At 40.7% G+C, this 142,903-nt stretch overlaps 8 protein-coding genes across 17 annotated transcripts; 3 read left to right on the top strand and 5 right to left on the bottom strand.

Annotated features, from left to right (window-relative positions):
- Positions 1-1,431: 1,431 nt before the first annotated feature.
- Positions 1,432-9,008, top strand: LOC146655454 (uncharacterized). Its single transcript, XM_085427734.1, has 4 exons — positions 1,432-1,681; positions 2,564-2,762; positions 7,414-7,714; positions 7,799-9,008. Exons 1-4 carry the CDS (start codon positions 1,602-1,604, stop codon positions 8,203-8,205), a joined length of 987 nt encoding a protein of 328 aa, XP_085283860.1. The 5' UTR covers positions 1,432-1,601; the 3' UTR covers positions 8,206-9,008.
- Positions 9,009-9,139: 131 nt separating this feature from the next.
- Positions 9,140-14,898, bottom strand: ecd (ecdysoneless homolog (Drosophila)). 2 transcript variants are annotated; one of them, XM_085427732.1, is made up of 14 exons: positions 14,628-14,898; positions 14,219-14,461; positions 13,993-14,110; positions 13,742-13,829; positions 12,484-12,662; positions 11,999-12,191; positions 11,697-11,825; positions 11,469-11,594; positions 11,293-11,378; positions 11,092-11,195; positions 10,423-10,681; positions 10,144-10,211; positions 9,839-10,044; positions 9,140-9,735 (listed from the first exon to the last, which is right to left on the bottom strand). In XM_085427732.1, the coding sequence occupies exons 2-14, from the start codon at positions 14,421-14,423 to the stop codon at positions 9,499-9,501; spliced, it is 1,998 nt and encodes a 665-aa protein (XP_085283858.1). In that variant the 5' UTR covers positions 14,424-14,461; positions 14,628-14,898; the 3' UTR covers positions 9,140-9,498. The 2 variants fall into 2 exon arrangements, with proteins under 2 accessions (XP_085283858.1, XP_085283859.1); XM_085427733.1 differs by having other exon boundaries at positions 14,219-14,442.
- A 189-nt stretch (positions 14,899-15,087) lies between these two features.
- On the top strand, positions 15,088-26,170 carry fam149b1 (family with sequence similarity 149 member B1). Of its 4 annotated transcripts, none has more exons than XM_085427728.1 (16): positions 15,088-15,592; positions 17,629-17,745; positions 18,446-18,590; positions 19,194-19,342; positions 19,520-19,663; positions 20,541-20,702; positions 20,773-20,957; positions 21,054-21,196; positions 21,837-21,905; positions 22,423-22,535; positions 22,864-23,088; positions 23,769-23,844; positions 23,981-24,106; positions 24,307-24,388; positions 24,921-25,058; positions 25,209-26,170. In XM_085427728.1, the coding sequence occupies exons 1-16, from the start codon at positions 15,546-15,548 to the stop codon at positions 25,289-25,291; spliced, it is 2,004 nt and encodes a 667-aa protein (XP_085283854.1). In that variant the 5' UTR covers positions 15,088-15,545; the 3' UTR covers positions 25,292-26,170. The 4 variants fall into 4 exon arrangements, with proteins under 4 accessions (XP_085283854.1, XP_085283853.1, XP_085283855.1 ...); XM_085427727.1 differs by having other exon boundaries at positions 23,721-23,844; XM_085427729.1 differs by lacking the exon at positions 21,837-21,905 and having other exon boundaries at positions 23,721-23,844.
- Positions 26,171-26,173: 3 nt separating this feature from the next.
- dnajc9 (DnaJ (Hsp40) homolog, subfamily C, member 9) lies at positions 26,174-30,734 on the bottom strand. The gene is made up of 5 exons (XM_085427735.1): positions 30,389-30,734; positions 27,429-27,569; positions 26,898-27,152; positions 26,626-26,712; positions 26,174-26,530 (listed from the first exon to the last, which is right to left on the bottom strand). The coding sequence occupies exons 1-5, from the start codon at positions 30,560-30,562 to the stop codon at positions 26,417-26,419; spliced, it is 771 nt and encodes a 256-aa protein (XP_085283861.1). The 5' UTR covers positions 30,563-30,734; the 3' UTR covers positions 26,174-26,416.
- Positions 30,735-34,690: 3,956 nt separating this feature from the next.
- Positions 34,691-46,568, bottom strand: ndnfl (neuron-derived neurotrophic factor, like). The gene is made up of 4 exons (XM_085428428.1): positions 45,991-46,568; positions 43,150-43,383; positions 41,373-41,497; positions 34,691-36,808 (listed from the first exon to the last, which is right to left on the bottom strand). Exons 2-4 carry the CDS (start codon positions 43,317-43,319, stop codon positions 35,355-35,357), a joined length of 1,749 nt encoding a protein of 582 aa, XP_085284554.1. The 5' UTR covers positions 43,320-43,383; positions 45,991-46,568; the 3' UTR covers positions 34,691-35,354.
- Positions 46,569-51,665: 5,097 nt separating this feature from the next.
- Positions 51,666-60,303, bottom strand: sparcl2 (SPARC-like 2). Its single transcript, XM_085427255.1, has 10 exons — positions 60,283-60,303; positions 60,094-60,172; positions 59,622-59,698; positions 58,979-59,051; positions 58,519-58,630; positions 58,204-58,322; positions 57,968-58,122; positions 53,602-53,714; positions 52,459-52,553; positions 51,666-51,721 (listed from the first exon to the last, which is right to left on the bottom strand). Exons 1-10 carry the CDS (start codon positions 60,301-60,303, stop codon positions 51,666-51,668), a joined length of 900 nt encoding a protein of 299 aa, XP_085283381.1.
- Positions 60,304-73,515: 13,212 nt separating this feature from the next.
- On the top strand, positions 73,516-124,836 carry ccser2a (coiled-coil serine-rich protein 2a). 6 transcript variants are annotated; one of them, XM_085427717.1, is made up of 12 exons: positions 73,516-73,770; positions 73,933-74,124; positions 84,332-84,423; positions 85,761-87,220; positions 87,310-87,521; positions 101,821-101,908; positions 104,975-105,083; positions 105,240-105,411; positions 107,043-107,108; positions 107,259-107,381; positions 110,377-110,523; positions 122,712-124,836. In XM_085427717.1, exons 3-12 carry the CDS (start codon positions 84,407-84,409, stop codon positions 123,435-123,437), a joined length of 3,120 nt encoding a protein of 1,039 aa, XP_085283843.1. In that variant the 5' UTR covers positions 73,516-73,770; positions 73,933-74,124; positions 84,332-84,406; the 3' UTR covers positions 123,438-124,836. The 6 variants fall into 6 exon arrangements, with proteins under 6 accessions (XP_085283843.1, XP_085283847.1, XP_085283842.1 ...); XM_085427721.1 differs by adding an exon at positions 116,823-116,907 and having other exon boundaries at positions 73,516-74,124; positions 122,712-122,948; XM_085427716.1 differs by having other exon boundaries at positions 73,516-74,124.
- LOC146655448 (uncharacterized) lies at positions 98,308-100,031 on the bottom strand. Its single transcript, XM_085428794.1, has 2 exons — positions 98,476-100,031; positions 98,308-98,321 (listed from the first exon to the last, which is right to left on the bottom strand). The coding sequence occupies exons 1-2, from the start codon at positions 99,443-99,445 to the stop codon at positions 98,308-98,310; spliced, it is 984 nt and encodes a 327-aa protein (XP_085284920.1). The 5' UTR covers positions 99,446-100,031.
- Positions 124,837-142,903: the final 18,067 nt, after the last annotated feature.

Raw genomic sequence — 142,903 nt, 5'->3', positions numbered from 1 at the left:
TATTTCATTTAAAGTTTTCCCTGATGGCTTCTTTTTTCCCACATGCAGTGTATTGTACCCGTTTGCAGAGCAATGATTATTATAAGAACTACAGCTAGAACACAAACTTTAACTGAAAGAGACCATTTTCTGTCATGTGTCAATACCACAGTCTGTCAGCTGTGGTACTGCAGCATTTTTGTTTCCATTACTATGTATAAGAGGATTAGTAAGGAGGAAGTGAGGGTTTGCTTTGCGAGTGCTGGTAGAGAAGTACAGACAAAGTCAGACGGAGGTGCACTGTGTCTTTGTGGATCATAATATGGTGATGAGAGAAACTTGGTTGCTGAATGAGGAAGTCAGGAGTGTCAGAGAAATACGTAGTATGCATAAGGACAGAGAGAAAGTGGTGAGGTGTGCAGCAGGAGCGATGGATGGGTTCACGGTGGAGGTGGAATCACACCAGGGATCTGCTCTGAGCCCCCTTGTTTGTGGTGGTGGTGATGGACGGACTGACAGATGAGGTCCTCCACGAGTCTCCGTGGACTCTTCATAGATGTCATTGGGATATGTAGTAAGAGTAGAGAATAGACAGAAGAGAACCAGGACAGTTGGAAGAAAGAAAAGAGGAAATGAAGGAATGTGTATGAATGAGAGAAAACATGTGTGACAGCTGCGAGGAGTAGAGTAGACTTATAGTCAAGACCGCCTAAACCAAGACCGGTCTTGAGACCACTTTTAGGAGACCAGCATGGCGTGGGTGAAGACAAGTATTAGAGACAGAATGATGGCAGCAAGCGTAAAAGAGAAGGTTCAGATGGTAGTGAGGCCTGCTATCATGTATAGTTTGGTGAAGGTGACAATAAGACAGGAGGCTGATCTGGAGGTGACAGAGCTGAAGATGTTTGCATGGTGTGACCAGGACAGATAAGGAAACGAGTACATGAGAGGCACAGCTCACTTTGAGCACTTTAGAGCCAAAGTTAGAGAGGGAAGGTTGGGATGCTGGGCATGTGAAGAGGAGGGATAATGGATATGTTTTATGTAATGTTTTCATTTCAAAAGTAACAAATTACCCAGCTATTATATTACTTTAATGAAAGAAACAGTGGACTGAGAAAAGGTGGTGTGTTTGACTTCCCCCTGGTGTACTCTTGAGTCATTTAGCACCAACAGGATGACTTTGCTGAAAGTCATTGAAGAATATGTGAGCAGTTTTCACACATTTAAACCATAAAACATTTATGGTTTAAGACATATTAGTGTTTATAGCAATACAGTTATAAGAACCCCAGAGCGCACAGTGCAGCAGGTAGACTCTGAGAAGCAGGGTACAGAGCGGCATCCTCCCAGTTTAATGAATCTGTTTATTCAAATTCACCCTTGCACAGGCGGTCATGTGGTCGTTAGCCAACGAAAAGCCGGAGAGGAATGTCACAAACAGTTGCCAAAGCAGGAGGTGCAAAGGGTACTACTTCACCTCAAGCAAACTGCATGAATGAAGTTACAAGTCTATATTTATTTAAATACCAAAATAAAAGGCGGACGGGATACGTGTCCGTTACGAGGATGAATTATTATTATTGATATAATCGCATTATTACTGGCTGTTGTAGGAATGAATGGAAGTGACAGCAACACAGACGGAATGGCTGGTTTGGAGGTTGAAGATGAACTATGACTTTATGACGACAACAAAATGGTGAGTAGATGTCGTTTCTCGCTTTTTTTCCTCCCCCGAAAAGAAAATGAGTTGCGCTCCTTTTAAATTTGTTTTGCTATAGTTTGTCTATACGTCTTTCTTTTCTTTTTAAGTTTTAAAGCAGCACTTTTTATGATCGGGCTTCAGTTCTGCTGATAGGCTGTTAAAGCTAAACGCGCCTACTAGTCCTCTGAGGTCTTATTACATTTAATACATATTTATTCTGCGCTTTATGTTATCATTTATTTGACTTTTACTATTATGCCGTATATTTACAGACTCATAATTGACACGAGTTTTATTGAAAAAGAATATTCTGGTCTAAAAGGGACGCACTGTTAACAAGGAAACTACAATAGCAGACACCGATTTTCGGACATGCCACACGGAACATAAACAACTGAAAAGGAACAACAAAACAATCAGACAGTGTATGTAATTGTGATGTGATTGTCCCGACTACAATACATGTTTAGAACACTGTTTGAGATCATCCGTAAATAGCAAAGTTAGGTTGTTGTGAGAGGAAATAACGTTTGCTCTCACTACATGGACTTCAGGTGGGAAATCCTGCAATAAAATACAAAAATAAATAAATTTAAAAAACACACATCTTTTGGATAAAAGATAATGCTGTTTTTGTTGTTGTTGTTGCTGTTTTGTTTTTTTTTTTAAATTTAATCTAATATATTGGATCTTGGGAACCATATAAAAGAGTCAGGAGTTGCATTTAAAATGCAAACTTGCATTGCAAACGAAAGGTTATATATCCTCCAATGTAAGTTTTTTAAAACATTAAACTCAGAACAAAAAGAAAAAAAAAACATTTTATAAGTTCATTGTTATCAGTGTGACTTTATGGTTTATGTCTCTTGTGCACAGTTCAGGGAGATGGAGGACGAGATATGCCTCGGCTGTAAGGTGTCTTTCAGCGCATCATGCGCTGAAGCCCCTGGTTGCCAGTCTGGTCCTGCTGGTTGTGGTGATATATGGTCTGGGCGACAAACTCAGAAACTTTGTGGCTTCCATTTTTATCCCTCAGTATCGCTACCCGTATCCTGTGGCCCTCAGCTTTGCCCAGGTTGGTGTCTGCAACTTTTGGATTTTCTTCTTTTGGACACAACCAAACTCTGATTAGAAAGGATAAGGTCAAAAATACCTTTTTACAAATTAGTATAAATAGTAATTTATATAAGTGAGAAAAAAGGTCATGTGAGGCCACTCAAATGCTTTTTAGTTTACACAAAGCTCTGTTTCTTGACCGCAGGGTATTTGCTTTTGCTTCAATTACAGGTGCATTTATAATAGCTTTGCCAACATCAAGGCAAATAATGAAGTTACATATTGCAAAAGAAAAACGTAGGAAGTTATAACAAACATTCAAATGGTCTTTCAAAATGTAAGCTTAATCATTGGATTGTTGTTAATCATTTGTGCCGTCAGCTGTGGTGGTCAGTGAAATTCTATCAGTAATTGCTGTTTGTGCTAGTTTAAAGGTGAAAGCAGACGTAGAGGGAAGTGACAGAAGGACGTTATTGCTGATAACACGTGTGCAGGATAGATGTTTAACCAAATTATTGCCCAATGAACTCAGATGCAAGTGTGACGCTGTACAAAGGTGGAATTAACTTTTGGGTGTCCAGCTTTGACCTCAACTGCTGATATATAGGAGAGGTGCTATACTGACTAAATGGTCAGTATAGCACAGTATAGTATGGTCCACAAGCTAACATTGCCCGTAACAACTGAAAATGAGTCACAGGACCGGTTGAGTTTAGTCCACGTCTTATCCATATGACCCGCTTTATATGCATTTTGTTTATGAGGTCCTTCAGAAGAATAGTAAATGTGTAGGTATGTTGCAGCATATTTATCATAAATTCAAGAATGCAGAAATCAGGATGTGTTAGTGAAAAGTCAACAGCATATGCTCACACTTCATTAGGTACACCTTGCTAGTACCAGGCTAGACTACCCTTTGCATTCCAGACTTCATTGTTTGTTGGACGGATTCAACAAGGTGCTGGAAACAGTCCTCTGAGATTTTGTTTCATATTGACATGATCACATCGCACATCAATCCTGTTTCACCACATCCTAAAGCTGCTCCGTTGGACTGAGCTCTTATTAACCACCAGCTGAACTAATGAAGTGCCCCCGAGTGTAAAATATTATTGTGCAAAGAATGGCTAATTGTAATGTATTACCCACCCAATAAACTACAGCTGCTTGAGCATGAAATGACATAAGCATTTATTTCACTATTAGTTCATAGTGTAATAGTGTTTAATATCTCTACAGTTAACTCATTTACTTGCTAACATGTTCGATAGAAATCCATCACAATATTTACAGGCTCTAAAGTGGCAACATTGAAATGATTAAGTGTGCTGTCAAAAACAGAAATGATGATGATGTTGTACAATATTAATTAAAATATTGATTTTTTTTTATTACTTTTTCATTGTTTGACTTTTGCTTAAAATATTATTATTATTTTTTTAAGTAGATGTGAACTCTGTTCCCTTTTGTCAGGACTAGTTCGAAATTATGACCCAAATTGACCCTGCAGGCAATTGCTGATGAAGAGGCACTCACTCAGTCTCAGCTGTAAACGTTACTACCTTTCACACATTCCGGTTTGTGTTAACATGCCTTAGCCACATGAATTGAAGTAAATGTTCAAGTTCAAGTTCAAAATTTATTCGCCACATGCAGTGGCAGGTTACCCTGCAGTGGAATGAACCCGCCCCCCGACCTTACACATACAACACAGACATCACATGGGGATACAAGTCAGAGAACGGTTGCATTACAGAAAAAACACTGAAATGACTGTCATGATATTGATATGGTAACGGTAAAGAGAGTAATTGATGGTATTGTAAAACCACTACAATATATTTTTAATTTGTCTTTCCAGGAAGGGGTTTTTCCACAAAAAATGAAAGTTGCAAAAGTTATTCCTATTTATAAATCAGGTGAAAAGCATTGTTTTACAAATTATAGACCAGTGTCGGTACTCTCCCAGTTTTCTAAGATACTGGAAAAACTATTTCTAAAAAGATTTGATAGCTTTGTGGATAAACATGATTTGTTGGCAAATTGCCAGTATGGGTTTAGAAATAATAGATCAACAGTTTTGGCATTGATGGATTTAATGGAAGAAATAACAGAATGTATGGATAACAAGAAGTATGCACTTGGAGTCTTTCTAGATCTAAAAAAAAGCATTTGATACTGTTGACCACGAAATTCTAAAAATCAAACTGGAAAAATATGGGTTCAGGGGTGTGGTACTGGATTGAATAAACAGCTATGTGATGAATCGACAGCAATATGTACAAATAAATGAGTTTAAATCTAAAATGATGGATATTGAATGTGGTGTACCTCAAGGATCGGTATTAGGTTCGAAAATGTTTATTATGTATATAAATGATATTTGTAAAGTATCGAAGATACTAAAGTTTGTAATTTTTGCAGATGATACCAATATACTTTGTTCAGGTGCGGAATTTCAACAGGTTTTGGAGGTGATCACACAGGAGTTAAAGATATTAAAGAAGTGGTTTGATAGAAACAAATTGTCCTTAAATTTAAATAAAACAAAATTTATGTTATTCGGAAACTATAAGAAAAACATTAACATTGAAATTTGTGTCGATAATATATATCTAGAAAGGGTTAATGCCATAAAATTTCTTGGTGTGATCATTGATCAAAAGGCCTGTTGGAAATCACACATCACTTATGTGAGGGGAAAGTTAGCACGGGGCATTGCTGTCTTGGGGAAAGTAAAACAGTTTCTGGATAGGAAAACATTGTATATGTTATATTGTGCTTTGCTATTACCATACATGAGTTATTGTGTAGAGGTTTGGGGAAATACATATAAAAGTAATATTCAGACTATAATCATAATGCAGAAAAGGGCCATTAGACTAATAAATCAGGAGGGGTATAGGGCTCACACAAATGCACTCTTTATTAGGACGCAAGCTATAAAATTCCAGGATCTGGTGAAGTTTAAAACAGTGCAAATAATATATAAGGTAAGGAAAGGGATGCTCCCAATCAAAATAAGTAAATGGTTCTTAGAAAGAGAAGGGAGGTATAATTTTAGAGGGAAGTGGAATTTAAAATTACAAAGAGTAAGAACAACATTGAAAAGGAGTTAAATTCTGGAATGAGTTAAAAGAAGAAATAAAGGTCAGTAGTGATATAAACCAGTTTAAAATAAAACTCAAAAAAGAAATATTAAATAAGTATAAGAATGAAGAAAATGCAATTAACCTAAGACAGCAGTCAAACTCATGTTTATTTTCTTCTGCAAATTAGCAAATCTAAATATAGTTTTAGTTGAACATGTGAAAATATTTTTTTGAGATGTTATGTTCTAAGCTGAAGGCATTGTATACGTTTTTGTTGTTCAAATTTAGATGATGAGGATGTAAACCTGAGGGGGTAGGGCTAAATAAGTATATACTTCTGCCTACTCCTTTTCAAACAACTGTATGGAATGATTTTATGAAATGTTGGTGAATGTATATGTTTGAAATAAAAAAGAACTGAACTGAACTGAACTGAAACGTACACTACAATGGGAAAGGTACAAGAGGAAAAAAAGAGACCTCTACTCATGCCGGGCTACAGGAGGACAGCATGAGAACAGGAAACAAAAAAAAACTCCTCTGCACAGAAAAGCACATAAATGTCCACAGTACAACATTATAGAGCACGTGACCAGCAACAGGGTTGGGTAGGGGATAAGGAGTAATCCCAGGCAACACAGCAGACATCCTGCCACTGCGCCGACTCTCCAGCGCGGGCCCAGACCCGCCTCGTGTTCCCAGGAGGCAACAAGCATTGAAGGCATTGGAAGGGGAAGGGAAATGTGTGAGTGCTTACCAGTGTAAGTGTATGTGTGTGCGTGTCCATAGTTCAGCTGAGACAGTGTCCTTCGCCCTATCAGGCTACGTAAACAGTCTGCTAGCCAATCCAGGTGGCCTTGCATGGGATGGGAAGAATAGTCATCACACAGTCGTTATCAGGGAGTTTTTGTTCGGTTCCAGCCCCAGCTGGCGCTGTGGTGTCCGCATGTTGATGTTGTCAATTTTCTTTTTATGCGAGCAGCTAAGAAGAGAAGAATTTCAAGCTGTTCTTAACACTCCGACACTGGTCTCTCAATCTCCCGTTGGAGAGCCGCAAGCCTCCCCATGATGGTATCAAACTTCTGTTCCATGGTGTTATCATTCTTTTGATTCTGAGACCCCACAACTGCAGTGAGCCGTTCTGCAATGTGATCCAGCTCAAGGGTCTCATTTTGAGCAGGCCTCTCTTTGATGTATCCCAACATACGCTCAATGGTGTTGTTTTGAGTCTTCACGGCAGCTGTAAGCGTCTCCAAGGTGTTAACCACACTGCGTTCGTTGTGAGAGGTCGCGCCTCGTCCCGTCGCTTCGATTCCAGCGGGCAGCTTTGGGGGGGTTTGAACAGCCGGTTCCGCTCTCTTATTTCTCCGATAAGTCAGGGCCAAGCCAGCTCCAATCAGCAAGAACCCTGTTATCATGGTTCCGAATAGGTAGATATCTTCAGCGTCCTCGATCGACAGTCCCGCCAGGCACATGACCCTCCAGTTCCTATCATTAAAAATGAGTGATTCACATAACCACATGTGGGCTTTTTTAAAGTTAGATAATTGTTTATTTTTTTATATTCTGTCTTTTCAGGTTCTGGTGTCTCTCTTATTCTTAAATCTCCTGCATGCCCTGGATCTGGTGCATCTAAGGAGTTATTCAAGGTCCCTGGGTGAGAGGATGCTGCCGTCTGCTATCTGTAGCAGCATTCAAGCAGTGCTGACCATGTGGGCCAGAGCCAGCAGCTCATCTTCCAACCTCTTCGTCCTCATGGTGCTTCTGCTGCCCCTGGTGACTGTGGCCTTTAGTTTTGCCTTGAAGCTGGCATCCCCACCAGCAAGCCACATCACTGCTCTGACTTTCATCATCAGTGGGACCTCTGTGATCATCACAGGTAAAAGTTTGGATATCAGATGAGGGTTTCACATATTAGAGTAAATGAATCTCTAATTAGTTTTCTCTTTCTGTCTGTCTGCAGCATCTGAGGGTCTCTTAAGTATTGTGCCTCTGGAGTATATATATGGACCTCTGGCTTTAATCCTGCACAGCCTGTCTCTGACTTGGCTTGCTAAAGTGTCTGAGATGGAGCGCAGCCACCCTCCAGATTCCCAAGCCTCTGTTTTTGACATCTACTATACACAGCTGGTGAACCAGAGCTGGGTGTTGGGCCTCCTGTGGTGTCTGCACCCAGAGCGTCCCTGGCATGTGTTGAGTCAGGCCAACTGGCGCAGCCTGCTCTTCCATGGATACCTGCTTGCTATTCTCCTGCTGGGAATGGTGCTGAGCTTCCTGGTCGGTGTAGTGGCTCTTTGTGTCTCACCCCTTGCTGCTGCACTGCTCCACTCAGTGAGGTACATAGTTCAGCCATTTTTTCAGCTTCTGTAAAGGACTAAAAGATTTAGTAGGTCGTCTTGCACTCCACTGACCCTAACCAAAGTGTTATACCTGTAGATACTAGCTTTATTCATCCCTTATCAGTCAATATCCACTCACATTACAAAGTTATAAAAGACAAAATGCAGGCTATGGTGGCACACTAACGATATACGGTTAGTAATTATGTGTCATCACAAGTTTTTATCTTATTCTTTTAATATGTTATTAAGACAATACATGCCCTAGCTACTTGTGACTTTCTGCAGCGTGAGCAACATGAGTGCTGTTGCTCGCACTTTCTAAATCAGTGGCACTAATGGAAAATAGTTTACAAGCTAGGTATTTATTAATGAAACAGTTAAGCGTCAGGGGTCAAACATTACAATTTTTCTTTCAGACATGAAGCTGAAGTATTAAGCAACTATCAACAAGCTGAATTTCTCTTATGTACAAATAAACAAACAGAATAAATGTGAATCGTTTCCTATTTTATGACAGTAATTTCTGAGAGCTCTTATCAGCGGATGTGCTGAACATCCCTAGAAGTAGTCCTCGTATGACCCTGATAGCTTTCAGAGGAAAAGGGATGACAATGACAGAATGTTGACACAGATAGTTAACATCATAAAACAAGTTAGCAATTTAAATTCGCTTAGTTAACTGAATTAATACTTAACCAGAGACAGACAAAAGTTGCCCTTGAATGAATCTGACTGCAGAGATGCCAGATGAGAAGGGGGTTCACATGTGGAAAGAGCTGAACACTCACTCTAGTGCTGCTGTTCTTTTTGTTGTAATTGAGTATTTCACATTTTTATTAGAAGCCAAATTGCTTCCTAGTCATTCTTGAGCTTTTTGTAAAATGTTTATATGCATCATTTTTTAAAATTACACTTGAATATGCTAAGAAAATGTGAATTATGCTGACAATTTGAATAAAAAATAAGAATGAAAAATGGCTTTATTTAGAAAAATATTTTTTGTAGTAGAACAAAAACCACCATAAGTGCATGCAACAATGACACAAAGCAACAGGTATTAAAAATTTACAGTTAACCTGATAAAAATGCTCATTTGCTGCAAAATCTCACTTTCAGTTAACTGTAATTTCAAACAGATGAATTTAAGTTTTTTTTTTAAATATTAACTTCATCTGTGTTACAAGTAATTTCAGTGCTTCCCTCAAGCACACTGTGTCTGGTGTTTATTTATTTAGCTGCTGGTCTTTCCTGTGCTGTTAACTTCCCACATCTCATTAGGTCAAATGACACATATAAATTATTTGATTCTACTTCCTGCCCTTTATGCGGGATCAGAGTTGGGTGGTAGATGTATGCCCAAGCTCTGCAGCAGATTGGAAGCTGGTCCTGCCAGCCCAGCCTGGGAGCTGAGGGACTCCAGCAAGTTTGTGACCAAATTGACATCCACATCTAAGGGCTCGATCTCCTCCTCTTTCTCCTCCAGTTTGTTATCCCTTGGGAGATCATCTCTGGCAGAAGGGTGAGAGGAGTCGCCGCTTGCTCCTGCCTTGTTGTAATTCTGCAGATACGATAAAGATAGGTTTAGGGTGACACCTGTGTCCTGCGCATATCTTTTGAATAGTTTTTATCTTAGCAAAGGAAGGCGTGTTACGAGAGTTTACCGTTCGCTTGAAGCTTTGTCCTACATTAGTCTTCATCAATTCCTCATCCATTTGGTCCATATATCTTTTGAGACTGTCCAGAGTTTCTGTTCCTTTCATCTCTGCTTGACCACAGAAGCCATCTTCTTTCTCTTCTACCTCCTCCTCATCATCATCATTATCAGAATCATCAAGATCATCTGAATCCAGCTCTTCGTCTTTGCCTCCTAGAAAGAAAGAAAAAAAAAGACAAATTCATTAATGATTTTAAAAACAAAATTGTATCAAGTTCATACCACATATTTCACTGTTGGCAAATTACATACCAAGTAGTCTTCCCAGTGCATTGGCCATTGAGTCTGGATCAATATTAAAAGGCTGGGTTGCACTGCTCCTGGAATAGAAATGGAAAAAGACTGTCAGTATGACAATGTAGGCCTAAATAAATTAGGCTTGCAAGAATATACACATACCAATTTACAGCTCAGGGAGACCATTAAGGGAAAACTATGCTCATACTACATCCATATGGATATTAAAATCTGATATATTTTTGGCTAAATATGAACAAAAATCAACAAGATTACAAAGTCACATAGTCTCACCAGGGCAGTTCTGCACCTTCATGCGAAGACATGGCCTTGAGAAAGTTCTTCATCCCTTGACTGATAGCTACCAGGCTGTAACCAGCTTCCTCTTCCTCTAAGTTGTCCTCCTTCTCCTTTCCCCTCTCCTCTGCATCCCCGGCATGCTGTTTCTGTTTGGTGGAACTCAAGTTTTGGCTGCCAACATCAGCTCTACCCCCACTTCTCTCCTGCAACAGCTGCTCCAAACCCTGATCTGTGATATCCAGCCAGCTATCACCTGGAGGTTGACAAAGAGAAAAACTAATTATGGGAAATGTCTGTAAGAAAAAAATGGAGAAAATGAGGGAAGCATAACAAAAGGACAGACACTGAAAGAAACTGGCACAAGGCAAAGAATCTTAGGTGGCTGAGATAGACAAAGGCAATGCTCACTTTCTAGCAAGGTCATATAAAAGTTACAATGCTTAACAACTAACATACAAATCTTCCAGAGACAGACAGGTGTTCTTACCCTAGCTAGGAAAATTACACTTAACTGAGGTCTAAATTAAGTATCCCCACATTGTGCCTTCATGGATCACTTGGCAAATGTGACTAATGTCTTTCAGTATTAAGAAAGACAATTATTTACACTCACACATTATTTAAATAAGATTTTGCCAGTTTCTAGACATGATTTTCACTCACTGTCCTCTTGGGGGAGCTGTGACTCATTTTTCTTCATCTCCTCCAAGTTGAATGGTTCGCAGCTGTGCAGCAGCTGGAGAACCTCCTCACCTGGGGACAAAGCACTGAGGCAACACACACACACACAAAAGGTTCATTCAAATAGATATCTTAGATGACATTGGCATACATATTCACACTGTGAACAGCTTAAGTCTTTACCTTGATTTTGAGGCAACCGACTGTTTGAAGAAGTTTTCTGCTGATCTTGTAAGTTCTCTGTAACGTGCTGAACCTTCCAGTTCTCCCTGCATTTGACAACAGTGCAAACACATTTTTTAAAAATGCGCTCCAAAGATAAATGCATGAAAGTGCATGCATGAAAAAAAGTGACATACATGGAAGTAGCCATTCCTACTCAAACTCTCCATAAAGCCTTTCCACTGTGGGTTACAACTGACTGGGGCATTAGGCTCTGATGAAGGCAGTCTGCACCTAGAGCACAGGATCTCAAAGCCGTGGGCCTGGGAGTACAGCATGAGCACAAGATTATGACTTTTACATAATAAAACAACCCTGTTATCTGCAGTACAAAGTACGAAGTACAAAGATAGATAATGAATCACCAGCTTCAAGCCAAGCTCATGAGCCTTGTATTGGGAATGAGAACGAGGAGGTAAGGTGAAACCACTCCTCCGGTCTGGGGTGAACTGTTGCTGCTGGAGCTGGGCATACAGGCACCGGGTGAACGTCACCTGAAAATATTTATTCAAGGTTAGGGGAAACAGACGCCCTCCCAAAAAATAAATAAATACAAATCACTAATTACAGTCCTGTACATAAAATAAGCATTTATAAAACAACACAGAACAGTTCTGAACAAAGATATTACCTTTTAAAAAGTACAGATATACATGGATGTATTTACCAAAGTGAGGACTCGTGTATCAGGAGGAAACGTCTTGAAGGTTCGACACGCCTGCAAATCTACTGGATCCCGCAGGTAGAATGCTGAAACTGCAGGTGCAATGAGGTCTGGTCGCTGTGCCAACACAGTGGCAATACCTGCAGGTATGAAGCAGTGGGCACGGTGGAGGCCAGATTTAATCTTCCCTGGATACCTGAGGGGAAAGAAAAAGAATATGTTACAAAACTGTATTCCTCTAGTACACAACAGTGATTCAGCACCCTGTATTCTGATGTTTTAAATAGCCAATATCATGTAGCCAGTGCTCTCCCTGTCTATGCAGCTGGAAACCACAGAATCAGAATGCTCTATTTATCCCTAAGGAAACTATGTAACTGAAATAGGCTGAGTGCCAGTTGACGCATGCAGAGTTACTTTGTCAGTAGTATTTATCATGATGTTGCTTTTGAATACTGAATATTGATTATATGTGGAATCCCTCTTACCCCTCTAGTCTCTTCTTCAGTGCTAAAGAAATCTTGGAGCTTGCCCGACAGACTTCTGGGTGGGTGTAAAGTAGCTCCAGAGCTTGTGCCACACTGGGTACCACATCTTTTGAAAAGCCCACTGAAGTGGATTTAGATGGGCAGGGAAGGATATGCAACTCTCCCTTGTATAGGAAGACCTGAGAAAGAAAAGGAGTGGTTCAAAAAAGCCTACACTTAGCAAAAAATTGGCAGTGTCAAGTAAACAAAATTTAAAAGGGCTGTGCATGTAAGTCTTTACATGTTTTCTTTCAAGCTTGTTCATTCCAGGCTTGGTTTATTCCACTTAAGCATTAACTTTAATCAGGAAAAGTCAAATTGAAAACAAACAAAAATGAGCATGATGATAAGTAATTCTATCCAATTGGGTGCATTGTAAGTTGAGCTTAACACGGAGTCAACATTACAATGAAATGTGCTTAACAAGATGAGGGAAAAAAGTCACCAAGCATCTAAAAATTTAACAAGATTTAAAAAAAAAATAAACAACACTAAATCAATTTAAATTTAAAATTAAAATACTATTAGAGTCAGAAATAGAATTTTTAAAAGTCATAAATGGATACACATTCTTAAAATTATAGGCGTGCAGTATGCAGCGTTACTACACATGAGAAATTGCGCAGTGACAAGTGTACGCAGTAGTGCCAGTGGGATTATTTAACCTGGCATGCACATTGCATTGCAGTAAAGTGTCAGATCATTTCTGTCCAAACTTGAAGATGACAATGAGATTAACACTTGACCAAACACTTGGTTGATAAGAAAGACTGTTCTTTAATGGGAAACAAGCAGATTAGTTGGTGTGCCAGATGGCTGTGATTCTCGATGATGTCGTGGGCCGTATGCAGGTACAGTTGGAGGTAGATGCCCTTAATAGCTGGAGGGCTCTTGCCAGTCATTCATTACGGAATAAGCCTTTTTCTTTAAGCTCTGAGAGTTGACCGATGAGAAAGTCTTTACAGACAACCATTTTAAGCACTAATTAAAGTTAACATTCCTGTTTTTTTATTTAAAATGAAAATTATTTTGACATACAACCCTTGTGTTGTGAATTGCATTTCAACGTATCAGTAGGGAGGTCTAAAATGAAACTAAAGCTTGCCTGGGGATCAGTTTATAACTGTGTAGTATCCTGTGGGAGGCAGTGAATTATTTGGGCTTAAACATACAGTGCTTCCAGTAGTGTCAACTCTGCCATGTCATGTGGAAAACTCACCCTGTTTTCACTTGTGTCTGGATTCAGCCACTTAGGAAGGTAATCTGCTGCTTCAATCAGAAGAAACTCCCCATCATTATCCTCAACTCTGCACATATAAACAATTATTTTGGAAACAAAGACATAAATGACTGGTGAGAATTTTAATAGGGTGTGTTTATTTATTTATTGATACTTTTGTTTTATTATTTTGTGCAAACTCTGCTCTGAGTTTATAAATATTTAGAAACTATGATCAGGATCACCCTTACCTTGCTGCAAGCTCAGGGAAAGCCTCCGTGATTTGCAGCAGGAGATAAACGATAAACCACTCGTCCTCAACATTGTCTCCAAACTGAGTGCTTCCACCAATGTGAGCAGGAATGCCTCCTGTGAATGAGATCCATACACGCCAGCCGTTAGTGTGTGTACCGAGTGTTAACCACGTAAAGACATACAGCATGCTGCTTCCTTTCTGGGGTGCTGAAAAAGCTCTACCTTTCTCAGGGTGATACTTGAGGTTGATTGGCTGATGCTGCCAGATGTACTGTATCAGAAGAGGGGCAACCTTTGCCAAAATCTCCTCTACTAGATGTGTCAGACGTTCCTCAGTCTGCTGTGAAGAAGAGCTGCCTGGCTGGATCAAAAAGAGCTTGTACTGGACCATGTCCTCCTCAATCATTCTCCTCTGCAGAGCTTCCATAGTAGCAGTTTTAAAAGACCTAATGAAAAGATACGACGCTAAAGCGATGTGGAAAGACATATGAAAGGTCGGAAATGTCTGCTTTTATATTATGACTTTAAATTTAGATGGAAATAAAGAGAGGAAATCGTAGGCTTCTAGATAAACTCAACGTTTTACTAGTGATTGTCACGACAACCTCTTGAAAGCTTCATTCGGCCTTACCTTGTCTTGTCTTCCTTTTAAATTGGTTATGTTGTGTTAGTATATTCTGGAGCGGCTCTTATTACGGTTATTCCTAAATACGTTTCTTTCACGCCATCTGTAACTGTTTAGGTCCTACGACGAATTCCAGTCGTCCTCGCCAAACAGATAATAAACAGAGTTCCTACCTTCTGTTTCTGTAGCGGTTTTACCGATTCAAAAAATACTTTACATTACTTTACATAAATGCAAATTACATAATAAGTCTAATTTTCCACTAAATGTGATGAATACACATCTTGCGTTTAGTTAAAATTACAGGACCGGCGAATACATTTTATAAACGCAACTTGCTATTGCAATGAATGCTGGGAATTGAAGTATGCAGCCTTTGGCTTTCTAGAAACATTTAGTTGGCCTGACATACATTTCCCGCGATCCCTCGGGGCAACAAAGCTGCGTATCCATGACACCCGCGTTATTTTTGTTGTTGGTGGTGATGCTAGCTTTAGCAAAGAATATCCTATGAGCTGGCGATAGCTTGCTCCAATAACGTTAAACACTCATTAAAAAAAAATATGTATGTATATATATACATATATATATAGCAAGAGAAACGTAATTAATAGTGAACTTCTGGGCTACCTAATATGCTCATTTAGTAAACCAAGTATTATTTTATGAGGGAATGTGGAAATTGTATGATGCTATTTGTGCCTTTTTTAATAATCTGGCCACCCTCGTACCAGTAGCTAGCTTAGTTTTTTTGGACGTAGCTTAGCTGCAGCCGTTAAGAAACAGCGTCTCTATCCAGAGTATCTGCGGGCTAATATTAGAGGAAATGTCAGAGCTCCATCTGAACCGTTCCCTGAGCGTCCTGGAAGTGGAGGCGAGGAGGAGAGGAGAGGGTTTGAGCATATAAAACGGAGGCAAAGGAGAATGATTTCACGATACAGCCGGAGACCTGTATCGCACAAACTCGAGATGTGAGTAGCTGACATAATTTCTTTATTTTTTTCCTTCCCTAACGGTTATTGAATGCTGCTATTATTCAGTGGAGGGGGGTTTGATGATTGACTGTTAACCTACACTAGTGACAGAAAGAGTAAAAATGATTATTTGTGTTGATCGATGTGGCGATATTCCAGCTTGCCCGTGGTCTATTTTAGACAGATGCAATGTGAACATGGCAATCAGCTCAGTTGATTGTCACATTTTTATTTCATACCACCCACTCTATTTATTTTCTCTCCAGAGAAAGCTGTCAAGCCATAAGAATGAAATGTAGACATTTATTTAATGAGATTGAGTCAATAAGAGATACAAAACCAACACTATGGGCAGATACAATGGAATCAAGTGTAATCACAGTGTAATGTTTAAAAAACACATAATCTCCAGCTGTTTTCACTGGTGTCTGTTTTCTTCATGTCATCTTGTCATATTACAGTGCAGCAAAAAAACAGACAAATATGAGTAAATATTAAACAAAGATTTAGATTTCAACTAAACGTGAAATACAGTTTTTAAATGATTTCATTTATTTGGGGGGGGGGAAGCTATCCAAACCTACCTGCCCCTGTGTGAAAAAGTCTTTGCCCTCCTTTGTTATGCCATAAATTAACCACATTGTTTGGAAAGCTGTGTTCAATTTCACTAGCCACACCCAGTCTTGATTACTGCCAGACCTGTTGAATTAAGAAATAATTTAAGTAAGTGGGTGAAAAGATCTCAAAAGATCTCAAAAAGCAACACACTGAGCCACAATCTACATAAACTCAAAAACAGCTGAGAAACAAATTCACTGGATTTTTTTTTATTCTGGAAATGGTGATAATGCCATTTCTAAGGCTTTTGGAAAACTGCAGGCCTCGTATGTCTCAATTAAGATCAGTGATCATCATTCAGCAACAACAACAAAAAAAGAAAATGGGCAAAAATGGCATGCAGGGGAGAGTTCAATGGCAAAACCCACTGCTGACCAGAAAGAAACAAAGCCTCATCTCGTTTGCCAGAAAACATCTTGGTGATCCCTTCATGAAGACTTTTGAGAAAAGAATCTTTGGACTGATGAGACAAAAGTTGAATGTTGTACAAGGTTTATGTCCTGTTTTATCTGGTGTAAAACTAACTCAGCATTTCATAAAAAGAACTGCCAGCAACATTCAAACATGGTGGTGGTAGTATGATGGTCCGGGGCTGCTTTACTGCCCCAGGACCTAGATGAAGCATAATTGATGGAAATATGAATTCTGCAGCAGAACAATAATTCGAAACACACCAGCAAATGCATTCTGAATGGAGGTGACAAATTAAGGTTTTACAGTGCCCTAGTCAAAGTCTGAACTTAAATCTGATTGAGATGCTTTGGCATGACCTTTCATGCTCAAAAAACCACCAGTGTGGCTGAGTTATGACAATTCTACACAGATGAGTGGGCCAAAATTCTTCCCTAGTGAATTTTAAGCATTGCCTGTTATCGCAAACACAAACTCTAAATTGCAGTTCTTGCTGCCAAGGGTGGCAAAGCCAGTTATTAGGTTTAGGAGCAATTATTTTTTTTACCCATACATCCATTTAAAAACTCAATGTTGTATTTACCAGAGTTATTTTTGTCGAATCTTAACATTTGACTGATGATCTGAATCAGCCATTAGGAAGGATGGCAAATAGTTTTCACAGCACTGTATATGTGCCATAAGTTCATCAGTGACTATAATAGGGACTCTACATCTGATTCCTTTAGATCCATCGTAATCTGCTTTGACCTTATCATTCCCTTTTATAAAGGCCGTGTTTCTCATTGCAAAAATAATTTTAATAAGACTCATGGTAATGGAGCTTTTGCACACCTTAGTTGCATGCATGCTTTTTTCTATTGTATTTCAACACAGTGTTCAGATTCAGACTTGGTAGTTGGAGCTGACATATTAATATCCTTCCCTAGCATCCCAAAATGCAATTGCACACTCTTTTGTTGATTGCTTTTTCACTGAATGCTCTAAATCTGTCTTTATTGCAGTCGTGGGTTGTCTCGAAGCAGCCTTGACCACCATCCTCTTCCAGAAGAAGCAGACAACAACCAAACCCCTCCGTGCTACCTCCATGACCTGCAGGAAGCTGCTTCTGCGCACAACAGGTAACTGAGTCCTGGTCATTCTGCAGAAGGACTCACACGCCAGGCTTGTTACAGTATTGTATTGAAATCTGTGTGAGAACAAAGACAGTGGTACTTAAGAAACTCTGTGCTCAAATAAGTGCCTAGAGTATGTTACAAAATGACTGCAGAGTAGTCAAGCCTTGCTTCTTGGCTGTTATGTAAGCAGACAAACCTAAGCAACACCAGAATAAGGCTGAAATAAAACAGCCTGCAACCAGTCACACATACACACATTCTCATGCTTGTGTATTTTGTAATGTTACACCATCTTGAGCAGACAACTGATTCTCAGGGCTCTTGCTATGTGACACCCAGAAGCAGTGGATTAATTCATATCACATTGCCTCCTTCAGATGCGCAGTTAAAAGAATAAAATATGAGGCAGCCTGTTAGAATATTCAATTGCCTTGACATTTGGCCTACACTTTCCACCTTGATAATATCAGCAGCTGACACCAGTTCGATTCCCTCAGCGGAGTAACAGAGGCTTATTTTTCAGATTATACAAGTTGTTGGTTTCTTCCGTTTCTTCTGGTACAAGAAAAACTGATGAAAAGAGAAATCGCGTGTTGAAAAGGAAGAACGAGTGCTAGAAACACAGGACACTTCATATAGGGCATTTGGTTCTTCACATTGATTTTACAGCCAGGCTACATAACGGTTTTGTCTTTGTGCTTAGCTCAGAGACATCTGCTGCTTCAGGCCACTCTCAGTGCCCCACTGTCATCTCAGTAGACTCCAGCCAGTCCTGGTTAGGTATTCACAGCTCCACGGGTACTGGCATCTCCACCGAGAGGAGCTCTGTTTTCTCCTGGGGCTACGATGTAAGTCTGCTCACGAGAAAACTGTTGATGCCAGCCTGACTCTGTCTGTAAAACAAAGGATGTACACACTGTGCACACTAAAACACTAGATATGTTGATTTTCTTCTTTTTTTTCTGTTGTCTTATTATAGACACAAACACATTGCTGCAGTCCTGTGTTAGATTTTCATTTAATCACTAACATTTGCCTCTTTTTCACAAATTTGTGGAAACATTTAGAAGAAGACAGATGAACACAGTATTTATATAGTATAGTGGATGTTTGTTTGTACACACAAAGTCTGATTCTGCTTGACCAAGCTGTTTCTACAAAACTTTTTTAGGACTCAATGATTTATTTAGTTTCTTTGTCCTCAAGTTGCTTCTGAGAAGCAAAAACTCTCAGTTAAGAGACATCTTTTAAATATACATCGTTCTCCGCCCTGACCTTTTTTTATGATATGAACAACTTGACACTTGAATGCACCTCAAGAGAGTAGGAGCTAATTATCATGCACGTTGTTGCTTGCATTGAATAGCGATATGTTGCCAGTAAGTAAAATGTGGGGAGTTTTAGTCGTGAAGAATAACTCTCTTTCCTGTGTTCCTGTTTCCGTCCCATAGGAGTTTGACAAGGCGGCATCACGGCAGGTGCAGCAAATGTTTGAGGAGATCGACAAAGATCTTTATGAGGGAAGAGGCAGTGGGGGAGGGATACTCCAGGGGCTCCAGGATGAATGTCAGCAGTGGGCCACACGTTTCCCTCATCTTCGGTATTTAATCCGCCGTCTCCTATCATCTGCCAGCCCTTTTTTTAAATTCCCAATGAAATGGGGCAGCAGTGGGATCAAAGACTAATTCTGATTGTGGAGAAAAACCTGTGAAGGTGTTCCATTCTTCTACAGAATCACACTTGTTTTACATATTCATTGTGTGTGTGTGTCACTCAGTATCCTGGGGACTCAGCTGCTGTGTCCCAGTGATGAAGGCTTCCAATGGTATACTACCTCAGGGAAAGGCAGCGCTTCCAGCAGGCTGTCAGCAGGCAAAGAAAGCAGCGTTAAACCCCAGGAGAAAGACAGGGAAGGAACAGAGTAAGTCTCAAAGTCTCAACTCTGCACTGAGTCGATACATAAGGTTAGAGATCACCTGTTGCATCTCTCTCAGATATACGGAGATATCTCTGCGTGTGTGAGTGGTATCTCACCATCTGATCTAGCGTTATCTTGGAGGGTGGAGTTTAGATAGTATCTTAGGCTGTTATGTTTGATTTGTGTCCACATAATTATGGCTGATATGTTATCGCTTTTATCATTCTTGGCTGAAGGAATGTCAGACGTTACTCAGAACAGCCTGTCACTGCCGCTTAAAATGGACATTATACTTTGTTTTATCAGTCAGTCTTCAGCTTATACTCTGAAACAGCAGAGACAAGAATTATCAGCCATTACTGTCAATAAACTCTGTTAACACTAACTAACTATGGAACAGTTTACAGCAGTTATGTATGTTCAAAGCCCAAAAGAGCCATATCTTGCTTTATTATTTAAAGAAAAACTGCAATGCCTCTGTCTGTCTGTCTTGAGTGGATGTTGGCTGTCCAGATTACTCCTGTTTTTGCATCAATTATAGAGGAGTCCTGGCTGACTCTGGTTTTGTGACCTAGATCCTCTGGCTTTTTAATTAATAATCTGAGCCAAAGTCATGGTGGGTATCATGGTTCTGAGAAAATGATGCTTTGACTCACACTTTTAACTGATAGACTAGTAGGAATTAGGCTGCTCTGCTATCTAACTAGTTTTTCCGTAAATCGAGTTGATATAAAAGAGATTAGATTAAGCCTGTTTGTACATATTAAAATTATGTTAATTCTACTTTTCAAGATGTGGTTGTCTGCTGAATTTGAGGGATTTAGTTTTTATGGAAATGACCTTGTTTAACTAAGTCTCGTCTTCTCTTGGTGGGGGTAAGGTTGAATGTGCAGGGCCGGAGAGCACATCTGATCAGATCCAATTCACCAGACTTGGACGCTCAGCCTGGTACCTCCAGCGGCATTGGCAGCCATAACAAGAATAGAGTGACTGAACTAGAGGGTCAGATGGAGGAATATCTTGCTTTTGATAGCACAGACTTGTAAGTTACTCTGTTTTCAGAATTGCTGTTTATGTGTTGTTCATTTTCTTATAAGATCCTATTTCTGCAGGGAGGATGACCAGTGGGAACAGGATTGCTCCGAGTCGAGTCGGAGGCATAAATGTCTGCCCCCAGTCTCACCATACCGGTGTCGCCGCCACGCTGTTCTCGATCTGCTGTTTGATGATGTGTGGCGGCAGCTCATTGGCTGCATGAAAGAGCTGGTTCAACACCACTGGGAATGCTGCACTTCACGTAGGCTGAATTTGACTGGTTTGCATGCGTTAGGCTGAACTCTAATTAACAAATCGACATTCTTATGCACAACAGTTTTAAATTTGTCATTGGCAGATGATGAAAATATTTCTGGGAACTTGAGCCCCGTGCAGCAAGATTTCCAGAATCCCTTTATGCTGCTCTCCACGCTGCCCACGATGCTGCCCAAACTTGGCCAGAGCCGGGTGCCCCCACTCACAGCTGGCATGCAGTTCCAGGTCAGTGGTCTGAGGAGTAATGGGAGGAACCGGGGTGCGTCTAAGGGAGTTCAGACTGTGGGCCTCGTTTCACTTTCATGACTATCAGGAGGGTCAAAATTTAATTTTTTTTTCCTTTTAGTAGATGCCATCAAACTAAGTGACTATGTTATAATAGAAGAACATAAATAGTTATAGATTTCCTTTGTATATTTAAAAAAGTGTCGCTATTATGTGGCGCCTTTTTCACTTTAATAATGACAATGTAGTAATTGAAAAGAAGTCATTTGAATTGGCAAGTTTAGTCTTATAGAGTTAATGAATACATTTTTTGTATGGATTGAGGTAAGACTCATTTTACCTAGAGTCATATGTGTCTCCTCCAGAGTTCACACTTAATTATTACCTCTGCCTGTTGCTCTTCACTCTTTCAGCGCTTCCAGTTCATTAACTGTTTTCTTTTCTTCCCTCTTCACTTTCCACTCTTCACCATGCCAATGTATTTTGTCTTATTTCATCTCTTTTGGTCATTCTTTTTTATTTTTTTATCCATTTTTCTTCTGTTCTTATTACCCTCTTTCTCACTTACACTTCTTCCTTCCTTTCCTTTCTATCCACTGTCTCTTTCTTTGGACATGTCCTCTTCTACTCTCACTTAAAGAACACAAAGTCAAGGGGCTCAAAGCACAAGTCCAGGCGGAAATCCAAAAAGCAGAAAAGGCCTTCCAGTGTATGTAACTCCCTCACTTAGAGCCAAAATGGTGGCGTGCTGTGTGCATGCCGTCCACAGCGGCTCATTATCTTCACCTCTAGATTAAACGTGTTTGTGACTGTTGATTAACACTGAAGCGTCGCCATCTGTTTATCTTTTTCATTACCTGCAACTTACTTTAAACGTGTACAAGTTTAACTGTAGTTAGAGCCTTCCTTTTTTAGGAGAGTGCTGGAATGTATTATTTTGCTACTTATTGTTTTTGTTGCATTTTTAGTGTTATGACTGTTGTCTTTTTGGTGCCATAGCAAATATGGGGCCCTCCTTACATCACTGCATGACGAATAACCATTTCTTGGCAATTTTTCTGCACTATACATATGGAAATAACTAGCCCTATTAGCCTCTTCTTATATTATGTGTTTTGTCCCCTCCTATCTCCCTCCCCTCCTTGACCCCTTAATCATTTCCATCTTTTACTTTTCATCCCATCTGTCTCATTACTATCTGTCACTCATCTCACACCAAACCCCAGGCTGGAAGAGTCCCTGTAGGAGCAGCCGCGACTCAGCACAACCTGAACGACCTCATCGTGATCCACAGCATCCCCCTTCAGCAGAGGAACCTGGGTGTGCCGGATAGAAGCCAGTATGATCACATATTACTGTCTTAACCTGTGAGCAGTGGCTTTAAAAAAAACGAAAAAACTAAAAACAAACAGGGAAATTAATTTTAGCACAATTCTGAATTCTAATATGTGATTTAAATCTTTAACTCAGAGAAAAGAGACAAAGATATCTTGCAGTTTTCCATTTACTGAAAAACACATTTTGCAGAACAAGAGGTACAGAGCATCATTCATGCAGTGTTTTTGTCCCTGGTCCTAACACCTTGTTTGGCAGAGTCCTCAGCCAGTTGGCTGGTTGCAAACAGACTATTCATCGAACGTGTTTTGCTCTCTTTCCTTCCCACTCAGGGAGCCAGAAGAGCGTGCGTCTCACAGACCGGGATCTAGCGCGGTCCCCTCCAACAAACCTCGCCCTCGCCGACCCCTGGAGCAGAGCTCTTCCTCGCTGTCCCGCCCAGCACAATCGGCCCGACGCAGGAACCCTCCTCCCCGAACCCTCCTGCCTCTTGTTCCCAATCCGAGTCAGTCGAGCGCAGTGGGATCCATGGATGAGTTCATCCGCGGGACACGTCTGTGAGTTTTAACATCACGAGAACCCACCCCAGTTCCTACATTGCTCCCTTTTTCTCTCCTCATTCCCTCCTACACCCTGTGAAGTTTTGCAGATGTAGAGAGAACTTGCCTTTAGAACAGACTCCATTTCAGCTTATGGCTGTGGCAGTGCCACATGCAGGACTCAGCCTGTTGTCAGATGTTGTCGGGTAGTGAGCTTCCACACTGATTGACTAGTGCTTGATTGTTCATGTATAACTATTGTGCAGCATATGAAGAAGCACCCAGTATGTTGGAAAATCAGAGTGTAAACTGCTCTCTGGGATGTCAGACTGATTTCAGTTTAGTTCTGTCTGACACATATTTGTGGCTGCTTTCAACAAACTTGATTTTAGAATAGAATAGAATAGAATTCAACTTTATTGTGATTGCACATGTCACAAGTCCAAGGCAACGAAATGCAGTCTATGTGCATCTAGACAATAAATAGCCGTGCACATAGGGCCCAGAAAAGGTAAATTAAACTTTAGGCCTTTATCCTCTCTTCTATTATGGGTTTAACAGTAACCCCTCTGAAATCTCTTTAAAAAAAGGGGAGCTATTAATGAAGCATGGATAAAATGACAAAACTGTCTTCATCCACACATCCACAGACCCACAGCCAGTGACCAACTGAACTCTCCACCATTGCCTCTAAGCAGAAACACACTCCTTCCGCCCATTAGCACCGGAGACCCAGACTCATCTTACTCAGGGCAGCCATCTAAAACTGCACAGGTACAGGCACTCTCACCAAGTAGATAATTAAGTAATGTGCCAGTAAACCTAGAGAGAGTGTTTTATGAATGTAGATAAAGCCAGACAGTCAACTTTGTGCCCTTTTCTCTTTTTCTTTTTTAAAATATCCCTCCAGCGCCAGAAGGGCCCATCTAGCCGTGCCCACAGTGCTATAAATGACAAAGCTGGCAGCTCAGTTCCGAGGGATCGCCACCACCTACTGGACGTTTTCTCTCGCCCCAACACAACCCACACTTACAGGGTGAGATGCTGGTTAATCATCAGAGAAAATACAGTCATTTCATTTCTGACTCCATAGAGAAGCTGTCCTGTAATGTTTTTTTATTTTCCAGTAATTAGATTGTAGATCGGGTCACAATGGCATCAGTAACTCTATATTATTCGCTGGTATGGTTAACATTCTGAATTGTAAGCATGCTTGACACCTCACTTTGCTTTCAGTCAGATACTCCATACCGTCGATCCTTCACAGTATTGGACAACATTGGGCAGGGGCGGCCAGGCAGAGCCTCTGTGGGCACAGGTCAGAAATTCAGCCTGAATATTTGAAAAGAAACCATTAAAAATTTTGATGTGATGCACTGCCCTGGTTACCGAACGCCACTCTGTAAGACTATATCTGCCTCTTCGACTACTCATGTTCAAAATATGTTCATTTAAAGTTAAATAAAAGTTGATTTTATTGTTTAAAAAAGGCTAATACACTTCTGTATGTATGCAATCCCATTCATTTCACTGCTACTTTTAGCTCTGTTCTATTCATTCGTCCTTTACTGTTCTTCTAGTTAAGTTTTAGCTAAGCAGTATTGTTATCATACTGCTTGTTATAGCGGACTCAGTGTGTGGATATACTTCAATAAAACAATCATTTTTATTTGCTCTCATAGTTCATAACCTTCAACAGTTCATCCTGGGGTAAAGTGAATCACTGATACTGTGAGCTAACACTCCTGCTTTTCTCGGCCCGTTTCCTGTTTTGAACATGCACTTTAAGGCGTGTTTCGTAGCACATCGCCTAATAACTTATGCATTCATTTATTCCTTCATTGCACCAGACTCCCTTGGAATCGGTGTGACGGGCATCAGTCTTGGCATCAGCAGCTCGTCTTTTTTGGACTCATTTTCCCACCACCCCTTGGGGCACTCGCCCATCAAAGACGAAGAGGAGCCAGACCCGCAAGCCCCTGTCCCAGGTCAGTAGATTAAAGTGGCTGATGAAACTCTTTCATACTCGGGCCTCAGAACTGAACTATAAATGCGGGAGATTGAAGCAGCAAGTACGGTTTTAAGGTTGTTTATTAACTTAAAATTATTATAATTTTTTTTTAAATTCTTCCTCTCAGCTCCACTGGTGCCTGCGTCAGTCCCGTCTCGGTCTCACACCCGAGGAGGCATCTCATCCAGAGCCAGCAGACCTGGCTTGTAGTTTGCCTCTAAACTCCAGACTTTTGAGCCACTCATCTTTATTAAAGTGCAACAAAGTGCAATGCTCTGCAGCATCCGTGCCCACTGAACTGTTTTGTTTTACAGAAGTAGCAGGTTCTTTTTTTCATATTATGCTGCTTTTGTAATATTTTTGTTAAACCCCTATTTTTGTACTTCAAAAATCAGCTTATGAGGCTGCCAAACAGAAATAATTATTAACAATAACTCCATCTTCATGTACAGTATGAGCTGCATATTTAGACCTTAGTTCATGTATGATGTAAATATGTATATATCTATTTATATGTGAACGTACTGTATATTATCCTCTGTGCTGCGTTGTTGTACCAGGAACCCACTATGCAGGGAATAACACATTCATCCCGACAGGATTACAGAGGATAAAAAGCACTTTTTTTTTCCTCTCTGAAGCTAAATCAGAGAGTTTGGTACTGTATCTTTTATAGGGACACGACAAGCATTTATCCATAGCCTCTTTGCATATCATCGTACACAGGAAGGAAAACAAAAAGACGAGCTTATTTTAAATCACGAGAGGGGCTGTGGGTTTTAAACTGCATGACACGACAGCAAAAGGAACATAAGAGGCAGTGATATAAAACTTTATTTGTAAATAGCTTGTCACGTATGTACAAAACATTTTACGGGATGTAACGTTTTTAAATCTAAGCTAAGCCAAGTGGGGGTGCTTTGACAGGTAACATCAGGGTTACTGCAAAAAGGTAAATTTATATGTATTCAGGATCATTTATCAGACAGCCATGCCACAAAGCTTGAAAAAAAGTCAACAATTTTCTGCAATGCATTTTCTTTTAACCTGTTTTGTAAAAATAAATAAATAAACAACGCTGTGAAGCAATGATGTGTTACATAACTGGATTTATTTGGTTTTTTTGGGTCTTTTTTTTATTTTTTAAGATTAACAGAAAAAACAAATGAGACAAAATACAGCGTCACATAAAAGCTACTGAGGCTGATCATTTCAATGATTACAGAATGCAGCTGTACAACTGTGTATATGAATGTTCTTCCAAAGTTGTTTGTTTTGTGAATGTGGTTATCTTCCAGAACTTACATACATTGTATCTACTAATATTAGAACATTTTACTTTTTTGCTTTTTTTCCTTTTTGGGGTTTTGGGGCACTTTTCTTGGAGTATTTTGCTTCCAGGTCAGACAGGAAACTGTTAAAATTTTGCTCTCTGGACTGCTGTCGTTGCTGCAGAGAAGGAAACAAGAAGAAAGCAAAGTTAGTCAGAGGATAAACAAGCTATACCCCTGAAACTTTCTAACATCTGCACATGCATTTGTCACCTTAAGCATCATCACAAGACTGTCATCCTGGTCGTCCAGCCCCATCTTTTTCTGCATTTCCTCTGCTTCTTGGCGCTCTCTATCAGCCTGCAAGGTTAGGTGCAATCATTAAGCTCAAAGACGCTGGAGCCTTATCTTTTGTACTCATTTCTTACAAATTATTAGCAATGATTAAAGTTTTACAAGTACTTTTGGCCATCTAACAATCATGGCAAAAAAACAAAACAAAACCCTGCACATAAGTTGTGATTCAACACCAACACATCTCTCACCCTCTTCCTCCGGGCCCTTTTCTTCTTCTCGGTCTCATGAGTAAAAGCTGGGAAGGCTGTTACTTCGCCACTATCGATGGCATCTTGGATCATGCTGCACAGCCTGGGCTCATCTTCTTGGGAGCAGCACAGAGCTGAGGCGGTGATGGCGTCCATATCTCCCTCGTGCTGTAAGTAAAGCTTGATCACATCCTGTCGCTCCTCGTCAGAGCCCTTGTACGTCTTCTCAAACTCAAGTATGTCCTGGACTGTGATCTATGAGGTGGGTGGAAAGACAGCATGTTGTAATGTTGTAATATGAACATTAATGAATTAATAATAAAACAAACAAATTGAAATATATTATGCTTGCATCAATTTACTATTATGCATAGGTGTAGTCTGACCATATATTTGCTGTAACCTCCTCCTCTAAGTGACTCGCTTCAGGTGTCACATCATCCCAGGACACAGACAGACAAACAACATTCACTGTGACTCATTAGTGAGTCATGTTAGTGAAAAAACAAAAATCACTCTGTGCTCTGGTACCTTTGGGAAAAGCAGTCTCCAATAGTCTTCCCAACAGCGGTCTTGCTTCAGGACGTCAGACTCTTCATCCACCACTCCCTGCTCATCGTAAATAGCCTTCTGCTCCTTATCGCTCAGCACCGCGTACAGCTTTCCCAACACCTGTAGGGACATTTCACACCAAAATACAACTCTTACTGAAAACTATGGTATTACACACTGATTTAGAGGTGCATTGAAACACTGATGAACTGAGGCCATTACTTGATATTAGTCTGTAAAATGCCGCACCTATATATACATATACGAACTAGACAAGAGACATTTGTGAGATGCTGCCACAGCCTTTATATTATAGGCATTTTCATATACCAAAATAAATCAGAGCTTCTTTTGGCAGGCTCTAAATCATAGGTGTCAAACTCTGGCCCGCGGGCCAAATTTAGCCCGCAGCCTAATTACATGTGGCCTGCGAAGCCATACCAAATTACTATTAGAGCTGGCCTACTGGTATTATACAGCTAATATATACATTGTTTAGTATTAAGCTTTGCTTGTTCCACATTCAGTTTTTCAGCAAAACTTGTTTGAGTCCATAAGAAGAGATTAATTCTTAAATCTGGAGGAAGATATTTTTCAATAAATATTAATGTTAGCCCGCGACCTTGTTCTAGTTTTGAATTTTGGCCCACTGTGTATTTGAGTTTGACACCCCTGCTCTAAATCAACATTATCCAGAACTAATAACTTCTCTGTTACTATCAATAACTCACCGGTCTCTGTTTCTCCATATGTGAAAAGTTTGGGTGTCATCCTCGACAGGACTTTATCTTTTAATTCACACATCAATAATGTTATTCGGTCTGCATATTTCCAATTGCGCAACATTAATCTTGTCCATCCTTTTCTCACTCCACATGCCACTGCTATTCTTGTTCATAGCTTTGTTACTTCTCGGATTGATTACTGCAATTCACTTCTTTTTGGTCTCACCCAAAAGTCCATACATAAGCTTCAACGTGTCCAGAACTCTGCTATTATCACAAGGACCCCATCTATTTACCACATCACCCCTGTCCTGCAACAGCTTAATTGGCTGCCGGTCAAATATCGCATCAATTTTAAAATACTTTTGTATACATGTAAGGCTATTCATCTTCTCTTCCCTCCATATCTCGCTGATTTGGTTCAGATCACCATTCCAGCTTGGCGTCTTAAATCATCTTCTTCTCTTTCTCTCTCTGCCCCCTCCCCCCGCCTCGCCACTATGGGGAGCAGGGCTTTCAGCTGCTCTGCTCCTCGACTTTGGAATTGCCTACCTCCTGATATAAGAAATATTACTTCCTTTTCTCTTTTTAAGTCTAGATTCAAAACTCACCTGTTCAAAATAGCTTATCCCACATAACCTTTTCCATTCTGCTATTTTAAATCTGTTTTATGTTTTGCATTATATGATTTTGTAAATTGTCTGCTTTTATGCTTGTTTTTATTATTCTGCTGTGTGCAGTGTCCTTGAGTGTTCTGAAAGGTGCTTTAAAATAAAATTTATTATTATTATTTAAAGTCATTCATTAATTCATTATGGTCAATAACTTCCAATACCTTAGCAAGTGCCTTTACCTGACAACACTAGATTAACAGTTTTGTTGCAAGAAGTATTTGCCTCCCCTGTTTTCTGCCCCCCCCCCCATATCACTGACATTTTTTAGATCACTAAACACATTTTGATATTAGACAAAACCCAGATAAATACAAAGTGCTATTTTAAATACTTTTATTTTTGGAATTCAAGCCGATCCAAACCTATATGGCCCTATGTGAAAAGGTAATTACCCCTAAACCTAATAACTGGTTTAACCACCACTGGCAGCAAGAATGGCAATCAAGTGTTTGTGATAACTGGCAATGAGGCTTTCACATCACTGTGGAGGCAATCTGGCCCGCTCTTCTTTACAACAGAAGTGTTTTAATTCAGCCACATTGGAAGGTTTTTGACCATGATCGGCCTTTTTAATGTCATGCCAAAACATCTGGATCTGATTTAAGTTTGGACTTAAACTAGGCCACTGCATAATCTTTGTTTTTTTTTTTCTTTTTTTTTCTTTTTGTCTCTGCTTGACACATTCCCCTTCAGGACTTTCTGCATTTTCAGAATTCATGGTTCCATCCATAACAGCAAGTCATTCAGGTCCTAAACCAGCAGCGGCCATCACAATAACGTCATATCATACTTATGAAATTATGTCTTCGTTTTACACCCTGATGTAACTCAAACCAAAAGTTCAACTTTGCCTAGCGAGTCCACAGAATATTTTCCCAAAAGGCATGGGGATCATTACAATGTTTTTTGTTTGTTTTTTTTGCAAATGTGACATGAGCCTTTGTGGTCTTTTTAATCAGTAGTGGTTTTCGCCTTTGAACTCTTCAGTGGATGTCATTTTTGCCCAGTCTCTTTCTTATCATTGAATCATGAACACTTACTTTAACAGAGACAAGTGAGGTTCGTTAGATGTTGTTTGGGGTTATTTTTTACCTCCTGGATGAGTCTTTGATGGGAAGGTTCTGTTCCACGTTTTTTCCATTTGTGGATAATGGCTCTCACCATAGATGTGAGACTTAGTTTCTCAACTGTTTCGTTTAGCCTGCTTGACTTTCTAATACAGGTTCTATTTGAGGTAGTAAGCAAAGTGTTGAATTCAGTTTACAGGGGGGGGGGATATAAATTACCTAACGAGTCTGTTTTGCACCTGAATTACTGTGAAAATTCAGTATCACTGGGGGATGCTCAAAACATCTCTGTAATCATGTAGATACCACAAACGCATGTCCAAATCCCGCGACTGGATGCTACTGGGGTGAAGTCTGTGATGGCACAGTGCGAGATTATTCACGGCAACTACAGTTAGCTGCGTTAGCTAGCTCGCAAGCCTAGCTTAATCTCTGCGTGTATGTGTGTTGTCACAACAACAACGAGCGTTCACCTGAAATTTCTCTGTGGCCAGCGGGTCGTCAGGAGCCCGGTCTGGATGGACTTTCAGCGACACTTTGTAGTAGCTCCTCCGGATCTCAGCCTCTGTCGCCTCTTTGTTGATTCCCAGAACCTCATACAAGTTTGAGGTCTTAAAAAGCTCCTGGCAACGCTCGAGCAGACCCATCCTGACAGCGGACCAGGTGCCTCAGTCTGAGCTTTGACAGGAAAACAATTTCGTCCTAAGACTCTCCGCGACGTGTACTGGGTAGTTTTGTGGCTAGCTAAGCATTAATTTGTTTTCTGTTGTCGGTAACATCAATTTGGCGCGCTAGCCTGTCACAGAGACCACTGCGTGCATCGACGCGCTTGCGTAACGTACAGAAACGTCTTCTGATTGGATCTCGTGACCGACATTATCAGAATGTGTAATGAGGCCTTTCATGACTTCTTTTTCACACAAAACTTGCGCACTTTTACACAAGAGATAACACAAGATTTATCCTTTGGGGAAAGATAGTTTTGAACAACTTTTTAAAACTTTTTTTCTTTACTTATTTTCCAAACGTCTTTCAGATAGTATTTATAGTGTGTATACATGTACTTAACATCTTCAATGTGTTGCCAGTATGTTATAAACTATAAATGTTAATACATTTTTACACGATACATGTTTGGTGTTAAAACAGTACAACTAAAGTACCCATAATCTTGCAGTCCCCAACTCAGTTAAATGAATACATAGATAGGACCAGTTGGAATGTAACTCAAATCAAATCAAATCAAATCACTTTTATTGTCACATCACATGTGCAGGCACACTGGCACAGCACAAGCGAGTGAAATTCTTGTGTGCGAGCCCCACAAGCAACAGAGATGTGCAAACACAACAACACAAACAAGCAAAATACAAGAATGGCCAACCTGAAACTAATAAATATATGTACAATATATAATAGTATATGCATTTCTGGATGTGTATACTAAATATTTTCCTACGTGTGTGTGTGTGTGTGTGTGTGTGTGTGTGTGTGTGTGTGTATACACATTTTTACAAATTAAATAGTAAAAAAATAAATAAAAATAAATAAATAAATAATAATAATAATAATAATAAAATATATAAAATATACAGAGTTGAATATGTGCAAAACAAGTGGCATTTATATACAGTGTGGAGTGCATAATGTTGAAGTTCCAGTAGTGAAGCTGAGGTGTCTATGACGTGTTCAGCAGTCTGATGGCCTGATGGAAAAAGCTGTCTCTCAGTCTGCTGGTACGGGACCGGATGCTGCAGAACCTCCTTCCTGATGGAAGCAGTCTGAACAGTTTATGGCTGGGGTGACTGGAGTCCTTGATGATCCTCCCCGCTTTCCTCAGGCAGCGCTTCCTGTAGATGTCTTGGAGGGAGGGAAGCTCACCTCCAATTATCCGTTCAGAGCACCGCACTACTCGCTGGAGAGCTTTGCAGTTGTAGGCGGTGCTGTTGCCATACCAGGTGGTGATGCATCCAGTGAGGATGCTCTCAATGGCACAGTGATAGAAGGTCCTGAGGATGCGGGGGCTCATGCCGAATCTTTTCAGTCTCCTGAGAAAGAAGAGGCGCTGCTGCGCCTTCTTCACTGTTTTGTTTGTGTGTACTGACCACGTAAGATCCTCAGCCAGATGTACTCCAAGGAACCGGAAGCTGCTCACTCTCTCCACAGCAGCGCTGTTGATGGTGATGGGGGTGTGTACTTCTCTGCACCTCCGGAAGTCCACTATCAACTCCTTTGTCTTTGCGACGTTGAGGGTGAGATGGTTGTCTTGACACCAGTGGGTCAGGGCGCTGACCTCCTCCCTGTAAGCCGTCTCATCACCATTGGTGATAAGACCCACCACTGTAGTGTCGTCCGCAAACTTCACAATGATGTTGGAGTTGTTAGTGGCTGTGCAGTCGTAGGTGTAGAGTGAGTACAGGAGAGGGCTCAGTACACACCCCTGTGGAGCACCAGTGTTCAGTGTGATGGGGGATGAGGTGATGCTGCCTAGTCTGACCACCTGGCGTCTGTCAGACAGGAAGCTAAGGATCCAGCTGCAGAGGGAGCTGCTCAGTCCTAGATCCTGCAGTTTCCTGTCCAGCTTCGAGGGAACGATGGTATTGAATGCTGAGCTGTAATCTACAAACAGCATCCTCACATACGTGTCTCTCTTCTCCAGGTGTGACAGGGCAGTGTGTAGTGTCAGGGCTATGGCATCATCAGTGGACCTGTTGTGGCGGTATGCAAACTGTAGAGGGTCCAGTGAGTCGGGTAGTGCAGAGCAGATGAAGTCCCTGACCAGCTTCTCGAAGCATTTGCTTACGATGGGGGTCAGGGCTACAGGTCGCCAGTCGTTCAATGAGGAGATGGTGGAGGATTTGGGTACAGGGACGATGGTGGCCATTTTGAAGCAGGCTGGGACTACAGACAGAGAGAGGGAAAGGTTGAAGATGTGCGGTTGAAGAAGGTTGAAGAATACTTTACTCAAGTTTAATGTATTTTATCTGTTACTTTTAACTATTATTGCACTCTGTACTCCACACATTAAAGCTTTCATTATTTATTATTTTTTAGATTAAATGCATATAAGGCTTCTTCTTCCTTCAGCTGTGGTGACCTTCATTTCCTAGCACCAACCCTTTCCATGTTCTCCTTCACTACATCCATAAATCTCTGCTGTCTTCTTCTTTTCTTTTTGCATGGCAGATGCATATTCAAGATCCTTTACTTAATAATATAATAATATAAGTGATTAAAATCATTAACAATACAATGTTTAAGAGATATACACATCAATAAATCACTAATTATGATTCAGTAATATCATGTTTATGATTATGCAAAGTGTTAAATACTTTAAACTTTAAAGTAAGTATTTTTTAGTTTATTTATTAGATAGAAAGCAATGCTGTTCTCATAGTTACTATGTAACTACGTCTTTCATCAAACTGATTCTGTAAACATGCTCAGTGTATTTATGTGTGCATTTCACTGGTACTACCACAAACCAGCAAGGCTTTGTGTTTTCTCTTGAATAAACCCTTATTGTCTTACCACAGCTGCTTAGCATTTCTCCATTTCCCACCAATCAAAGCTAAATCAGCATCAGTCTCTTGTATTCCTTTGCAAGTGCTGCATCTGTTGTAAAAACTTGAAATGCCATTTGTGTTTTATGTGGAGACCACCCTACATGCAGGACGCCTTATAAGTTACTTTTGATTTAAAGATCACAAATAGCTCTTTCCTAGCTATAGATGAATATTTAATAAATGAAACTTTTATATTGTCATCATCTCTTCCTCACTATGTCTTTCTCCTTCTCCAACTCATCTTTCATTTTTCTCTCTTCTTTCTCATTTCCACACCATTCTCTTCCTCCCCACCTTAAGCCTCATCTCCTAAATGAAGTCAGGGCTCCGACACATGCAAATGTGCATAAACATGCTTATTTATTCCCCCAAATTGTCACAATTACTTATTTTTAGTGGATTAGACATGCAACCCATCTGGTCAACTGAAAATGCCAGCTATGCAACAACAGCTGGTTATAAGCTAACGCTATGTCAGCTAATGTTAGGTTTGAGTGTCCTAAAAGTCACGCTTTTCCTCTTATTAAAGGTTTGATTTTACTCTCACATTGTGTTTGATCTGTTTCAAAGAAATTTTCACTAACACCGGCTAATAGCAGCTAACAAGAGCCAACAGCAGCTAACAGCAGCTCAGTGGCAAAAATGCAACAGTGTTTACCTACAGAAAAGTTGATATTCTCAACAACTCACCTCAGTATCGCTGTCATCTTTATTTAGCAGGTGTTGAACCTGTACAGCTTATGGGTGGAGCTTGATTACCAAGCTTGCTAGCCTTATTGCTAGCTAATAATTTAAATCCATCCTCTCATTCAAATATGATCACAGCATGATCAAATGCTAAGATTGAGGTTAACGGGTGATGCTGCAGACAAATTATTGTGTAATGATGTTAAAGCTGCTGTGTCTGAAGTGATAATGCCATATATAAATGACCCCTTTTAACATTGTTTTTTTATATTATTTTCTCCTGAAAAAAATCTATCAGCAGATTAATGTCTATGTAAAGTAAATTTTTTTATATTTCAACCTTACTTTGAATCTATTAACCAAAATAAATCATAAATCTCCCCTTAATTAAATGCCACAGATTAGTGTGGCCTTGAGCAACCCAACAGACTTAATTTCTCATGATAAAAGCTGAAGCGTTAAATTTAGAATTTCACAAAATAGTGCAAATACATGCATCAGTCAGGCAGAACCATATGGATACCCAAGTATTTATTAATGAGTTTGAAGCAGCACAAGAATACATCAAAGACAATGAGGCAAGTCACTAAGTATTTTCACTGCTTCATGCGAAAGCAGAACACAAAGATACACACTGACTTTGAACTTAGCATCTGTAGATTGCACCCATCTGTGTTTATAAGCCTGTACAATATGCAGCACTGGAGATATATACTACAACCCCCGCGTCTCAGATGTGATCTAATTATTGCCCCATCTGCTTCTGTTGCATATTTGGCACAGTCTCTGTTGTTGTTTTTGTCTTGACTTTTGTCATCACAAACCTCATCCGTTCTTTGTATTCTGACACAAAATAAGCACTTGGACAACTGACACATTATTATTATGATCAACAATGGAAAAAATGACAAAAGCACAGGAACTGTATTGTAAATGTTATGAACTTTTGCTGGTGTGCAGATCCTTCTCATATGCTTTCTATCCACTTGCACAGATCTTGTAAGTGGAGATCTTGAATGTAACCATTGCTCCTCCAGAGGGAATATTTCCTTGTTATGGTAACAGTCTCTCTACAACAGTCAAATGGCTTCGTTCTCTTGGACAGTCTTTATAGCATGCCCATGGCTGATGCATTTGTCCCTTAACTGGGACAGTTTAAAAACCTCCTGTAGGGGGCAGCAGCTCAGCATTCCTTTCTAGTCTTCACAATCTTGCTGGTGTACTTGATAGGGATCCCCCAGCGTCTCATTAGATAGACATCAAACACATAGGCCATTCCTGGCTCCAGGCCCCCAATCACAGCTGTAGTGACGGCCCGCCGAGGATTCAGCTCCTGGAAATACTTGCAGAGAACTCTCTCGGTGTCAGAGCGGGACTCTGGCCCCAGACAGGGTGCAGTTAGAGCTGATGCTCCGCCAGCTTCTGCTTCATGGCTTCCAAGCTTTCTGCGGTACACACAGTAAAGGCTTCTTTCTTCTGTTCCCATCCATGCTAGGGTGACACTACTGCAACCACGCAATCGGTTGAAGGATTTTATCTGTAAGGTGGAGGGCAGAGATGGGACTCCTCTGCGGTGGTAAGCTGATGAGGTCTGCATTTTGACTGAAGCTGTCAGACCTTCTGGTAGCGATGGGTCTGTAACAGCAGAGGTGTGGTCCATGGCGGTTCCTTCTCTCTCCAGGTGGATGAGATAGGAAGTACTTCCCTGGAGCCATATGTGCGCTAATTCTCGCCCAGCAGCCTGAGAGGTCAAGACCTGACCTTTACTAGATACAGTCACCTTGACCTTTTCACCTTCCCCACAGCTCTGCAAGGTGAGGAGGCCACTCTGTTGCCAACCCCGAGGACGGAAACTGAAGAACTGCTCCGAGCTGAAGCCTCTGTCTTGGAAAGTCACCCACCTCAGCTCTCCTTCTCTAAGGGCGGTAATAGCAGGTCGAGCCTCCTCATGTGTCCGAGCAAGTGTCCCCTTGTATGCCATGCTGGTCCCATTCAGCCTGTCGACCACAAAGACATCAAAGTAATACTGGGTCTCAGGCAGGAGCTCTGAGACAGTGCAAACACTTTCTGTCCCCTGACACACACATTGGAGGTCTTCATACTCATCAGTGAGGGAAGCTGGTGGACTTTGAGGACTTTCAGGATAAGTGTCCCACTGCTGCCACCACCACTCTTTCAAAATGGGCCAGACCGTCACCCTGCTCCGTCTGTCCTTCTTTTCTTGTTTTTGGTCTTTCTCTTTCCTCATACTCTTCTGTGCAGCACAAAGGCTGGGGTAGTTTTCCTGTGAGTTGACAAGGACACAGTATTCATAACTGGTCTGTGTATGTGGGAGGCTCGTTATGGAGGCACTGGGTGCCCAGCTGAGGGTGACGCTGGTCATGCCTACACCTAATGTGTGAACTTGCGGGTCAGCTGGGAGCAGAGGGAAGATGCCTGAAGGCCCCAGGCCTTCATGAAGATACACTGTTGCTCTGGTGTTCTGCTGTTTGGAGCGTAGCCTTAGGATGTAGATGGAAGCGCTTGGATAGGTTGGACCACTGTAGCTTTCCACTGTATTGCCAGTATTGCTGTGTATTTTCTCCTCCGTCCCAGGACCTCGCCACCACACCTCAGGCATGCTTTTTTTAGTACTCCCTGTGAGCAAAGAAGAAAAAAGAAAGCTAGCCACAATAGATCACAATGACACACTTGAATATGTTTTGCTTATTCTTACTTCACTTGTGCATTTGACCATCACTTTGGACAATGACAAAGTTGGATACTAGAAGATTGTTTTCACATTCATTCAGTGAAGGATAAATGTTTTGCTGCACACAGTTGGAGTTAGTTAGAGTGAAGCAGGACTTGAATTGCATCTGGTAGTTTTTGCACATCTGGTAGTATTTGTACATTCTCAGATTTGGGATTTTTAAATCAGGAAGAATAATTAGACATGATTTTCAGACAAACATTATTATCTAAAGTAGCATAATTCTTATATGCGTAACCCTGGTGTCTTGTTTCAGTACTGTTCTCCAGTTTCCCTGAGCTATAGATGAATGGTGGGTTATAGGTTTTCTTAAAAGTATTCTCCATAATAAACAGTGTGAACTTTATATCCTGACATACACACCAGCAGATAGGAGCTAACGTTTTTTCAAGGGGTGATAATAAATAACTTAAATGTTACACATAAAATTATAAAGTGCCCTAAATGAAGCAATTAATGTTATAATAAACTTTATCCTGCAAAGTCATAAAATAATATTGCACAACTTAATATGCAATATAAATCAATGTTAGAATCTGCACAAATTAAATGTGGCCAACAATAAATACAAGTGCAATAACTCAGATTATATATCAAAACATGCCTGAAGGAGACCTTATAAAGTTTGGATTATCTCATATTAGGTTCTTTACAGTGTTAAAGAAATAAAGCTGTCATTGCGTAAGAAATGCTTATTACTTTCATGCTCTGAATTGGATAAGATGCATGCCACACTCTGTATGGAGTTTGCTTAATGTAGCCTCCTTGAAGTCAGTGCACTCATACAATTAGTGCAATTACATAATTAATTACACAAAAACACCACGTTATTAGAAGTCTGTTTTTGTACAGATTAGATAAACAGCATATAATATGGGGGGCAGCTGTGGCTCAGGAGATAGAACCGGTTGTCTACCAACTGGACGGTCAGTGGTTTGTTTTCAGCTCCACCAGTCTGTGTGCCTGACTTTGGGCCCTCAAAAAAGCACCCTAATGATCCCAGTGCATTCATTAGAGTGTGAGTGTGAGACATGTTGCTTAGGTATAGATTAATGTCTATGTAAATGGATAAATGAGGACTGGACTAAAAAGCCCTTTGAGTGCTCAGTTAGAGTAGAAAAGAACTATATAAGTCCATTTACCATTTACCACATGGTCATAGGGGTAGACTCTTACTACAAATGAATGAAACACATGCAGGCTTTCTTTGTGTTAGCCAACTTGATAAAACATAACACAACAGTGCTTTTCACCTTTCTTCTTGCAAATAAGACAAGCGATTAATACTGCAGAAAATTAATTACTCTTAGATTTAATGCACAGAGCACTAAAAATAAACATTTTAAGTCAATTTAATTATTTTAATATTGCTGTTTACAACGTCACAGCTGCACATTAGATATCTGAAACTTTAAATGTGATACATTAGAGGTTACTGTCCCGTAACGGAAAAAAAAGAGGCATGGAAATCGCTTTAATCTGTTGCCAAATCAAATTGAATCCGTTTTATTAATTGTGTGGGTATTCTGGGTAATACACATGTTAATTAATTTTCTAATCTATCCTGTAGTAATTGCAATTCCAGCAGTGTAAAACAGAAATAGTAGCATATTAAGAGAAAGTTGGCAATAAAAAAAAGAACAACAACATTCTGTATCACCACCTAATGACTTGGTTTTTAGTAAGGTATCCGGTTGTTCAGTCTGACGTCACTAGCCGTGTCTGGGTCTAAACTCCGCTGCAGGTCCACATATCAAACGATCACTATGGCATTACTGAGAGTTGAAAAACTGTCTAAAGTCTTTCATCTTTAATAAAATGATCAGCGTTCTGCTCTACCAGGTGTAACAATTGAGTTTAACATCCAGGCATCCATGAAAATGGAATTTATGACATTTAACGGAGTTAGAAGTTAGCAGGGAGTTAGCTCGCTAGCTTCTATCTAAATACAATATAGCATGTCCTGACTGCGGGGTTTTGGAAACAAATTAAAACGTACAGCTCTGCTATCACTTCCAGCATAAATGAAGACAGAAAACTAAACAGCAGTGACGTTTGTAGGGTTACTGAAGTTGGGCTAGCTGGTATATAATGATGTGCTACGTGACCGCTAGCGACACAGCTATGTTAGCATAATATAAACAAGCTAACTTTTTTTCCACTCGATAAAAGTTACCGTGAGTGTTCTCGGTGGTCAGAAACAAATGTAATCGCATGGCAGGATGCTGTAAAAGGACCAAACTTCAGCCAGGAGAACAACTGAGATAATCCATCCACAATACGAGGTTAGTCATTCATATACTGCTGCATAGGCTGGGCTGTAGTTACATCCTAAGGTTTTAAAGACTGAGCTTAAATAAATGATTAGTGGTAATAAAAGCCGAGGGAGGTCAACAGGGATCACTGACTGTTTTAGGAGCTTTTTGAGATCAAATAGAAGAAAATACATAACATTAAACATGTTAACAACACAAAAGCCATATTAAACGCAGACTACTTTAGACCCGGAAGTAGGATTCGTCGCGTCATCACTGAACAACCGGATAGCTTAACAAAATGCATACATAAAATGTATTCCTGCTGCAGATAATCTATATTGCACTTAAAAATATGCTTTGAATAAAAGAATCAATGAAAACATGGCGCTTCCAGCTGACTTCAAACAGAAAATCTGAACATAACCTGCTCAAAACCAAAGGTATTCAGCTTAAGTTACCATGGTGATTTGGTAAGTTACCATAGTGACACAGAAAGCTTTGACTTTTAGCTCAACGTAGCTTGCTAACCCAATGACTGTAGAAAACAGTCATTGCGCTAACCCGTTAATTTCAATTCATAGCAGGTCCCCCTGGCTAGCTCCTATGCTAAGCTAATCACCACTGGTTTCATATTATCTTCCTCTTTTACTGCTGGCAGTATGTAAATAAGTATGTTTACCAAAATTAAATTCTTTATTTGGTGTTTTTGAGTTGCTTTCCCATAAAGTAGTAATGTAATGTGTTTTTAGCAATGCCACAAGAGTTGAAATTTAAGAAATTAGCTATAGCGATTTACTGAGAAGTAGGCTAATGCTAAATTAGAACTTTAATTTACTGGTTAATAAATCATGTTATGTTTCACCAAAGTGTAAGCAGTGGACACAATTTTTATACTATTTAGGTGTCGCTGTTTTAAAAAAAATATAGTACATGTTATTAAACCAAAAGCGTTATGTTTGTACATTATAACAATTGATCACACTGAACCTCGCTGACAGAGAAAATCCTAAGCCCCTTGTAAATGAACAAACAAATATATATCTAAAATGTCAATTGCCACTTCAAAAATGGTTGGCAGTATTTTCATTCAGCACCTAAAGTGTTTTCATTCTGAAGTACAGACTCTTCACTTAAATGACACTACTGCCAGATAAACACAGACAAAAAATAAATAAATCACCAATTGTTTTCACTGTTCATGTCTCCTAGAGATGAAAAATGAGACCAAATGTTACCGAATCAAAGTGAATTATTCAGGCTGGCAATGGGGACCCATGAGCTCAGGGTCTGAATGATTCATGTGTCATTTTATAACATAATGTTATTTTAGCATGTGGAGAAGCTTGTTTAAGTAACCTGGAAAAATACTCTTGGAAAACACTGAGGCCTGTTTCCTTTCCCAGAAATCTCTACCTTTTTAGGACTGAAATGCGATTACTTCTGTTTCCTCTGAGCACTGATTGCCTGTCTTTAATTCTAAGCCTTTGTGCCAGAATATATTTAATCCTTTGAGTTTATTTAATTGCTTTGGTTTGCAAGAAACAGATTGTTACAGAGTGCAGTTTTAGTTTGTTGTTTTATTCAATATTTGAACAGGGAGTTGGCAGAGCTTTTTGGTGTGTGTGTTTTATGAAATGAAAAGCCTCAGATAAAATTTATCACCAGGTGACACACAGATATGATCACACTCGCTGTCTCTGTCCTTGTCAAAGACATTGGGTGGCATTTAGAAAAAAATATATGCGTTTTACAGTGCTTTGAACTTCAACAAATGGGTACAATGTGCTGATAAGATGTAGGACTGTTAAATTTGTGGACTTTTCATAACACGGAAACACACTCAGGCTTCAACAGTGAAATTATTGTTTGACAGAAATCAGTTTGTTGGCCTATAAATTTGTGTAACAGTTGCAGTAAAAGCATGACCTTGAAGTTACAAATAATGAAAACACAAAGCAAGAATGTACCTTTTTACCTTATGCTACTAATTCTGGTCACATATCTGGTTTAAAAGTCTCATCTACACATTGAAGCTTAAGTAAGATTAGACTGTTTGCCCTTCACTAAATCCCTACATATTATATGGCAATGATAATCTCTAATCAATGTCCTTGGCTAAGCCAGATGTAGTGAGGTCTTCAGGTTAAGTGGGTATCAAAAGGTGCAGCTTGTGGTCTTACTGTCCACTCACATTGCAGGTTTTTGAGGGGTTTGTCCTTCAGGGTGCGAGCAGCCAAGGTCCATTCAATGGGAAGGTCACAAGGGCTGACTGTCACCGACATCCCCGGAGCTTTCTTTTTCAGCGTGAAGTATAACCTGTGGAGAAACACCAAAGAGAACCAACTTGCTTTTTCACCGGGGATGACAGAAAGATAGCATCCTGCTTCTGTTCAGCTGCAAGGTGATGGACGAGAAGACAAGATATTGTTCGGTGCCCATTCTTTCATTTTGTTGGATGATTTTTAGATAAGGTGGGGCGGTTATAATTTCATTTACTAAAGTTTGACGAGTTACAGCCGTTTCAGACATTTGCCAGTTGCTGTGTTTCCATTTGCCTACACGCTGATCAGTCATTTGATAGCAGATCAGGAGAGGTGACCTCAGAATCAGATGATAAGGCTGCACTGACGGCTTCAGATGGATATCTGTCTGCTTGATGTAACCATTTCAGCTCGTGCTTAGCATAGAAACTATAAGGACATGGTTGTGCTGTTGCATGTTGGATGTTAGATTTGCATATTATATGGCAGTTGAATTGCTGTTGAAGGGCATTTTAACGCTTATTCTGTGGTGGCCTATTAAAATTCAATTCAACTCTTTATTGCTTAGCAAAGACGACTGAATAGAAGAAGTCTTTAACATTTCTTTACATTTAGTCGTGCTATGTGAAAATGTATTAACAGCATAATTATTTCCTGCCACACAAACACGTTTATTCATTATTCTGCACAGATGGTGATTGTTTCCAAACAGATGTGCAGCACTCTTTCTCAAGGGCACTTTGTGGATTATTTAATAGAGTGATTAATTTCTGAATCAGTGTTTTCTCTCCATTATTTGCCGTGTGGTCCTGCTTGACTGCACTGGTGGACAGACTGCAGCTCACGGGGAGATGCATGTCGCAATTTTCTGCTCCCGCTTTCAGAAAGCAACTGGCACTGTTGTGTAGGGTTCAAGCCAAATGGGCTCCACTTCCTCTTGCTCTCTCTACAGCGCTGCTGGAATCAGCCTCTGTCTTTACGAAAGGTGGATAGGGAATGGGTGGTGATATGTTACTGTTTCCGACCTCACTGAGCAGACCTCCATTTTTAATCGTGGGTCTTAAATGAAATGCAAATGAGGAAAAACGTCAAGCAGGGACAGCATCTAGTTTCACGTGAATTCAGCTGTTACACAAGTGCTGAGATTATCATGGACTTGTTTGGATTAGAAACACATGAATTACCTGACTGTTTAAAATGGTACTTTAAGTTCATTTCAAGTCTAATCATTAGACAAAAATATTAAGTGTATGCATTAAGGAAATGATATAGTTTGACAAGGAATTCATTATGTGGCGCTTGCTGATTTATTTCAGCTTCATGTCATCATGGGGTGAATATATTTTTAATCTTTTGAATAGATTTTAATTTTAATCCTAATCTCAATTTATCTTAATCGTGATTGGTGCCTTTTTTTTTGTTTGGTGATTCACTCACCTGTCACTTCTTAGCAATTACCTAGTCTGCTCTGCTTAGTTCGAAACTGCTTTCAACCCACTTCATTCATTAGGCACAGTTTATTTGGTACACATATTAATGTACTGATAATTCAGAATAAAGTATGCTGAAAAATGGATATTTTTTTAAAAGATAGGAGCACCTTTTTCACCTCTTATGACACCACATCATTAAATATAATGAAAACAATCTTGCTATGCTCTCAGTGGAAACAAGCTATCAACCACATGGATGCTTTCCATCTGTTACCTGCGAGTTCGTCCTTTAGGTAGGGTTACAGAGGTGATCTTTCCTTCTGGTAACCACGTAGTTGGGCGAAGTGGCACCTCATTCTCAGGTGCCACACCTGAGTGCACCTGGGGCCACAAAGATCCACATACCAGTGCCAAAGCTGCACCAAGACACCAAGACAGCGCCATAGTGGATTCACACTCTCTTATGCCTTTTAGTCTTCGTCCCTACGTCCTGGATGGCTCCCGGGCTCTGAAAATGCACAGTGGAAAGGTCAAGACCATCAATCAGAGCCCATCAGCAACGCACACACAAACACACACACGCAGACTTAGTTAAATTTCTACTGTACCATTCAGGCAGACACTAAAGAGCTGTAGCGGCTGATGATTCATTGATATGAAGAAACATCCTATCCTATTCAGACAGAATTATTCATACCAGGGAAAAGAAATTGCCATGCTATATTACTCTGGGATGTGTGTGTAGCACAGCTTGACACTCACTGTAAAAAATCACCCATCGCACCACTTTTCAAAGTGTGAAGTGGGTTGCTAATATCACTCTGAAGTCGCTGCCTTTATATCTACATTTCTATTTTTAGTTTGAGGGTTTGAATGGGTCTGTTCTCGAAATATCTTTGATTATGATTATTAGGGGACTTATCTTGAGAAAACGATGCCGTGCTGATGCAGAGACGAGTGTGCAAACAACACCTGGAGGTGCTCTGATGCAGTCAAATCCATTCAGCATAGATTAATGCAATGCCTAAACCAGAAGAACTGGTATCAGATTTTTCAGGCTTTCTTTCTGTCTTTTTCCCCCGTTTTTTTTTTATTTTTATTTCTCTCGCACTCTGTTAGTGTTTCACAGTCCTTTTATCTGTACATTTATATGTGGGCGTGCTCCTGTGTGCATGCGGTTGTGATTTAGTGATAGTAGATGATTACAGGTCTCACTGTTTTCTTTCTCTCCTGAGAAAACACATTTGTTCAAAGTCACACAGCCTTCGCCAACACACTCCCCGCCTTCCCCTAACAAGGTGTATTATGTCAGTGCTGTGCCCCATAGATCAGATGACAGCAGCAGTGGAACCACGGAGGCAGCTACAGAAGGTACATCTGAGTCTTTTGGGCCCCGGGACGCTCCGAGATTCAAACTCACAGATCGTCGCGCAGCTACAAAGTCACACAGAGGCGCCTGCTCATTATCCTTGCAAAGAAAGAGGGGAGTGAACGACCCATAAAGCTTTAACTGAGAGACATGCAGAGGGAGAAAAACTGATTGAAATGAGAGGGAAGAGAGGAAGGGAGGGCTGTGGAAATGGAGAGCGAGAAGAGGAGGATGTTGGATCCTAGAGTAATTAGAGGGAAGAAGATGGAGAGAGGAGAAAGTGAAACTAGAAAAAAGATGGTTAGAATCAAAAGAGAAAAACATTCTAGTCAGGCAACAAGGTCGCAATGGATTTCTCTCTGTGCTTCATTCAGACATATGAAGCTGATTGATGTTTACTTTAGCTCCCATGTCAAATGCCCAGTGTGGCACATATTAGCAGATGGCTGCACAACCTCACAGCCCCTCTCACACGTCCCCTCATTCAATCTTGATAAAGATGAAGACACAAAAAAGCTTGGCGGGCTTGTTTCTTCAAAACGCACCCGCTGATAAAATATGCATACGGCTCCTCAGCAAATTATGGCCAATTGAATTTTCATAAGGCGAAAAGGCTGGGTCTTAGAGCGAGAGGGAGCTTAGTGAACTTAACTACCACCCTCAATAAATAAATACACAGGAGCTCATGACTTTGATGGTCCTGCTCACTCTCTGCTCTTTTTTTGTGGTTATTTTTGTTTAAACGAGTTTCCTCTTTCCATTATGTTTATCCCAAACTGTCAACTGACTGCATTTATTCTGGATACTGCTTGAGTTTTAATTAAAGATACTTGAGCTCGGCTCTGTTTATCTTTTTCTTCCTCTTTATGCTTTTCTTTTTCTGTCTGTTTTTCCACTTCATTTGTTCCCCTTATTTAGAAGTTGATGCAGGCTCAGTTTCAGGGGGACAGGTTGAGTTTTGTGTGCTATCTGTCTGCACATTGTATTAGCTATCTTCTGTCTCCCTGGGCTCTGGCAGGACCATCTGCCTTCTGTTATCTGTGGGCAGGGACAGATTAAATGGCATGGGGTGGTCCCTGCAGGATCCGTTGTCCCCCCCAAACTACTACGAGCAAAGAACTGGCCTGTGATTCATGGTGGGGGTTGATGAAATGATGGAAGGGTAACATGCAATTACCATGGAACTTGATAGGATTTTACGGTTCACTTTCTAACTCGATGCACGTACTTTTGAATATATAAACCTTCCCTCGTTTTCCTCACTTTCACTCTCCTTTTGCGCCTGCACCTCTCACGCCGCTTGTCGTTCACACACTTTTATATAGTATCACACTCTTTCTTTAGTTTATGGCTCTTCATTCGCTGTGTTCACTGCCCCACTTCATAGTCACACTAGTGTATTTGTAAATAATTTAAAAAACTACTAGTTGTCAAAAAGAAAAGAGAGATGACCCCAACCTTCAAACGTGCAAAAGCAGTCATAAGACGTACTAAAAGTGCTTTACATCTGTCTCAGCTTTATTAACAACCCTCCAGAGACCACACACACACACACACACACACACACACACACACACACACACACACACACACACACACACACACACACACACACACACAAACAACAACTGATTCAAAGAAGCAAGTTGCTGACTTACACAACCAGTTGAAATCTGAAACGCTGACGCACTCACACACACACACACATGCTCTGCAAGGACAACATGCATGCATGCATCCCCTTACCTTCTCTCTGTGCACGCTCTCCCTCTCTGGTGCAGGGAGTGAGGGATGGGATCAAATGAGAGAGGGAGAGAGGATGGAGGAGGAGGAGGAGGAAGGGGGGTGAGAGTCGGTTGCGAGGAGAGGAGGAGCGACAGCAGGTTGTTGTTGGGTGTTCCACTGATTCCGTCTCCCATGAGGTGCTGCTCACCCCTTACTTCAAGAGATGTCTCTTCAGAGCTCAGGTGTTCCTTCAGGGCTGTCCCACCTCCAGTGTGCCTTGGTGTGGTGCAAGGCTCCCAAGGCACTCTCCACACTCTTTTCCTCCGTCTCTCTGAGACCTTCACACGTGGAGGCTTGTCCTGCTAAATACTCTGTGAATGTCATCTGGTCAGTGAAGCCTGTATGCTTTCTTCGCTTCTTGTTTACCCACTGTCACTCTTTTTTCTCCCCCTTCCTCCCGTTCTTTTCACTTCTTCCTTCTGTTTACCTGCTCCTGGTAGTGAACAGAGCTCACTTGCAATTCAAATAGGCTCATGTGTGACTGAGTGTGTTTGTATATCTGTATGTGCAATCTGAGAGTGAGGGAGCGAGTGGGTGAGTGTGAGGGGGATGACGGTGAGGTCGCTGAATGGGGGTGGTGATGAGAAGAGAGAGAGAGAGAGAGAGAGAGAGAGAGAGAGAGAGAGAGAGAGAGAGAGAATGTGTTGTCAAGAGCAGCGTCAGGGAATAGGGAGGTGATGTAAAAGTTAAGTGCATTCACAATACATGCCAGTCTCTGGCTGGTCTGATAACATCTGCATTAGGAGATGATTTCAGACAGCATGTTAGAGGTTACACTGTCTTTGTGCCCTTATCGCTTGTTCAGTCAGGTGGTTAGTCTGCCTCTAAATGAACATATTTAAACAGGAGAGCAGCTTATCAGTCCCTTAATAGATTTATGCAAATATTTAGTGTGCATGTTTATATCAAATGTTAAATAAAAAAGTGAAAAGGGACTTTGGATTGCAAATAAAATCATTTCAGCACTTTCTGCCATATTTTCATTATTTAAAGAGCTGCAGTAGCTCTTGGTTCATTGGTTGAATTACTTTACGATATCCTTTGTTATGCTGTACTACTCAGAGATAAGGTTTTAAACTTTATTTTCATATTTATTTTGTGGAGTTTCATTAAATTTTAGAATTCTAATAGGCTTCAGATTCCAAAAACTGATTTTAATGTGACATTTTCTTATAATTAAAGGAAATGATCAGATTAAAGGACACATCAAACCACAGAATATATACCAAAAAATGCCTAATTTGGTTGCTAATTGTTATTATATACCTATCTGAAACGATTCAACCTCCAAGTTTGAAAAATGAAGGTGAGGCTGGCTCCAGCAGTTAGCAAATCGCAGTGAAATTTCATGTTAAAATGGTCAATTTTATCGATATTTCTCTCTGTAGCTATTTTTTCCCTAACAAGCAACTACACTGTCAGCGATTTGTTTTTAACCTGGCCGGTTTAAACTTTATGGAACTTAAGATTGTTATTGCTATTATTCTTGTTGCTAGTTTAAATGGCAGGTAGCTGCAGCCAGTTTCTGTCTGCTGGTAACTTAAATGGACGTCTAAATCAAGCTTGTGTTTTTAGTGCCTTGCAAAACTATTAATGTAATTATCTGATGCTATTGCATGTCTGCATGAACATGAAAATGGGAAGCAGGCAAACTGCTGGCCTGATTCTCCTTGAAAAATTGCTCACCGGCACACAAATGAACAAATAAACACACCCTTTCTTGTTGTCTTTTCTTTTAAACTGCAAATTGATGCATTACTAATGAAGAAATATTTTATAGGCAGTAACTTGTCCATCCTTTTGCCCCATTTGGTACTCTTCCTGCTTAGCTTCTGGCATCATATTTTCCCAGAAAGAAGAGGTGGATTGATACCAACTGAAACATTAATCAGTAAAAAGAAAGAAAGAAAAATGTTCCCATCAGTTCCCAGCTTTAAATAGCTGACATCAGTCATCTATTTGTACTTGTATTTTGACTGTTGGTCTCAGCACTTTCTTAGTTTGTTAGTTTCACAGTTGGTTTAACAGGTTCATCACTTTGCAATGGGTACATGCAGTAAACTCAAAGCCCATACAGAGACATATTTATTCTGTAGGCTGTACGAGACAACCATATTGGAGGCTTCTTGTCCTCCACCCACAGGTCAAGTGCAGGTCTCAGTAGACTCAGTGGCTCTCCAACCCCACCCAGATTTCTTATCTCCACACAATGGCACCCTGGTCTCTCTGAGCTCTTTAATCAATATCATCAGAAAATAGAGAGAGCTGTGTGTTAACTCCCCTTTTTCCATTTTCTGATGGGGCCTTTTCTCACTCACTCACTATAGGTACTTCAGTGTAGGGCTATTGAGGTCGCTCTGAATGGGACCCACTCCACCCAGAGGGAATATTGTGTGACCACAGGCTAGAATCCGAGAGACCCGCTCTCTCCCTTCCTCCCTGTCTCCTTCTGCCTCTTTTTGCCTCCAACATCACTTCAAAGTGGAATAAAAAATGTGGCACATGAACACTATTAATAAATGTATCACTTCAGTGCCCACAACTGGTCTTCCTTTTTTTTTTTTTTTTAAGTAAGGACCCTTTGAGTGACTGGACTCTCTTTCAAAGGCACCAGTCTTTCTCTCTGTATCGTTCTCTATAAGCTGGCCCACTTTGCAGTTTTGAAAGTCGGCAATCTGGCAGAGCACGATATGGCGGCTTCTTTTGAAGGTTGGATGGTGATTAACCTTAGAGAGATTAATGAATGCATACCCTCCAACATTGTGTATGAGCTGTGTTCTAACAACTTTTATGCTGTTTTGGTGAAGAATTTGATTTAAGAATCATGCTGTAGTCTGTTTTCCTCAGACTATGGACATCTGTAGGACATCTGTCAGACCTGGAATGGATGAACAGGCTTGGGTGACACAAGCTCTCCCACACACACACACACACACACACACACACACACACACACACACACACACACACACACACACACACACACACACACACACACACATCCTCTCTCTGTTTCACTGCCATCATGACCGGCCTGAATTTTTCTTTTGATCCCTCCCACCCCCTTGTGTTGCCTTTTAATAATTTATCATGAAATCGTCACAGGACAAACTCCACTCGCAGAAAAAGAAACAGAAAGTGAGAATAAAAATTTCATTTGGCATAATTGCATGAAAAGAAACTGCAAAACTGGCCTTTTCATCTATTATTGATGTGTGCTTACAAGTCATGCATAATGCAGGGGGGACGTCTTTATGGCAGCCATGTATTAAATATCATGTTCTGGGGGTCGGGGGGTCTTGAGCTGCATGCTTTCAGTGCCAAAGTTAGTTGGTTTTGTAGCATTTGAATCCCATCCTGTTTGTTACAAGCTAAACTAAAAGGAAGAATTAGGGATTCAGAGTGTGAAAAGCGATAGAGAGAGATTGACAGGAGAGATGAGATGAAATGGGGGGACATGAGGGAGGGACAGAGGGTGTGCAAGCCGACAACGGGTTAACAGGAATCTTTATTTTTAACAACATGTCATCACCAGCCGCCCATCTGCTCCTATGCTGTCAGAGTCCCATGGGAGTGTGTGTAAATGTGTGTGTGAAAGACAAAAAGCAAAAGAGATGCAAGCAAGCCATCACAGATCAAATCACTGATCAGCATCCAAAGGAGGAGGAGGAGGAGAAGGATGAGGGTGAGAGGACATGGTTAGAGAGGTGGGTGGCTCACGGATATCTCTAATATCCAAATGAAGTGAGACAGGAGGGGCAAGGACAGTAGGAGTGGAGGTGGATGGTGTGTGTGTACCGCTGCGGTGGCTGGTGTGAGAAGAAGGTAAAGTAGGATTATGTGGGTCAATCTGCAACTGCCCTTTCTGTGTTTGGATGGGGGATGGAGGTGGAGATGGTGGTCCAGAGGTAATGAGAGGGAATCTATTAGCAGAGGAGGGGGTATGAAGACAAAGAAAGAACATTGGCGAGGAGGTGGAGGAGGTGTGCAGGCTATGCTGGACCTTCAGGGGTGGCCCCAGCAGCTCATATTATATGTTTCGTTTGGATAAAGAGACTCGTCCCTGGGGAAGAAGGGCGAGAATGAAGAGATGTTTACTGGTGGAAGCTGGGAACTATACTCATTTTTTTTGTTTCCACAAAGTGAACAGCCTGGACCAACAACTCACCGTTCCGCAGGTCACTCACAATTAGCAGATAGTTTCTCTTCTATTCAGCGCAGTTAATCTCTTTGCTTTTGTTCTTTCTTCATGCTTCTTCTCCTCCCAGTTCAGACTTGTTTTTCCGTCTATATGCCAAGGAAAACTGCATCCCTCCAGTGGTCCACTTCATTTAATCAAAAGTTTTGAGTGAAAAATCAGATGGAATGAAAACATCTTGTTTTGATATTTATGATGATACACTGTTACTTTTTGGAAAACATCTACTGCAAGCAGTCTTTAGTCCTCGTTTGCCCCATGTCTGCACTGAATCTGCATCTCATATTGGGTAGCGAAATCTCTCCGCCTTTCTTCATCTCCTTTTCAGTGTCTGTCTTTCTCCTCTTCATCCTTCAGGCATGGTAAATTTAAAGGCTAATTAGTCTAGAGAATCCAGTCATGTCAAAGAGCCCACCCTAGGCCACACATACACACGCACGCACGCACACACGCCCTCCTATTGATCTAGAAGCACCAACACATACATGTGCAACTTCTCACAGATTTGCACATAAAATAGTGACAAACAAACAAGATGCAACAAGAGTTTTAGAAGCAGCATGTATTATAAATGGTACACAGGCACAAAAAGTAAGCAAGCTTGCATTATGCAAGTTTTTTTGACCTTAGCAGAGGTCAAGTATTTCAAACATTCCGCATCATGCTCCAAGATGCTATTTACAGGGCTGGCTCCGAAGAAAATGTTTTGCATTTCCCCGTCTCCTCAGTTCCTCCTGCCTTCTCAGCCATCCCTCCCCCTCCCCCTCCCCTCACTCCCCGTTCTCAGTCTTTCCCTCATTTCTGATCCATTTTTTATGCATTACTCCATTACTCTCAACTCCCATTTACAGTGCATTACCTCCTCCCGTCTTTCGCAAACACACTTTGCGCTGCTCTCTCCTTTCTTCAGTCACTTTGCCTTCGCTCTCCTCCATTGAATTATGACACTTTTCGCTACTTCTACCTTTCACTCTTTTATTAACTCTTTGTCTCTTTTCTGGTCACGTCTTCCCCCACTAAGTGTTTCTTCTCCCCATGTTTTTTTCGCCATCTACTTTGACATTCTCTGCATATCACACTGTCTGTCTGTGACATCTTCCTTTTAATTGGTTATCCAAAGCATCCTGTGTAATTTGTCTCCGATACGTGTGTGTGTTTTTTAACAGTTTTACAGATGTCAGCAAATGTAATTAACAACAATATGATTAGCATTCAGCCTGTCTAGACCTTTAATTGTCCCCTTTGCGCACACATAAAAACCCACGGGCACCCAGCAGACCATCAGATTTCACGACACCATAAATCACATGTCAGAAGAGGTAAAATCAATGACTAAGTCAGCGTGTGTAGCGATGTCATCCTTTAATATCAGCTTTAAAATCAAGTAACTGTCATGATATGACCTGCAAGTTCCTAACAGCACAAAGAAGTAGACGTGTCAGAGGTAGTTCCTTTTGATTGTAGGACACAACTTCAGAGAACCCATTCTCATTGCTGTGGGTAAAACAAAAATTAAGAATTTAGGTTTTGAAATAGCAGTGATGCAGACAAATAAACCCCCTGCAGACAACTGGCTGTTTTGACAGAAAAAAAGGATAACATATTTAAAAGAAAATAGCTCTGAAATAATCTGTGGTTTATAGAAAATGTGAGAACTGCAGCTGGTAAAGAATGAACCTAAAACTGCCATGCTAGCATTTAAATACTTTAAACTATATCCACAGATTTATTGTGATCTGACTCTTCTAAAAAAATCTGCACACTGTATACTATTTTTCCTAATCAAAATTCTTCAAATTCAGACATTTAAATTCAAGAAAAAAAAAGTCTCATCTTAACATTTCAGATACAAAGAAGACACAATTAAACCTCAAACATTTAATCAGTCTTATTACTACTCTTGTCCCTCCTCCAGCTGTGGTGGGAGTGATATTTCTCTCCTGTGCATGTATTTTGACCATGTTTCAGGCAGTCCACCAGCTTTATGGAAAGGCTTCATGAAAAGCACAATAGTCATAATTTAGATGTAATTTTAGATAAAAACTGGAAGCAGGCTGTCTAGAATAATTATGGAGCATCTTTGCTCTTCATCAACAGCATAAAATAGAGTTTGCAGATTTTAACTTGGACTTTTGATTACAGATATAGAAATTTAATCTGTAGTCTAATTAAACCGCTGTGTGTGACTATGAAGAATTACAGCAAAATGTAGGTAAGAACTTGTTACTGACACATTAATTGATAGAACCAGGCCTCAGAACGATCCACCAAACATGCTGTCCACTCATTGAGGGTCACCTTCCTGTTCCTGTTACGATCACATGACCTGCAAACATAGCGCAGAAGAAAACAGATGATTTACAGAAACACATCCTATATTCAGTCACATCCACAAGGATAGAGAGATGTAGTTTATAGTTTAAATATCTATAGGTGTACAAAGGAACTGCACTGGGGCTCTTCAGCAGCCATTGTCTTTCAGTTCACAGTGCAGCGTTATCTCTGAAGGGTACTCCTTCAATTTGTGTTAATCCATGGGCAGCGGGAGGCACAGTTGGTAATAAACATTATCATTGCTGGGAATGGCTTGACATTGACACAGCCAGCCCTGCTCCCACAAAACTTGTCATTGCAGACTGGCAGAGAAAAGGGGGGTTGGGTGGGAGTACGGATGGGAGAAGAAAAAGGAGATGGAAGGAAGTAAGAATGAGGGAAGAGTGAAAATGAATAACTGGCTGACAGAAAGGGAGGCTGAGGATAAACGCATTTGTATCAGAGATGAGAGAAAAACAGGAAGCACAGATAAGAAGAGGAAATACTTCGGCATGGAGGAGGAGTATGATAATGGAGAGATGGTGTGGTCATGAGATCGAAAGGGAGGAGGATACAGGATTGGCATGGAAATGAATGGATAGATGGCACGCAGAGAGAACAGCATGGTGGGAGGTGCAGCTTGGTCAGAGCGGGGGCGAATTGCATCTCGGTGTAACATTTTTAACCCTCTGTATTTCTGTAATTAGCCAAACAATAGCATATTGCAAAAGACAGATGATTTCAATTAGGACAACAAACCTCTTGTGTCACATGAGGTGATGAAATATGGACATAGGAAATAGCAATGGTCTTGAGTAAGATTTCATCAACTCATTAAAATGGCCATATTTAAAATTGTGATACTTATCAAATTGGCCAGATGTTTCACTATCATCTGCTCGCTTCTAGTACATGCATGTAACACACAACTTGTGAGATTGCTATAGTGGGATGTTAACCCCCCCCCCCAAATAAACTGCCCAATATTTAATTTATTTAAATATCAGACAAGAAAGTTAATCATTATGTGATGCAGCAAGGCCGTTGAAGGCAGGACTGACTGAAAAAATGGTGTAGCACAGTGCTCCAAAGGCATCCTCTTATAATGCAGCTTCTTCAGGTCCCTGCGGCTCAACTTGCCATCTTTATTCCTGTCCAACAGGGTAAATCTTTTCTAAAGAGGGAGAGAGAGAAAGCACACTACTCAACTCAATACTTGTGTTTTCTGTTTCTTTATGTCATATCACATAAATACAATAAATGTGTGATGTTAACTAGGAGATTCAGCCGACCACAATGGTGGTTTTGGTCAAGGACTGTATAAAAAGATGGACAGAGTCATTGTGACATCACACACTAGTTAGTGAAGGTAGTTCGAAAGTTAGAAAGAAGGTACTTTTACATTGCCTTTTACTTTTCAAACCCTAACGTCCCACGCATCTATGATTCATGCTCCGAAAACATAAAAGAAACAAAAAGAAACAAATTAATCAATCAATAAACCCATGAAACTCTGTAATTTAACAGAATTTTCCTGTTATTTTAAATACATGAAATGACATGAAAATTCTAGTGAAATAAAATAAAATAAAATGAAAGGTGATTTAACATGCTGAACAAAAATAACATGAAAAATGTGTAAAAATCGTAAAAATTTTAATTAAAAAAAAATGTGTAAGGGCATAAAAAGACTGCAAAAATACAGCCCAAAATTTAAAATAATTTCACAGTGTTTATTTAATAGATTAAACTTTTAAACTTTTAAAACCTAGTTTAATAGTGTAACATATCTAAATATGAGATAACAGAAGTGATACTAAATGGCAGTAACAAAACTATAGTTTCTTTAATTTTACATAGATTTGTTTATTAAATAACATGTTTGTTGTGGATTTACTGCAGTTTTCACCACAGAAATTCTCATTAAAGTCTCATAAAAATACGGAAATTTTTCTAATTTTAATTACAGAAATTATATATATATATATATATATATATATATATATATATATATATATATATATATATATATATAGGGGCAGTACCCTCCATGGAGAAGGAGGCTAGAGGGCAAGATCAAAGTAGCACGGAGGGAGGTTAGCCAACTAACGGAGTTGCAGAAAGGTGCGACAAATAAGGTGCCTAAGAAATACAGCAAGCTGTCCATACCTGAGGCCTTGGAAACTGCCAAGCAAAGACTCACAGCCTTGGCCAGCCGCTTGAGGAGGTACACCAGAGAGATAGAAGGCAGGAGAATAAACCAGCTGTTCTCCACAGAACCAGCAAAGGTGTACTCTCAGTGGCAAGGGAACAATAAGAGAACAGCACCACCAAGGCTGGAGACGGAGCAATACTGGAAGAGCATATGGGAGAAGGATGCAACCCATAACGGCAATGCTCAGTGGCTAGAGGATCTGAGGGCTGACCACAGCGACCTCCCTGAACAGGGTCCAGTAACCATCACAGTGGCAGATATCCAAGAAAGGGTCTCCAGTATGAAGAGTTGGACAGCACCAGGGCCCGACATGGTTCACGCCTACTGGCTGAAGAAGCTGACTGCACTCCACGAGCGTCTGGCAGCACAAATGAACCAGCTGCTAGTTAACGAGAGACACCCGGAGTGGCTAACTGAAGGCCGGACGGTCCTGATCCCCAAGGACCCCAAGAAGGGACCGGTCCCCTCCAACTACCGACCAATAACCTGCCTCAGTACTACATGGAAGCTCCTGTCAGGCATCATATCGGCTAAGATGAACAGGCACATGGGTCAATACATGAGCGGGACACAGAAAGGAATTGGCAAGAATACCAGAGGCGCAAAACACCAGCTACTGGTAGACAGAACAATCAGCCGAGACTGCAAGACCAGACTGACCAACCTGTGCACTGCCTGGATTGATTACAAGAAGGCCTATGACTCAATGCCCCACAGCTGGATACTGGAATGCCTAGAATTGTACAAGATCAATGGGACCCTAAGAGCCTTCATCAGGAACTCAATGGGGATGTGGCGTACAACACTAGAGGCCAACTCCAAGCCCATAGCACAAGTCACCATCAAGTGTGGGATCTACCAAGGAGATGCTCTGTCCCCACTGCTGTTCTGCATAGGCCTGAACCCCCTCAGTGAGATCATTAACAAGACTGGCTATGGATACCGACTACGGAACGGAGCAGTTGTCAGCCACCTCCTGTACATGGATGACATCAAGCTGTATGCCAAGAGTGAATGAGACATCGATTCACTGATCCACACTACCAGGCTATACAGCAATGACATTGGAATGTCGTTCGGACTGGAGAAGTGTAGCCGGATGGTAACAAAGAGAGGGAAGGTAGTCAGAACTGAGGGAATTGAACTACCAGAAGGCAACATTGCAGACATAGAGGACAGTTACAAGTACCTGGGGATCCCGCAGGCAAATGGGAACCATGAAGAGGCCGCTAGAAAGGCTGCAACCACCAAGTACCTGCAGAGGGTCAGGCAAGTCCTGAGGAGTCAGCTGAATGGTAAGAACAAGATCCGGGCCATCAACACGTACGCCCTGCCCGTGATCAGGTACCCTGCTGGGGTAATAGGCTGGCCAAAGGAGGAGATAGAAGCCACTGACATAAAGACAAGAAAGCTCCTTACCATGCATGGAGGGTTTCACCCCAAGTCCAGCACCCTGAGGCTGTACGCTAAGCGGAAGGAGGGGGGCCGGGGACTGGTGAGTGTCAGCACCACAGTCCAGGATGAGACAACGAACATCCAAGAATACATTGGGAAGATGGCCCCAACTGACCGAGTGCTCAGTGAATACCTCAGGCAGCAGAAACCCAAGAAAGAGGAGGGAGACGAGGAACCATCATGGAAGGACAGGCCCCTGCACGGTATGTACCACCGGCAGATAGAGGAGGTGGCTGATATCCAGAAATCCTACCAGTGGCTGGACAAAGCTGGACTGAAAGACAGCACAGAGGCACTAATCATGGCAGCACAAGAACAAGCTCTGAGCACAAGATCCATAGAGGCTGGGGTCTATCACACCAGGCAAGACCCCAGGTGCAGGCTGTGTAAAGATGCCCCAGAGACAATCCAGCACATAACAGCAGGGTGCAAGATGCTAGCAGGCAAGGCATACATGGAACGCCATAACCAAGTGGCCGGCATAGTGTACAGGAACATCTGTGCCGAGTACAACCTGGAAGTCCCGAGGTCAAAATGGGAGATGCCCCCAAGGGTGGTGGAGAATGACCGAGCTAAGATCCTGTGGGACTTCCAGATACAGACGGACAAAATGGTGGTGGCTAACCAACCAGACATAGTGGTGGTAGACAAACAGAAGAAGACGGCCGTAGTGATCGATGTAGCGGTTCCGAATGACAGCAATATCAGGAAGAAGGAACACGAGAAGCTGGAGAAATACCAAGGGCTCAGAGAAGAGCTCGAGAGGATGTGGAGGGTGAAGGTAACGGTGGTCCCCGTGGTAATCGGAGCACTAGGTGCGGTGACTCCCAAGCTAGGCGAGTGGCTCCAGCAGATCCCGGGAATAACATTGGAGATCTCTGTCCAGAAGAGCGCAGTCCTGGGAACAGCTAAGATACTGCGCAGGACCCTCAAGCTCCCAGGCCTCTGGTAGAGGACCCGAGCTTGAAGGATAAACCGCCCGCAGGGGCGTGCTGGGTGTTTATATATATATATATATACATTTCCTGTTGTCTTTCTCCCATCAGACTGTTAGCATGCTACCAAGCTAAACAGGAAATGGAAACACGGTAAATGCTTCACCTGTTCACTCGCACTGTTGCTATTACAGTATTACAGTAGGCTGCAGTTCTATTTCTCTCATGCTAGAATCAGCATCCATAATGCTGGAATTTTATGATGTAACACTATCCCAAAACACTCTACATCTGTTTTTGTATCATAGAAATAATGCAGTGAGCTTTCACTTAATTCATTTGAGGCCAGGAGGTCAAGAGAATGCACAGAGGATATTAAGTTATCCCCCTATTCACCATGTTATTGAATAATTTAGTGAATATTGACCAAATACTGTTTATACGTGGTGTCTTAAGAGCCCCTGTCCCAGTCTGTGGACAACCACACCACAAGCAACATAAGAACTTACCACTTACGGTAGGTTGTTAACATCGATCAGTCACTAGACCCATGGAGGGCAGTTTGTATCTAGCACAAAGATGGTGTCTATCATGAAAAACAGCTTTATGTTCAGTGTTTGGTTACAGTGAAAGGGAAAATGATGCCTTTGAGTATTTGCCTTCTGGCTATAGTTTCTTTTCACTTTATGGAAATGATTTTATTTCCATCATCACTGGCTGAGGTCATCATAGATCATGAATTACGTTTACTACTTCACAGTTATCTTCTTATCCCTGTTAACCTGCTGAACAGGCTCACTTTAAGTGCGAAGTATGAGTTACTTGTGCCAGCTGTGTCCTCTGGGTGTGGCTCAGGCAGCTCTGGGGCGGGGCAGCAGGTGCGTAGGATTCCCCCATACGACTCAAGAGCAGAAACCAGTCCAGGAGACGATATGGAAACTGGCCTAACTCCTCCTCGGTGCATTTACCCTTGGGGACTGATCATAAGGCACATCAGAGCCAATTTGGAAGACTGTGATACACAGTGGAAACAGTCTGTAATGTCTAATGCTATTTACCCAGACAGGGTCCTGTGTGCGCGAGTCCGGTGCGGCGCCTCTTTCTGCAGGCATCTTTATGAAGCCAACACTCATTCTCATAGGTCTTTCCCACAACACTGCACACTGGTGCCCTCTGCCTGATTCCATGAGCGAGTGCCCACAGACAAAATTCACATGTGAGAATGTAGTGTACAATGTGCCAGATTACTGCTTTACCTTAACATGTCTTTCCAAAAGTTACATATATGTGTGAATCCCATATAAGTATAAACTTCCTGTAAGGACAAAATATTTTAAAGCCTGAAAATGATTAAAGAACCAAATGTTGTTTACCGAGGACAGGACTGAGGACAAACACACTTGGGGATGAGAATTCCGTTTTCTTGAACTACCTGGCACCAAGACCCCACTGGAGTACGGCATTTCAGCAGCTCACAAAGCTTTTCTGAAGCAGAAATAGAAAAACAACCTTGTGTCAGCTTAGTTTTTACTTTTACATCGACACTCACCAGCCATTTTATTAGTTTCAACTTGATATTACTAGGTTAGGACCCTATTTTGTCTTCAGAATTTCTGGCTATAGTTTCTTTATGTTAATATATGCTTAAGAGCGTTCATCGTGTTTATGTGTATCATGCATCCATGACAGTTCCTGCCAGTTCTGGATGGTGACTCGAATACTGACCAGGTATGTGAAAATTTTAATGTATTTTGATCACTTTCTAGTTCTGCACATTTAGAAAAAGAGGAATGTGCATGGGACTTGCATGCAGTCATGTGGCATTCCTCTTACCTGGTTTAACTCTGCCAATGTATGGTCTCAGGCTCTCTTCAGCTTGTCTCTGTTTGCGCTGGGCTCTGCCTCCCTGAAACACACACACAGTTTTCTAATAGACAAAAAAAAAGCGGGCATTTATGTTTTATCTGCGGCCAAAATCATTAGTGGCAGCACCGAACTCTGGCATAAATTTCCCTTTCATTAAAACCCCCGGGCTCATTTTAAACTAATATTCTGTACCATTAGAAAAGTCAGCTTCTTGGCATCATTGTACTGTAAAGAGCACACATCATAAACCCAAAATAAAAATGGGCAACCGTTCAACATCAATCTGCTCTCACAGTGCACCTCAATTCCATACTGATATTTCCAAACTTTGTAGTCTCAGCCAGGTCCACATCTGCCCCTAAATTCTTCCCAGATCAAATGTGAAACAGGTGACCAAAATACTGGAGCCACATTCCATAACTCGGAAATTTTCTTTTTAACACCTGTGACAAAACAGACTTGATGAGTGGAACAGAAAAAAAAGTCAGGAGAACATAATTTCAAATATTTTTACTTTTCACTCATTAGTAATATTTACATTGACCCTTGACCCTTTTTTACGATTTTTTTTTGTGGAAAGCCGAAATTAGGCAGATTAAGTTAAACATACCTTTACTGTTTGAACACCCAGGAGCAGAAACAAGCTACAAATGATGTTCAACTTCATGGTTGAGCCACCCAGTGGGGCTGTAAGAGGAAAATGACGAATCGACATATTTTATGTTTCCAGTATCTTCCTTTACATTTCCTCATATTGAGTTAAAATCGAATAAAGATAAATGTTGCAGAAAATGATCAGTTTACCCAGAACCCAGAACAGCTAATCAGTGCATTTGAATCTAATTGTTCTTTCTGCTGTGCTGTAATTTACTGACTTTTACCCTGTTTCCAGTCATTCTCATAATGTAGCGGGAAACAATGCAGCTCATTGAGTTTTAAGCACCAAAGAAAATGATTTTCCATCAGAGAGGAAGCAGAGGGTTGAATTACACTGAGAGAACATTCAGCTTTCAGTTGAGGAAGTTATTGCAGAATAGCAAGTCATTTTCTATCCCCTGACTGCTTGAGGAAAAACATCTTACCAGGGCCTCTGTCACTCCTTCCTTCTGTTGTTATTCCCTTGTTAGCGTTCTCCTTCGTTTCCTTGTTCTGTCTCCTCCGCTGAGGGTGAATATTTTTGCAGCTGGCTTTAACAGACTTTATGTTTTCTTTTATTTGATTGAATATCTTTTCTTTGCATTCGCCCCTTTTTCAGCTCCCCTTCTCCTTACCTCTCTGAGTCTCTTTCGCATCAGCCCGCTTTTGATTGCAGTGAAGTGAACAGGTATCTGAAGTCAGTATTAGTTTAAGACCATGTGCACTTGAATGTTTTCGTAAAGAAGATCTGAGAGAGAGAGAATTTAGGAAGGTGGAGTAGTTTTCATGGAAGCTGGCACTGGACCACATGATGATTTACAAGCCAGGGAGACCATATGGTCACACTATTGTCTCAAGCTGAAATTTCCCTTTGTGTTTCAGACACACACGCTCACACACACCCAAAGAGAAAAGAGAGAGAGAGTATATGCAGAAGAAGAATACCTTTAAAAATATGACCGGTCAAACGCAATAACATAGCAAAGGCTGCTCTCTAGTGGTTAGAAAGGAAAACAACAATTTCATTATGTGACTACCACTAAAAATATACAAGGCTAATGTATGATGATTTATAAGCATTTTTGACACAAGTGTCCATAGTCTGGTAAATTTGACGAGGGCACAGGGGTTTATTCCTTTCTGCAGCCACCTTTCTTGGAAAGCCACTCCTTACCAATACTTCACCAAAATGATTTTAAACAGGTTGTTCATTCGGGTTGAGAGCTAACTGTTGCAGTCCAACAAAATATATATGCCGCGACTTCTGCTTTTACTAAGCTTGTAAACTAGCCGCTTTGTCGACAATGTCAGAAACTTTACTTACTGTTTACTGTTGAGCTGTCAGTGAGTGCTGGTTGTTTACTGGACTGCCTTTTATTTAAAAAAGGTATGCAGATGACAGCATTATCTGCTGGATAATAAACAGTGAGTTAGTTCATAGAGGGAGGAACTCAACAATCGGCAGTATGGTGCACAGAGAAGAACTGAGTGGTCAAGATCAAGAGAACTAGGTGCTGATATCTGGTTTAAGAAAAGCTGATAGAAGACACACAGGTCTGTTTACACCAGTAAAGAAAAAGCTTGAAGTCAATGACTGGAAAGCGAATTAAACCCACCCAGCAGACAACTGGCACCAATTACCAAGCCTGAAGTTAAGTCTCTGTTCACAGCCCATAAAATGTAAGTTAAGTTAATGAGATTTTTTTTTTGTTCTTGTTTTTTAAATTAACTGGCCACTTTAGCAGGTTAACTGCTTGTTAACAAAATATCTTATAACCCAATCATATGACATCCTGTTGAAATTCAAAATGAGCATCAGAATGAGGAGGCAAGTTAATTTAAGTGACTTTGAATGTGAAACTGCTGATCTGGTCGGGCCACTCTGAAGGGTCTCAATTTCTGCTGCAACATTTTGATAGTAGTGTCCAGGATGTTGTTCAGGCTGCTGTTGGTGGTGTAATGATGTATGGCATTTTTTTCTTGGCACGCTTTAAGCCCCTTATACACCACCACTACCTCAGTATTGTTGCTGACCACAGCACTGTGTTATGACCACAGTGCACTCATCTTTTGATGGCTGCTTCCAGCAGCTTACTGCGCCATGTCACAGAGCTCAAATCATCTCAAAGTGATTTCTTGAACACGAACATGTATTCACTGCACTCAAACGGCCTCCACAGTCTCCAGATCTCAATCCAAAAGAGCACATTTGAGATGCGATGAAACAGCAGATTCAGTTCATGTGCAGCCGACAAATCTGCAGGAAGTTTGTGATGCCGTCAGTACTAGCAAGGTGGACAAAGAGAGCCATTTTAACTTGCAGCAGCATTTTTTATTCAGATGAGGCTCTTTACATAAGTAAGACAGTGTTTTAATTGAACCAATAATTAATAAAGGTGTACACTGTTCTACTCTTGCACCCCAGAAAGATAGAACAAGTTAAAGATTTAAAACATATATCTGATGACTGATGTGTATATTATTATTGTGTTATTGCTGTTATTGTGTATATATTTATTTATATTTCTTCATACATTCTTATATAGTTCTATATTGTGTATTTTGTTGTACAGTTATTTTATTTTCAACTTTAATTTATATATTTTATCTTATTCTCCCAGTTAAATTTACCCTTCATTCTAATTTGTGTTGTACAGTTATTTCATTTTTAACCTTAATTTATATTTTATTCCTTCCTAGTTAAATTTACCCTTTTTAATTTTTCATATTTATTTCCTATCTTATTCATAGCCTTTTCCTTTTTTGTTTTCTTTAGGTCACGAGCAGTTGTCCAAGCATTTCACTACATATCGTACTGTGTATGACTGTGTACGTGACAAATAAAATTTGAATTTGAATTTGAATTTTATATCTACTTTTTAAAATAATCTTTGTAAATATCTCCAAAAATCACAGATCTTTTTTTTTTTTTTTAAGCAAACAAATAAAACAACTACAAGCCATCTTTGCTAGTTGCTGTGCAACCGTTGATTTAAGGAGCAGATTCTTGAAATCTTTTAACATTCTTTTTTTTTTAAACTTCCCTTATCTTTGGGGTTGGAATGAAAAAGAGGCATAACTCATAAGATGTAAAACAAGCAATTTAATAACACATACTTTATTGTTCCTTGTGGGGAAATTACTCTTTGCATTTAACCCATTCACTCAGTGAAGCAGTGGGCAGCCACCAATCCAGCGCCTGGGGAGCAGGGACTGTAGGGACTGTACCTTGCTCAGGGGTACCTTAGAGTAGTCAGTGGATTCAAACCCCCAACCTTCCAATCATGGGGTGACCACTCTACCTACTGAGCTATCGCTGCCTACTAATGCTGGATTTCATTCACTTTCATGCTCATGTTACATAAAATCCTTCCTTTGTTTCTATTCACTTCATCTGGATTTGTAAACCTGATGTATCCTTTAATCTGTTTTAGAGCCATTGTTTTTCATTGTTTTTGCCACTTGACAGAATATTACTTTAAGAATTATTCATATACATATTTTTAATGGCTGACATGAATAAAGCAAAAACTATAAAACAAAATAATAATCTTTTTGTTTTGAATGCTTTTAATGGATAAGTGATATGAAAAATACAGAACTGCGGTGAAATGGGGGTGTTTCAATTCAATTCAATTCAGTTTTGTTTATACAGGGCCAAATCACAACATCAGTTGCCTCAAGGTGCTTTATATTGTAAGGTAGACCCTACGATAATACATACAGAGAAAAACCCAACGATCATATGGCCTCCTATGAGCAAGCACTTTGGCGACAGTGGGAAGGAAAAAATCCCTCTTAACAGGAAGAAATCTCTGGCAGAACCAGGCTCAGGGAGGGAGACAGAAAGACAGAATAAAAGACATGCGGTGGAAAATAGCCAGAGATGAATAACAAGTATGATTTTTCTGCCTTTGATGTCTGACGTATTAATGCAAACTGTATCTTGGTGCTTATTATGCTATTTTTCTTCACACAGTTTGTGAATTTTAGATCGCCAGCAGCTAAACTTTTCCAAGTAGAATTACTGGTCAGCTGAAATGACAATGGGACATACAGACAGTTGCTTGGAAAAATCAGGAAATGCCATGTTCTTAAAGAAAAAAATCTGGCCCTGTTTTATCTGACATTGCAGGGAAATTGTTGTTCCTGTTATTCAAAGGAGTTTAAGAAAAATACATGACTTTCGCCACGCTGGCTTGCTGTGTCGAAACTTTCAGCTACAGTTTCTTCTTTTGCAGGTTTTATGAAATTGATCCACCCACATTTGTGTCCAGGTCAATAATTTAGAACAGCGAAAAGGGGGTAAAGTTTGATTAACTGCTAAATCATACTACTATACTACATATTATGTGAGATCTGGTTAAAGTTAAGAAGCACTTCACAGTGAATCTGAACAGAAGGCTATTTTAGCTCAGGTACCAAGGCAATGATGCGCAAAACAACCCATAACAGACAAATAGTAGAAGTGATAAGCTATTAAGAAATGGTGCTTTCTGTGATTGCTGCCAGTGTTAAACTGCCAGTTGTTCAAGAAAATAGCACGACTATAAAAACTCGTGTTCTACTCTTGCTGAAAACATCAGCTACTTCTAGCCTGCTTGAATGCTGGCAGTCTGTTTCCTTCCCTTGTTGCTGATAAGGGAACCGATTATTTCACATTACAGTGAGGATATGGGAGAAGCTGTTGCCCAGTTGAACAGTAAGCTAGACATGAGGCAGAATTGAAAGGGACTGCATACAACAAAACATGTTTCTTATGCTTTATAAATGTGACGAGGGAACTGTATTTGGAGAAATCCAAGCGATGGACTTATCATCAGAGAGATGCTGTACAAGTTATCTTAGAGAGCTTTATTTTTTAATGCTGGCTGATCAGGGCCTTCGTTTCCTTTCTGAGGCACATGCAAAAAGGTACAAGCTGTGTGGCTTGTCAGTACTTGGTCTTCATCCCTTTTTTCTTACCTAAAAGGATGTCCTAAACTTTGGAGGAGGAGGTACAGATGGCTATTTCCAGAGTGCTGCCTGGTATTCTTTCTATCTTGGGTTGTGGAATGCACAGACGATCTTAAGTATGTGGAAGAAGCTCCTGGTGTGGACCCTTCAGATATACTCCTGTCCAATCAGATTTGTTAGCTCCTAGGCTGCTTTAAGACAGCTTACTGTGGTATTCTGTGGATTTTATGAAGGTAGAAATGTCCTAAAATATTACATTTTTATTACTGTAATGTCTGTAGTATCTTTGTTGGTGCGTTTTATTTCGGTTTTTTTTTTTTTATTAATTACAGAACAAATGCATCTGGTGATGTTCGTGCAAAATTGCCATCTTCCTCCTCCTCCACTGTCACCTCGGACAACATGAGCTCACCAACCTTTTGTTCAGCCACTGCCATTATGTGGGCTGACTCATTTCGGGTTCCCTGGGGCCAAATACCAAGTGAATTATGCCGTGCAGTAGCAAATGGGAGTAGACTTCTCAACCCCGATCACTGCAAAATGATTTGCGTCCTTGTCGATGAAATGAGGTAGCAAAGCAAAGCACAGTGTTGTGCTGTTGCTCACAAAATAGTCAAACAGTATTCAAAGAGCTTTTCTGAGTATGCCAGTTTATGCTTGATTGAGGAAATTTCCCGCCACTCCCTCCAAAAAGAAATAAAAACTCATGTTGAGCATCTTAATAGAGACAACACTGCATATGTGCAGAGAGCAACAGCATGTGGACGTACATAATGACAGTCTGATTTCCCACTTGGTGAGAGCGATGCTGTACTAGAGAAAGAAAGACAAGCTTTAGAGAATTGAGACAAGGTATGCAAAACAAGTGGCACTGATATGAGTTAGGTTTGTACCTTGGTGAAAATCCAACCAGAGAGCAAAAGCAAATGACTACACTGCACTACAAAATGTTATTCAAGTAACTTCGGGGTTAACCTTGAGTTTTCTGTACTGCAAAAGTGGATGTGATCACTATAGTAACTCATATTACGAGGTTCCAAATTGTAGATCAACAGGTATGAAGTCACTGCTTACTGAACAATCAATTCTCTGGAAAACAGTGTCAGCCAGTCCCAGTGTTGCTCACAGATTGAGCAGGAGTCCACATGCCACAAGGCTAAACAGTTTAGCCTGGGTTTGACTGAGTCCTGAGGCCCTTTTCTGTGTTCCCTCCCCACTCTTTCCCTACCTCCCTGTCTTCTCTACACTATGCTATCTGAAAAAGGCAGAAAATAGCAAAAAAAAAGAAAAAGAAAATACTCGTAAAATTCGAAGTAATGAATCAACTTCTTTACTCAATCAAAAGCAAAAAAAGTAGAGGCTCTGAAATGTACTTGGAGTAAGAAAGTAAAAACTAGCTCATTGAAGGACAATTCTACCATCCATTTTTATGAAAAGGAAACTGAGTCTTCTGCCATTTTAATATAATAATAAAATAATATTAGTAGATAAGAATACAAATGTCATCCAAATCTAATTTCTAATTCTAATGAATGTGCTCTGCTTGAATCTGTTACACAAGCAGTGAAAGAGAATTTTAAATAATTAAATAAATATATAAATGTTTTCAATTTTATCTGATCTTTGGTTGATTTCATAACAAAGGATTCAAATTAAGTTTTTCTGGATTTTGGCCAGCATAGGTTTAACTGAGGGGTACTTGGTGGAATTAGAATGGATGTATTTTATTCGGGCCGTCCTATCTGTGGTGTTTTATGTCTCGGTACACACTCACATATTAGATTTGCAGGGACAAGGATGGATCACGCCCAGGTCTCTTGTCTTTCCTTGATTTCTATATTTATTTCATTGACTTCATCTGTGACTAGCATGTATCCACTCTGTGTGGCATTTCTAGCTATTTAATAGGTGTTAGCTCACTAGACTGAGACCAAGCTAGAAGTTTCCTTAGCAGTTAAACTAATGAAAAACCTAAATTAATTTAACAATAAAGAGTTAAAGTCCACTGAGTGCAACAGTTCATGTTTAGCTTAGAGTTTTATGAGGAAAAACCTCAAAGTGATTCCCAGCCAAAACAAGTCCAGCCACTGATATCTCCGTCTTGGCTTGCAGCTCCTGTAAGCGGGAAACCTTGCCTTCATTTTTGTGAGAAGGTGGAGCCAGATCATCCATCTCTTCGACAGTCATTGGTTTAAGACTGTCTTGCTGTCAGTCTGAGTAAGTGCAGTTGACAGCATAAGGCAGAGGCAGTACACCTAAAGTTATTACTTATATTTGAATTGGTGCTTGTATTTATTGCTTGTAAAGCAGCAACTTGTTATTAAGTTAGATTTCAGCTGCCAGGCGGTTCCCTCAGCTATAATGGCAAAGGAAGATACTGATAATTGGCCTGAAAATCCAGATGATGTCATGTTCTTTAAAAGATCTAACCCTCTTTTGTCTGAAGCTGCAGGAAAAATGACTGCTTCTGTCATTCAAACTGAAGAATGTCAGGAAATGTGGAGCCAGGTCGTCTACTTTTATACAGTGATTAGTTTAAAACTCTCCAGCTGTCAGCTGGAGTTAGTGTAGTTGACAGCATAAGGCAGAGGCCGTACACCTAAAGATATTTTGTATTTGTATTTCTTGTTTCTAGCAGTGACTGGTTCTAGCTGATTTTAGCTAGTAGGTTGTGTTAGGAGGTTTTTGCATTTTCTTGTTGATTCGATCAAAGGCCAGTTAGAATTTAAAAAAATATGTTGGTGTTTTATTGAAAAGATAAGCCATATATAGAGAGAACTGACTTGATTTGTTTTACCTGTTTAACTTCCACTTTTTAAGAATAATACCCTTTGTTCTTTTTTTTGTATCTTTATTGTGCCCTCTGTTCCTTCTCAGGTCATTTTGTGTGAATTTCAGATCCTCAGCAACTTTAAATAGATAGACACAAAAGCCATAATCTTGAAGAGAGCAACAAGAATGTGATGTTTGTTTGTTTTTTTTGGGGGGGGGGGGTGTCCTTGACATAGGTGTGTCACAGCAGCATGTTGTACTGATGCACACAACTGGGAGCCCCTAACTCATTACACTTGGGAAGTATAAACCAAGACAGTGTACGCACTCATGAGTTAACAGGACCAAAACCTTTGTATAGAATATTTACCTATTTTTCAGTCTGTCTGTTTATCATGTTTGTACATTTTCCTGATACATAAAATCAAAAATCATTAAGGAACATATGTTTGACATATACTGAAGGGATGCCAGTGAAGTAAACTTAATTAGACCAAATTCTATTAAATTTAACATTTTAATATTTTATATTATCCTTATATAATAAAGTTATATACAATTATAACTTGTACAGGAGCACCTTTGCACTTTATTAATAACACTTTAACTAACACTTTATTTAGCATCAAGAAGTGTGGTGGTTTTCTGTGAGGAGGAAAGAATTATTACTGGGAGCAAATAAGGTCTAGTATTAAGGAAAAGTTAGGCAAATGTGTGTGCAAAGTCTAGAGGTAAAGGTTGGTGCAAAAAGTTGCTGTCAACATGTGATTACTCACCTGTTTTTTCTGTGTCCTCTCCAGGGTGCTTGGGAAAATGTTTCTCTGGGGGTCCAGACAACATTTAAAGGTTCTGGGAGAGGCCATGGGTTAAGGGAGTGTGGGGAATCTCTGTGCACTAGGTTTTTGGTGTTTTTGGCAAAGTGTAAAATATTTAATCATATGAAAATGGTACAATGTATGTATATATTTATTTATTAGAATTGTGTATTGTAGAATGTTTGTGGAAGGTTGGAATTTGGAAAAACTCACCTGACAGTAAAATAATGGTTTAGTCCTTAACAGCGGAGAAGGCTGATAATTGTCGTTAAATATGAGAGTGAATGTTTGTGCTGTGAGAAGGCTTGACATGCCAGTGACTGTCATGGCCTTAGAGCTATATGTGGGCAAATAAATGCCTCTTGCTTCTGCCATACTGTGTCTTGGTCTTCCTCACTGTAAATCCAGCTGCAAACAGCTGCCCTATTACATTACCTAATGCCAGCATTTTGAGCCTGCATATTTTGAGTGTAGCCTAATTTTAAAAGAATCAGTTCAGTTCAGAATTCTACAATATATAGTTTTAATTTCAAAAAACATGTTTAAAAGGTATTGGCATTGTGTTTTCAGCAGAAACAGGTGCTGGATGCTCAGCACTAAAGGTGAGGCCATGCATTTTTGCAGGCTTGTACGTATTTAACTTCAAATACCAGGAGGAGATGGCATCCACCTTTGAGTTCATTCAAAGGTGAAGTTTGGATTTTAACACCCTCAAAACCTCCCATTTAGATTCTGACTAAAGTAAAAAAATATGTTCTGTTAGGAAAAGTGTTTCTTTTTCTAGGCACTTTGTAGGCAGTAATCCAGAGAGAAGATTGAAGGCCTCAAAGGAAAAAGGACCTTTAAACATGCTAGCTGACTTTGCCAGTAAATCCACGTGTCCATTCTACTGTGTAAACTAATGGATAAACAAATTTTTTGAAAAGAAAAAGCAGTCATGTACTTTAGTTTCATTTTCCTTTGAAGATATTTAACAGTGAACGCTTACTGTGTCACGAAACAACATTAAAAGCAAAACCTAAAAACACCAAATGCATTTACCAGCTCATTATCAAGTTAGTAGGAAGTAATTATTTAATTGTATCCATAGGCCTTTAAATGTACGTAGCATCCTTATATCTAACGTCCAGCTTCTTTCTCTAAATTCATTTTCACAGTCTAGAACATTTGTTCACCCAACAGACAGATATGTACACTTGCAAATGTCTGACAAAAAATCAAATATAAAATGGATTCTGCTTCAGCTTCTGAGTGCAAAGATTGCAAAAAGTGCGAATGGTGCAGCTGGAGCTAAAGTTGGTTGGTGTCATGTGTTCTGCCTCATGCATTCTTGAAGCTCCCTTAACTAAACCAGACAGCATTTCCAGTAGTGGGAGAATGTCTGAAGCAGACACACGTTGTGCTACACGTGACAAAAGAAAACTTCAGACAAATCCTGAACTGACTCTCCTGACAGTGGCCAAAATTCTTGTGTGAAAATGGTTTAACTCTGTAATCTGTCTGTCTGTCATGCTTCTATCTCTCAATCATCCCTTTGTCTGTCTGTCATAGAAATAGTGAGACAGGGTTGATTGAGAGACAGAATAAAAAGGTAGAGAGACATGACAGAGAGGCAGAATGGAAAGTAAGCAAAAAGTTTAATGATAAAGTGCTGTTCACAGACGAATAGCAATGAAGTGCTATACAACAAAATAGACTAAAATAATTTTTTAAAAATAGGCACAGAATAGATGAATTCAAGCAAATACCAATAAGACTCAATAGAAGACCTGTCTTTTTTAAGATTTCAGAGTGAGAAAGCAATATAGTATAAGGTAGGCTTAGTACTCTACAGTATGTCTATTTAGGGCTCAACAATTTCTAATTTTGGGAACCATTGTAAAGAATGTAAAATAGAAGTAATTTGAGATTGCTTACTAGAATATGTCAGTAGTCAGAAGCCATCAGCAAAATAAAAAAAGCAATTTAAATGAAAGAAACAAGAATGGGAAATACATTTTACATCTGAGTTAAAGCTCAGAGAGGAATCAAATATTCCCCTCTGGGCTAAGTTCAACATTCAAGATTTCAAATGCTGAACTTATTAGATGGACAAAAGAACACTTGGAACCAAAATAAGAGTTTATAATGCTGAAGGACTCTTTAGTAGTAGTAGTGTTTGATATATGTTCAGCAGGAATGTTGATATGTCTGATTATCATAATTCTGCCTACTTTCAACGGTAGAAAATTAAAGTCTTAAAGTCCAAGGGAAAATATGCAGCAGAACCAGGTTGCTTATATATTATAATACCATACAATGGGTGAATTTCTAGAATTATAATTATAATCAACTTGATGGAGTAACTAGAGACTGAAAAAGTCAACTGACACAAAAATGTCTATTTTTAAAGTTCTTTGGCAGTTCAACCTCCTCAACTAGAAATCTGTGGTGCAGAGAAAAATGAACAGTGTGTTGAATGTAGTTTTAAGAAATCTGAGACGTTCTCATGCTTCTCAGAGAGAAGCATAAAATCTAGTTCCTCTTGACAGAATAAGTCATTCAAAATTAAGAACTTCTTAGCAGCAAAGTAGGCATTAATCACCATCAAATCACTGTTATTTTACCAGAGAGCCACTGGGGTGGTTATAGAAGGAAGGTCTCAGACAGAATCCAGATGGAGAAGTGAGCTGTGCAGAAAATCGGGGTTCCTGCCATGATGAGCAGAAGCTTTCTACACTTTGAGATGTCAGCCTGGAGAGAAAATAGAAGCACAGGCACTAGTTATAGACTAAAAAAATTCAGGGAACAATACCTGTTATTAGAACAGCAGCGAAGCCCAAAAGTCTCTAAAGTCTCTCTGAAGGCAATGAAATGGTTTGAGGAAAATGGCCCTCATCCCCCAGTTCCTCCAGTGGGCTCTCCATAGTGAAGGTGTTATTCTAAAATTATGGTGTCATAGCTATTGCAGAGACCCGAATTCCAGCATTGTACTCCTTCTGCCAGCTGCTTAGTTTTCTAAAGAGACACTGTCTCAGCCTGCATGAGCAGCAATTTAATTGCAAACTTTTTTTTTTTTTTTTTAGCCCTGATTAGTGCTGTTGATTCTGCATTGCAGCAGTGTTCACGGTGGGTGATTTACGTTGCTTAAGCAGTTTATTTAGTTTTTCCGGTACAGATCTGCTGAGCTTTAGTAAGCCTCTTTGATTGCTGAGATCAATAAGCCCTGCGCACTTTTCAGAGTCCAAGAAATAGTTAATTAAATTGTTTAATCTCCATGTCTTTTGAAAGATTTTATCACTATGTGTCGAAAAAGAGCAAAACACCATCTGTTTTTTTTTAATTCTCAATTAGAAGAACACATTTATGTGACGAAAAAAGAAATGAAATAAACCCTTCAAATAGCTTTTATTGTTTTGCATTACCTTCATTTGTATTCATTTAAATACAAGCAGAAACGTAAGATAATAATTAATATTTCATTTTAGATGAAAGTTTGGAGATATGCATAATTTTACAGTCATACTGCTTCCTCTAAAACTGCATCCATGATTTATTTTCTTAGGGCGTCAAGGTCTAACAAGCTGAGGAAGGCTTTCATTCCTGACATGTAACTTATTTATGAAGTTATTTATGGTTGTCTATCATTTATTACAGTGAAAAAGAACAATAGAATTATTTTTCTTGGAATTTGATGAACAGTTGTCTTTAATGTGCATGGATTTTGACTAACAAGCTATTGGTATTTTGTAAATTTTAACCGCACAGCTGTTGGAAAGAACTGAGTTGTATTCTGGATAAATAAGGACTGGTGGATGACAAATGTGATGAAGCCCACTCATAATGCTGCATTTGATCATCTCCAAGATTCTAAATGTATCTAAAATGAAGGCTGATGATGCTCATTCTGATCATCTTTGTGTTTTCTTTCAGATGATTATCTCCAAGCACACAGATGCTCAAACAATTAAAATGTGTACCACTATAAACACCCACTATGTTCTTTATCTTAACTTTCATTTTCAGATCCACACTCCCTTGGGTTTCAGTTAATGACCTTTAACCTTTTCGTTTATTTGAGTTCACATCATACAAATGTGGATGTAGTCTCATGTAAGAAAAACTATTTCACTTTCTGGCTTGCATTCTGATTTTTCAGTTTCCACTACTTAACTGTGATAATGGAAAAAGTTGACATGGTAAATAGCAAATGGACTGGTTCTTAAATAGTGTTTTGCTACTCCACCTGAGCCCTCAAAGCACAGTGACACTTGAGTGTGCTAAATTGTGTTGCAGGTCTTTATCCAGAGTGTTATTGAGGCAGGCCAAGCTTTTACATAGTTTAGGGAACGTCAGCTGTTGAATAACACCTCGTTGCCTTTTAAACTGCTTCAGTTCTTGGTAATATAGATTCAATAAAGTCCACTAGAGTTCAAAGGAAGTCATGTGAGTGAGTGAACTCACTGTCATGTTCAAGAAATCAGTTTGAGATTATTTAAGCTTTGTACACTGATAAGACCACAGTTAGTACACAGTCGTTATAACGGGATGGACATGGTCAGCAACATTACTCAGGCAGGCTGTGTTGTTTAGATGATGTTCACTTGTCACTAAGAGGCCCAACATGTGCCAAAAAATATCTCCACACATTATACCACCATCACCGTACAATCTGAATCTTGCAGAAGAAATGTGGTCTTGCTTCAAGGTTTAATGCATTGTGTATTCAGAGAGGTTCTTCTCCATACCTTAGTTGTAATAAGTAGTAATTCAAGGAATCATTTCTCAGTTTTCTCAGAGGTAGAATTATTTTAAGCAATTAGCAGTACATTTTATTAAGAAAAAGAAAAAAGAGTAAAATCGCAAATTTTGCACATCCACTCAGCCCCCTGTAAGTTTAACACTTAAGATTCAGTTTGTCTTGCCAACTGGGAAAAATACACTTAATACTATTTCCCTTTCAGAATGGAGGTTCAAAACAAAAGGGGGGTTTTAAAGGCCCAAGTGGGCCTTTAAAACCCCCCTTTTGTTTTCTACAGTCATTGGTGCAAACGTAGTGTCCTTTGTGGCTAGTAAACAGATTTAGCACAGCCCTGCACGCTCAGCTATGGGTCTGACGTCACACGTGCGGCTACCAAGCTGTAGTTTACTTTTTATTTGAAAGCTTACAACTTAATATAAACTCATAAGAGCGAATTAAATTAATGCCAGAGACAGAAATTGACTCACAGGACTTCAATAACACCTAGCAAAGAGAGATGCAACCCAAGCTTGCAGATTAGCGTGCAAAGTCCCAGGTGACATCTACACGCTCCGCCCCCTCGAAAGCGAGGGGAGGATGTCGAATGAGAAGGCGCTTTGGGGGGACTCCGTCTGTACACTGAACTTTGCGGGGGGTTCCTGCTGTGGTTAGTTTATTTACAAGCCCAGGTGTTGCTTCGTGTGAGGATTTCTTTCGGTCCACATGGCCGTGTTGTCGTTAAAGCTCGCCTGCCGCTTTGCGGACGACCCGTTTTCAGTGTCGGTATCATCAGTTGGTCGATGTTTGCTGTCAGTGTAACTCACGGATAGTGGTACAGTTGCTTCGGGCTGTTTTTAACGGTATGCTGGAAATACTAAAGAGAAAGACGATTTTTTAAAATGTATTTATTTATAAGCTATCTTCAAGCACTTAGTGTAAGCTTGCTGATTTGTTTAGTACAAATAACTCTTTGTGATGCATCGGCTGTAGCGATAACCGTTAAACTTGTGTCATGATTACAGGCTACGGGCTAGCCTTAACTTCACCAGTGCATCTCCGCGGTGAGCTAGTTTCAAACGCGAAACTGTAGGACTTGCTACCTCTTCTCGGCCGCTCACTTTGTAACACCATGTTGTTTAAAAGACAACGAACAAGTAGACGGTTCCCTCAACCAACCACGAGGCGATAAACACGCTTGTAACGGCATCATTTAGGTAAGTCTAATGACAGTCCAATGGACAGTCCGTATTAGCTTACACAAGTCTTGTTTTAGCTGTGAAATGACGTGACAACAATAGAAATTGTTTCCAGTATGTGTGCCTATAGAGCCCTTATTTTCAAAGATGTGAATTGGTCTTCATCTGTGAGGCAGAGGAGGCCATGCTTTCCAACAACACCCTCCACAGTCATAACATGCCGTGAGAGTCACTGTACCGTGAATAAGGATGATAAGACCTTTGTGCACCATAGGAATGTTCTTTATTGCATAATACAAACAGAAATTGGAATTTTTAGCTACTCTGGAGCACTGCTGCTTGTCAAGTGTCTCACAGCCTGTTGGGTACCTAAATAGTTAATGCTTAAAGGGAAATCTGGCTTCCTTGAGATTTACCATTGAGATACCTTGCTCATGGACATGCCAGGAATTAAAGGTAACTGAAGATGACTCATAGATGATCTTAAAGTTACATGCAGCAGACAAGGGTGTAAATTCAAGCAGGGTTTTTATAAGCGACCGTGCAGTGGAGCCTTCAAATTCATATTTTTATACCTCGACTGTAGTTGCTGACAGTTCAAGTCTTTACCATGAGGTGTGTGTGTGTGTGCCATTTTAGGCTGTGATCTATAACAGGCCAGACAGTGTAAAGCGCCGTGGCATCAGCGCCAGTACACATTAGGATAAGGCGTGACCGATTGCCCTTAGTGTAAGCGAGATGAACATCAGTCTGGTTTGTCCGGTGTTAGGGTGGGGTCACGCACACACAAACACGAACGCACATGCTGATCCATGAGTGTGTACGTTGGACACCTGTTGGCTAGGATCCTGGAGCGCCACCTTGGCTGAGGGTGTGTTTACAATCTGATTCCACTCTACAACAGCTGAACGTCTGCTGAAGAGTGGACCACCCAAACTGCTGTGTCTCTTTGGCCTGCCTTAACTGTCAGCGTCAGTGTATTTTGTAATGTGGCTGTTTGTGAAATCACACATTTGTCCCACTACCCTGGGAGTAGCAGTCATTCCAAGACACCATAGCGCTCTTGAAGTGCAACCTCGAGGGTGACAGGGTCGTAAAATGCTGAAAAATCACTATGTACAGCACAGATAAGTGTTATTTATACAGTAATACCAGAAATCACAGGTGGAGGATGAAGACGTAAGCGTTAAGCAAGATGAGCCCTACACAACTCCTTATACTTTAAGACATGAGCTGTTTCCAGTCCTGTCTGCTGTGGGTGTTATACTTAGTCCACATCTCTGGTTTTCTGACATTTATGCTCAACCACATTGTGCAGGTTTTCATGCGTGTTCCTCATAGAGCCAAGGAACTTGATTTGACTTTGACTTTTCTCTGATCCTCTTTGCCCTCTTCTCTCGCTGTATGTGGCCTGTCATTAGAGCTATACTTAGCCACGCTTATCAGTTCTGTTATTCCCTCGGTAAGACTGCAGATGTTTACAGGATTGGAATAGCTCCATACGTAGTAAAGTGTTGACACAGAATCTCTGATGGATAAACACAGAGTCCTTGGAGTTAAAGTGTCCTTCAAAGATCAGCAAGGCCCTTTTAGGCATCTTTAGGGAAAGCTTTTGAAAGTATGAAAAGACAACGTCGAAATACTGAGAGAATAAGAATGAACGATCATATGGCTGAGTTGGGAGATAAATCCTAATTTTGCATGCACTAGAAGGTAATGTGCTGGAAATTTCTTGTGTAGGTTGATATTTTCTCTTCTATAAAGCATCAGTAAATAAAATCAGTTAAGTGTTTGGGAGTGGTTCAGTTGGTTGAAGAGCCCTTGTGTTCTTTTTCTCCAAAAATTGTATTTAACCAGGCATAATTATGAACACAGTGCAGGGCGTTGACAGCAGATGTGTGTAATTGCTGGCTGGATGATGTCATAATATTATTAAGATATTGACTTAAAATGGAAGTGGTATGTTTTACAGCAGACAGATCCATGTGGCATATGTGGAAAAGCAAAGGCTGTGTTTAGAGTGGTCGGTTCATGTGTTTCAGTGAGTCAGTGTGACAAAGTGCCACACTTTGCTTTCTATGACATAAAAACAAAACAAAAAACATTGTTATAACTTTTAACCTACTAAATGTGTATACTGTACATTCATTACAAGTTTAACAAAACACAGAATATGCTGTTTCGTTTGTAGCATGATCCTGGTGTCAGGATGACAGAGAAAACAACAGAACTGCATAAATTAACATTTCTGGTGTTTATCTTTTGAATAATATCAGAGTTTATGGAAAATCAGCATCTAAAAAAATAGTTAGACAGTTTTCTAAGCTTTTTTTAAGCATGTTTGGTATTTGTCTCTGTTGACATGTGCTACGTTCATCTACAGCCCCCCCTAAAAAGTCCTGCTGACCTGCCAAGTACAATAATTACTGAATAAATTAAAAAAAATGAATGAATTATTGTTAAATTTTGCTCATTTGGTTATGTGGGACACACAAGTAACTTTTAACATAATAGTTCCTGGAAACAAATGAGCTTATGTGTGTGAGCCATGGAAAAGTGAGTGACAAACTGAAACCACATGAATACCAAACAAATCAAAATCTGAATATTTGAATGAATTGTGCATGGATTGTATGGCCTTCCTTTAGTTACTCTCAGTTTGGCATCAGGTGATATAATCGATTTTAACTTTCACTACAACAGGTCGTGCGATCACTCTCCTTCAAACTCTTAAGTCTCCTTCGGTAATCCTTCAAGGCTTTGAGTCATGTGATATAGAGTGGTTATGTCCCCAGGATCAGACACCGGCCATGTGCTGAGGATTGTGGACTCTGTTATGAGGTTGAACATTTGCTCTCTGCCTGCCTCCACAATCACTGCTGAGTCATTCTCAATTACCATATGGGACTGGCTGTAATTTGCAAGCATCTGCTGAAAATGGGTGTTATTCTCAGACACGATGGCTTATTTCCAGAGTGTTTCTGTACTCATGTTACTGCACCAGTTTCATTTGGCACATCGTCCCTTTTTAGCCTTTAAGCAGTGCCATATCATGTCACTCTTAAACTTTTATTTCCCTAGGGAAACTTTCACTTTATAAGTAGTATTATTTTACATAGTGCATTTCCTTTTCTGGATCTGATGGTTGTGTAATTGTGAGATCTGACTCATTACTCATACCCTCCTTAAAGGGAAAAAGAAATGCAGTTCTAAATGTCAGCCTCGGCAATTACCTGCACAGACATGAATGTGATATTCAGATACTCTTGTTTGCGTGGCAGGCACAGCCGCAATAGCATCATCTTACTTGAGCAGATAATGGATTTCATTGTGCTGTGGTGCCTTTCTGTTTTTCAAAGAAAATTACACAGCAGGGGGATATAGAAGTACGAGTATCCATTCACTTTATTCCACAAAGCTCCTGAGGTGAATGGAAATGTTTCTCTATTATCTCAGGACTCTTTTAGATTGGTTCCCCTCTAGTTGACTTAATATTTACAGACGATGAGAAAATGGACACAAAGCATTTTGCGAACGTTAACTGCCAGCAGTGGCCGCATTTGATATGTGGATGCTTTGTTCTACCTGGTTTTACAGAGACTGTTTGATAACTACTAAATAAAAATGTGCTGTCTAAAGAAAAAAAGTAGTGATTGGGAGAAGTGTTTGTTGAGACAGCCAGCCTGATAGAGTGAGTAGAAAAGGAGGCGGCACAGGAAAGAGGGAAGTGGGTCATAGAGGAAGCTGACCTAATAGCATTGTACCATCCATTCACGGGATAAATCCAATAGGAACAACTATTAAAAGCTTACTGTTTAGACGTATGTCTCATCTTTGCGACCTTTCTGTTGGCTGTCATGGAAAACATTGCTTTATTTTTTAAAAGCCACAGTTCTCTCCTATCTTGATTTCTTTCTGCTATGTATGTCCCATGAGGGTTAGTAAGGAAGAGGTTAGAGGTGGTATAGGGTACAGCAGGCCTGTTTGCATCTACAAAATGTGCTTTTTGTGCTTATTCTCTCAGCAAAGTGGTGCATGAGTCAGAGTTGTTTTTGCTCTTTGCTCTTTTGTGTACAATGAGAATCCCCTTCTTCCACAAGATAGCGTAGCTGTGCCAAACATTATGTATACAGCAAATAAAGTCTAGTGCCAGGAAGTAACATTGTAAAGTGTGTATGCCCTGTGTTCTTTGTTAATTTTCTAGCAAGCTTACTTGAGACAGATGAAGAGAATACTCTGTTCATATGTCATGTGGGTAGCAGCATATCCACTTCACTTCACATCATCAGCCTTCGCCCCTTGTGTGGGTGAAGGCTCAGTTTACTGAGGAACAGGTTTTTTTTAGGTGGGATTCTTCTAACTGACTGTTCCAGTCAACAACTCCATGGGGGAGGCCCTAAGATAAGCTGGAAATTTTGAGAACCCATGTCTGTTTTAAGAGTTGTTGATAAAGTAAAGAGTGTTATGCCATTGCTCTGATATCATCCAGAGAATAACATGGGCTAAATCACCTAAATTGGCCATAGGTGTGGATGTTAGTGTAAATGGTTACGTGTCTCTCTGTGTTGGCTGGCGACCTGTTCAGGGTGTACCCCACCTCTTGTTCAATGGCAGCTGGGATAGGCTACAGCCCATCAGCAACCCTGAATTGGATAAATGAAAGAAAAAAAAATTAATGAATGGGTTAGAAAAAACAACTACAACCTTTAAGTTATCAAATGTGTGTCATATCTAGTAATTAAGGCCTCAGTACACAGGTGTACTGACCAGTCTGTATCACCCTTGCTTGGAAGAAATGTTTACCGGTTCTTCACCTGGATGGTGAGTGGTTTCTGGAGGTTGCTAGCTGTCACAAGGTGAAATCAGTTTCAAAGGAGGTACTGCACCAAAAATATCTTTGTGATGGCTTTGGTTGCTAGCAGATTGCCACGTTGGGCCATAGTTTGCATTAAAGTTTATCTGCAGACACATGCCATTTGCTGTCCGGAGCTGCGTTAAAACTTGAAAAAATGCACCAGAAACCAGAAATGGAGAATGTTTACTTTAAAAGTACAGGTTGTGCTTGGTGGATTGTGCAGATTGTGTGTATTTACAGACAAGTCAGCATCTTCCATGCAATCTAATGTGACCACAGCAACCTGCTAGCAACCAAAGCAAGGAGGAGGTTTTCAGTGCAGCACTGGATACCTGTTTATGACTAATTTCGTGCTAGTGATTTCACATATGCCTTGTACCAGCAGAAAAATCCAGGTTAGGATTAATCTAGAGGGATAGTGTTAGTCAAGTGCAACGCTAAATTGCACTGAAACCCTCCGGGCTTTATCGTAGGTGTAAATACGTCCCTGACAGAAACCCCTCACTGTGCAGTGACTTCATTTGAGCCACATTTTTACTCGTTTATGACTAAATTGAAACTGCAGGTCGCCCAGTGGTATAGTTATTCAGTGCCTAGCTTGTGTGACCACACAGTAATATGGTTTTATGTGGACTTACTTCAAAAACCAGCCTCTGACTGCTTTTGAACAGCTCTAATGACCTCGCTGACAATGACTGACATCTGCGCTGTTGCTTGGTGACACTTATCAGCCGTTCTCACCCTTGTGGCCAATCATAAGTTGGGAATTAAATGGGGCTGTCAGCTGCACTGCAGTGTTCTCACAGGATGGTTCAAGTGAAGGTCATGTAAGGAGGGAGGGAGAAGACAGAGAAATGTCCCTCTATGCATGTCAAACGTATATACCAAACCTCGAATATACAGCTTGGTGTTGGTAGAATGGGAGAGCTGACATCTGTCCTGTTATGATAGAGAACATAATTAGAGTTATATAAGTGCCACCAAGACTTCCACACCTCAGAAAGGGGTGTTTTTGTAAAGGATGACTCAGGGTAGATTATGAGAACTTTTCAAAAGGTGTCTCTGTGTGTCGTGACTAGTCAGCAGTATGACTCAGTTTGGTTCAGACTTTCTTTGGCAGTGTGATGGTTGAATGTTTAAAATATATCCCAAATCAGTGTCGCATCACAACAGTATCCTCAACTGCCATTCAGCCTTAATAGAAAGTATTTTTGGCTCAAAATAGCTTGACAGTTATCTACTTTGCACCTCTGGTGTAATTACATACAGGCAGAGCAGCTGATTTATATTGAGCCATCTGGCAAAAGCGTTGAGTGAAACAAAGTAAAACCTTATTTATGTTTTAGAAATCCTGTATGTTAGCCTCCAGTTCTGCTGCTGTTATAATGACCATTGCTTTAGACTCCATGCTGGGACTTATCAAGGCATGTGAGATCACAGACACAACAGGATGAAGTGGCAGTGCTCGAATGGTTTTACTGCCAGCACTTAACAGAAATGGTTGACTGAATGGAACCAGTATGCTGTGTTGACCATGAAATGAGTGGAAGTAAATTGAATTCACAGTGGAGCTTTACAAGAGCCACAGTATATTTCTCTTTACTGGAGGCAGGATCTGTTTCCTTGATTATTCCCTCTGGTGATCTCATGATAGCATAGGGCAGCATTCTGTAAATTGCTTCTTCAGCTTGTAGATAAGCCTTCCTGTGTTGGGGGCGATTATGTGACTTTGGTCTTTTTAACATATTGCGGATCATATTTTTGGTGTGTTTTCTCTCCTCTGCTCTCCTCTCCTTTCACAGCACACTGAGTAGGATCCCTAAAAGATTCCCCATCAAATATTAACGCCCTCATAAAGGCTCTGTTCTCTCCACCCACACACCCATCAGCGCTCGCGCCACACACGTCACTTTACACGCATACTCAGGCACACATGCAAAGACAGAGCAGGGCAGCATACAGCTCAACCTTTGAAGGGTGTCTTCCTTTTCCTGTGCTCTACTTTCTTTTGCTGCTACCTTACTTTCAGTTTAGATGATGGAGGAAACAAAGTGTAGATCCACTTGACTGCATTTATTTCTCCCCTTGTTGATTAATTTGGGGATAAAAATGATGAACAACTCAACATAAATTCACCAAGTTAAGGTAATAGTTTTTAATCTACTTTTCTGTGATGCACATTAGGGAATAGATTAGATGAGTCTCACTGAAAGATGCACTGATGTGATGATGTGATTTTGTCTTTGCTTGTTGTGGTCTAGCTGTGGATCTCAGTGCCGTGGCTTGCCACACCTTATCTTGCTCCCCTCTCTTGCACTCACTGTTTCCTCTGTTGCACTCTGTCATTTGATCTGCCACGTTTTAGTATAGAACATTACCAAATTCTCAGTGCTTTGTCATTGGATTAGCATCCTTTAACATCAGTGCAGCTCTTCCCAGTATTGCTTTCACTCAATACACATTAGTCTAGCGCCAGCGTTACTTTCAACCCTGTCTCATTCTATTAGCCTTCTCTAATGGCACTCTGTTAATCTCTTCAGGGACACAGCTATGACCCACAACTGCTCTGTCCAGATGACTGGCCTAGTTATTACTCCAGTGAGACTCTAGACTCAGTCAATATATGCAAATGAGGTTGCACTTTGGTTTTGATTCAGTGCTGTGTGAAGTTGCTTAGGCTGTGCATTTTCGTTTTTAAAATGTAATTTAGTTGGTTGACACAGTTCCTAAATGACTGAGTTGATGGTAAAACTGCTTTAAGATAGAGGTTGAATGGGCATGGCTGGGGTGGCCCATACACTTCAGAGCTTTATTCTCACACAGTAGAGCAGGCTGGATGACATACTGTGCTCTTCAGACAGGGATAATGTGTCAGTTGAGTTATGGAAAGTAGTGTAGTAGGCTACAGATTTGTTTATTTTTATGATGTTATTGTTTTTGTTCAGTCCCACATGAGGTAATATAGTTGTTGCTTTCAACCCCTTCAACTTAAACACTACTTAAAATGTGCCACTTTGAAAAATGACCTAACAGTATTTTCGTTAGAAAGACAGAAAATGAAAATGAATCTCGTGACTTTGGATTGTAAGGTTAGTGCATGAGTACAATTAGTAAAAATATTGATAAGAATCCCACCAGAAACATTACATCTTCCTTGACATCCCTTATGCTGTAGTATACTTATTGCAGAGTTTGAATAAAATCAAAAAAAACTTCTCATCCCTTAAATTATTAAGTCTGCTGATGGAAAGCTAGAAGAGGAAAAAAAAGATGGATGTAGCTTGACGTACTGCTCTCTAGAGAGATGGTATGGAGGCTTTGTAATGATAGGGAACTATGAGCACTGGGAGTTAGGGACAGATTAGCTATGGGGATAAACAGCAGGAATGGGGGATTTACTGTGTGTAGTAGAGCACCTCCATTCATGCGTAGCCCCAATGACCCAATAGATCATCGCTCCAGGCTGTCGCATCCTATCTGCATCCATCCTGTTACTCCTGAAGAATGCATCTTTCTAGTTTGGGTGCATGTGTGCGCATCAAAAGTGAAAGCTTTGCCAGAAGAGAAATGAACGACCTTACTAATCCAGATCAAATTTTTCAGCCTTCCTGCTCCTCTGTCGGGTGCTTTCTGCGTGGCTGTCCTCTGAGTTTGAATTGAAGGAAGGCCAAATACCCTGACTGTCACTATGAAATAAAGTGCACCATCCCTCTGGGACAGAGAGGAAGAAAAGATGTCATGTCACTTTACTGTTCATTTCACACACAGGGATCACTGGATGCTAAGCTATCTGTCCAGCAGAGGATCTCTCTGTAGGAAAAGTGTGCCTCGAGTCTCGTCCTTCTGTTTCTCCCATTCTAATTGCACTTACGTGAATGTCCCTGTCTTTTCTAGTTTAAGCTTACTCCTGTCAACCCTTCTTCTGCTTGCTTTTGCATATCACAGATAATTTATTATAATGATATAATGATGCTTTGGACATCGAGATGAACATAATCTTTTACAGCTTCACTCTGTAAACCCAATATTTTGCTTTCCCGTGACATCATTTTTCAGTTCAGGGAAGGATGCTAATAATCCTGACAGCTGGACTATTCCTGGGCTATTTTACTATTGGAATCACATAAGAACCATATAGTTATAGTTCAGACCTCATACTTGATTTCAGCAAAGGGATATTTACTTTTTTACCAGTACTTGGCTGTGGGGGAGGGGCAAGTCTCCAGATATGAGCGTTTGACAGATGGTCTGCACGGTTTACTGCGCTACTTCTGAATGTGTGTCAGTCAGTTAGGATTTTGTTTATTTGTGGCTTTGTTGTGCTGACCTTTGTCTTTGTACTTTTTATTGGAATAGAGCCGGTTGGGAAGGCTATTCTGTGCATAGAAATTAGTAAAAGGCCATTCACTTTGAAATTATTCAGCCAACAAAAACGGGGTTATTGTATATTTTAAAGTATAGAAAAATTTATATAGACAATACCCATCTGAATGCTAACTCGTACAAGGCCTTGATGATAGGACATTATTTGCCTGTTGATTTGTAGTTATTTAAATGTTTTAAGGTCACTTGTTTGAATTTTTTGATACACTTGCCTTGCGGTTAATAAAAGGTCAAAACCTCAACGGTGTTATTTTTCCTTGCTGCATCTCTATAAACAGGCAGCAGCTTACTGATTATAACTTTCAGTGGCTGAGTGATGGGTGAGACGACCCAGATGAACAAGTATTTGCCACATTTGCTGTGTGAGTTTGCTGCTATGTGGTAGTGACTTGCCACTGTAGATATGAATGAAACTGGAAATGTTGTGAGGCCACTGACAGTTGCAAAAACCCTTAGTCTAATCACCACCCATTAAACACAGACAGGCGTAGTCACTACCCCCTCCAGGGCAAAGAGGCTTTGGTTGCCCTGCCTGCACATGCTGACCTGATTTTTTTTTTTTTCATCTGTGTGTAAGTGTGTGCATTTTGCATCTAAACACATGTGTGTTTGTGAAACAGATTAGGAAGGCGGCATTGCCAGACACTTCCGTGGCAGAGTCTGTTTGAGCACGTGTTCCTGTATAGGAATGTGGGACACTGTAGCAGAGAGGTTTTTCCAAGCTAGGAGATCCATATTGTGACTCAGCACACCCCCTCCACCTCTTCAGAGTTGATTGAATTATTGCTCCCGTAAGTGTGTTTGTAGCTGTGTGACAGTTTGTCAGGGGATCCACTCATGGGTACTTCCTGATCTGCCACAAAGTTACAACACAATAAGCTTTTCTTGAACGATAACTTGTAATTTTTAAATAACATTTGGTGTAACAGTAGGTTTTTTTTTTCTGTTGGCACTTAGTTTTGGTAACTGCTTTGTTTCCTTACACAGATTGTTTGCTTTCTGCTAACTACACCAGCCATCTGGGTATCACCAACTTTTCAATTTGTAGTATTCCCTAGCCAGATGGATATAACATACAGGTACACCACCAACACATGTACACTTGTCACATGGGTGATTGAAACTGAATGAATCAAACAATGAGCCAGAGGGAACAGGCTTGTATTCTCCCTTCATTGGCTTTAATACTGTATATCCTCCATTCACTATTCATTATGTTGGCCACCTTCCCAGCTCTGGTTTCCCCCTGTCCCACAGGCAGTGTCTACCAATTTACCCACTTTTTCTTTCCTTTTCTTTCTTTTTTTTTCATTGGCGAGACAGTTTGGAAGCAAATTCTCCAAAACCAGTGCCAGGTGCAGGGCTATTCATCTGTAAACCTCTAAAAAAAATTAAAGCTCACTCTATGAACTTGTTATTAATCTTAATACATTTACTTAATCTCAGTAGTTTATATCTAAGAAATATCTAAGACATTCACAAATGTTTCCAGCAGAGTTCAGTGAAGAGACGTCAGATTTACCATGTGGGATTCAAATTTGTGGTTATGAGACAGCTGAAAGGGCAGAGCCTTTTTGTTTCCCGAGGGTCTGCATGCACACACCAAGACAAACTTGGCGTGACAAAGTTTCAGGTCCCCATGCGTGCCAGATTAATTCCTAATTCCACTCACAGTAAACAGTCTATGAAAAGAAGATTGCAACCGTTGCGACAGGTGGAAAGGAATATCTTTAGCACTATTACTGGATAATTACAAGATAATTATAATAGCATTGCTGATGAGAACACGCAATTGCATGTGTGTGCTTGTGCATCTGAGTGCATTTGCTAGTTGCAGTATCTTAACTGCGTTTGGCATTCTGCTTTCTGGGTTGGGCTTTCATTAGTAGGCTTTGATGTCACTCACAGGAAAAGATGCTCTGTTATAATAACAACTCCAAGTGGGATAAGCATTAGAAAAGTATCAAAACAATTAGTGACTATACAGATCTGTTAGATAGTGCAACATGGTTTTCAGCTGAATAGGTTATTACACTGAACATCACAGATCCACTGCAGGTTTGTGTTGATGACAAGAAAAACACACGAAAGTCAAATTAACATATTTTGTAATTATATAAATAACCAAGAGTTCACTGATACTGATTTCTGACATTATTTAAAAAAATAAAAGTAGTTTTTTTTTTTTTGAATAACAGATAATAAGAATTGCGGGGGAGGGGTGTGATTTGTTTTTCTTTTATTTAGACAGTTTGTTTTGATATTTAGACAGCAGCATGGATATAAAAATAAGAATTATTAAAAGACTAGTGATTAATTCAAATGTTTTACCGTGTGATACTTTATCACTAAGTAAAGTTATGGACACTCTAATCACATGTTATTCTGTTTTTATGTCAATTTTCTTTTTTCTCAGCTGTGGAAAATTCCATGCCGCTCCATGCCTTGGTTGGCATCTAATGGAAGAAAAAGCATCCATCGGGTCTGCCATGGTATCCAGACTGCCTAAGTTCAGTGGACGGTCCTCAACTAGTGGCGCCAGTGCCCTTTCTAATGGTTCTGCACATCCAGCCACCCCTACGCAAGATGGCAAGGTTACTCCATCAGCAACACGCCCAAATGGTGTGATCCAGGCGTCACCCTTTTCCCTAAAATTGAAGAGAGATGAGGGGGTAAAACCCTCTAGTCCATCCATTCCCACTGCCCCTGAGGATGAAAGTGAAGACAAGGCTCAGACACAGCTTCCCTCTGTGATCAAGGAAGTAAAGAATGGCTCTCCAGCAACACCTAAGATGGGCAGATCAGGCTCTTTGATGGTGGCTGTCTCAAGCCCAAAGGCTATTCAAAAGCAATCCTCAAAGATGACTCCCAAAGTTGGGACCAAGTTAGGGCAGAGCCCCATGAATGGAAGTTCTAAAACAGGTAGTAATAGTGCAAGCATTCCTACTCAGACAGGGTTGGAGTCTCGGCTTGTGCGACCAAGGTTAGGCTCTAGCTCTACCAGAAGCAACTCTCAAGACAGCCTATCCCAGTCCAGTGAGAGCCTGAAGATTGTAGCACTGGACAACATGGTTCGTTCAAATAGTTTCACTCACTTTAAACAGATTCCCTCGCCCACCAGTGAGCCTATGATACGGTCTTTCTCTTTTAATCGGGCTGTGGAACTAGCCAAGCCTCTGGCCAACACTCAGCTGCGGCCTCCTCGGAGTAGTTTTGTCAAACCCCCTCAACTGAGTAATGGAAGAGTGGGTTTAGGACTGCATGGCAGCCTTGGAGGTTTAGGTGGTTTAGGTGGGGTTGGAGGACTTCAGTACAACAAAAATTCATCAGTTGCGTCCTCTCTGCCTGGCCCTTTGATCACTACGACACCAACTACTCCTCGTACTTTAAGGAAGGCTCTGCTCCCCAGTAGTGTGTTGACCAAGTCAATGGCTAGCAGTGGGGTGTCGTTGTGCTACAAATTGCCCCGAACTGGGCAGGCTAAACAGCAGAAGTCTCTTTTACCAGGTAACATTAAGGAGGATATCAGCTCTTCAACTGCCTCTGATTGTGTAGGTCTACTGGAGAATGAATCAACCTACAAGGCTGACAAAGTCGAATCTCAAAGTGAAAGTGACAAAAGCTCTGGGAATGCAGAAGGAAAAGGAGGAGAAAGCGGTGGCCAAACAGCAGCCGAGACCCTGGAAGACATGTCCTTATCTTCTGCTTCATCTATAGAGAGAGGTGACATCAGTGAAGAGTTTCTAGATGACTTCGACAGTGTGGGAGATGTTTTCAGTGATGGGGACATGCCTGACAACAGAAAAGCTGCCAGTGATGCCCAGCTAGACAGTCTCCTAAATGAGACCAGTGACTGGGAGTCTGTGGATCTGACTGGTAAAATTCACCCTTTGGAAAGCAAATTCAAATAGATACAGTGCTATCCTTTGTGGTGTTTGTTCAGCCTTTTGTCTATGTGGTTGCAGGTCATAAGGAAGAAAGTCCTATGCAGGAGTCCCAAGGATCACTGATGCTATCTCCAGAGCAGACTGATGCCCCCCAGATTTCATCTGTGGAGCTGTCACCCTCCAACAGCTCTGGTGGAACCTACATGTGGGATGAAGAGGGGCTTGAGCCCCTTGGGGGGCCTGTGGCTCATCGGTTAGACAGCTATGATGACTCAGAGCTGAACAGCATAGTAAGTCCTCATTTCACCTTTAACTAGTTTTTACATAAAAATGTAAAAACCCCACAATTCGTTTTTTCAGTTGACTCTACTCTGATTGTGATTTAAAAAAATATGAAATTTAAATTATTTTAAGCAACTAATTAACAGTAAAGTAAGGAATAGTTTGATATCCATATTTCTGAAGAATATTTAATCAATTATGTGTGTTAAAAGTAAGCGTTCTTCTTCTGCCAATCTTCCCCTCCTTGCCTTTAAGTCAACTGGCAGATAGCTCAGTAGCATTTTTTAGAAAATGAAAGAGGTGGAGAGCAGCCAAAACCCTTTAGCGATTATGTGGTTACTCGGGCTAAAAACCTCGGAGAACACTTAGAGCTTCTGCTTTAGCTGATTGAAAGTTGGCAAAGAATAGGCTTGTGTGACTGAGAACTGGATTTTTTCCAAGTAAGAAGGAGAGAGTTGAAGGAAATGTAAAGGTTTTGAGCCTTTAAGCATGACCTGCTACACATTAAAGAAATGGTCTGTTAACATTTCTGTGGCTTCTGCAGACAAGAATTCAAGCATCTTGCAGACCTCAAAGGGCTTTTGATTTTTTCTACCAAGAAATGGAAGACTAAAATATACCCAATGTAATGTATGCAGTGTTAATTTCAAGAGCCAAGTCTACGTTTAGTTCTGTCTTGTCTAAAAATACGGTGTATATACTTTATGCCCTACTTGTAGATTATGCTGCCTTCATGGTGCCAAAGTTCAGTAGTCAGTTTCACTTTTAAATAGTTCTTCTTTTTATATTTATACATTAATGGCCAGAACAAAAAAAAAAAATCAAAATTTTCTAGTTTTCAGTCAGCTCTCTCTGCCCATCTCATGCCAAGGCTTCGTTCTGTCTCAAAGGAAAACTAACCTGCTCACCAGCCGTGTAGTATTAGAATTTTCTGGCCTTGCTTTGATTCTCTATATTTTGGTACCCAAGCACCTGATCTCAGGAATGCATAAAGAGCTTAAAATGAGCTGGATTAGAAATTTTATAATACGCTTTGTGTGTTTACTACTTTCATTATGTGACACAACCTTCAAGGCACTGAAAGTGCCACATGTTTATCTCACAGTAATGGATTAGGAGTGAATACAAAAGCAAAAAAGCACTACTGGTTTTGTGTATGTACAGGATGTGCCTGTATTTGTTCAGTGCTGTGATCATTACAAGCACATGTGCATTAGACATGTGTATGTGATCAGGAGTCAGTCAGTATATCTGTGTATGCAGATGAGTGTGTTTGAGTGCATTTCTCTAATAGATTAGTTCAACTGTTATCATGATGGAGACTTCTTGAAAAAGCAAAGGCTCGATAAAAGTCCATCTATAATATGAACAGCATATCGGAGCATGACATGTGCATTTGGTCATCTTGTGGTCCACGTCAACCTGTTTATTGGCTTGTTTATTTAAAACATATATGTTCATTAGTACTCAGAAATATCACAAGTACAACAAATGATTCTCTGAAATATAAATAAAAACAAAATGTGTTGTTTTTCACAATTTCAATTTCAACAATTTTGAAGTCTTATATTTAATTGAAAATAATAAAAATAGACAACAAATATTAAAACTAAGAAGATTATTTTTTGTTGTTTCTTTTTAAATGAATGCCCTTTTCCCCCCAAAAAATAAACTTTAAAGACACATGCAAAGCACTGTAAAATGACAAAGATTTTCCTTCACACCTTTTTAAAAATGTGTTCCTAGCATGATATTCAAACAAGCAGGGAGCATTTTATTCAAGCAGTCATATTTTAAGTTTCAGTATTTGATAAGTTGTTTTTGTTTAATCTTGAGTCATATAAAGCACAGGTGTCGAACTCCAGGCCTCGAGGGCCGGTGTCCTGCAGGTTTTAGATGTGTCCTTGAACCAACACAGCTGATTTAAATGGCTAAATTACCTCCTCAACATGTCTTGAAGTTCTCCAGAGGCCTGGTAATGAACTGATCACTTGATTCAGGTGTGTTGACCCAGGGTGATATCTAAAACCTGCGGGACACCGGCCCTCGAGGCCTGGAGTTCGACGCCCCTGATATAAAGGGTCACGTGGCAATAACATTTAGGCATGTAGACATGGGGAGAAACACTTTTTATATTCAGATAATCTTAAACTTGTTTCTTGGACATGACAGTGAGTTCATGCCAAGAAGTCATCAGATCTTACACTAATAGAGTAAAATAAAAATCCACTTTGATTCCATTCTGTCATTGAACTGCTAGATGATGCATCTCTGGATGTGACTGGACACTGGATAGATGTTACGATGCTGATGCATTGACTTTCACTGAGTATTTAATAAAGCTCAACAACCCAGACGTTTGTAGAGGAATTCCTTCATGCAGTATCCATTTCTTTTGAAGAACTAGTGTGGTCAGTGAAGAGGGCAGTGGTGATATTGCGTGTTGTATGATTTGAATGAGAGAGCAGAAGCTAGATGAGAGAAATGCAGTTAAAAAAAGAAAAAAAGGTAATAAGTAGGACCAAAAAGAAAGAGAGAGAGGGAAACTTAGTGGGTGACTGCTGGTGTGTGAAAATTAACTCTATGGGGAATCTGCCTTTGAGATATTTAACTGAGCTATTTGATTAGAGGAAATGAGCCCATTTACTGTAATTGGATGCAGTTAGCTTTCTCTAACCCACTCCTTTTTTCTACTGTTTCCTTTCCATCTGTTTGTCTGTCATTAATCATTCTCCCCTTGTTCACTGGGTAAATATTTATTTGTAATAAGTAGAGGAAAGGCAGCAGAAATAATCCTGTCACAAAACAGCGGATGTCTCCAAATGGATTAGTAGATTGGTGTTCTGCTTAATCAGTGTGTTGTGTAATACCTTTTGAGACCCTGTGTTTATTTAAGGGGTAATTGAGTTAAATGCTGCGGGAGTTTGACTTCACAGCTTCTCAACAAACTCTTCTTGAATTCAATGTTGAAAAAATAAAGAAAGGTGGGTTACTTGTGCCCAATTTATGTGGTGTATTTAAAAAACATTCTCTCATAGTTAAGAACAAAAGGTAAACACTAGTGTCCAGCTGATGCTTACACAATAGCATTTATGCATCTGGAATGTAATGTTTGCTTTCTTGCCGGTATTGCTGCGCTGCACTGCACTGCAGTGCCATGCTCAGTCCACTTGGAGGCGCTGTGCATCCTTTAGACAACACGATGTGGGTGCGCTTGTAAGTGCTACTGGTTTGTGTGTGCCAGTATTTTTCTGGCTATATGTGGCCCTATCTGCATTCATATGCCTCTGTGCAAAATCAAGGAGTGGGCTACCTGAGCTCATAATAACATTCCCATGATGCACCATGCAGCTCTGTACTGTACCAGCTTTACAAAATTGGCATTGTGAAATGGAGGGCCACTTTTCACAGTTACTGCCGATGTATTCCAGCCCTCAGCTCAATGTTTCATAGAATGCAACAGCACCAGTAGACCTGGGAACATTTTATATTTAAACTGCTTGAATATTTGAAGGTTGTTTTTTTTGTTTTTGATTTAAAGCAGCTCACAGCCGATCATAAACGCAGTGGGTGAAGACAAAGCTGAAGCTGACACAGTAGGAAATTCACATGCTGATTGATGCGTTCTACTATTTATATCATTGTGGACAATAATAGCAACCCATATGCATTGTAACGGCTCTAAAAACATTTTACTTCTGTAAAGCGCATTTGTATTATAATATGTTTTGACAGTCATGTGTAATTCTTCATTTGGCATTGGGTTTTGTTGTGCTGTTTGGCCTTGCAAATTACTGTAGAGTCGAATCAGTCCACATTAACCTTTTCATCATGCAATGCAGGATTATTAGATTGTGTTCTTTGACATTATCATCAGAGCTTTTTTGAGCTTTGTTTTGATTCCTATTTACCTGAACTTTGTGGTCACATTTAAATGGAGAAGTTAAATTAGTTCTGTTGATTTCCTGAGCCATAAGCATTGAACTTTCTCTCGTTTAAAAGAAAATATTTCCCTTCCTTGGAATTACAGCTCAGCATCTCCCTTCACAGTATGAAACCTTGAATGAAATATGCTTCAGTGTTATCTTTTTTTTGCTTATAATTCTGCATGTTTTAATCCGTTTTTCTCCTGGGTAGCTGTTCTTTTTTTTCTACCTTATTCCTTCATTCCCTCCCTTTTTTGTGTGTATTTCCTTACCAAACTCATGGTTGTTTAGTAATCCTTTGGTTTTTTCCTCGGCTTCCTCAAAGCTGCAGAATTACCGTCGCCTCTTATCCCTGATTTATTTATTTTGCCTCTAATTTTAGGCTTTTATGGAGCCAGGTTGAGACAGGTCAATTCATTAGTGTTTAAATGAGTGAGGTGCTTAAGCCTTTTGTCTGCAGACTGCTCAGCCATTTATGGAACATGGTGCCAGTGCCCCAGCTATGCTGTTGTTTTAATGAGGCTTATAGCTCACTTGCTTTTGTTTGTCTTGATTTTTAGACCGACAGCTGCAGCGCTTTGAGGTAAATAGTGGTTTTTGTGTACATCTCTTTTGGTGCATTCAGTCCTTTGTTTAGGTATCGTCGCACAGACACACACACACACAGTTCTACCTTGTGAAGATGGTAGTCAAATGATATCATGTGATCTATAATTATCAATCATGATCACGCTTCATACCCACAGTCGTGATCATTACCACAATGTTTTTATAAACACTTTGGATTCCCAGCTATACCCCCACCTGTTGAAAGAATTAAGCTGCTGCTTATTAGGGCCCTGTTTGGAAGAACAAAGCCAATAACATAGCAGATTGCCAAGATAATTGCAAAATCAATTATAGTGACAAAATTGGGTTGATTAAGTGTGATCAATTTATGGACTTTAAATTTAGCTAGCAGGCTTTATTGCTTGCTGTCCAAGGAGTGCATCTGTGAAGATTTTACCAATATTATTGATCTAGCTTATTGGGATTGCAGATAAATAAATTCCAGTCATTTTTAGGAAATGAGCAAACGAAGGTATGGAAAAACTATGTCAGGTAAATTTTCCTCACTTGGGCACATACTTTGTTTTAGTTCTAACAACAAACTAATAAGTGAGTATAAAAGGTGAGTCGATTTTAAATAATTCCCTGCTTAATATCATTAAGCAATCCCAATATTAGATTGCTTTCACTGTGATGTGTGCATTTCCCTAAGTGGATTGCCTTACAGTGTAGCTGCTGGGGTCTAGATCCTTATAGCTGCACTGTAAGGAGGGAGGAAGATGTTTTAGTTTGAGGAGGGTGAGGCTTTTAGTAAGTATTCTCATAGTCCAAACGAAAGGATATGTGATTCACTGAATGTTTTTGATTGCATATGTTTTGAAAGTAAAATACCTGTTTAAAGTACATGTAAAACTGTGACAATTATTTAAAAGGTATGAAATGGCACGTAACATGAGAATCAAATAGAGTCTAGTCTTACTTTCACAAGTATTAAAGAACTGCTGCATTAATGCAGCCTGTTTTTGTTTATCATACTGTTTATTTGTAACCAAGATCGTTTTTATACGAGTGTTTGTGACTACAGTTTCTAGACTATGCACAGCACTGTTATTTTGTCAACACTGTGCACCAAATGAAATGGAGGAGGAAAGATAAATCTTGGAAAGACATACTGCTGATTCAAGTTTTCTCCAGGTCTGTTTTACTCTGTTTTGCAGCTGCTATCACTCATTAAACAATGGCAGTCAGTATATTCCCACCACAATGCCTCTGTTTCTGCTTTCCAGTGCATAGTATCATTGAAGAGAAAAATAATTACATGAAGAATATTGCCACTTTTAGCTATGTCATTGTATCTTTGATGAATGCAAATGATCTATATATGTAAAAACAGTATTTTACTTAATAAGATTTTATGTAGGAAGATAAGAAGCTCATTATTATATCTAATAGTAAAAAACTTGACAGTATTTTAGGGGTCATAATGAATGGAAGACATCTTCAAATGATCAGTGTTATTATCTGTAAATTTCTGGAACATTAAGGGAAAAAAAGTAGAGTATAAAAAGTGATTCATTAAATTATTTTTATGCTATAAAGGCACATTGACAGCAACAGAGTAATTTATATCAAGGTTGTGCCAAAGAAGCTCTTAATATGACATTTCTAGTTGCTAGAAGGTACAAGTTTTGTGTCTGCTCAGAGTCGTCTTTTTACAAGTATGAGCTTTTAATACCAGCTTTTATTTAGGAGTTTAGGTGTTAATGCTTTAGTTGTAATTAAACAAGTCGCATACCTTCTTTGCTGTATATTGGAATTCCGTTATTAGACAGGATGTTGGTTTGAATGAAAGCTCGACCAGTAATTTAAAAATAATATTTCTTTTCATTTTAACTTAGATTCGATGATGACATTTTTCTCTCTGAACCCAGGATTTGTTGTTGTTCTTTGAATTTTACTCCTGAATTTTACTCACTCACACACACACACACACACACACACACACACACACACACACACACACACACACACAACAACAATAATAGATACCCATGCAGTGCCAGAAACAGCACTGCATTGACACTTAAGCTGCGATTACACAGTGTTTTTCTTCAGATGCTATTTTGTGAGGTACAAAAGTAAAGATCTGTTTTGGCTACCCTGCCAAAGTAAGCAATGTAGGATTTCCTCACAGGATTGCAGTTCACTTTATATGGATTGAAAGAGGCAAAAAAACCACAAAAAATGTCAGTCTACAACTTCACCCTGGCAACTGTTGGTTTGAAAATTTTATCTTGCCCCGAGGTTTGTCTTTTTAAAATGTTAAAACAAAGATGAACTTTGTCCAGATCTGTAGTTTGTGGTTTTAACTCACTGTGTGCCATGAGGCTAATTTACATGCAGACCATGAAAAGCTATGGTTACAATGGTTACAATGAAGTTTTCTACCATGAACTTTTTTTTCCAACTCTTCATGCTGGCAGTCTTGGATTTTTTTTTTTTTTAGGGATAACTAAAACTGAGAGAAAGAAGTGTAGCATTTGACCTTTTTCAGTGACTCTGACGGTTTTAATTAGTGTTTGATCCGGGGAAGTGTATTCGAAGATCCAGCTGATGTCATTGTGTAAGCAGAGCACTGTGAAGCAGATTAAGTTGGCAGAACTACTCGAGGCTTTTTATTGTTCCGAAATCTGCTCATCCTACAGAGTTTGTATTGCAGGAGACAAAAACACTTGGTGTTTAAAATGTGCGCATCAAATTGTCAAATTCATGTGCTACAAGCCAAATAGTTTTCCCTTTTGTGAACAATACTACATTAGGTTCAAAGCTACGTTCTATATGTAAGCAGGGATTGATGTTCCAGTTTAATCTGCAGGTTCCCAAATCATGCGACTTTCATATTGATTATTAAAGAAAACAGTTTTTAAGAGTCATCATGATCAAATTAGTTTTAAAAACTCATACTCAGCCTAACCTAACAAGATGATACAGTAGTTGGCTAGAGCACGGGGGTTATTGCATTCAACAAGATATCCTTAATACACAGAAAACAGTGAAAGCTCCTTCTTTTTGTCTGTGTTTTAGGTAATTAACCTGGGGCCAGATCTGTGCCAGAGATGGATTGCCATCATAAATGACTACTTTAGTGGAGTTGAGGACTTTAGTGTACATATAACTTAATCCAATCTACTGCTGACATGGGTGCACACCCACCTGCCTCCTGGGAGATTATCCTGAATTTTTCACTGCTCTAAGCTGTTGGTGTCATGATACGTTGTGTGGCAGGCAGGGGAAGGACCCAAGATGCAGATTCGCAGACACGGGGATAAACTCAAAAACACAGCTTTATTGCTGGCCACGGGAGGCAATACAAATAAACTAAAACTGGGAAAACTAAAGCATGAACTGTACAAGGGAACCGAACCACGGGGAGAATTACACACAACATGAGGGAGAACACGACGCCGAACAGAGGGAGACTCAGACAGAAATACACAGAGGGTAAACGAGGAAAGTGGGCACACACGGGGAACACAGGTGACACTGATAATCATAACGAGACAGGGCGGGGTGAACTGAACATGACATGTACAGGCACAGAGGTTCAGACAGGAGGAGAGAGAGCACGGGGAAACACAGACGTAACAGGCTGGGGAAACATGAAACAACCACAAAGGGAGACGAGGGCTCATAAATACATAGAGGGCACACAGGGGGGAGAGAGCCATGAAGGGAAAACACTTAGGGAACAACACAACAGGGCAACTCAGAAAACATGGCCTAAATAAGGAACAAAATACAAAAATACATGAAAACTAAGAATACTGGGCCCACATGGCCCAGGACCATGACACCACCCCCCCCTAAAGGGCTGGCTCCCGACAGCCCAAACCCGAGAAACAAAAACAAAAACAGAAAACAACCCACCCAGGGCGGGAGGCGGGGGACCAGGACGGAGGGACCAGAACGGGAAACAAAATAAACAACAGAAAACACGGGAGCACATGACCATAGTCAAAATAAAGTTCAGGGGGCCGACCCAGAGCCCACAGGCACCAGAGTTCACGGGTCACACGGTCGGGGGGCCGACCAGGTGGGTGGCACCGGTGGCAGAGCTGGTCCGGAGGCCGGCCGCGCGGAAGGCAGCGGCGGCGGCGAAGGAGACGGAGCAGTTCAGGAGGCCGGCCGCGCGGAAGGCAGCGGCGGCGGCGAAGGAGACGACGACGGAGCAGTTCAGGAGGCCGGCCGCGCGGAAGGCAGCGGCGGCGGCGAAGGAGACGACGACGGAGCAGTTCAGGGGGCCGGCCGCGCGGAAGGCAGCGGCGGCGGCGAAGGAGACGACGACGGAGCAGTTCAGGGGGCCGGCCGCGCGCAAGGCAGCGGCGGCGGCTCTCCAGTGTCAGGCGTACTGGCCGAGGCCCGGTGGGCACAGGACCAGTCGAGGCGGGACCAGGCGAAGCACAGGCTGAGGCTGCAGCGGACCAAGGCTCTGAGGAGGCTGCAGCGGACGAAGACTCGGAGGCTGGACCAGACGAGGACGAAGACTCGGAGGCGGGACCAGGCGAAGCACAGGCTGAGGCTGCAGCGGACGAAGGCTCTGAGGAGGCTGGACCAGACGAGGACGAAGACTCGGAGGCTGGACCAGACGAGGACGAAGACTCGGAGGCTGGACCAGACGAGGACGAAGACTCGGAGGCTGGACCAGACGAGGACGAAGACTCTGAGGCTGGGCCCGGAGCTGGACCAGGCGGAGCAGGAGCAGCTGATGCAGAGGCCGGACCGGGCGAGGATGAAGGCTCTGAGGCTGCAGCGGACGAAGCACAGGCCGGAGCTGCAGCGGACGAAGCACAGGCCGGAGCTGCAGCGGACGAAGCACAGGCCGGAGCTGCAGCTGACGAAGCACAGGCCGGAGCTGCAGCTGACGAAGCACAGGCTGAGCCAGGCGTAGCAGAAGGTGGCTGGACGGGCCCCTCGGACCCTCCAGCTGACGTGGCATGAGGCTGGTGCGGTTCTCCTGAACCCCCAGCTGACGAGGAAGGTTGCTGAACGGGCCCCTCGGACCCTCCAGCGGAGACAGGAGGCTGAACGGGCCCCTCGGACCCTCCAGCTGACGTGGCATGAGGCTGGTGCGGTTCTCCAGAACCCCCAGCTGACGAGGAAGGTTGCTGAACGGGCCCCTCGGACCCTCCAGCGGAGACAGGAGGCTGGTGCGGTTCTCCAGAACCCCCAGCTGACGAGGAAGGTTGCTGAACGGGCCCCTCGGACCCTCCAGCTGACGAGGCTTGAGGCTGAACGGGCCCCTCGGACCCTCCAGCGGAGACAGGAGGCTGAACGGGCCCCTCGGACCCTCCAGCTGACGTGGCATGAGGCTGGTGCGGTTCTCCAGAACCCCCAGCTGACGAGGAAGGTTGCTGAACGGGCCCCTCGGACCCTCCAGCTGACGTGGCATGAGGCTGGTGCGGTTCTCCAGAACCCCCAGCTGACGAGGAAGGTTGCTGAACGGGCCCCTCGGACCCTCCAGCGGAGACAGGAGGCTGAACGGGCCCCTCGGACCCTCCAGCTGACGAGGTAGATGGCGGCGTGGGAGCCGCGGAGTCCTGGATGAGCTCATCCGAGCTCCCAGCAGGAGCTGATGCAGAGCCAGAGAGATTTGAGACCCCTGGCTGGATGTTAAGCTGACCAGCGGACCGTACTGCTATCGGGGCCTGCGCTACAGGCGGCACTGGAGCTACTGGGGCCTGCGCTACAGGCGGCACTGGAGCTACTGGGGCCTGCGCTACAGGCGGCACTGGAGCTACTGGGGCCTGCGCTACAGGCGGCACTGGAGCTACTGGGGCCTGCGCTACAGGCGGCACTGGAGCTACTGGGGCCTGCGCTACAGGCGGCACTGGAGCTACTGGGGCCTGCGCTACAGGCGGCACTGGAGCTACTGGGGCCTGCGCTACAGGCGGCACTGGAGCTAACTGAACTGAGGGCGGCTGCGAGGGAGCTAACTGAACTGAGGGCGGCTGCGAGGGAGCCAACTGAACTGAGGGCGGCTGCGAGGGAGCCAACTGAACTGAGGGCGGCTGCGAGGGAGCCAACTGAACTGAGGGCGGCTGCGAGGGAGCCAACTGAACTGAGGGCGGCTGCGAGGGAGCCAACTGAACTGAGGGCGGCTGCGAGGGAGCCAACTGAACTGAGGGCGGCTGCGAGGGAGCCAACTGAACTGAGGGCGGCTGCGAGGGAGCCAACTGAACTGAGGGCGGCTGCGAGGGAGCTAACTGAACTGAGGGTGGCTGCGAGGGAGCTAACTGAACTGAGGGTGGCTGCGAGGGAGCTAACTGAACTGACCTGGGAGGAGAAACACGAGCAGGAAAAGGAGCAGGCTCAGAAAAAACTGTCCGAGAAATGGCAGGCTCAGGGTGCCGGTGGCGAGAGTGCCGCTTCTTTTTATCCGTGGAAGCGGGCGGGGTGAGCGGTGGAAGTCCCTGGCAACTCCGGGGACCCCCAAGAGCCAGTCGAGTCCCCCGGAAAGAGCGCTCGTCATGATCAGGAGCGAGCCACGGCTCCCTCCCGAACTCTTCCACTAGCTGTGCGCCTGCGGCGTGCTGCTGCCCCTCGTGATCGACGTCCAGGACCCCCACAGCGTCCGCGGGGCGCTTCGTGGAGGGCGAGACAGGACGTAGCAGTGCGCGACGGCGGCGCTGACGCCGGTTCTTTCTGGAAGTGTGTACGATGGATGCTGGAGTCACCGAAGCAGAGGGTGATGTGGCGGCGATCTCCTCGTCGTCCGCCCACATCCTTGCCAGAAAAGAGGCAGGCGAAGTAAAGTCTGAGCAGTGTGGGGAGGGCGAGCGGCTGGTCCGAGGCGGTGCAACAGGTGTGAGTTCCTCCTCTGAAATGAGCCAGGGCTTCCAACGAAGCTCGTCCTCCCGTAAGGCTAGCAATACCTGCTGTCGCTCATCGTCGTCGAAATCTGTGGCCTCCACCATCTCGGTGCGCTGGGCTATGTAGTTTGACAGTGGCGGAGACGAACTGTGAGTTGATGGCGGTGCAGCGGTGAGCCTCAGAGTCCCTACTCTGACTGCCTCCGGCTCGCGAGGCAGCGGCAACGACAACCGTTTGCGGGTCGGAGTCGTAGGTGCGGAGGCGGCGTTTAACACCCTCTGGGCCAGCGTGCGGGCGCGAAGCTCCTCCTTCAGGGGGGCCAGAGAGTCGAACGCCTCAAAAAGCTGGGGAAACCGCCGGAGCTGTGGCGCTTGCTGGAGGATTGCGTCAATGGCCGCCAACCCGCTGGACACCACTCTGGGGTCCGTGCACCCACAGATGCGCGTCATGAGCCGGCAGAGCCGTTGCAGCTCCTCCCCAATCTCGTCCGGACTGTCCGCTGGGTCTGACATGGTCAGATCGTACTGGAGGTCCGCGGAGGGGTTGTGAACTGCTGGGTCCATGTTGTGGTCGTGTTCTTCTGTCATGATACGTTGTGTGGCAGGCAGGGGAAGGACCCAAGATGCAGATTCGCAGACACGGGGATAAACTCAAAAACACAGCTTTATTGCTGGCCACGGGAGGCAATACAAATAAACTAAAACTGGGAAAACTAAAGCATGAACTGTACAAGGGAACCGAACCACGGGGAGAATTACACACAACATGAGGGAGAACACGACGCCGAACAGAGGGAGACTCAGACAGAAATACACAGAGGGTAAACGAGGAAAGTGGGCACACACGGGGAACACAGGTGACACTGATAATCATAACGAGACAGGGCGGGGTGAACTGAACATGACATGTACAGGCACAGAGGTTCAGACAGGAGGAGAGAGAGCACGGGGAAACACAGACGTAACAGGCTGGGGAAACATGAAACAACCACAAAGGGAGACGAGGGCTCATAAATACATAGAGGGCACACAGGGGGGAGAGAGCCATGAAGGGAAAACACTTAGGGAACAACACAACAGGGCAACTCAGAAAACATGGCCTAAATAAGGAACAAAATACAAAAATACATGAAAACTAAGAATACTGGGCCCACATGGCCCAGGACCATGACAGTTGGGTCCTGCCAGTGTGATTTGAAATTTCCCCTGGAAGTGCAAACTGTAATTTGAGGACAGTCAATAAAAGGGAGGTTCTGTATTCAGGTGCTGAAGCAGTTTGGAGGTTCAGTCCCTTGCTCCTCGTCTTGACGTGACAAAGTATCCTTTTAGAAAACACCAATCCATAATATGTTGCTGATGTTAGTAGAGTATATTGATAAAACCAAATGATTTTCTGTAGAAGAAAAGAAGGAAGTGATGAAAGATGTAGGGGGAATTTTATATTGCTCAGTGGATGATAATTTTACATTTCATTTACCTTGATATTGGAGTCATGACAGGTGATTCTGCAATGTGCATAATATCACACAAAGCTTCAGGTGTCTATACTGAATGCATTTTAACACCATCCTTCATAAAAAACTTGTGCTTCCTGTGTAATTTTTGTACAAAGCTGTGCGTTTTGTCAAATGCCTCTTACTGCACACCAGTGCTCCAGCTGAACAAGCTCAGCTGCTGCTGTTTTACTCTCTCTGATATGTGACTGTTTTATAGATGTTTTGAGTTGTTTCAAGACACACACAGATTTGTGCGCACACATGGAGAAACTATCAAATAGCTAAAGAGTTAAAATGCCTTGCTGCAAAGAAGGATCTACCTTTACCTCAGTGTTGGGTCACAGTTATGGTGCTAATATACATTTCTAACTGTGCAAATTTAGAGGTGGCTGATCCCCCCCCCCCCCCCCCAAAAAAAAAAAAAAAACAAAACATTCTCTCTTCTCTCTACCTTTAGTGTTAAAACTTTTATTTACTGGATGGGAGTTACAAGGTTAGAGAAAAGAGTGCAACAGGCTGGGGGAGAGAAGGAAGTCAAAAATCAGAAAAAAGGAAGCGAGAAATGATAAAAGAAAAAACAAAAGTGACAGGTTGATTTGTATACAGACTCTTCAAACAACAAAGATTCCACCCACGTTTTGGTTGATACCGTTTGGAAGAATGCAAAAATATGTTTTGTTTATTCTATTTCCTTCATTCATTTCTTCTTCATTAAGTCTGAAACACTGTGTACAAGGCAGTTATCGCGCAACTCACGAGATATTCAATAATGAGTAATTTTATGCTTCTGTCTTCTAGTCAAAGCCCCGTCAATTTAGCTTCGTAAGGCACAAAATTGCTGTAGAAAAATAAAGCTTTGAACTATTGATTCTTTCCTTTGCTTTGGGTGTGCTTTGAATTATTTGGTAGACAGCTGCACGGCAATCAGAATAGCTGCATATTTTGAGGCTGTTGTGTGAAGTGTTTTGTTGAAATTTCAAAGCTTTCTGAATTATCATTCATAAACGGGCAATATTTTTCTGAAAGCCTGTTCTGGTGTCTTTGTCTTGATGTATGGAATAAGATCATCTTCTTTCTGTTGTGGCACTGGAGTAAGACGATCATTTGAAACGGTATCAAAGACAAGGTAATTGATAGTGCTGCATTAACTGTTTTTTTTTTTTTTCTAGTAAATGAATTAATTGGAAATAACAGAAATAATAAAAGGCTGCATCCATTTCAAAAGCATGTGACACACACAAAAAATATGCTTGCAAGGATGTATTAACCACAGGCAAAAACTGCATCTCAGCCTTGTTTTTTTTTCTCTCCCTGGTTTTGTAGCTGGTCTTCCTCCAAAAAAATGACTTTGCCCAGAAGCAAATTAATATAATAACTTTAATACACTCATATATAAGTAATATAACAGTGATGCTATTTAATGCTTTTGTTTTCTATAATTTTTGTGTTTATTTTTGTGATTTTCAGGACATCCTTAACAACCTGGACCCTCTGGCAACAGGAGAATTGGATGATGATGACCTCATGCTGGACCTCCCAGAGGATGGCTTGCATGGTCAGAACACCTGAGTACTTGCAGACATACACACATAGACATGTAGTTCCTAACTGCAGTTATCTTATTCAGATTTGTAAGGTTATTTTACGGCCATGAAAATTGCTGCAGCTTTATTGGCTAGAACTGTTTATTTTATTTATAAGCAGATACTTCCAGCAAAGCTTTTCTGATCAAAACTGTAAATTAAACCATTGCCAAGGCCAGAACTTTCTATTTCTAGTAGTCTCATTATGTGGCATATAATGGCTTGAACAAATTGTATCCTTGGGTGAAGATTTGCCTCAGAAACATCCAGCAAACTCTTTTAATGGATACAGGGTTGTCTGTAATGTGGTGGACTCTTTTAATGTTTGATTGATGAAGTTATTAATTTCAGCTCCAAGTCTGACATAAAACTGGCTTTGGATAAGAGCTACTTTCTAGAAGTTTTCAGCCAGCTGTTTGGCTGTGTTTATGACGGATGAACAGATGCACATGTACTTGGTACGTGTGCCTATGGTACACACACAACCAAAGTAGATATACAGGCTTAGCAAGACCTGCCTGTACATATGTTTCTCTTGACAGCATCAGTATGGTTTTACATGATTAGTTTAATGCTTTTATATTCAGACAGCACGTCACCCACCTCTGCCTTGATCCTTGAGTCTTGGCTGTTTTCTCTAATCATTTTCACTTTTCACTGCAAATTTAATCAAACTCCAGATTCATTAAGATTGAGTAAAATAGCTTCTATGTAGGTGTTAAAGGTAATCAGGTCACATCATTACCACCTCATAATACTGTTGACAGTATTATTACTGGACTCTTCAGATAATGTTTGTCACAAGGAGAGAGAAGGGTTGAGATTGACCTCTCATGTCATTAAATCTATTGAACTCGAGTGGTTTTAAGATTGAATCACTCATTCTTATCAAAGTAGAATTCAAGGATAATAGGTTTAATGCACAATACCTCTGACAAGACTCCCTTCAACCTCCTAAAAGGCAATGTAGATTTTGTGTGCATGCTTTCCTGTGCACATGCAAGGTTATGAGATTAGATTTGAATCTGTGCTTCCAAGTAAAAAAAAAAAAATAGAATAGAAACAGACTGTTAGAAATTTCATGAACGTAGAATTTATTGTGTACTTGGCATACCCAGGAAATTTGCATCAAAGTATATATTGTCTATAAACAGTGATCTCCTTGTTTTTGAGAGAGGGACACAGAGACACTCTAGAGGAATGTGAACTGGAATGTCATCGCTTCCTAATCCTTTTCGGGTAGCAGCCATATTTATAGCTCAGTAAGTCATGGGTAAAGTTAGTGTCATGTGAGGCAGAGTGAAAGCAAGACAGGCTGAGGACTCCAGTTTGACCCAGCCCACAGGGCAGGCCGAGAGATGTGGGATACGGATGGGTGTTACTCCTAAAGACACCCCGGCTCAAAACAGGAAGAGCAAAAGGGGAGAAGAGGACTTAAAAAACAAGTGGAGGATAAAGGAGGCCTCACAAAATCTTTTCATCCAGCTGTCAGGTCACTTGACAAAAAGAGGGGCCAGAGTTTTCCTCTCTTGCCTGTCTCAGCTGGTGACTTCCTAGCTTGGACACGAACCAGTCACCTCATCTGCTCTCTTACCACCACCACCACAGTCCTCTCTCCCCGGCTCCAGTTCCTAGGGAGTTCCCAGAAAAACAAGGCTGTCAACAAAGACTGGGCCAGGCAGGAGGGGAGCTCGGTTGACTTTCTCTCTGGCCTTTTAACAGTTCACCAGCTGACTGGACAAGGAGTTATTTTGCTCTCGTCTTCATCTGAGTTTCTCTACATTTACGGATTTTTTTCCCCCCACACTTGGAACATATTCAGATTGTTTTACTTTTTGTTTTAGGCTTTTCTGAGCTGAAAAGCAGTCACTGTACGTGGTTAACTTTCCTGGAATGTAGCAGCTCAGTGTGAGACAGACTGTCTGCTCCTGTGCTATGAGGTGACACTCTGGGTAAAGTATTTTAACCACAACTGCTGAATTCCTCAGATTGGATCTTTTAGTCTGCCAATATTTGTTTAAATCTCTTTTTCTTTATCTCTTTCTACCCATTTTCCTTCAGTCCAAAGAGCATCTGGTATATAGAAAGTCAAGGGTCCTTTTGATTTCCTAGGGGTTGCGCTCTGTTAGTTGTCAATTTTGTTGCAGTCATGGTTCATTTCACAGCTATATGCTATTGAGTATTGCCAAATACTGTGTCCTTTTACCTCCTTGAAAATGAAATGGCTTGTCACTTTGTGTGTGTGTGTGTGTGTGTGTGTGTGTGTGTGTGTGTGTGTGTGTGTGTGTGTGTGTGTGTGTGTGTGTGTGTGTGTGTGTGTGTGAGAGAGAGAGCAGTTGTTTGCATTTGATAGTGGGAACAGTTGAGAGAATGAGATGGATAATCGCATCATTTTCATGCAGATGTTTTGAAATTTTTGAAAGAAGCACAGTGGTATTCATTACCACAGGGCATTCATAGTAGTGCATTGTGCTATTGTGTTTTTGTGTATGTTTGTATTACATTGTTAGTACTTTTTCTTTGTTTTAGGTCTAGAGGGCAAACCCATGAAACTAAATGATTAGTTTTTAGTGTAAACACTTTTTTAAGGATAGAGTACGGATAGGTTCAGCTTAGAGTAAAGGTTAGAATTAGCCCTCATCAGCACAGGAAGCTCCTGGCAGCGATCTAGTGACCATAGATCATAGAAACTCAATGATATTCAGTGACTTCAGGTAACAGTTGGTGAAATTACTGCTTGCAATGAAGTGATACATTGACATATGACAGGGACTAAATACATTATAGAGTTTTGTGTGCGTGTAACTTAGGGCTGTTGTAAAATGTGTATCTTTGCATTTTTATGCCTCAAATTCACCCAAAAAAACATAACAGTATCACCAGAAGTGATTTTTCTAAGGCTATAATCTACATCGAGGCTACATCTCAAACAGTTGCTTTACAAATTTTAGGTCATAATCCCCAACCATCACCTACGTCCTCTTCTTCCAGACATACATATATGTATATTTACTACATCTCATATTCTCTCTATATAGAGACTGATAGGATGTCCCATATTGAGCGTCCGGAGCGGGCCAATCGGCAGGGGCAGCGGCGTAAACACCATCGCTGGAGTGGATCAGATCACTTTCATAATGATACCAGGTCAGTCAGGTTTGAAAGAGTAAGAAATGTTATAAAAATGTTACAAAAAACCAAACAAAACATGAGTCTAAATCTGTAAAAAGCCAAATTAAAAAGATATGAATACACTGAATATGTCACTGTTTCTCTGTCTTTGTTTTTTTGTTTTTCCCTCAGGGCTCATGTCTTCCAACATTATGATGGTTTCAGAGATTCAAAGAACTCAGCCCGAAAGGAAGGCAGGGAGCATGGCTACATGCCAATGTTAGATGGACTTGCACTTGAGCACATGACTCAGGACTGCAGCTTCCTCAAGAACCAGCTGCTCAAGCTCAAAACGTTACTAGAGGTTCGACCCACATTTGCACAGATGCAAACACAAAAACCGATACGCTTACTTGCATATTTGTCCAGTATTCTTTGTCCAATAACAGAAACCTTTGTACTCCTTAACATGAACAGTAGACTCAGGCTTTTATTTTGGGTCTTAATAATCCACACTGATTGTAAACACTGCTTATCATGGGGATGAGGGTGTTTTGGCTGCAGTTCTGTCTATAAATTATACATTTGTACTAGTTTTCTGTAGGTTTAGTTTTAGTAATCTTCTTCAGTATGCTGGGGGCAGACTATATCACTGAACACACTAAAAGTGGGTCTTAATAAAACTGAAAGGAGCTAGTTTTCTTAACAGGTTTCCACACTGAGTATTTTTAGGGGGATTTTTTTTGTGTCTAATTACATAAATCCAGTAGCTGTTGCAGTGTAGCGAGATCATAAAAGACAAGACAAGACTTTGCTATTTGTTTTAATGCACTGGGCCAGTCTTATTTTTGCTCATATATTGCCTCATCCATTGTGAATTGTTGCAATTCAGTTCAGTAAAATGAATTAAGTTGTGTGATTCAAAAGGCTTGTGTGCAACAGTACACTTGTGCTTCCGTTTTGTATATACAGTATGTGCATCTGTGAAGGCGATCACTTAATAGATGCACCCCTGTCAATCAGAGAAATCCACTTAGAGGAAAGAAACAGATTGGGTGACTGGGATGAAGAAAAGGGAAATGGAAGAAACTGAACGAGGAAATGTGCACTTACATGTACGATGAACACACAAAATCGTCTCTCTATTGAAACACAGCCGATTTTAGGCAATCGCAGAAATGCACCGGCACCGGCACTTCACACTCCGTAAAACAAAATTATCTCGAATGCCTCGACTCAATTTAGCCTCAGCAGCATAAAAAGTAATGTTTACGTTTAATCCAAATGTCTCCTTCAGATCTGTTCAGCGTGCTCGCTGCAATTAGTCAAACACTTGGGCTGTATAGCCTCAAGAGGGAAGATATTTTTTTTAGCAACTTTGTTCTTAATTGTGCAGCTTTTTCTTCATATGATCCTGAACTCAAAGCAATTGTAGAATGAGCTTCCAGCTGTGCTAAATCCTAAATCAAAGGCTAAAATCCAGCACAACTCTCTTTATACCTGCAGATTATAATTGGATAATTCTACATAACATTAATGAGGCTGAAGTGGAATGTACCCTTTAAGTGAAAATTGTTACCAAGCTAGTTGACAAAATGTTCATTAAACATTAAATACCAGCCACTTAAGTACATATGCTTGGTGTCTAAAAACCTTCGGATGGCACTGATTAAATAATTGGGATAATAATTACATTAATGTCGTAGGAGTTTATAGAAAAGTTGAACACACAAGTAGCCACTGATACAAGGACATTTTTGGATATAAAATAAATGTCTTTAGTTCAAAAACAAACTCTGCCTCTGGTATCTAACACTTGTGGCTGACAGTTCAGGGTCAGTGGAGTGTATGTGCTAAAGAGTAAAATTATTCCACCATAGTGAAATATTGCTCCTGAGGCATGCTGTAGGCAGTTGCCATTGATTTAACTCACTGTGTACTCTCTGTCTGTGTGCGTGCCCTCTCTTGTGAATGTGTGTGTTTGTTTGTCTCCAGCTTGAGGATACAGACACTCCAGCAGATGTTCCTGTGGAATCTGAAGACAGTACCTCTGCAACACAGGTAAGAAACTGTGACTGCAGTTTACAGTGAAGATTGACTGAAAATGTGGTTTATGATACATATCTATCTCTTGATCTATCACTTTATTATGCTCTTTTTTTAGTTCCTAAATAAGGGTGTGTATGTATGTGTTTGTGTGCGTGTTTTTAGTTGGAGGTGCTGGTAAAGGAAGTGCAGGTGCTCAGAGAGGAACTGAGGAGTCGAGACAAGATCATTGCTCAGCTCACACTGCAGTGTCAAGAACTACAACAACAACATCGACAGGAACAGATTGTGAGTCGTTGTAAACATGGCTTATACAACTGAAAAGGGGAATCTGTGCCACATATAGATATACTTGGAGTGTAACCGTTCAGTCGCCCTGCCTCAAAGCTGAGACAGAAATTACACAGAATAGTTGTTTTGTTTTTTTCCAAGCATAGTATGTGAGGCATATCTGCTGTTGAATTGTGTTTAAAGGTGTCATGAATTATTCTGCATCGAAGTTATTATAGTTGACGAAATTAAATTTAAAAACTAAAAACATATGTGAAAAAACTATTTAGCAAATTAAAAAGGAAGGAAAGGAAAACCCTTACACTAAAATGTGTTTTAGTATGGTAAACAGAAAAAACTAAAAATATTTATTTGCTTTTATGATTGACTGACCACAGGTTTAGTAGAAATAACATCCTCTTTTGGCAAAATGCAAACACAGTAGAGATTTTGACACAAAGTATCAATGAATTAGTCCGAAAAACAGTGGAAAATGTCAATAAAATAAAAAAGAAAGAGGAAAGAAATAATAAAGTCAGGTGTGAGTGCTCATAAACTATAAATGCAAGTATAACATACAGAAGATCAATACAGGCTCTTCTTCAGTTTGAAGAGATCTAGGTTTTACAAGATCGTCTGTGATTTACAGGCAGAGCTGAAATGGCTTCAAGGCTCATGTTTGCGTGTTGCATTCATGTAGCGCTCAAAGTGTTTTCTCTCTGAGAGATCACCCCTGTGACATCAGATCTCTTTACTGATCTGCGATAGTTAGGCATGTCTGGCCATTGCTACTGCCTTATTCTTCTCTATCAGATCTTACAATTGAAGGTTTAAAAAGACAGATGGATTGATAAAAATATGTAGTGGAAAAAGTCTGATAGACCCACTTTTCTAGTGTTCAAGTGATCAAAGAAGATATACTGCAATACCCTTCATCATAGGTGGGAGTCGGGTATGTTGCTGGACTCCTACATGCACACCAGTGTGTTACTCATGCCTGCCAACAACTTCCATTCTGTTTGCCTTTAGCTGGCTCCATCTCCTCTCTAACATTCATTAGTGTCCTGACCAGGCTCCCTTGTTAGCCAAACAACAGTATGCCTAGCTGACATTATTCAAATCCCCGCCATATCAAGAAATACCAAAATGTCAAAGCAAGGTCTGTTCTCCTGTCTTGCCACTGCATAGCATTCTTCCAATTAGAATAAGCACCCACCCACAGGTTCTTCAGTCAGAACGATATTGTTCCACCCTTAGCCTCAACAAGCAGAGGCTGTAAGAAAAGGCTGGGGCATGTTTTCAGATCTTTAGCTGACTTTAATGAGTGTAGAAGCTGAAGGAGTGAAAGTGTTGGACGATGGCAGAAAGAAAATAAAAACGGAAACAGCAACCTTTACTCCTCCGACTGTACTCAAGCATTTTGTGTGCAGCTGTTAGAAGAATGTCAGAAGAATGTCCTCGCAGTAAAAGGCTAAATGATGAAACCAAAACAAAGAAACACAAAAGTTTTGGAAGTTTTCTTCTGTCAAGTGTGTTTGGTGAAAATCTAACATTTATGTGCAGGTCATTTGGTTCATATTGGAACTAGAGTTAAAGAGTAAACGGCGACTGGACCTGCTTTATGTCCTTGAAATTGGGTAGGGGGTAATATTAAAGTTGGTAAAGATTCAAGTAAAGTTGAGGGAGGTAAAGCATTAGAAAGTGCTGAGAAACAGACATGTGGAAAAAAATGAGTAAATTGAACATAGTGCAGTAATGAGAAAACAATAGAGGAGCTGCGTGTGGATGGGAGACGGTTTCTTGCTGTATACAGTGTGTATCTATGTGTGTGTTTGTGTACATATAAGGCTAAGAGGAGAAAATGGGAGTGAAAATGAAATAATGGGAGAGAGGAAAGTGGAACTATCAAAGATAAAAAACTGATTTCCCAGTGTTGCTTGACAGTATGTAGCTTTGAAGGCGTCTTCTGCTGCACTTGAGGTAGACTGCTCATGCTCACTGCACTGAAGTTTTTACCAAGGCTGGCAAACACCTGCGATTCATGTCAGATCCTTTCATGCCTTTTCACAGCCAAAATTTCTTTGCTATTCAGCCACATATGAAAAAAATGTGATATCAAGCTCAAGTTTTTTTTTTTTTAAGCAAAAATGTAATGTTGTGCACATCATTAGTTGCTCTGACCTTCTGATTCAATAATTGATTGAGTTAATCGTTTGAATTAAAAAGAAGGTTAGGAAAGTGGTTTGTCAGGAAAGGTTTTGACTGATGAAAAAAGGAGGCAATATTGGGTGAACATGCGCTTAAAGTAAATGTCAGCGAGTTTAATTTACTGCAGGATATTTTAATTACTATGTAAAGGTAATTGTAGCCATTTACAACCTGGTCTTGGTTTTCCCTAATGTGCATCAATTTTAATCAGAGCAGGGTGATAATTTGCTGGCTCCCAGTTTTCATGCACATTCAAATCGTCTGGAAAAAAAAGTGGATAGAATTTTATTGCTTTGGATGAGAAATATATATATATTTTTTAACAATAAATTACATTTATCAATTTAAAAATGAACCCTTGCTGAAGACCCTTTTTTCTGTTCATTCAAGTGATTACATCTGATATATTTAGCTTTTTGCTATGTGTGGCAGCACATCAGTTAGGTTTTTGACTGGTGATGCTAAATGTTTGTGATTCATCCCAGTGGGAAAAAAAAAACTTATCTTTTTTTTCTTAAAGCTTCAATTAACTTTCTAGTGAGATGTTTTCTTTTAAGTTCAACCCAGTTATTATTTAAAAGTTGAAGTGAGCTGAATCCAAGTGCACAGTGGGTGTTGTAGTAAAAGGGGACTTGCTTTCAGTATATTAAGGCCTATTCAGTTTTCTCTCTGAGTACTTTTATTTGACTGCGTATAAAGTGGCAAGCTTTTAAAGAGCGTGAGAGCAGAGGCTTGAAAAGAAGTCACCAGAGTTAAAACCCTTTCTTGGCCTTCCTTCCCTCCTTTCTTCCCGCCTTTCCCTCAGTCTGCTACAGGCCAGCAGGTCAAGTGTCAGTGCCACCACCAGAGGGCTCCTTCTTCACTAAGACAGAGCGACAGACAGGTGGACAAACGTATGCAGCACCACTATGATAAGGCCACCCAGACGTACTGGAGACCACCAAACCATGCTGTGAGTCTGAAACATCAATTCATCAATTTAAAAAAAAACATTTTTTCTGTGCAGTCGTGACCATCAGACCTCACTTTGGGATACAATGATGAGTGCATACATACAGCATATTGCTGACCTCTATTTGATAAAACATAATTTGACAGTTTATTTAATGCAAAGAATAATGTAAAGGAAAAAAAAAATATAGGTGTTTGTGTGAGGTCGTTCAAATCTTTAGCTTCAGGTAACAATCTAAAAAGCATGAGAACGCTTTTCCAGCTGCTGGCTGGAGGGGTTAAATCACTATACTGTGCTCTCTCTGTGGAGCACAGCTTATTGGGTTGTCAGCAAGCTTGTCACACTGTCCTCCACTCCTTAATAGCTAGATGTCACTGAACAGGGACTTGCGACGTTGGTCTTAATGTCGGAGTGATGGAGAAGGAGATTTATTGGAGGAAGGAAGTAGACATAGAGGCGCACAGATAGACAGGTGGCAGATGGATAGATATGTGTTCGCTGTGTTTATCATAGCCAGCACAGCGTGATGTGTGGCAGCCAAGTATTGGTTCAATGGTGGGAGTGCCACAGGCAGTGTGCCTAGTAAACACTCCCTTAATTGACCTGCTCTCAGCTAACAGGGTGTGATGCACAGACACACGCACACACCCACTCACACAAAGAGGCAGATATAAGCACTGTGACACAAAAGGAAATAATTTTAAGATTGATATCTGCTTAACTGTAACACATGGTATGGCCAAACTCATGATTATTAAGAGTGGACAAATGTTTTTAAATTGGCTTATACCGACTACAGGTGAAGAATAAAAGACAAAACAAGCAAGCTTACCAACTATAGAAGGTCCCTGCTTGCCACAGGAGCTTATGGTTTAACAGTTGCTATGGTAACCATCAAAGAAGGGCTAGCAGAGCTTGATGGGAACAGTCTCCGTGGTGGGAGCGTCTTTCTGTGACCTGTAGTACCTGGTGTGTGTTAATGCTCAAAAACATTAAAAAAACCCAACAAAACAAAAAACAAAACAAAAAAAATCAAAACAGATTTCTCTTGTGATTTTTATCTCTGTTCTTTTTGCTTGTTTCATCAGTAATCTGTACTGGCCACCACATTCCACTCTTCCTGCTTTAATCTACATTACGGTGTCATCACCAGAGTGAAGACCATTTCCTACGCTCTTGTTTTGCAGCCTTGGACTACTTTCAGCATGTTTTTACAGCATGTTACTTTCCAGAGCTTGCAATTGCTCCTAAAGATTAGCTCTGAGTTTGTTTCATTTTTTTGAGAAGTAAAAATAAAAGAGAACACAGAGTAAACAAATACCAGGAAGAAACAGATTTTTTTTCCTTGGTCTTTTTAGTTGGTATCGAAGCTCTCGGTAGCACACTGACAGGTTTAGCACCTTTAGCAAGTCTGGGTTCATTAAGAGTTTTCCTCTTATAGTACTTTGCTTTTCCCACAGTTTTCTATGTGTGTGGTTTTCCTAGACTAGCTATTCTGCCTTTTTTTCCCTCCTCCCTACTGACAAATTAATCATGTCTGGCTGTCTTTATTTCACTCTCCAATGCTCTTCCTCTAAAACACACACACACACACACACACACACACACACACACACACACACACACACACACACACACACACACACACACACACACACACACACAAACATGGTGTCATTGTTATTGTTTTTTTCTCTCTTGCTCTCAAAAATGCCCTTTTTTGTTGATTTTTCTTCTCCTCTGACATTTAAAGGGGTGCTCTGTCAAAGCACTGGAGTACCTCGTGCCCCGCAATAGTATTTTTGAAAGCTACGCTGAACGGCTTGGTCAAGATTAATTTTGATGTCAAAGGCCAGTAGCTATAATCTTTTAAAGCTTTAATGTTGATATATAGTTGCCTTATCTGTAGCCAAGGGGCAAAATGTGCTCTCTGATTCTGGGAGGTCTAGATGTCCGTGCTTGGACATGGACTGAAAATTCTCTGTGTGCTTTGAACTTAGATTAAGAGTATCACAAAAGAGTGAGCTTGTGTCCTTTGACCCTTGGACATGAGTGTATTTACTTGTTAGTGAGTCGTTTATTATTCATGCAGCATCTTCAGTCATTCCGCTTATATTTTGTCAGTGACCAGAACTTGTGCTATTGCTTTTCAGGCTGCTTTAACCCATCCTCTTCACCTATTTCCCGACTTCTTCGCAGCCTCTGCGAAGGCTGTGGTAACATATTCTCCGCCGGCTCCCACAGCTTCTTATTTAGATCTGCTTGCAATCCAATTTTGAGGCCAAAACTTGCTCAAGAAAAAAGAAAAGATAAGAAAGGCTTACATTATGGAATGTGTATAGTGCTGTCGGTGAACATAATGCCGACAACGATTGTACACGGTTGTCGCAGCATGACGCAAGTGTAGTGTGACAGTAGGAGCTACTTAAATGTTGCCTGTAGAAAAATAATCTTTGCATTATTTTCTGTCATGTGTATGTGAGAGATGCCCTGTTTGTCTGCGTTTTGTTTGTGTGTGTGTGAGTGGGTTGTGCCACATGTATCTCTTGTACTCAAGTGCGGGCCACACTCAATGTGACTGAACAATGAGTTCAGCCGACTGAGGACTGGGGAGCCGACCTTGTTAATAACCCAGATAAACAAACACGCAGATGAGCCACAGCAGTGAAACAATGACAACACAATAGGCAGTGTTTCATCAGTGGCAGACAGAGAGGATAATTACGGCTATCCTCCCACTCCCTCTTTGCCTCTTAAACATCCTCTTCTTCATCTCTTCTTCTCTTCTCACACCTCCCTTCGTGTCTCTTTTATCTCTTCCGCTCTTTCTTCTATCTTTCTTATTTGCTTCATTGATTTCTTTCTTTCTTTTGTATTTTTTTGTCTGTCGTTCTTTCCTTGACATTACAGCTCTTCTTGACTTCTTACCTCAGTTACAATTAGATCATTTTGTTGTCACTGAGAGGGAGAGGATGGGGAAGAGGGTTAGTGATTAGTGTTAAGCTGCCAAAGGTGTTCCCCACTCAGATGCGAGTGTTACTTCCCCTTCCTCATTCTCTCAGTTTGCCCCCTCGCATCAGGCACACATTCCACACGCATGTTCATTAATACGAGCTTGTACGACAGAGTCATCTTTGCCAGGTGAGGATTTAATTGCCAAAGTCGGTGAAGTGAAACATTGGGGCCAGGGCAGGAGTATTAGTTGTAACCAACTTCGTGAAATAGTGTTGTTATTTGAAGAAAGGTTGTAGGATCACAAAGAAAAACTTTTATTCGACTTTTAGATTCTTGTCCTACTTTCCCAAGTTTCGCCATCTGCTTTGGGGACTGTGCACACAAGAGGTAGAGTGCATCTCAGTCTGAGAGGGTCTCTTGTGAACATACTACTACCACCAATACTAATATGGCTATTTCCACTGAGAATAGCAATGTTACGCATGCAAACACATTTTTAAAAATTGTTTATTACTGTACATCCCCCTCATTTCTCTGTACTCCCAGAAAAATATCAGTCTGGCTCAATCAAGCTCTTTTGCTAGATTTGAAGTAGGTACAATAGGAGGTGAAGCACTTACTACTGTATTTTCAAACTGACATACCAAAAGAAAAAATATTTTCTATTTTCAGGCAGAAAGTCTGAATTAGCCTAACCAATATCGTATATTACTGGATTCAGCACAGTGAGACCTTTCCAGCAAATCCTGTTTAGTGATTCTGGGACAATCCTACCTAATACAGTTGAAACGTATATGAGCACATTCATTGCAGATTCTCATTTGAAATGTTCACCCATTGTACTTCTGTGTTTGTAGAGCTCTATTTCATCAAGAGATCACAATGTTAACTTTTTTTCCCCTATAGAGGAAGCCTCAGTCCACTCTCACACCCAGTTTGGAATTAATTTGGCCTTCCATTATGAAATTACATGAGTTCAGGTGTAGCATCTCCCATTTGGCTTAACATTTTTGAGGGGATATCACAATATCTGTTAACTTTTGAGAACTTTCATTATTTAAGAAAACAAGTTAAAACATCTAAAAAGCTATTGTTGCAATGATATTGGTATCTTAAAATGCTGTAGTTTATACATGTAGCATACACATACCTCCACCACTAATCTTGTGTTATACCAAAAGTGTGTTATGTATGCATTGCTGAAGCTATTCCACAAGGACTGGTGGTCCAATCCATAAAGGCTTGACCATTTAGGGCAGCGGTCCCCAACCTTTTTTGCGCCACGGACCGGTTTATGCCCGACAATATTTTCATGGACCGGCCTTTAAGGTGTCGCGGATAAATACAACAAAATAAAACTTGTACTGGTACCGAAAAAAAAGAAAATTTATTCATAACACACGTGAAAAGACCAAGGAAAACCGAGTAAACGCTAAAAACGATAACAAAATAACGCTGAAAACCGATAAAATCCCTGAAAACTATACATTTCACACCTGAGCCTCAACTCTCGCGGCCCGGTACCAAACGACTCACGGACCGGTACCGGTCCGAGGCCCGGGGGTTGGGGACCGCTGATTTAGGGGGCGAGGTCAGCCGCAAGGAGGTTTAGGAGATTAACATTGTTGTTTTTTTAAAGAAAGAGTTGAGAAGGAAGTGTTGCCAGACGCAGTCTATGTGCTGGTGGGAGAGAAATGATGAAATTGATGGATGGCATATATAAAAAAATAACTTGTATAATTTTCCCAATTTCTGTCTCACTGCTCTTGTGAAGCTCTGTCAGCCCTTTATTGGAGACCTTTTACAGCTGTGGAAAATGTAAAAAAGGCTAAGCTGCCGAGTTCTATTAAAGCTGCCAGATACTGTCTGAATCATTCAAGAGCCCTCCAACACGCTCTCTTGTTCTCGTCGTCTAAAGTTTCCTCTCCCCAAATGAAGCTTCAACAGAAAGCTTCTGTGAAGACCTCCCACTGAAAAACTTGTTGGTGTTAAAGGAAGGACACGGACAAGCACAGATCAGGGAGGCTTATTGCTCCCCGCTGCAGCAGTCACACTAGGAGGGCTCTGAAATCTGGGGTGGACCTGCTGGGAACTTGCATCCTTTCCCTTCATGTCTTCAATATCGCTCTTTCTTTGTTCTTTTTACTCGACAATTTTTGTGCCTCTCCCTTATATCAGAGAAGAAGGAGCCCTCTCTACAACCGAGGAAGAAGTAGTATTTGATATAGCTCTACTCTCTACCCACTTAACAAAATGGCACAGCTGCCTCTTCACCATGAGTCTTCCACTGACGGCTGAAAACGTTGAATTGCTTAACCTTAGGGAAAACGCAGTGTATAGAATGAGGCTTGTATTTTCTCAGCCTTGTGCAAAAAATGTTCATATGGCAATGTAATGTGACAGTTGTGCAACAAAGGTGGGCTGAGATACTGTATGTGGCTAATAGTTTTTATGTAAGCAGTATTACAATTTTAGAGTAGGAGGAAAAGAGTGGTTTTCACAGCTGAAAAACAACATAAAGATTATTGGAAATCTCTAGGTAGGGGGGTGCTTAAAAGGATAATGAATAATAAAATAACCTCCTGAGTTTCAGTCTGACATTTCTAACTGCTCATCACAAAACATTATAAGGAAAACAAGTTATATCCACAAGAGGTTGTAAGCTATCAGATATCAGCACTGATAAAACTGTTCATTCCTGCCCGCTGCCTTAAAAACCAATCATTATTTAACTTAGCGGTCCATGTATCTGGTTGTGATGACCTTTCAGTTGAACTATCATGAATGCCATAAACAGAGCCTTGGATTTAATGTTTTATTCAGTGTAAACATTAGATTAATTTATTTATATTTTATTTAACATTTCAGTATAAACATTGCTTTTTTTTTTTCTTCATGTTTTTCAAACAAAAAGGCTCCTCAAGTTCTCAAGATTAGAGTGAATGTTAGTATTAAGGGATTTATTTTGTTTATTCCACTAACACTAAGCCCGAGTTTTCATTGCATCACAACTTTTATTATAATGGATTTAACATTGACGTGATGCACCCGCCTCAATGTGCCTTATAAGCGTGTTTGTCTGCGTGTGCACTGTGCACGCATTTGTGTGTGTGTGTGTGTGTGTGTGTGTGTGTGTGTGTGTGTGTGCGTTTATTTTGTGTGCTTTGTGAAGCGGTCTATCCGTATCCTTAAGCAATGTGTTTATGCCTGTGAGTTTGCTTTCCTATGTGAGCATGCTTCACTGTGTGTGTGTGTCTTTGTGCGCGCGTGCGTGCGTGTGCGTGTGTGTGTGTGGACGACCTGGTATGTCATGCCTTTTGTCCTCTGTGTTTTTCTCTGCGTAGGGTGTGCTGCCCACCCCTTTGCTGTCCCCGTGGCAGGCACAGCACCAGGGCTTGACCCGTACCAGCATGCCCCAGCGCAGACAGAGTGAGTCACTAACACCCTTTGCAGCTATTCTCTGTCCTTCCATAACACAGCATATAGGGTCTGTAAAGTTTAACTTTGTCTCAAGTTAAAGCCTTCTAATCTACCGAGTCTTGTTTCCAGTTAGTAGAAGGGATTTTTTTCGCCTCATGATGTTCCAGAGCTGTTTGTGGTCTGTCTGCTTTTAGATTAATATGGGACAAGATTAGAAACAGGACAAATAGCTGTTTCTTGTTTGTTTTACTATACATAGTCTGACTTTTGGTCCTTTACAATTAATCCTCATGCATCCTCTTCCATTGCTTCCCCTGTATGACTTATTTTCTCCTTTTTTAGTTCTATTCAGTCAGAAATAACATCATTTATTGTCTTTTTTTAAAACCCGTAGACACCTGTATTTTAAGTCCGAGTTCTTATACTCATTCTACAGGAATGCTGTAAAAATATGCAGGGAAGAGAAATAAAAAATAACACACATAACATTGTCTTTGCCTATAGAGAAAGAGAAGACTATAGAAACAAGGGCAGGCTGGTCACAACAACCTCACCTATCTCAGTAGCTGTCACATGGCTTTTGTATTATGCAGTGCTGACAAGCTAGCAAGTAGAGGAGGCAGATAAAGAGAATGACAATGGGTAAATAGACTTCAGAAAATGCACATATGTGAGTGTGAAGAGCACAAAATGGAAAAAACAAACAAAGAAAAGAACCCACGCTGTGTTTCTTTGATCTACCTCAGTGGGACTTAGCTTTGTATCAAGAGGGGAAAAAAGTGACACAGGTATATTTCCTGGCATGTTTCAAATTATTACAAAATCACATTTTGACAGCTGTGTCCTTATTCCCCAGCCTTCAGTCAAAGTGCATTTTCTCCAACCAGTAAATTGCGTGGTCTAATTAAACAAAACAGCATCAAACAAAGGCGAAAAGGAAAAAAAAAAGGCTATGCACAGTTGAAGAAAAAAAGTAGGAGGATAGTGGTCATGACTTTTAAACCTACTGGAATATAATTGGTAGGCTGATGTATTTAGATATTACAATGAGACACTGAAACTGGAATGAATAAAAAGTGTATTTTTATTTTACTGGATAAACCACTAATGCTCTGACCCCCCTCAGGGAGCCCTGGCTATAAACAAAGCAGCAAAGAGTTCCTGCCAGTAGTAATGGTCTTAAGAATAGGAAAAAAGAGAAGCGGTGTGAATGAAAGGAGGTCATAGTAAATGAATTAAATTGGTTTGTGGAACTAATGTGTAACCTTCTCTTGGGCTTTGTTCTAATTCTAAATGGCACAATAAATATGTGCCTTAGATGTCGGTAACCCTCTCTTTCTCTTTCTCCCGAATCTCATTTCATCCTGTCTTCTAATCCGTTAACCCCGCTCTCTCTCCTCATCTCTGTACTCTTGTCTGTTAAAAGTCTGAAAATGAATCTCTCACAGTGTTTCTTCTATACCTTTGCCTCCTCACACATAATGCCTATGCAAGGAGTGGAGCACCTAGTGCAGTACTTCACTGACACAGCGTGGTACAGTAATCCTCTCTTTAACATGAAATGGACGTGCTGCCCACCTCCTGCTCGCTGGGCTGTTGTCTTGTGACACATGGCATGACAGAAGCATGTCTTTGTAATTCTGCGTTTGCATGATTAGCGTTTGGGTTTCAGTTTTGACTTCTTTCTATGCCTGCGTTTATTAATGGATATAAATTTGGGGTCACAGAGTTGTCACAGTTTTTTGAGTCTTCTGTCATGTTTTACAAATTTATTACGGCAATATTTTTTGTGCTTTTGCTTTTATTGTTTGTCTTTTAGTTAATTCCATTCTGTAATTTAACTATATAAGAACTGTTGTGCATGCTTTGGCTAATGTTTCTGTGTGTGGTTTGGTTTTTCTATATTTTATTCACTCATTAGGCGCTCACTTTGATGGATGAAGGGTATTAAAGGGAGTAAGATTTTCAAATAGCCTCATGTTATTGGATGTGAGTGTATATTTACTGCTGTCCTGAGTAATCACAGTCTTTCTAGCTCCCCTATCAAATGCAGCTACGCAACAAGGCAAATCTAAGTACTCACACATACTCTCAATCTTTCCACAGCTCTTATTTCAACACAATCCACCACCACGAGCGACACATGAAGTCTAATCTTGCTTTAAAATTGAGTGCCACCATATTGACGATCCCATCTGCTTATGTGCAGCAATCACATAGTCTTCTTGCTAAATGGCAATTATTTGCATCCTTTCACTTCACATTCTTGCAGGTTGCTTTTCTTAATAACAAACCATTTCTCGTGACATGTTGAGGGTGGGTGGAGATGATTTTATTGTAGTGGGATGTGAGATCTTCCAGGTGTCACAAATTAACATGATTTTTTTTTTTTTTTTGGGGGTTCCACTGGTGATTTTGTGTAAAAGTGATAGCTATCATTAGTGAGCTGTGATATTTTCTTGGCAGTGCAGTGAACTGCTCAGAGTGATTGCTGCTAATTATTAGTATCTGTAGCAGATAGCTGCAGATGCAAATAATTGCTGACTATGACCCAAATGATACAGGATATCTCTACTAGCGAAAGCTGTAAATATATGGGCTCATTACAAAGCTTGCAGTTAGACGTAGAATATGACTGCAGTTCTTACAAACATTTCAGTCTGTATGAAATGTGAAGCACACTGTCAGAAATAGTACAATGCATGTATTCGTCTGGTTTTAGTATGTTTTGCTCTGAATGAGTCAGAGGCACAATGGAAATAAGGTCATGTTAATAATGTCACTCACCTTTTTAGATGATGCTTGATTCATATGATAATTACTTTTGTGACATCACTTCTAATTTGTGGATTATGTCTCACACTGAGTCGTGATATACATGAGATATTAAGTTGCTGATGGGTCGACTGGTGGACTAATCGGAGCTTATTGTAAGATGCAAAAGAAGCCGAAATTATTCAGACTTCATAATGACAGACTTTGAATCTAGAAGTATAAAAGCAGCATTTTTTTTTTTTTTAAATGAGCAAACTGAAAACGAAAGGTGAACAAGGGTTTTGTAACACGCTAGTGGACATGTTGTGGCAGGGGACCAGGAGATGGAGCTGTGGCCTCAGACATGCTCTCTCACACTTACAATACAAATGACTGATGGTACAAACAGATCCAGCATCCTGACCAGTGCAGCTATATATTCCTGTCCTTTGAGATCCCTTCACTTCGAACTCACAGTGAATATGTTCTGCTGAAACTGAGTTCAGGCTTTTTAGAAGCTTTTGATGGTTCCAGGTGGATTTGGATCCTACAGGCACTGCTCAAAGAAGAGGAGCCAAAAGGCTGGTCTTCTGATTTCTGATTGTAAAAACTGGCAGTACAAACTAAATAGGCTAGAAAGGCTAGAAATGTCTTGAAGCATTTTTATATACGTTTGGTCATGAACTACTTTGAAAATGTACTTGGATAAGATATCTGCAAGTACAGGAGTAGAATATTGATTTTTTTCTTGTTGCATCTGATGCAAGGATCTCAGCTTTTGCTGGACTTCTTATAGATACAGTAACCACTGTCTGGTCCTGTAATCTGCTGCTTATCTGCACCTGTGTTACAGGGTGGTTGCTATAAAAAGGTTATCTTATGTCACTGTTCATCTTTGGTAAAAAAAAAAAGATGTATTTAGTGAAGCAGTCATGCAGAATAATATATAGAATCTGTTTGCTTTCCCCTGGCTACATCTAAACAAATAAAGCAGGTGATGCGTACATCGTTTGTTACATAGATAAATAAAACACTTAAAATACAAGCTAATTGCACACTGGCTCTGTCAGCTTAGACTGTGTATATAAAAGATAGCTCTAGCTTCTGAGTTTGAATACAACACCATATATGGATGTGACTTAAATTTGCATTCTTTCACATGGCCTGCAGAGGGCGATTCCTACGGGTGTAAAAGGGTCTTTGTCTTCCTTGCTGTGTGATGTCAGTAAACACTTTGCTGATGAGTTTATGTCTGATTGTTGCAATCACTAGTTTTAAGTCTCCTTTAATAGAGCAGGATGTTCGTTTTTTCAAATTATAGTCCCCGTTAGTGTTCATAAGGGTAGGGCTGCTCGATTATGGCAAAAATGATAATCACGATTATTTTCACTGAAATTGAGATCTCGATTATTTGACGATATTTATTTAACAATAACAATGTATTGAATAATGACTTTAAAGATTGTCAAAAAATAATATAAAATAGTGTGCAAATACTGATAACAGTGCAAATGTTTGCAATATAAAAAATAAATGAAAAATGTAAACATCTATGTTTAGTGAACTTTGCAGTGTTGCTCTGTGGTGCAGCTACAACACCGTAGCAAAGTTTACACACTATGTCTACTTGATCCACGTCTGACTCCGTGAACCATAATGTTTCCACACCACTGAAGTTTTTTTTTACCTCTCTTTTCAACCAACAGCAGTCACTCTCCTCTCCAAATAACTTCTGCTTAGCTTTCCGAGCTTCCCTCGGGTCCTCTTAATCAGCGGTCCCCAACCCCCGGGCCTCGGACCGGTACCGGTCCGTGAGTCGTTTGGTACCGGGCCGCGAGAGTTGAGGCTCAGGTGTGAAATGTATGGTTTTCAGGGTGGTTTTCAGCGTTATTTTGTTATCGTTTTTATCGTTTACTCGGTTTTCCTTGGTCTTTTCATGTGTGTTATGAATAAATTTTCTCTTTTTTGGTACCGGTACTAGTTTTATTTTGTTGTATTTATCCGCGACACCTTAAAGGCCGGTCCATGAAAATATTGTCGGGCATAAACCGGTCCGTGGCGCAAAAAAGGTTGGAGACCGCTGCTCTTAATTGTTGTGACACGTGTTCGAAATGCAGAGAGGTGCGCTCGATTTGCCACACGGAGCAGCGCGAGAGTAAAGCACGAGGGAGGGGCTAATAATCGGCTCAGTCATTTTTAATGATCGTTGAAAGCCCAGATCGTAATCGTGATTAAAATTCGATTAATTGAGCAGCCCTACATAAGGGTGATAATGCAGGGTGTGGGCAAGCTTACTTTAAATGTAACGAACTGGTAGAATGTCAGCGTCCTTCCGTTTGATCCAACCTGCGCTTGTTCTGTGTGGTGTCAAATAGCTATGATAACAAAGACGAAACCGCTCAGCACAAGCCTTCAAAAACAGATCAGTCCAGCTGGTGACGTCCCCGACTATGTCCATCTTTTATATACAGACTATTGCTTTGAAACAATTCGATGTAGTCAAAGTAAAATACGTTTACGTTGAGTCTGTGTCAGCAGCTCTTTTGTTTTTGGACGGGATAATTAGCTCCTCTCATCCAGGTGTGCATGGTTTTGTGCTCATAAACTGGATGTCCCCTATTGGAGGGCAACACCATGGTTGGTATGAATTTTGTGTGGTTCAACAGCTCAGCATGTTCTCACGTAGGCAGCGTGTATTGTAGCTCCCAGTTTGAATATTTTGAAGCCCCACTGCAGCAGTGATTGCAAAATAATTCAAAAGTGTCAGTAGATTTCAGACTCGCACAACAAGGTTATTCTCCTCTGCTGAATCAGGGCTGCCTTTGTGCCTTTTCTTCTTTTTAATGTAGGACTAGTTCAGTGGCTGGTAATTGAAACAGGCTGTGATATTGTGAGGGTCGCAATTTTCCATGAGGTTCAAAGATACTTGGGGAGGATATTTATTCACTTATTTATTTAAAACTGTCTACTTCAGAAACATGTTAATAAAACACTGCCTGTATATCACACACTTAGTGTTCACTTATTGATACACTGTTCCTTTTTCTTTTACCCCACAGCCTCAAATACTACGGCCTTTCAACCCCTGTCTCAACGAGCACCTCCAACAGGGAAAACTAGTAAGAACAACCCCTACCGTGGGCCGCAGTGACCTCACAAGGAGTAAATCAGAGGAAGCAACCCATTTAGATGCTGACCGTCCTCTTAAAGCAGTTGTGGCAGATGCGTCCGGGCCAACAGGCCCTGACAAGCTGAGTCATCTCCCGAACACCAACCTGCACCGCCTGGGTTCTGGAGCTCCACAGGGGATAACTGCCAGGGACAGTCCAGCATCAGCAGCACAGCATGAGAGGAGAGCCCCCGCTGCGGTACTGCAGAACTCTGTCACTGCTAGATCTGCTGGTTTGACTTGCCCTCGCATGCTGCAGCCTCCTCGCTTTCACAAGCGCGTTTCTCTCCCTGCACTCAAACCAGGGGGCACTGGTGGCTTTGGCTCTCTGAAGCCGGGGTGTTCCTTAGGGCCTCTGGCTAACCAAGTGAAGCAGCTGCCGCCTCCATCTAGAGGCCTTCCCTGCTTTAACACTGGACCCCAGGTGCAAGCTCAAAGTCTGTTTTGTACTTCACTGCTTCAGCCTCGCAGGGATCCAAGTTACACCAGTTCCAGCCGGGAGGAGCACAGCCTAAAGGAGCCTAACCAGGGTACACTGAGACCCCGGGTCAGCCAAGTTCCCGATCCCTTTGAGTCACTCATGCCTCCCAAAGCCAAAGATTCCCTGAGGACCTGAAATCCGTCCATCATAACCTAAAACTGAAATTACTCTGACATTGATAGTCATCTCCTTCGCCTCCTAGCTCATTACTAATATATATGAGACATTCAAGCACTGCCTATTGTTTCTAAATTAACCATTTCAACATGATTGATCAAAATGTATTATGTAGACGGACCTTATTTTCACTACTGTCCACACTTGTGAGATCGAAGGGTTTTGATGAGGAAGTTAGTTTTGCACATGAACATGAAGGCTGCAGATGGAAGAAAAGAGTGTTACCAGTTTTGTTTTCTTTTAATACCCACTGGCTAATGTCACATTTTAAAGTCCAAGTTCACTCGTTCCTCACACAACCGTGCCCTTTGACACACAGGTGCATTTGGTTTTAAACATAGTGGTGACATGAGTTTGACCTTCGCTGTGTAATAGACAGCCCGGGGGGAAACCGAGGGAAAAAAGAAAGTGGGAAAGAGGCAAGAAAGTGAATGTGAAATGGGGCTAGAGACAGAAAAAAAGAAATTTGTCAAAGCGCTCTGGAGTTGTCGCTTCTAGAATGAGAATATGTGTAGGTAAACGTGTCTGAGTGTGCGCATATGTATTTTTTTTAAAGATAGAGAAACGTAGTGTTGAGAGATGGATTTAAAAAACAGCTCCACGCTGTAGGTGTTCACATCCTTCCAGTTCAGCTCACTACACTTACATCCTGAGTGAACTTTCAAACCATGCACGTGGTAGCAGAAGGGTTCACAGACCTTTTGTGTCAATGCACTGTGATGGAAATATAGGCACTGAAAAATAACAAAAGGCTGGTGGTGGGGATATAATTAGAAACAGTGTGCAAGTGAGGAATTAGCTTTCATAATGTAGTGGAAAGAAGCAGCATAATAAAGCACTCACACACTTAAGTGTGCTCAGGGACAGTGGAAGCGCACTCATATCTATATGTGCAAACACAGACAAAATACACTGTTATTTCAGGGTTACTTTGTGCAGTTTTAGATGAAAACGACTGAAGAGTAAAATGAGATATGGTGAGAAGGAAATGGTATGTTTAAAAAAAAAAAAGCAAAGTTAATATCTGGATAGTAAAATCGTTGCTACAAGACAATGAACTTTTAAAACATACTGAAAAAGAGTAAACAAAGGGTGATCTGCCCAATTTCAAACATCAACATGTGGTAGAAGAAAATATCGCAAGTCAAACTCAGGTTGAGAATGGTGAATAAAACTGAATAAAACATCATTTGTGAGTTAATTAAATAACTTACAATGCACGCTGACTTTCTTGAAACAACTTTTCCTTTAATCGCCCACACGTGGAAACGTCAACTAATGGGGATTCATTAGATGTGTGAAGCTGCTGCCTGGAGAAAAAGCGTGCGCGCTGAGCTGCTGTCGTTTTTATTTTTTTCCCTATTCCACCGTCTCTCCTCTCACTTTCTTGCATGTCTCTTTGGGAACATCAAAGGTATTAGCGCGGTATTTTCAGGTGGGGAGCCTTCAGGGCTTTGGTGGTGTTTCTGTGGGAGTTTTGCAGAATTGTGTTTATCGCTGCTTTGCGAAGCCCTTTTGCAGTCAAACGCTCTCGAAATGTCCCTGAACGGAGAGCAGCAGTGTGTTAAAAAGGCCTTCTGACAGCAGCTCTGCTCTCTCCTCTGTCACGCCGCGTGACCGCTTGGTGTACGCCTCTGGCAGTGTCCGGTCTACTGCGTCCAATAATGCACCCTACAAAGACAGAGTGAGACAGAGGGGGAGAGAGAGACACACACATGAGTTGTATAGACGCACATGTACAGGAACTTTGGCAGAACTCAAAGAGACGCGAAACTCAGAAGAGACGCAGACATCATTTCACACTTTCCAACAGTCGCACAAGTGCACCTACAGGCCAGCACTCTGAGTTCTTTAACAAAGTGCATGAAAGTGTATCTGTGTTGTTTTGGAAGTGCTCACAAAATGAGGTCTCCAAGTAAACACTCATCTGTTTGCCTGCTGTAGCCATAAAAAAAGATGCCCATCTCTAGATTACCCTGGAAATGGATAGAGGCTTGTGTTTGTTTGTGATTGAGGATCCATGTGGCTGATAATACATGTTTACCTGTTGGATGGCTCAACATTGTGCCAAGCCAGCCAAGCAGTCAGCAGTGCTCTGTGAAGCCAAGAAAAGCCCATTTCTTATAATGAAAATGGAACGTGGACAGGAAGACACACCCAGAGTGTAAGATAGGTGCCCAGCAAGAGACAAAGAAAAGCTGAAAACAATTTATAAAAGTAGTGAAGGTGCTAATGATCAACACAAGCCCTTTCTGGCAGACTTGTCTGTAAAATGTCACGAAGGACAGAATGCATACAATCTTTGTCTGCACTGTGGTCTAGAGAATAGCCTGCGCCCCTCAGCTGTGTCATTCACTGCTAAGTAATGCCAAACAGGAAATCAATGTTGCCTGCTGTGTGTATTTGTATGTGTGTATTTATGTGTGCGTATCTCCAGACACCTCTGGCTGCCAGTGTTTTGCTCTTGGAGGAAAGAGTGTGTGTGTGTGTGTGTGTGTGTGTGTGTGTGCGTGTGTGTGTGAGAGAGAGACAGAGGCAGTGAGAGATCCATCAGCCCAGGCCAAACGCAAAGCCATGCCAGGGAAAACAGGGCAGTACCATGCCTCTCTGTGCTGTATTCCCAAGCTCCAAATCAATGTCCTTGTTCAGTTTAGCAGTCAAGCAAATCTCTCTTGCCTGCTATGCTTTAACAAAACAGGGCTAAAAACTCTAACAACTTGGATCAGTCCTAATGCAGGAACTTGATTCGCTTTATTTTTCAGAGAGGACGCACAAATTATAAAGCTGCATTGCACAAGAGGGGAAAAATATATATTTTCTGCATTATTATTCTGAATGAAAGAGGAATGCAACTTTTTGCAAAAGGAAAAAAATGCACAGAGAAAAAACACAACAAACACAGAGAAAAAAAGGTGTATTTACAGCTCAAGGCTTCATATAAAGGCTTTTTTTTTTTTTTTTTTAAAGCTGTGGGGCATTTTAGCACCTTTAGCTGATTGTTTTGATTCACTCACCACATTTTTTGCATTCATTTATTTATTTTTAAAGAAATATTTAATAAGACCAATATTCTGTTGAGTTACAAATTCGCTACTTCACCTTAAAGAATAAGATGTTGGCAATTGCAACTGTATTTTTTTTTTTTTTGTGGCTCTCATTGGCCAAAAAGAAAATAACAAAAATAAACGAGAATCAGAAAAGTTAATGCGAGTTTGAAATGATTATCAGGAACAGATGTTCCTTTAGCAACCACTCTCATCTCTGATGACGTTTTTAAAGTAAAAGCTTGAATCTTGAAAGATGTAGGTTAGTGTTTCTTCAGCAGCTGTATGCTGTCATACTTGACTTGTGGTTCTGTGACACGGTGTGATGTGCTGATGTACGTTTTAGAGCAGATTCGCCATTCAAGTGTTACTTGCCAGCTGAATCACCAACTAGAAGTTTACAGTGTAAGCAGATAAGGCGCCACAGTGTAGCAGTTCATATTCCCATAATATCCAAGGTCACGGTATTTATCACTACATATTCTCCTTAATCAGCTGCTCGCAGCTCTTATGCACTGTCTCAAGTATACTGTGCAATACTGTTTGGAGCAAAAAGAAGGCGTGCTAAACTGTACTTGTAGCAATCTTTTTGGGGATAATTTATCTGAATTTAAGGAGCTACACCTCATACACTCCCTATCCAGTTTTCTATGCTCTTGTCACTACAGGCTATTTGTTTTCATCTTTGTGCCCCCACCCTTCAATTCTTTCATCTCTCATTAGTACATGTGGATCTGCCTGGCCCAGGAGCCTCCGGTAGCCCCCTCTGAGACCTTTCCCAAATCTCTGCCTCAATTCATGCTTACTCTATCTGCCATTACCTACTAGAAAAATGCTTTCAAATCTAAAGAGGATGTGGTACCAGCTATTGAAATGCAAATTATTGAAAAAAAAAAAAAATCAGACATTTAAAAAATTGTAATTTGAGGCACTTTAAATTACATTAGTTCTTAATGCTGAATGACAATTAAACTGTCTTAGGGGCGATACTTGGTTTAGACAAAATCTATTTTGCTTTATTTTACGCTCTCTTCTCTCCCTGTTTGTTTCTGTTTGCAAAGTCATATTTTTCTAGGAAGACTTGTGAGACAGCAATAAAGTTTGAACCAAATAAGCTGAGGAGGGTGTTTTGGCTAATTTTCAGTTTGAGTCCTGTCATGTTTTGGTTCTTTAATATTTGTAATATGTTTTTCGCATGTCACCAACAAAGCTGCCGATTTCAGTTTAAGATAAAACTGAAGCCACATTCTTATTTTGGTCTTCTTGTTTTTCATGTCCGCTGGTTGTTTTACTATGGAAATAAATTGTGCTTAAAAACCAAATGTGCTTTTTAGTAATGCTTTTTAAAATGAATGTTAAATTTGTGGGAATAAAAAAATAAAAATGGGGAAAAAACTCCAAACAATAGATGTAACTTATGTTCATTTTGAGATAGGAATTGTGAGAGGAAGATAGACAAACATAGACTTGGATATTACTTTACAGTATGTTATCACTGAGAAGAAATGCCTCCCTGTCAAATTAAACTAAGTAGCATCTCTGTTCATTACAAACCATGCAGCCTCTAGACACCTTGCATATAGTCCACTTAATAATGAGGTTACATGCTTCAGAGATGATGGGTGGGTAACAGACTGCCAAGCGCAAGAAGTAGCGTGACACTGTCATTAACTTCGAAAAGTGGGAGATGGAGTGCAAAAGGTTTTCCCTTGAAAGGAAGCTAAAGTGCTTTCATCATAGACTGTCAAATCTATGCTTAAAACTGTTGTCATATTGCATACTGCAGGTTACTCCTCAGAGAACAGAGGTTCAGTGGAGTAATTATACTGAGGGAATTTAAGTGTGAAGGAATGTTTAAAAATACAATCTAATCCCCAAATTCACCCTGACGTTGCTAACGCCGTAGTTAATACACAGATTAACAAAATCAGTGCAGAAGAGGCCGACATGTTCAGTGTGTCTCACTGAACATATCTCCTTGCACGCTCATACAGTAAGTAGAGCACACTAAGTAGAGCAGGTATGCATGGAGCATGAATTTCGAATGTTAAAAATCAAACACATCAGGCTGTGGACTTAGCAGAAATGACGATTTGACATCTAAACATCTAGTCATGACAGACTACATTTTTTGATTCCTGTACTTCTACTGCCTGAAAATTGTTTGGTCCCTTCCTTTACACTGCACAACCATGACGGCAATGTTTGAGGCTGACAGGTCTATAACATTCTACACTGAGTCTCATGGCAGCAACTCAATGCATTTAGGCATGTAGACATAGTCAAGATGACCTGCTGAAGTTCAAACCAGGTATCAGAATGGAGACAAAGGTCATGTAAGTGGCTTTAAATGACCGGCTGGTCTGAATGTTTCAGAAACAGCTGATGCTTCTAGTGTTTACAGAGACTGATCTGAAAAAGAGAAAATATCCCGTAAGCAGGAGTACTGTGGGTGAATGTGCCATGTTGACGTCAGAGGTTAGAGGGAAATTGCTAGACTGCTTCAAGCTGATAGTAAAGCAACTGTAATTCAAATAACTGTTATTACATCCAAGGTGTGCAGAAGAGCATCTCTCAACAGACAGCAGATTGAACCATGAAGCAGATGGCCCACAGCAGCAGAAGACCACACAGAAGACCAAAGAAATAGCGTAGGTGGGGCGGCTAAGAAACTAAAAATGGGTCAAACAAAGTGCGATGCACCAACATCGCTGGGAAGTAGTCAAATATGTTAGATTTGAAGGCAACTTTTCCAACTCTCTTGCTAAGTAAATACAATAAGAATGAAAGGAGTCTGTTCTTATGGTCTCATGTGATTCTTTTTTTAGTCTTTATGTACTCCTGTATTCTCTGTTATCTGAGGCGTTTTTCTTTGAATCTCAGTGGAGATTCAAATATAGATCCAAAGATTGGCATACCCCTTTTCAGCTGTAAGTTTAAGCAGTTTTTAGCCAATTACTGCACACATACAGACACACACACTGTCACCTCACACCATATTTTCTCCTGTGCAAAAGTGAAAAAAGTAAATAAACTGATCCCCCTGCTAAATTTGTAAGTTTGCTCACTTTCAAAGAGTTGTTTCATTTTAATAGCGAGAGGGAGAGCCATGCAAATCAATTTAGAACTTTTATGTGTTTTTGTGGATTTTTGATTGATAGTCTGTCTCTCGATTAAAATGAAACTGCTATAAAAATTAGAGACTCTTCATTTATGTATGACTTACAAATTCAGCAGGAGATCAAATTATTTTTCACTCCACTGTAGCTTTCCATCATATTCACTAAATATTATAAATAATATATTATTCACTAAAATCTAAAATGAAAAGTTCTTGATATTTGGCAACTTGTACATTTCACTGATGGGCATAGCACTTATTTTCAATCTTTTCTAGGGGGTGCCATCATTTCCGTCGAGGCCAACATAAATTAGTTTTTTCTTCTTCTCTTGAATCACAATTCAAAAGCAACATCTGAGATTTTCATTGGTTAATTTTCAGTAAATGTTTAATTATTATTACTTTTGTCAAGTTTTTCTTTCTTTAACGGAAGGACACCGTATCAACAATTTCTGTAGCTGTCTTCTATTGATCTCATTGCACTGAGCTACCAGGTGCTTCTTGATCAGTGTGGATGTTGACTTTCTACTACTAGCCTGTGGGTCCTTACTGGATGCATTAATGATCAGCTGACCTAACAAAGTAGCCAATGAGTGCATGTATATCTGTTGATCACAGGCAGATAGCACAGTTTTCACCACAGTATCACACTGGACGTCAATGACTCCACAGAAATCTGTGCAAAAATGCTCCCCAAGAGCATGAGAGGATAACCTATATCTAACGCCCACCTTCAAATCGGGGATCTATTCAAACGTTTACTTTTTCTTTCAAATAAAGTCAGATCAGCTAAAAATATAATTAATAAAAGAAAATTGCTCCAGACACATGTTGCTTATATTTATGCATTCCAACAAGCTTGCCTTCCAACATGCAACTTCAGAGACTTTGGAAAGAGGTAATGATATTTACACTGTGCTCTTTGCTGGTTAGACTTTAATCATAGCAGCTGTGGGCTCAAACTGCTCTTCCTGACTTTGCTTCTTGAGATGTCGTCTGCTGAAATCACAGCTTCTCTTTATCACCTGCCTGTTGTGTCTTGATGTGTTGGCTCTGCTGTGTGTTGCGGGTCTGCTGCCTGCTTTGTTGCTCTGCTTGTTGTTGATCTCTAAGCTTCCACTAGGCTATGTTTTGCAACTGGATTAACCCCTATGCAATGTTTGTGTTGGTTTGTATTTTGAATGAACTCCCTGTACGGGCTGAACTGTGCTATGAATAGACAAGCAGGGTATTCATGATTTACACTTCAGGTATTGTGGGCTGAATTGATTTTAAGCTGTTTTTACACTTCACTTTCATTGTTGATTATTATTTGAGCCGGGGAGAGGCTGTCTCTTACTCATTGCAATCTCAGCAAAAGATAATTATGGAAATTAGCTTTCCTGATTTTCGCCTTAAACACATCTTAGCCTCATGGCAAACTTAACAAACTTTGGTCATCCACAAGTTCCCAGTCCCCTTCATCACTGCATACTTAATATTACCTAAAGAATATTTTTGCACATATTAACTGTTTGTTTTTTTTTTTGTCCTAGCTTCCTTTTTTTTGAGCTGCTGATTAACATTTAAGGCTGTTGCACTCGTTGCCAACCTTGAGTTCAGTCTGTCTGCTGCACTGTATATTAATTTGCATATCATTGCTTTAAAATGTCATGTTAGTGGCTGCTCAAAGCTCATATTTATCAGTTTAAATTACTAGTCAAGATTTTCTGCTGCACAGCTTACAAGCATTACATGATATTGTATATACTCCATAACTTTCTGTCTGACGTGCCTTCCAGGATAATGACCTCATAGTGGGTAGTACCTGACCTAAACATAGTCAAGTTAATAAGGACTGTCATGTTTTAGTGGGGGGTAGTGTTTTTGTTATTATGCCCCCGTCTCCATTTTTTGAGCTGTGTTAATTAAAAGAAATGAATTTAAACTCACTTTTTTGACAACAATTGGACACAGTTATTGTCACAGGACAGGAGCAAGGCAGCAGTGGGAGAGGAGAATGGGAAGGCCTTCAGAGACAGGGTTTTAAATAGCCTGGGAGAAAACTGGCCAGGTGTTGTACATTTCGGGCCATCTTCTGAATCTTTACCCAGGAAAAGATGTCTGTGCAAGTGAATGAGGCCATCATTATGCTAAGAAATTAACCCATCAAAGAGAGAGCAAAACTTGAGTGGTCAAGTCAGTACTATAAACGAGGTATGTAGCCCTGTAATTGTGAAGGTGTACAACCATAGACCCGTTCACAAATGGCCACGCATAAAGTTTACCAGTTGCAAACTACTAGTTACACTCAGGAAAAGAAGGACAATTATCACTTTTCCAGTGCAACTCTATCACTGAGCACAGTAAGCACATGTCTGTGAAGGTTCTCAGTCATCCAGGTCACCATAGTCTAAGGAGCTTGGAAAGAAAAGCATCTGAACTTCTTTAAGTTACTTGAAGATGTTTCACCTCTCATCCGAGAAGCTTCTTCAGTTCTAAGAGCAATTGGTGGAGAGTCCCAAATTTAAGCCCTATGGGAGTTTCCCCAAGAGGGTCAAGGACCCCCTATTGATCCTCTACCTAATTACACAAGCCAAGGTGTGAAAACGGGTGTGGGTCACAATCAGTCATGGTTTTGGGTGAACCCGTTGTGAAACCTAGCCCCACACTATCATGTGATTTACTGCACTCAAATGGATGTGAGTGGGTGTTGAGGCATCTGGCAAGGGATCTCAAAACTGGATTCAACATGGCAGACAGTGGGTTTTGTAAGCCACCGCCTCTGTTCAAAGATGGTCATTCACAGTGGACATAGATGGCTTCTTTCAGCACATCGGTGCTTACTGATGATGTTACTCCTGACAGAAGCAGCAGGATTAATCCTGAAGTGCACAGGGCTATACTCCCAGATTCAGCCAAATGTTACAAAGCTGATCAGACAACACTTCAAAGTGCAAATGAATAATGACTCAAAGCATAATTCAAAAGCAACCCAACAGTTCCTCAATGCAAAGAAATGGGATATTCTTCAATGACTAAGTCACCCACCTGATCTCAGACCAACAGAGGAAATGCAGTATTTGGTGATGTCTATTTACAGTCATTGGCTGCAAAGGATAAATGTTGAAAACAATTCTTTTTTTTTTTTTTTTTTAAATTTGATTGATTTAAAATTCACTGTGGTTGGGTACAGAGCCAAAACGTCACACAATAACAGCTGCTGACATTTAATATTCACATGTAGAAATCGTGTTATTTGAAATCATTTGTTACTAAGCTGAATATTCAGTGAACAAGCATGTTTATGCTGCAGCTGTATATTTCGAGGGAGATGCTTTACAGTGTTTGGACTGTTGTTCCTGTTCCTGTTCACAGTGTAGTAAGTGGAGCATAAAAGGTAAACAGGACATTGTTAATGATAATTGTACAGTATGTGATTTGATTCCCTGGTGTGCTCTTGCAGGGTTAATGTAGGGACCAGGCTGAGCTAAATGAGTAGTTTCACAGTGTACTTGATTGCATTGCAGAAGGTTTTTGCTGAGGCTGAAGCTGACAGATGGTATTTTGCATATCAAGTCAGTTTTAAAGGGGTTATTGGAATTATATAGCATGCTGTCTGTATATCATGTAATAACGATGGTTTATTTATAAAGCACTTTATCAACATCAGCAACAACAAAGTGCTTTCCAAGGTCACTATAAAGGCAAGAAACATTTCTACAAATATATCATTAATCCATTAAAGTCAATCATGACGACTAGGAGAAAGGAACGTGATAAAAACAGGCCCTGGTTTCCCTGGTTGTTTGCGACTGCCGCAGTCTGTTTCAGACCACTCTTTGTCTGATGAGTAGTGTGTGGGTGGTAGCTATAGTCTGCCTGTAAATTTCACTTCATTTTCAGGTGTGGTCGTTTCAGTAAAATATGATTTTGAGTTTAACATCAACTTGATTGCTTAAAAAACTCAAGTCTGCACCTGCGTCACTGAATTATCTTTGAATAATATGCTCAACACATTAAAAAAAGACAAATGTTTGAGCCATCTGATCTTTAAATTGGACCTGCTTTTGTTTTTACTTCTTTCTCCTAACCTTCTGTCAGCTTCATACAATATCTTGAACCCGCAGTGACAATGCACAAGAGAGTTTCTTAAACACTTAAGCAGTGACAAAGGCGCAGAGGGCATTTTTGTATTTGACTTTTGCTGTGTTTTCAGACTGAGACTTTCTGCCACCAGGGTACCAGGCCACTTCTGTAGAAGGAGAAATGCCAGCCTCGTTCTTTTCCTCCGGCAATACTTTCAAATATTCACCAACGCTGCAGGCGAGACGGCTTAACTTGAGTGTAGTGAGAGGGCTTTGTGGGGAACACAACATTTAGGTGTGCACTCTGTGCATGACCATAATTGGATCCCCCGACAGCTGTTTGACTTCTCAACAGGACCCTCTCACTCTGATGCTTTAATTCAACCATAGGCTCTCATTGATATGCATAGCTGTCCTGATCAATTTAAACTATACAGCAGAGATCACCTTTAATAGCCCACAGATCACCCAGCTACCATTTTAGCCTCCTTGCTGTCAAGGACATTTATTGGCTTTGCAAAATGTGAAATAGGCAAAAAATTATATAAAATAAAAACTCATGCCCATGTATATGTTTCTGTGATTATTTTTTGATCCAAATGCAAAGATGTGGCCCTGTAAACATTTTTACATCTTAATTTTGTGTTTCTGAGGTTTTTATCTGTCAATAAAGTGGCTTCACCACCTGAATAATAACTATGAATTTACTTGTTCAAAACCTGGTGATTTCTTGGGTCTCCAAGATATCGTTGTTGCCACTTTTATGTAAAGATACAAGAAGAAGAAAAAACTGGAACTACTCAGACATTCTAAGTCTATCATTAACTATAACGCTGGGCTTCTCAGTACTGCTTCATATACACTGATCAGGCATAACATTATAGCTGTGGCTACAACCGTAGCCTGCCTCCACCAGTGTGTGAATGTGAGAGTGAATGAATAGTGGCATTGTAAAGCGCTTTGGGTGCCTTGAAAAGCGCTATATAAATCCAATCCATTATTATTATTATTATTAACTACTGACAGGCGAAGCAAATAACACTGATTATCTCTTCATCATGTACCTGTTAATGGGTGGGATATATAAGGAAGCAAGTGAACATAGTACTCAAAGTTCATGTGTTAGAAGCAGAAAAAATGGGCAAATGTTAGGATTAGGAGCATAAGGAGTTTGACAAACCTAACTGTGATAGCTGGATGACAAGGTCAGAGGATTTCCAAAACTTCCTGGTCTGTAATTCAATTCAGTTTTATTCATATGGCGCCAAACCAAAACACCAGTTGCCTCAAGGTGCTTTATATTGTAACATAGAGACCCCATACAGTAATACAAAGAAAACAGCGAATGTTAACAATCATATGACCCCTTGTGAGCAAACACTTTGACAACAGTGGGAAGGAAAAACTCCCTTTTAACAGGAAAAACCAGGCTCAGAGAGGTGCAGCCATATGCTACTGAGTATAGTAACCTCAGTGTTATCTGAATTTAGAAGCAGAAAATTCAGGTCATCCAGGTCTTTAAGACATTCCTGCAGTTTAAAGAATTGGTGTGTTATCTGGCTTCATGGATAAAGATGGAGAGATAAAGTTAGGTGTCATTTGCATAGCAGTGAAAAATGCTATGCCTAAGGGAAACATGTATAATGTAAACAAAATTGGTCCTATCACAGAACCCTGTGGAACTCCATAATTAACGTTGGTGTGTGAAGTGAACTTGCTGTTTACATGAACAAATTGAAGTCTGTTAGGTAGATATGATTCAAACCACTGCAACGCAGTACCTTTTAATACCTACAGCATGCTCTAAAACTTGCTCTGAAACTTGACTGAAACTCTTCAAATAAGCCATTCCTCTGCACATGATCTGTTAGCTGCTTGACAAAGAAAGCTTGGAGATTGGCCTATAATTAGTTAAGGCAGCTGGGTCAAGAGATGCCTTTTAGGTAATGGTAAGGCCTGTGGTACCTGACTGATTAAAAGAGATATGATGATTATATTTAAGTTTGAAGCATTAATTAATGACAGGACTTCTTTGAGCAGTCTTGTGGGAATACAGGGAGTGCAGAATTATTAGGCAAATGAGTATTTTGTCCACATCATCCTCTTCATGCATGTTGTCTTACTCCAAGCTGTATAGGCTCGAAAGCCTACTACCAATTAAGCATATTAGGTGATGTGCATCTCTGTAATGACAAGGGGTGTGGTCTAATGACATCAACACCCTATATCAGGTGTGCATAATTATTAGGCAACGTCCTTTCCTTTGGCAAAATGGGTCAAAAGAAGGACTTGACAGGCTCAAAAAAGTCAAAAATAGTGAGATATCTTGCAGAGGGATGCAGCAGTCTCAGAATTGCAAAGCTTCTGAAGCGTGATCATCGACCAATCAAGCGTTTCATTCAAAATAGTCAACAGGGTCGCAAGAAGCGTGTGGAAAAGCCAAGGCGCAAAATAACTGCCCATGAACTGAGAAAAGTCAAGCGTGCAGCTGCCAAGATGCCACTTGCCACCAGTTTGGCCATATTTCAGAGCTGCAACATCACTGGAGTGCCCAAAAGCACAAGGTGTGCAATACTCAGAGACATGGCCAAGGTAAGAAAGGCTGAAAGACGACCACCACTGAACAAGACACACAAGCTGAAACGTCAAGACTGGGCCAAGAAATATCTCAAGACTGATTTTTCTAAGGTTTTATGGACTGATGAAATGAGAGTGAGTCTTGATGGGCCAGATGGATGGGCCCGTGGCTGGATTGGTAAAGGGCAGAGAGCTCCAGTCCAACTCAGACGCCAGCAAGGTGGAGGTGGAGTACTGATTTGGGCTGGTATCATCAAAGATGAGCTTGTGGGGCCTTTTCGGGTTGAGGATGGAGTCAAGCTCAACTCCCAGTCCTACTGCCAGTTTCTGGAAGACACCTTCTTCAAGCAGTGGTACAGGAAGAAGTCTGCATCCTTCAAGAAAAACATGATTTCCATGCAGGACATTGCTCCATCACACACGTCCAAGTACTCCACAGCGTCGCTGGCAAGAAAGGTTATAAAAGAAGAAAAACTAATGACATGGCCTCCTTGTTCACCTGATCTGAACCCCATTGAGAACCTGTGGTCCATCATCAAATGTGAGATTTACAAGGAGGGAAAACAGTACACCTCTCTGAACAGTGTCTGGGAGGCTGTGGTTGCTGCTGCACGCAATGTTGATGGTGAACAGATCAAAACACTGACAGAATCCATGGATGGCAGGCTTTTGAGTGTCCTTGCAAAGAAAGGTGGCTATATTGGTCGCTGATTTGTTTTTGTTTTGTTTTTGAATGTCAGAAATGTATATTTGTGAATGTGGAGATGTTATATTGGTGTCACTGGTAAAAATAAGTAATTGAAATGGGTATATATTTGTTTTTTGTTAAGTTGCCTAATAATTATGCACAGTAATAGTCACCTGCACACACAGATATCCCCCTAAAATAGCTAAAACTAAAAACAAACTAAAAACTACTTCCAAAAACATTCAGCTTTGATATTAATGAGTTTTTTGGGTTCATTGAGAACATGGTTGTTGTTCAATAATAAAATTATTCCTCAAAAATACAACTTGCCTAATAATTCTGCACTCCCTGTAATGTCTAAAAGACACATTGATGGTTTGGAGGAAATAATTACTGAAGTTAGCTCAGATCATTTGGAGAAAAAAACTAAATAATATCAACATAATGGCACTAAAGTAGCAGTATAATGTTACATCTGAGAGATGATAATGAGGAAATAAAAAATCTGAGAAATCAGGCAGAAACTCTGGGTAAGGCCCAGGTGGACAATACCTGACAACAAATAAAACAGTTTCTTTTTCTTCTGATCTCCAGCCACCATGAAGCAGATTTAGGAGATTAAAGAGCAAAGAGCAGCACCAGGTGGTTTTATGAGTTCTTTTAGGCTATTAGTAAGCATAATAGGTCCCCTGTGACCTTTTTTGCTTATTTTCTGTCATTTTTATGTCCTTCTGTCACCCAGTGAATCAAGAATTTTTATAGAACCAACATTTTTCAAAGTTAAATAAGTTAATCTGCATTTCAGGGTAATATTGTCTTACATCACTGTGCCCACTGTTCCTTTCTACATCCTGTCAGTTTGTCTTTGCCTTCTCTTTAGTGTTCATCTGAAATCTGAACATGGACGGCAGTGATGACAGTATTGTGCTGGCTTATAAATCGTTGGCCTATGACATCCAGCAGCTCTCACTCTAAAGTTATAAACCTACTTTTGAGAACTTTTAGTCTTTATTTGAAGGACAATGTAAGTAAACTCACCCACGCAGCCGCCCACAGATGGTTGAGTGCACACAAACTTAGACTACATGCAGGAACTAACAACATGGAGACAAGAGCACAAATACATCCAGTATGAGCACATCTAAAAAAGCTGCTTAGCATAACTGAGCTAAAGAATGGACTGGTATGAAAATACTACTGTAGAAGTCTCAAGTATAAGCAGCACGGGGGAAAAGTAATTAAATGAGTCATCAATCCTTTGCATACTTTAATACAGCATAACATTGTTTGCCTGAATGATATGAGCTCATTTTAGAGAGACTCGGATCCTTCATTATATCATAGGTTTTCAGTCCTTTCTGAATGCAGTGCACAGCCGGCTAGATTTCCAGCGTTAAGTGCCCAAAGCCTTGAATAATTAGTTTAAGGAGAAATGAGTGCATTGCTGTTTTAGGCCTTTATACTTTTTTATCTGTGGGGTGAGTAATATTTATTTATTGGATGGTCTTTCAGAGATTTTGACATATAGTGACATGTTGATGAGTCACTTTTAAGAAGATGCAGCCTGTCTGTGCAGGTGACAGGTTACTGAATAAAAATAAATAAATCAGGATGTAAATTCAGTTTACCTGAATCTGTTGTGGTTGCAGCAGGACTCGAGACGTTAGTGTTCTTTGGGCTGTAGAATTAATGCCTCTGCACTTTTATGACTAAATTTACATTTCTGTTAATATAATAAGCTCCGTCCTCAGGCTCTTCTAATGGTATTGTGTGTACTTTTGGCTAAACTAGCAGCGTGGTCCTAGGATTGGCGACGATTCTTGCTTGGCCAGTCGAACACCTTAGCCAAACCGCTCTCAACAACTGTTTGATGGATTGCCCTGACATTTTACTTTAACATTACTGTTCAGTCAGAATGTATTCTTGCAGCCTCTGTCACGTCACTTAGAGGGTAACTTTATTTTATGATGCACACTAGCCAAACTAATAAAATTCAAATCAGTCTTATATGTACTTTTAGTCTAGTAGCTACATCAAAGGGCTAAACTCAAATAACCATCAGCATTCTCATCTATTCATTGATTTTTTTTACTTCACAGGTATTTTCTTATGCTTTTATTATTCCAAAAATAAGAACACTTTGGAGAAATTACCACTTCTGCTTGTTTTTGTAGTATGAGGTGTCCTTTATTAAAAGGAAATAAAGCTTGAATCTCAGAGCTTCAACTACTGATTTTTTTTTTTTTTCTCAGTTCTTCACTTGACTGTTGCTTTTACAATACGGAAAAAAAAATATTTCAAAATTCCTACATAATGAGTTCTTAATCAGTACTTTTTCCTTACCTCCTGAGTGTGTAGTAGATTCAATTTGTTAATTTTGTTAGGGTACCTGGGTTGATGAACCAGTGTTTTGAGTGTTACGTTACTATTGAACTTACCCCTTATAAGTCCGCATCTCTGTGTTATGTTTCCTGTTTTATTTTGATAGTCTGTGTCCTATGTTAATGTGTCTGGTTTTGCTTCCCTTGTCTTGTTAGCCCTGATTTGTCCCAGCTGTGTTTCCCTCCTGCCTTCCATTCCCTGATCGCTCCCTCTGTGTATTTAAGCCCTGTGGCTTTTTTTTTTTTTTGGTCTGTGTCGTGATCTCCCTCGTTCTTCACTGTGTGGTCCATCTGCCTACCTGCCTGTTTAGTTTTATTTGCATTTTCCATTTAGTTTTTTGGGGGTTTTAACAATAAAGCTGAGTTTTGAGTTCACGTTTGCCTCCATGACTCTGCACATTGGGTCCTCCATTCCTGCCTGCACACAGCACTTGACACATTTACTGATTCACTAAGATAAATAAATAATGATTCATTCATAATCATTTTTACTTTTATGTAACTTTACCCAATTTACGGCCATTATTTCCACCAAACACTTAGCATCACAAAATAAGCTTTTATTCATTGCTGATAAAAGTAAAACAGACACAGAGACTTGAGGGACCACTTGAAACAAGAAGAGAAGAGAAAACTGAGAAACCTTTAGCAGTTCAATTTAAAGAAAAGGTTCCACCAAGCTCAACCACCAACCAACGAAGCTCAGACACCAGTCAGTAAGAGTTAACAGCTGGGCATCGGCAAGACACGGGATTGATCCGGGCTTCACAACAAACCTATGCAACTAATGGGGATTAACATCGATAAGATGCTGCCTAAGAGGAGCAACGTCAGTGAGGAGGAACTGGAGGACATAAAGAAATCTCCAAACTTCATGTCAGAAGAAATAACTATTTCAAAACAACAAAAACCGATACTTAATTTAATAGAAGACAAAATGAGCAAAAGGACAAGAAGATTACTATGCTGGAAGGATAACTGTCAGATCTGGAACAATAATCAAAAACAAATGATGTAATAGTGACTGGACTGGAAACCAAGCACCAGACATATGCACGGGTAACAACAACAGAGAGAGGGGAACCACCAGAGTAAGAGTTATGCTCCTTGGAAGACCAGGTAATGGCCTTCTTCAATAGCAATGGTATTGAAATGGACAGTAAAAATATTGAGGAATGTCATCCTCTTCCAAGCAACACAAAAATCAAATACCTGCTATTATCATAAGATTTGTTAATAGAAAACAGAAAAAAAGAGCTGCTTAAGCAAGGAAGAAAGCTGAAAGGAACAAATGTTTATTTAAATGAACACCTAATCAAGAAAAATGCAGACACTGCAAAACAAACAAGAATATTCAATTAAATTCAATTTTATTTATATAGCGCCAAATCACAACAACAGTTGCCTCAAGGTGCTTCATAGATACAGAGAAAAACCCAACAATCATATGACCCTCTATGAGCAAGGACTTTGGCGACAGTGGGAAGGAAAAACTCGCTTTTAACAGGAAGAAACCTCCGGCAGAACCAGGCTCAGGGAAGGGCGGAGCCATCTGCTGTGATTGGTTGGGGTGAGAGAAGGAAGGCAGGATAAAGCCATGCTGTGGAAGAGAGACAGAGATTAATAACAGATATGATTCAGTGCAGAGAGGTCTATTAACACATAGTGAGTGAGAAAGGTGACTGGAAAGGAAAAACTCAATGCATCATGAGAATCCCCGGCAGCCTACGTCTATTACAGCATAACTAAGGGAGGATTCAGGGTCACCTGATCCAGCCCAAACTGTATGCTTTAGCAAAAAGGAAAGTTTTAAGCCTAATCTTGAAAGTAGAGATAGTGTCTGTCTCCCGAATCCAAACTGGAAGCTGGTTCCACAGAAGAGGGGCCTGAAAACTGAAGGCTCTGCCTCCCATTCTACTTTTAAATACTCTAGGAACAACAAGTAGGCCTGCAGAGCGAGAGCGAAGTGCTCTAATAGGGTGATATGGTACTACAAGGTCATTAAGATAAGATGGGGCCTGATTATTTAAGACCTTGTATGTGAGGAGCAGGATTTTGAATTCAATTCTGGATTTAACAGGAAGCCAATGAAGGGAAGCCAAAACAGGAGAAATATGCTCTCTCTTTCTAGTCCCTGTCAGGACTCTTGCTGCAGCATTTTGGATTAGCTGAAGGCTTTTCAGGGAGTTTTTAGGACTTCCTGATAATAATGAATTACAGTCGTCCAGCCTAAAAGTAATAAATGCATAAACTAGTTTTTCAGCGTCACTCTGAGACAGGATATTTCTAACTTTAGAATTTTAGAGATGTTGCGCAAATGGAAGAAAGCAGTCTTACACATTTGTTTAATATGTGCGTTGAAGGACATGTCCTGGTCAAAAATGACTCCAAGGTTCCTCACAGTGTTACTGGAGGCCAAGGTAATGCCATCCAGAGTAAGAATCTGGTTAGATACCATGTGAAGAGGACTCTCCATTTACATGCAGAAATTGGAGTCTATTAGATAGATATGATACAAACCACTGCAGTGCAGTACCTGAAATACCTACAGCATGTTCTAATCGCTCTAATAGGATATTATGGTCGACAGTATCGAATGCTGCACTAAGGTCTAGCAGGACAAGCACAGAGATGAGTCCACTGTCAGAGGCCATAAGAAGATCATTTCTAACCTTCACTAAAGCTGTTTCTGTGCTGTGATGAGCTCTGAAACCTGGCTGAAACTCTTCAAATAAACCATTCCTCTGCAGATGATCTGTTAGCTGTTTGACAACTACTCTTTCAAGGATTTTTGAAATGAAAGGAAGGTTGGAGATTGGCCTATAATTAGCTAAGACTGCTGGGTCTAGAGATGGCTTTTTGAGTAAAGGTTTAACTACAGCCAGCTTGAAGGCCTGTGGTACATAGCCGATTATTAGAGATAGGTTGATCAGATTTAAGATTGAGGCATTAATTAATGGCAGGACTTCTTTGAGCAGTTTTGTAGGAATGGGGTCTAAAAGACACGTTGATGGTTTGGAGGAAGTAATTATTGAAGTTAACTCAGATAGATGGATTGGAGAAAAAGAGTCTAAATTAATATCAATGGTACTGAAAATAGCTGTAGATAATATTACATCTGTGGGATGATTACTGGTAATTTTTTCTCTAATAATTAAAATTGTGAAGAAGTTCATGAAGTCATTACTAGTTAACGTTAAAGGGATGGTTGGCTCAACAGTGCTCTGACTTTTTGTCAGCCTGGCTACAGTGCTGAAGAGAAACCTGGGGTTGTTCTTATTTTCTTCAATCAGTGATGAGTAGTAAGATGTTCTGGCTTTGCGGAAGGCTTTCTTATAAAGCAACAAACTATTTCTCCAGGCTAAATGATGATCTTCTAAATTTGTGAATGAATATTAAGAAAACCAAAGAAAATATAGTCAACTTGGATATCAGATTGTAAGGTATTTGAGTTAAATGGAACACCAGAGCAGGCAAAAGTTCTAGTCATCAAAGAGATCGCCCTCATTCTACTAGAAAAATATAACTGATAAATCAGAGCATAGA

Source organism: Rhamphochromis longiceps, linkage group LG13 (genome assembly GCF_057381845.1).
Source record: "Rhamphochromis longiceps isolate RC_006_pf linkage group LG13, R_longiceps_female_GT1.1, whole genome shotgun sequence".
NCBI classification, from domain to species: domain Eukaryota; kingdom Metazoa; phylum Chordata; class Actinopteri; order Cichliformes; family Cichlidae; genus Rhamphochromis; species Rhamphochromis longiceps.
The sequence above is the reverse complement of the archived record's forward strand: the minus strand, read 5'-3'. Positions and strand labels throughout refer to the sequence as shown.

Coding starts and splice junctions, on each gene's coding strand:
- LOC146655454 (XM_085427734.1), top strand. CDS start 1,602: ATGGAAGTGACAGCAACACAGACGGAATGGCTGGTTTGGAGGTTGAAG. Junction 2,763..7,413: donor TGGCCCTCAGCTTTGCCCAG/GTTGGTGTCTGC, acceptor CTGTCTTTTCAG/GTTCTGGTGTCTCTCTTATT. Junction 7,715..7,798: donor GACCTCTGTGATCATCACAG/GTAAAAGTTTGG, acceptor GTCTGTCTGCAG/CATCTGAGGGTCTCTTAAGT.
- ecd (XM_085427732.1), bottom strand. CDS start 14,423: ATGGAAGCTCTGCAGAGGAGAATGATTGAGGAGGACATGGTCCAGTAC. Junction 12,663..13,741: donor CAGACACAAGTGAAAACAGG/GTGAGTTTTCCA, acceptor TTTCTTTCTCAG/GTCTTCCTATACAAGGGAGA. Junction 9,736..9,838: donor GACAAAGCTTCAAGCGAACG/GTAAACTCTCGT, acceptor TCGTATCTGCAG/AATTACAACAAGGCAGGAGC.
- fam149b1 (XM_085427727.1), top strand. CDS start 15,546: ATGATTTCACGATACAGCCGGAGACCTGTATCGCACAAACTCGAGAT. Junction 21,197..21,836: donor CAGCTGGCATGCAGTTCCAG/GTCAGTGGTCTG, acceptor TCTCACTTAAAG/AACACAAAGTCAAGGGGCTC. Junction 25,059..25,208: donor CCCGCAAGCCCCTGTCCCAG/GTCAGTAGATTA, acceptor TCTTCCTCTCAG/CTCCACTGGTGCCTGCGTCA.
- dnajc9 (XM_085427735.1), bottom strand. CDS start 30,562: ATGGGTCTGCTCGAGCGTTGCCAGGAGCTTTTTAAGACCTCAAACTTG. Junction 27,570..30,388: donor TGGCCACAGAGAAATTTCAG/GTGAACGCTCGT, acceptor ATGTCCCTACAG/GTGTTGGGAAAGCTGTACGC. Junction 27,153..27,428: donor GGAGACTGCTTTTCCCAAAG/GTACCAGAGCAC, acceptor CCCACCTCATAG/ATCACAGTCCAGGACATACT.
- ndnfl (XM_085428428.1), bottom strand. CDS start 43,319: ATGGCGCTGTCTTGGTGTCTTGGTGCAGCTTTGGCACTGGTATGTGGA. Junction 41,498..43,149: donor CCTAAAGGACGAACTCGCAG/GTAACAGATGGA, acceptor GTTTCTCCACAG/GTTATACTTCACGCTGAAAA. Junction 36,809..41,372: donor ACCCCTCAAAAACCTGCAAT/GTGAGTGGACAG, acceptor CTTTGCTCACAG/GGAGTACTAAAAAAAGCATG.
- sparcl2 (XM_085427255.1), bottom strand. CDS start 60,303: ATGCGAAAGAGACTCAGAGAG. Junction 58,123..58,203: donor GCACACAGGACCCTGTCTGG/GTAAATAGCATT, acceptor CCTTATGATCAG/TCCCCAAGGGTAAATGCACC. Junction 53,715..57,967: donor AGAGGACACAGCTGGCACAA/GTAACTCATACT, acceptor CTCCCTCTTTAG/AAAAGATTTACCCTGTTGGA.
- ccser2a (XM_085427717.1), top strand. Junction 87,221..87,309: donor GGAGTCTGTGGATCTGACTG/GTAAAATTCACC, acceptor ATGTGGTTGCAG/GTCATAAGGAAGAAAGTCCT. Junction 105,084..105,239: donor CACTTTCATAATGATACCAG/GTCAGTCAGGTT, acceptor TTTTTCCCTCAG/GGCTCATGTCTTCCAACATT.
- LOC146655448 (XM_085428794.1), bottom strand. CDS start 99,445: ATGACAGAAGAACACGACCACAACATGGACCCAGCAGTTCACAACCCC.